Raw genomic sequence first — 144,179 nt, 5'->3', positions numbered from 1 at the left:
CACGTGCTGCCTAGCATTGTGCTCGCTTTACATGCTCCTTAATTTTCCTTCTCCTCAACCTTCTATTGATATGTAATACAATGATCGAATTGTATTAAATATATTTTTCTAAAGCTCTGGAAAAGACAGATTTATCGTCGAAACAATTTAAAGGGAATAATTGCAGGCTTTCGAAAGGTTCCACTCGCAATCTACAGGTGTCTATTTCTGGAAAGAATGAACAATGACACGTCCATATATGATATGCTAGTATGAGAACAGCTAAAGGTGCAAGAGGGCACTCAAGAACAGTACTAGAGCACTGCTTGAAGAACTACAGACTGCTTCTTCATTTAGCACAGAACGCTTTAACCAATATCATTCTCGCATTTCACTCAATCTTCAACCATCCACTCACCCCTTCCCGCTCCTGCCCCTCTCACATACATAGCGAGCAGAAACAATGTTTTTCATAATGGGTGGTGGGAGGAGACAGGGTAATCTGTTTCTTTTTCCAAGGTATAGCAAAGTTAATAGGAAGAGGAATTTCTCTTGGTGTTCCTTTGTTCTGAGTGTTGTTGATTATACTGATCAGTCCATTTAATGATCAAACAAAAAATAATGCTAGAAAAGTTTCATTTTTTTCTGAAAATAGTTAAAACAAACTTGACTTGTTTTTCTCATATTTGACCGTGTTCCAAAGCTCTGAACCCTGTCCACCTCAAAGTACTGCTGAATTGCTATCATTATCAACTCGAACTTCCACTTCAACATCCCTCAGCACACCATCAAATATAACTGAAGAAATTCTTGCCCGACTTCATTAAACCCTTTGCACTAGCTTTTGAAATTAGCACTTTTGAGAGCTTAAATCAGTCTTCGGAATTTTGGTCTTCTGAACAGCTCAAGGAACAACACATTTATGTTCAAATGTAAAATGACTATTTTGTCTTCCAAAACCTTATGCAAAATGGAAAAAAAATCTGATAAGACATGTAGCTTTCTCTTTTGTGACCATATAGATTTGTTGTCTTTTTTGGGTAGAAAGATCATTCAATTAGCACGAAAATCCTCAAACTTTATCATCTGGAATCACATTGTGTGCATTTTTTGGTGATTTGGTGAGAAGAGTTGTATAATTGTGCGATCTAAGAGCACCTGCAGATTGTGATTTCTATCACGTTCAAGCTTTCGTACCAATAGGCCGAAGCCATTCATGACTTTGATCTAGTCAACACTTCTCTTGACAACAAAATTTTCTTGAACACTTCAAGAACTATACAAGGCAACTTGATCCACACTACTTTGTTAGGATAGTGTATGGTTGTATCAAGAATCGAGTGGGATTAAACACAAACATTTTCCTCTTTCCGATTTTGTAAATTTCAAAACAATAGGCACCGAATTCCATCCGAGTATGACAAAAAAGTATGTTTGGATTATCGATTTTGAACATCTACAATATTCCTTTTAAAAAAGGAATTTCGCAGTCGCTTAAATTTAAATCTAACAATACAAGATTATTCGTTCACAACATTAAACATTAAATATTAAATTTTGTGAATACAGTTGATTTTTGTTGGCTATGAATAACAAAATGCAAATGCAAGGACGCAGAATCAGAGCTAGACCAGGACGCAGAATCAGAGCTAGACAATCAAGACTATTTATGGTATATTATACTGGTTTTAATAATTCTTAATAAATATGTTAATATGTATATATATATATATATATATATATATATATATATATATATATATATATATATATATATATATATATATATATATATATATATATATATATATATATATATATATATATATATATATATATATATATATATAGTATATTACATTCAAATCTATATGATTTAAAAATTTCTAGCCTTCCGATTGGTTGTGGTCCATCATTTTAAAAATCATATACTAAGTTATGTTGCACTAGACCTTCCACAGGAATATAAACATTTATTTTCTTTCTACACTGCATGAACTAAAAGTCGATCAAAAATTTGCAAAAACTGAGATAATTTAGCAACCCTCGAACTACAATGTTAACTCGCCTTTGGGCTAGGGGAATACTGCTCTTGGGATAGCTAAATTGTAATATTGTCCTCAAATGAGCAATTATTGTGTGATATTTATTAACTTTTTATATTAAGGAGCATGGTAAGATAAGTGATAGTTCTTCGTAGATGTAGTCAAAAGCTTATCTTAATAATAGAAGTAATAAAACAAAGATCAGTGTCATAAAAATTATAAGTCATTAACAACAATATCTTCAAAGTTTTATTGAATATTTAAACATTGTTTCATTAATTTAAAAATGCAAACTGTAATTAATTTCCTTTTATTTTCTGCAAAACGACTCAGAATTAAGCAGTTTGAGTATTTTATGTAATTCTAGCGTTCGCGATTTTGATTTAATTAACACAACTTTCAAATTTAAACGACTAAATTTTCCGAATTAAAGTGATGATATTAGTGTTCTATTATCATTTTCATAATTGCCTTACGTTCAATAAGATATTAACACATCCATTCTCCTATTTGAACGACATTGGGAAATAATTAGAAAAAATGGATATCCACCATTTTGAATCGCCATTTTGACTTATAAATTACAGCTGCACCATCATTCAGTGATAAAATAGTGAGGTGCGGATAAAAAAAAATACCAATCTGCAGTGTATGGATATTTGCAAATGTAAAATTCTGAACAAAGCAGAATATAGAAACAATAGACAAATAAATCAGAGAAAATTCGAATTAAGTGTAGAAACGACTAAATTTTCTGAATAAAAGTAATAATGTTAGCATTCTTTTATCATTTTTATAGTTGCATTACACTTAGGGAGATATTCGCACATTCTTTCTCCTATTTGAAAGACATTAAGAGAAAATTAGAAGAATTGAATGTCCGCCACTTTTAATCGCCATTTTGACCTTTTTAACGCCAGTTTCATGAAGGCCAGCATATTTTATCAGATTCAGCATTCTCGAAATAGGTTAAAAAACTATGCAGGACCAAATAATAATTATTTGCCGTTAAAACTTATTTCTAGCCTTCTTTTTAAAAATCAGGACCAGACTAATACAATTTTAGTAAACAAGATACATCATATTCTCCGTTATATTTGATGTTTGGCCGAGAACCAAATCTCCCCATAGATATCTTGTTTAATAATCATACTTCCAGTGAAAAGAAATCAATGTCCAAGTATGTTGAATCTTTGAAAAATAGGTTAAAATATTCTAATGAACTTGTTCAAAGAACATACAAATGTCTCATGAAAAACAAAAGAATTATGATGTAAAAATCAAAAGTAGTGTACTTGAACCAGATGATCTTGTTTTGGGTCAAGATTATTGCTTTTGATAGTCGCCATAAGTTGGTTGACAAATGAGAAAATGACCTTACATTGTTATCAATCAACCAAGTAAAGGTATTCCTGTATACAAAGCTAAGAAACAGAATGGGGAAGGAAAGACTAGAGTATTACACAGAAACTTATTACTTCCCATCTGTTCATCTTGTGACAATAATGAGGTACAAAAACCTAAACCAGCTCCTAGAAAGAAAAAAAAACCAGTCCCAAACACAAAATGTATATTAGACAATCAAGCAGATCCCTCTGTAAAAAGACCCTCTATGCGAGTATGTTAAGTATACAGCCAGAAATATCCTACTTGCCTATACAATATGACGTCATAGTAAGCTGTATGAAGTGAACTTTAGAGATAATACAGTGTATCTATGTTTAAAGTTTAATTTCAGGTTCAAGAAATGAATGGAATCATTCTAAAACATATCATTATACCTCATTATTATTATTCTATAGAACGCGTTATCTGATTGGTTCTAAATTATCACGTGAAAGGGCCATAAAGCTACATGTTTCCCGTCGTTGTCGAGATTTTCATCATATTCAACCTCTTCGGAGACCTAGTACATTTTCCCGCAATAGTTATCATTCGTTGAACGCAAACTCCCGAGAGCAGTAGACGTCACAAAAGCCTTGTTCACGTCATAAATTGCTGAATGTTTCATCAGGGTGTAATGACTAATGAGTAACTTTACGTTAAAATTGAAAGTGAATTTGATAGCAGTGCCGAATTTGAAAGTTATATGTTTATCATTAAAGTTTTTGCTTGTTTCGGTATAATAAACAATTCATTGCATGAATGTTCGGGAAATATGAAGATTTATTCAGCCAAGAAATATATTCCCCTCGGGCGAAGCTCTCGGGGAATATGATTTTATTGGCTGAATAAATCTTTTTATTTCCCTCACGATCATGCAATAAATGTATAATATAAACTAAATCTTGTCGTTTTGGGGTGCTATGAATAGCTAAGTATTTATCACGGGGGTTAAGTAAGGTTAAATACGAAACCCATGAAGTCATAACTATTAATCAAATATTTTGCACCTAACCCATGCAAGCATGACGAGAATTCATGATAACAAATATAAGAAATGGGAGCTTTAAAGCAAAACCCGTGAATGTTATGTGTGATTCATAAGGAATTAAAGATTAAGAATCAGGTACGTTGATTTATTCTTATCATATTTAATTATATAGTGAACAAAGACAGTGCTTTGAAATCCCGATCAGCCTTTCCCCTGTCGTTCTAACAACAAAGATGCAAAAGTTCAACACTACTCCGCATACTTTGAAACATAGTTTTTGTTCGTATCGAACGCTTGTATTGTATTGTACTTGGAAAGTGGTTCTAGAATCTTGTACTTAACATGAATTTATGACGATTCTTTGATTGTATGTACAAAATGTAAAAAAAAAAAACTGGTAAGGTTTCATGCGAAACTTTGGAATAATTTTTTGTGCGTCGGTAGTGCAGGATTCTAGCATCACATTTCATGACCCAGTGATGTTTTTATATAATTATTTTCAGAAAAAAAGAGGAAATGAATTATCCCCGTGGTAGTGTTGAACTGTTCACTTTTTCATTAAGGCGATTTTTCTATTTATAGACGTCGCGTGTTGACGTCGTAGTGGAGTGCTTCTTTTAGCTTGACATTGACGTCTATTCAATGGACAATAATAGTAAATGTTTTATATATTGTTTTTTTCGATTTTCGAGTTATCAATGTTACATCTTTCGAAAAAAGTCAAAATTTTCCGAAATATGCCTTAACATACCTGCGTAAAAATAACATTGATGTCCATATTAAGGACTCAAAAACTGATTCCGAAAATGAATTATTTATTGTATATCCTACACCAAAACAAGTGTCAGTAGATATCGATAAAAGTATTGACAATTCTGCAGCTACCGAACCAATTGTAGATGTTAATCCAGCTGGAGAATATGATAATATAAATATGACATTACATACCGAATTGGAAGTGGATCATATTCCAGATTTGCAAAAACTTTCATCTGAAACTGTTATTTCGCAGACAAATAAAACAAGTACATTTAAAGACTCTAGTTGCTCAAATGTTGAGATATCTCTTGACAACAATTCTACAACACATAGTTTAGGAAATACAAGGGAAATAACTCCTGAATCTCAAGTTCAAATAGGGTCATGGTCAGAAAATGAAAACAACATGCCACGAAGGCCTGCAAGGTCAAGGTCAAAACCACAATGGATGAGAAATGACGAATAGGTATTTTCACGAATCCATCAACCAGATTTGAAAATGAAAGCAGAATATGTACAACTCTTAACTGATACAAAACTGTTCCGAAATGTTGATGGCAAAATCATTTCTGATGCTTTAATAAATGTCATTACTGAGTCTGCTAATAAGTATTTTTTTTTTTTTGGATAAGTTTTTATAATTATGCATTGCAATGTTTTAGCATTATTTTATGACAATCAGTGAATACTAGTATATTGCTGCTTGAAAATTTAAAGAGTCATGTGGTTGTAAATTGCTGAAATTTCGGTATTTTCATGTGTTGAATAAGTTTGTTGATGAGTATTCTTCCTCTTTATAATTTTATCGTAAATGACATGTATATTATTTGGCATCAGGGAAAGAATGTTATATATTTTATGCTGTAAATTACTTTCAATATTATGATTGCTCATTGATATATGAGCAATATTAATGTACCTTTCAGTGAAAATTGCATTTGAGACTTTTTTTTCTTTGTTGAGTAAGTAAATGTTATTCAACTCATAAAATGAATATTTTACATATATAATTTTCTCTCCCTTAGTTATTAATTAATAACAAGGATGCCATTTGCTAACGGAGGGAAATGTGTAAGAGTGATATAATTTTATGCTGTTTTAATTATTATCAGATTCAAATTAATTATACATTAATGAATATGAAACAGATGATTTTAAACTAAAAACTTCTATGAGAATGTGTGATTATCAAAAATGATTTAAAGTAATATTATGTAAATGAATTAATATTAATAAATTAATTCATCAAATGAAGTTAACTTGGTCTCTAAATAAATTAATTGAAATAAAAAAAAACAATCAAATATAACTTTGGATCCACCCATGGTAATACTTGTACACCTGTAACAAGGGTACATGAGTAGTTTTCATCCTACTTCAATTTCATTGGTCTAAATTTTACCCCCCAATTTCTGACCTGAGACAAAGACACTTTTCAGCTTGACTGATCATGGCTATGCATATGCATGATGCCTATTTCATAATTCAAAGAAAATTGACCGACTGTTTGAGAGAAACTGTACATGTACATGTATGTATCATAATTTACTTTTCTATGATACATAAGTTTAATATTCATTATTATTCATAATATCTAACTTCTGGAATTAAGAGATTGAATGAACGATTTTTGGAGTGAGAGATAAAATTTACATTGCAGAGTCAACATTTATTTATTAATACTCTGTTTGACATCAAAAGAAGGAGTCAGCTTTACGCAGTACAGTTAAGGTGCCAAATGGAAATATCGGCGAATTTTTTAGATAGAAAATTCATTCTTTGCAAGGATGGGCGTTTCTTTTTATGAGTTTACTATTATTGGACAAATGCAATGTGGTTGAAAACTATATGTTGAGGACGATTAGATTTCTTATTTAGACTTCTCACGTGATGTGGGCAGTCACGTGATTTTAGCAAATATACCTGAAGTATTGAGGTCATCTATAAATTCTAATATTGCAAGGGCATAACCAAGTTAAAAATCTAAGTTTAATATATAATTGTTTTCAACACTCTTTGTAGTTTGTGAAAAGTGCTGCGAACCTATATAGATTCTACTATCTAATTGCTAAAATTACATTTGTTAGACCGTATGTTGAATATTTTGCTGGTCAAGTACATTAGATATAGACATAATTAATTCATTTGCAAGATTTCAACAGGTTCGCAGCACTTTTCAAATATCTTCATACTTCATGAGTTTATGTGTAAAAGCTTGTCATAATTCATTGAGGGTATGCCCTTGCAATATCTCGATTTATTATGACCCTTCTATTACCCTTCAATGAATCTGCATACAAATATACGACAGTATCGCTTGTCTAGGGAATGTATGGGAAGTATATGAATAAAATCATAAAATAGACATCGCATCCAAGTTAATGGCCTCTCATATATCTACAATTTATATTTTATTTAATTACAAAATACATTTTTCATTGTATAAATATAACTTGATCCGCCTCTCACTGCATACAAACTGCGTCAAATTTTACGATATGACGTCATATTGACAAGTGCATTGCGATCAGTGAATTGTTTATATATTGCTGTGTGGGATTTAACCAACGACAATATTGCATGCACTAGTTAGTATTGATGTAGTTTAAAGCTATTCAACAGTTTAAAATAGCAAATAATTTCATTTTGTGGTAATTTGAAGAACTTATATTTTTGAGTGATGTCATAGTAAGCATTTCCCGTATAAATTAGGCCCCGCCTCCTTACTACAGCCTTAACTGTGCTGCGTATTCCATAAATAGGTACAAAATTATATGTTTTGAATTACAAACAAGGTTTACTATTTTATTCTGAAAATTGTAAATATGAAATTCAATAATAATTTCTGTTCATTAAAATATGAACAGAATATTCATGTTTAATATAAGTTATACATGTATTTCATTGTATTTTATTAAAAAAAAACTGAATCAATGGGAATAAATCTTGAATTCCACAGATGATGTTTTATGATTTGTTATATAACGTGAAATAACTATTGGTTTTTTTTTCCATACTTTATTTTCAAAAAATACAACAGGAATTGGGATAAAATATCCTAGGATATTCCCGGCTAATCCTCACCTATGGTGCCAGGGGCCCATTGGATTGGATATATTATATTATAGATGTCTCATATACATATAAACATAAACATTCATCACTAATATTTTCTTTAAATCTGTATAATTTCATTTTCTTAGATATATATAAAAAGATATACAAATATTTGTTACAATTAATAATTGATTTCTAGAGAATTAAGTCTCGCTGTCAGTGGGGCACATCCTTCGTCTTACAGAGTCAATAATAGGTGCCCCAACATGGCAGCACTACTGAAGGACAGACCCCTTCAGATAGTCAGACTATATTATTATTATTACAAAGCTAAAGAAATATCATACAACCATTTATATGTAAAGTTAACACCCAATCTTTTATAGGTCTCATATTGATACATTAGGTTTGTCTTTACATAGTATATAATATCGTTCATATTTTCTTGTTTGTTTTCATATCTTAGCATCATTTTTATCTTATATATAAAAAATGCTATGTAAGATAATAAATAATTGAGTGAAACAGTAGTTTTGTTTTCTTCATAGAAAAATCCCAATACAATATTTTTCCATTTTATATTCAGATTCAAACAATTTTCTAGATTAGACCAAATCACTTGTACATTTCTACATTCAAAAATTTGATGTTTTGTATCTTCTAGTGTTTCACAATACGGACATTTGCTTGATACATTCTTATTCCATTTGTGAACAGATTTGTTATTATTAAGTAGATTTTGCATGAGCTTATACTTAAAATCTGCTAATTGTTTATCTTTGATTTTAGTAATTTTGGATTTATAGATATGTGTTTTATTTTCCTCAAAGTTGAAATTAAAACTTTTCGACCACAATTTCTCAGAGTAGGTTTTTTGAAAAGATTTTTTGATAAAAAAAAATCAGATATTATTTTACTACTAATCAAATTTATCGGTAATCTTTGTTTATTTTCTAACAAAATCATTGTTTGATTTTTTTTGTGTTTATAAAAGCTCCTTTTGAAACATCGCGATATTTTTGTATAGGTTTCATAACTTTTTTTAAGGTATTGTATTCACAGATAATTTTTGATTTGTTTACAAGAATATCATAAAAGTAATTGATGTCATGGAAATTTCCGTTTTCGTCAAACAGGTCCTTAATGTATAAAATTCCACTTTTTATCCAATCTGTGTAGAAAAGAATTTTATCATTAAATCGAACTAAATTGTTAAACCATATAGGTAGAGACAATATTTCAACATCGGTCATCTCGCTTGCATTGTGTATTTTATTTTTACTATCGTTCAATGTACTGAGCAATACACAATAGAATAGCGGTAATGACTTAAATATTTGTTTTATTTCATCAGTATTGGTTGTATTCGTCTTAATAAGGTACTCTGGTGAAACGAATTTTTTCGCTATTAAAGATGTGAAGAAGGACTTTAAAGATGATTGTTTTTCAATGAAGATTCGTGTTACCCCTGCGGCCTTGAGCGCTTTCAATTTACAATCAATGTCAACAATTCCCATCCCTCCTTCATTCTATTAAATTATATTGATATTGTAATATAGTAGCACTATAGTATATTTGTGTAAATGCTAAAGTATTAATTTTGTACATTTTCCGTATATAGTTAACTTTCTACTGTTCCACATTGTCAGTCTTTTTTCTAATTTATAAACTTTTTCGGTCCAGTTTTTATCATAGCACTGATTAGAATCATGACCTATATATATTCCTAAACATTTTACGCATTAGTGATATTTATATCGTACAATTTGTCATATCTATTTTTTAAAGGCCCTAATAATATTCCTTCAGATTTATTCTTGTTGAGTTGCATTCCTGATATCTTTCCAAATTGTTCGATTAATTTTGATGCGTTTTCTATAGATTTTATATCTTGTAAAAAGAGCGATGTATCGTCTGCGTGTTGGAGAATTTTGATTTCTTTAAGCATAAAGTCATTAGTAAAACCTCTTACTTCTGGTGAATTGTGTAGTTTTTTGGACATTATTTCTACTATAAATAGAAAGAGCAATGCTGATATTGGACATCCTTGTCGAATGCCTTTTGTCATTTTACAGGTTCTAGACATCCAACCGTTATTTTTCATACGAAATACAGGCCTTGTATATATAATTTTCACCCATTTGATGAATTGTTCTCCAAAATTAAATTTTTCTAGGGTACTGGACATAAAGTTCCATTCTACAGAATCGAAGGCTTTTTGAAAATCAAGAAGTAAAATTGCACCTTCTTTTTGCTTAGTTTCGCAGTATTCAAATATATCAAGTAAAAGTCTTGCATTTTCACCAATATATCTACCCTTAATTTATGCAGATTGATCTTTATTTATTATTTTGTCTATAATTTTCTGTAGTCTGATAGCGGATATATGTGTTAAAATTTTGTAATCACAATTTGTTAGACTAATAGGTCTATAATTTCTGAGATCATTCTTTTCTCCTTTTTTGTGTATCAGTGAAATAATTGATCATTTTTGCGAAAAAGTCATTTCCTCTTTTTCAAATGTTTTAGTTAGTGATTCAAAAAAATATTTTTTAATGTCGTTCCAAAATATTTTATAGAATTCGACAGGTAACCCAGCAGGACCAGAGGATTTGTTATTTTTCATCTGTTTTATAGCCTGCGCACATTCTGAAATCGTGGGAAGCTCATCACACATCTCTCTTTCTTGATTAGTTAATTTAGGACATTCACAATCTTCTAAATATTCTTTTTATATTTTCTACTCGGACATGATTTTTTGAGTATAGGTTTTCATAAAAATTACAAAGTGAATCCATAATATCTTCAGTTTTTGTTAATTATTTATTTTCTTCTTTATCTTCATGTATTGTATTTGAGGATTGATTTTTTTCTTTCTAATCTTAAAAAGCATGGTGTGTTTCTTTCCTCATTTTCTATCCAATTTGCTTTGGATCTATTAAATGCACCTTTAGTAGTTTTAGCATAAATTTCATCCAATTCTGCTTCAAGAACGTTTTTCCTTCTCATATCTATTAAGTAGTACGGTGACATTTCAATCTTTTCTATTTCCTTTTCTATTTCTGAGATTCTTTGTTTTTCTTTTTAAGCTTTTTTGCTTTGAAAAATTTATTGAAAAGTCATTTAAAATAGATTTGACTTTTTCCCATCTTATTTGATGATCAGTTACACTCTCTAATTCCTGTTGTTTATCTCTTAACAATTGTCTTAATTCGGTAGTATAATTGGAGTCTATTAATAGCGAGGTATTTAGTTTCCAGTAACCTTGACGAAATTACTATAGTTTTTTTTATGAATGGGATATGTATTGTATTTCAGGGCTGCAATCTTTTATGCTGATTATGACTGACTGAATATAGAATAAATACATGATCGAACCCACAGGTGTTTTTATTAAATCAACAACCCCTGTCACAATATCACAATATACTTATTCTTCGCTTTTGTTATAATTTACGACGAAGATTGGGTCTCAGTAGCGACATTTTTCCCCAGAAAATCTTTTACAATGACAAACCTTCGTTTACCTTATAGGGCTATTGCTATTAATGCGCAAGGCGGATCTTATCAACAATTGACCAATCGTTAAATGAATAGCAACGTTTACTGGACAACTACATGATTACATTTTACTTCAAACACGTGATTGAGGTCAATCTACGATCCAATATTACATGTAATTGGACTGCAAAAACCAATTAAAAATATTGTTATATGGACAAAATACACAGATTAGGAACTTAGAAATATGTCTGTCACGGGCGTTTGTAATTTTTTTGTTTCGTTGTTAAGTAGAAAATGTACATAATAAAATGTAGTCTCTGCCACGTTCAGAACAAGTGATTTAAGGATAAGGAGAACGAGCAGCATCTCTTAGGCATTTAAATGGACAACAAAGGGTTTGTATTTACATTATAATGTGTTTTTTCTACGAAATTTGTGGAAAAAAAGGGTTATTGTGCCTTTCCGATCGCCTGTAGATTTGGTTTTTTGCAAGCGTAAAATTCCTGTAGTATCCGCAGTAACCCATTATGCAATTCGGCTCATTCAGCTGATTTATCAGTTTCAGTCGTGTTGCTACCTCATTTGCTAATCTGACGTAAAAAAAAAAAATAGTCCGAGCTCCCATGCAAGTATGTTTGTCCAGAAAGAAATTTTAATAGATAACTGCAGGAATTGAATAATGTCATAGAGAATACTTATTGAAGTTAAAATGAATTCTATAGAGATTGAAGTACATTTCTACTGATATTATATAGTGATGAAAACGGAAACACAACATAACTTTTCTGTTTACCATGTGTCCACGTGCTAGTCACTTCCTAGCCACATTTCCGTGAATAATATTACCTTATATCGCTTTAGTCCTGCTGAGTCTCGCTAAATCTTAGAGCTGCTGCGAACTCTTAGGGTATTATAATTTGCAGAACATCGAAAAATGCAAGGTTCCGAACACATAAGTAGAGGTGACTTTGGTTAGAAAGATTCCCAACACTATCGAATTGTCATTGCTACCGTATGGAAAGGCTGTACATATTTTTGTTTTTAAATCCAGTGTTCTTCTCGATGTCTACGAAAAGCAATTTGAGAACAATTATAAGTATTTTGGAAAAAAAAAGGAGAGTTCCTCAAATAAAGTGTTTGTGCATAAAAATAAAGAGACATCGAAGAAAATTATTGCTCAAGAGGAAGGTACTCTTTTAAACTGTACTTTAAGTGGAAAACTTCTCAGAGAGCAACCCTGTAGAGGCACCTTTGTGGACTTCAGGACATTTTCGACTTCAAATTTGAAAATCGGGTTCAAAAATGATTTCTTTTTTTTCATTTTCCCCTTTTGATTTGGATTCTGTTATATATATCTTGATTATTATCAAGGAAATTTTGGAACAGATTCTGCGTTGGGGAAACGGGAGATCTCCGTAGGAGAATCAATAATCACCGTTCGACCATTAAGACCAAGAAACTCAATGAACCCATTGGAAAACATTTCAACCCTAAAGGTCACAAATGGGAGGACATGGCAGTAGGTGCTATTGAACATAATCCATAATGGACAGATGCTCAAGTAAAAAGGAAAGAAAAAATTTGGATGCACAGTCTGAAGACATTCCGCCCTGATGGTATTAAAAAACTGAATGCCTTCACCTAGATGAACATGAGATAGGCAAAATGTTCGGTGATAATAATCAAGACTTCTCTCCTCATAGTTCTTGCTACCCAATAAAAATTTAATTTTTTCCAAGTTACCTTTTTCTTTTTTAACAATCTTGGACAGTTTTGAATAAATATTTAAAATTTACATACGGCTCCTAAATCATTTGTCTTTTTCTAATTCCATTCTACTAATACAATTTCCTTCACTATCATTTGTTTTATTTCAGTATATATATTTATCATTTTTTGGCCCATAATTGGAACTTTTTACATTTATTTTCTCAACAACAACTAATATTATTTTAGTGCAAAGCGTTTTTAATGAACTTAGATGCCAACTCTCAGAATTGAACAAATCGTGCAAACTTTTTTCAGTATTTCGGTAGGCAAAAACCTGCTTGAAAAACCACACCCAATCAATTTTGTTACCCCCCCCCCCAACACACACACACACACACACCCTCTCACACACACACACACACACAATTTGCCTTCTTTTTTTTTTTTTTTTTTGAAATAAGCCCAGATAGCAATTAAAGTTATGTTAAAACATCGTTTGTAATGATGATTTAAAATTTGTCCTTGTTCTTTACATGTGTACACCTTTTTGAAAATTTCTACATCACATTGGACTTGCGTCACCCTACTAGTACTAGTTTTACCATTATCATTTGTATTGCATGGTGCATAGGCCTATATCAGTAGAAATTATTTCACTTTTTGTTTTAATTGGATTATATTTCATGAAGTTGACAGTACCTATGACAGTCGGTAAGTTCAAGTTTAGGTATAAATTGGGGTAAAATAATCTGAAATGCAAATAGTTAGGTTAAAGTTTAAAAGGGATCAAAGATCATCGGATGCCACAACAAACGAATTTCACATTCTGAAGAGTTATCTCCCGTTGTCAACATTACATTCATATTTAGTCCTGTGTAAGTTAAAGGTGCAGATCCAGATTTTTTTTTTTTTTTTTTTTTTTTTTTTTTTTTCTTTTCAGGGGAGTAGGCCCACCCCAGTCAAAAAAAATTCCAACCTAAAATTTCCTGAGACCCCCCCCCCCCAAAAAAAAAAGAAAAGAAAAAAAAGTAAAATCCTTTGCCAACAGGTAGCCTAAAAATCCATTTCGTGGTGGTGATTGTGGGGTACATGTTTTCTAGCGGGGGGGAGAGAGGGAGTCCAAAGTCATTTTTTCTTCTTCAGCTTATTCTTTAAATAACTCTGCAAAAATTCCAGGGGGGGGGGGGGGGGTCTGATCTCCCTAGCCTGTCACTCCCTGTGACTTTGGGTCAGCCCACCCTCCTAGAATTAGGAATGAAAATCGTTCAGATAGATGCACCATTAAACTATTTGTATATATTCACTTTTTATTTCAAAACAAAGTATTATTTGTATACATGAACATTGAAGGGGGTCTTATTACAGTGAAAGGGAAGGGCAAGGGGAAGGAGTTATCTAGAGCTGCAAGTCCTTATTTTTGAAAACTCCTTAAATGAGTGTTAACCTCACTTCTGACTAGTCATCATTATTTTCAAATGGTGGTGTCTCCATATGAGTGAAAAATTCTCAAGAGCGACGTTTAACAACAAACAAACACAATAATTACATGTACATGTTTATTAGTCAGACATATATATATATTTAGGTCTGGTCATATCTCTAGTTGTCCCCCGCTTTCGCAAAAGCGGGGGGACAATAAATCTCATTCGTCTGTAAGTCTGTCAGTCTGTCACAAAAACTTTAACCTTGATCATAACTTTTGAATGAAAAGAGATAGAGCTTTCATATTTCGATGAATATTACCTGTGACAACACTTTTCAAAATATGCCATGATTTTTACCACTCGACCTTGACCTTGAAGTTTGACCTACTTTTAAAACGGGGATTCAAATTTGTTCAAATGAGGGGTCACAACCTCTTTCAACGGGAGATAATCAAGAATTAGTGAAAATTTGGTGGTATCATTTAAAAACTTCTTATCAAGAACCACTGGGCTAAAAAAGTTGAAACTTTTATGAAACTTTCTTTACATAGACTTAGTGTAGATTCAAATTTGTTCAAATTATGACCCCCTGGAGTAGGGTGGGCAACATTTGGGGATCCAAAGATTTACATAGAAATATGTAGGGAATTTTTTCCTTCATAAATCTTATTCTTAAGAACAGCTAAGGTATTATTTTCTCCCGCTTTTGCAAAAGGGAGGGGACATTAAATCTCATTCGTCTGTCAATGTGTCCATCTGTCACAAAAACTTGAACCTTGGTCATAACTTTTGAAGAGATAAGGCTTTCATATTTCACATGTACATTACCTATGACAAGACCTTTCCAAATATACTATGAGTTTTGACCCCATGACATTGAAGTTTGACATACTTTTAAACAATTTTAACATTATTTTATATTGATCATTTTGAAAGAGGAAAGGTAGGACTTTCATATTATGCATGTATATTACCTGTGACAAGACCTTTCTAAATATATTATGACTTTTGACCACGTGACCTTGACCTACTTTTCAAAATATTAGATTTCCTTATAACTTTTGATTGAGAAGAGATAGGACTTTCATATTTGACATGTACATTACCTGTAACAAGATGTTTCCAAGCATGCTATGATTTTTTTACACCTTGACCTTAATGTTTTACTAAATTTTCAAAAATTCAACTTTGATGATTGAGGAAGTGCATATTTGACACAATATGCCATAAAGAATGGCATCCCATTCACCAAGACACCGAAAGCAGGGGACCACAATTCTTTGAATTTGCTTGTTAGTCATATGGATATGGAAACATCCTCATATGGAGTAGATTCATTTTTTTTAAAATTATGACCTCCAGGGTTAGGGTCGGGCCACAATAAGGGATCAACGTTTTATATAGGAATAAAATGCAAACATTATCTCCAAAATTCTTCTTATCAAGAACAACAAGACCATAATTAGACATAATAATATGGAAACATGCTCAAGTAGTGTAGATTCAAGTTTGCACAAATTATGACCCAATTGGTTAGGGAGGGGTCATTTTTTCCTGCGCAGTACAGTTAAGGTGTGCAATGGAAATATCGACGATTTTTTATGAAACAAAATATATTCGTTTAAGGATGGCGATTCTTTTTAGTTCTTTACTAATATTGGGCAAATGTAATTAACTACATATTAAGGACGATTAGATTTTCTATTTAGACTTGTCACGTGATGTGGCAGTCACGTGATTTTAGCACATATATTTGCAGTATTGATGTCACATATAAATGTCAATAGTGTAAGGGCATAACCAAGTTAAAATACAGAGTTTAATTTTTAAATAGTTTCAACACCCATTGTAGTTTATGAGAAGTGCTGCGATCCTATATATATTTTACTATTTCATTTTTAAAATCATACTTTATGAACGCACACTGATTTTTGTGCTGGTCAGCTTCATTAAATATAGAAATAATTAATTTAGTTTCAAGATTTCAACAGGATCGCAGCACTTTTCAAATAACTTAATACTCCTAGAGTTCATATTAAAACTTGTCATGATCCATTGAGGGTATGCCCTTGCACTAGACCGATTTGTCAAGACCCTTAGATCATCCTCCAATGTACCTGCATACAAATATACGGCAGTATTCGTTAATTAGGAAATATACGGGAAATATATGAACAAATTCATAAAAAGAACATTGCGTCCAAATTAATGGCCTCTTAAAAATCTTCAAATAATATTTTATTTATTTATAAAATACATTTTTCCGTCGTGAAAATATTACTTGATTCGCCTCTCACTGCATACAGACTGCCTCAAATCTTACGTAATGGCGTCATATCGACAAGTGCAGTGCAATCAGTGACTTGTTTAAACATTGCAATGTGGGATTTAACTAACAACAAAAACGCATGTTATAGTAAGTTTTGATGTAGTTAAATTATCTCGTACAGTTTAAAATCGCAAATCACTTCATTTTGATGTATTTTTAAAGATTGTTAGTTTCGTGTGATGTCATAGTCAATATTTCCCGCAAAAATTAGGCCCCGCCTCCTTTTTGTAGCCTTAACAGTACTGCGTGCCCCTATTTGCCATACACATGAAAACGCAAATTTTGAAACCATTTTGCACGTCCACAGGACAAAACCAATCATCTTCCAAGTGATTAGGCTAATGCATAAAATATAAGGGAAGTTCTGGGAACCAGGATGTTTTAATATTTAAAAAAAAGCACACGTTTTTACCCCCATTTGACCCCTAGGGTGGAAATGAAAATTCCGAAACCATATTACACATCTCCCAGACAACATCTCCCAGAAGATGATTAGGCTACTATGTAAAATGTAAAATGGAACCAGGGGCTTTTTTCATAAAAAAAGAAGTCATTTTTCGACCCCTGTTTGACCCCCAGTATGAATATGAAAATTCCGAAACCTTATTGCACATCTACAGGACACCACCAACCATCTCCCAAAAGATGATTAAGCTACTATGTAAAATGTAAGAGGAGTTCAGGGATCCAGGGGCTTTTTACATACAAAAAACGTCATTTTTCGACAACGATTTGACCCTTAGGGTGAAAATGAAAATTCCGAAACCTTACTGCACATCTACAGGACTCCACCAACCATCTCTCAAAAGCTGATTAGGTTACTATGTAAAATGTAAGAGGAGTTTGAGGAAGAAGAGTGTGACAGACGGACGGACGAACAGACGGATATACGGACATGAGTAACAGCAATATACCCGGACTTTCTTTAGAAAGTGCGGGTATAATTAAATATAAATTAAAAAAGTTATAAGCAGAATTAAATTTTGGTCTTAGTCGTAAGTTCTTTTGTAAAACAGGCCCCTGATCTTAAATTGTACGAAAAATAATCACCCTGAGTGTTGTACTTTATAACAGGCCCGTAAGGGGGGGGGGGGGGATTTAATCTTGTACAATAGAAAACAAACCTTATTTACGGTTGTGCTCCCTCAATAACTTTGTCGGTAAATACTTCACAATAGAAAAGGCTGTTTTACGGTTGCACCTCCTCAAAACTAACATAAGATTATCATTTGGGGGGGGGGGGGGTCCTCATAATTTTCTGTTAGCACAACCCCCGTCCCCAACGGAAACGGTTTTTCACAGGCCTATATACATGTATGTCATAAAGAGTCTTACTGTTTGATTTTGTTATACATGTATGTAATAACCAATATTTTTTAATATGTGCAGCAAGTAGATTTATGCACGATGTTTATTCATTGTGAAAGTAATAAACATTAAACGACATTCAGATAGTACTGTTTTATTGACAGGAGCTTGACAGTTTCTACGCTGCACATTTCGGTCGTACACCAAGTAATACTCCAGTGGCACCACAAGATCTATGTCTTTCTGATACACACGAAGAGGATGACAGACCCGCTGAAATTAATAACAGAGCTAGAGAATATCTGGACAGCCTAAATAGCGGGGAAGAGGAAAGTGCATGTACATTTGATGAAGCGAGTTGCTCTGTATTAACAGATGATGACGACATCTGCAGAATAAGAGATTTACAACGAAAAACATGTGGCTGCAAACAAAACTGCATAAATAAATTTGAAGAATCTCAAATACTTTCACATGTTTTCGATGTTCAGGAAATGCAAAAAGATGAGAAAGAACTGTACATAATTGGGTCTCTTGTTAATTTTGACAATGATAAAACTAAAAGAGGAAGAAAACGAGAAAGATCAAGACATGAGTTTATTTTTGCTGGAAAGGAAGTTTGCAGAGAAACTTTTATGATCGATTTTGATATTGGAAAACAAGCTTTACAGACCATACGAGATCACATGAAATAACATAGACCAACGCCTCGGAAACATGGTAAAGTTGGGTCCAAGCCTGCTAACGCTTTGAAATTTGAAGATATCAAAGCTGTTCTTCAATTTATACAGAGTCTTGGGGATGAGATTGGTTTGTCCCAGCCAGCAGCTCCTCGAGGGAGAGATAGCATCCCTCCGATAAATATCCCTTCTGATGTTACGAAAAAAATATGTTCATAGTAAGTATATTTCTAGCTGTGATGTAGGGAACACCCAATGCGTTGTGTCAAGTACTCTAACTTTTGCGGGATATGGAACCATTGTTTGCCTCATATCAAAATTGCAAAGCCACGGGATGATGTGTGCGCTACCTGTGAAAAGTTTAGAAAACTAATTAAAGATTCAGTAACAGAAGAAAAAAAATAGATTCAACGACCGAAATGCAGGAACATATAGTCCATGCCAAGGAAGAGAGATCTTTTTATAACAATTGTATCAAAGAAGCGCGTGAGAACGGTTGTCGACATTTTACATTTGATTTCAGTCAGAATGTAAACATACCTCATCATGATCGCCAAATGGGACCACTATATTTCTTGAATCTTGGCAAAATTCAGATCTTTGGTTTCCGACATCCCAATGCAATTAAATTTTCTAATTGATGAACATGAAAGGATAGGGTGTGATTATACGAATACTCATGGACCAGATTCCGTTATTTCAATGATCAAATGGTCATTTTCTCAGTATGGAACGGGTGACAGAGAAATTGCAATTCATGCTGTTAATTACTCAGGTCAAACCAGTTTTTCATTGGATATTCTATGTTGCGTATTATGACGGGGCAGCAGGATAAAATCACATATATGATGCAAGTTCCAGGTCATATGCATTGTATCATTGATGGCAGATTTGCTTTAATCAAGTAACTTTTCAGACGTAGAGACTCCGATTCTATTGCTCAGCTTGATACAATCGTAGAGCAGTCCTCAGTCGCAAACTCCGGTACCCTTCATGGCAGTGGCGGGAAAGGAAGACCTTTCTATCTGAGTATTTAAAACCTCTCAAGGGAATACAATAGTACCACCATTTTTGCTTTCAAAGTACAGAGCCTGGTACTGTGTCAGTAAAAGAATCAGTTTCATCAGCAGAAATGAAGATCAACATATTAAAAGACAGAAACTGTGTGATTAAGCAGGATAAACCAGCTACATGTATTATACAGCTCACTGGTCTTTCTGACGCTCGCAAGCATTACTTGTTCACGAAAGTAAGACCATTTATAAGACCAGCTCAACAAGAAAGGACCTGCCCACTGCCTGAATAATGTATACATAATGACAACCTAAATTTTGTTTTTTAATGAAATTTACTGTTATTTGTTATTATAATTATTTCTATTTAAAACAACAATTATAGTCTACCTTTAATATTAAATTGATATACAGTACATGTATAGGTAGTTATTCAATATTCAACAAGCACAGATACATACATCTGATAATTTTAATAAGTATGCTGACTGATATTTTCATTTTACATGTAATGAAAAGTTAAATTATTCTGTTTTATCATCAAATTGACGTATGCAATATTTCTAAGACGTCATTTTTAAAAAAAAAAAAAATGTAACGTCATTGATGTTAATGTATTATTTAAACATGTTATATTCAAACAGGTATATCTTTAAAACTATTGCATATTTAATGCTCAAACTTTCACTGTGTGTCTTAAATTTGTTGTAGACATATGAATATGCAAAGAAGTCAATTTAGAAAAAAATGTCATTAAGACCCCTTTTCACAGAGAACGGTCTATATATATATATATATATATATATATATATATATATATATATATATATATATATATATATATATATATATATATATATATATATATATATATATATATATATAATACATATATATATATATATATATATATATATATATATATATATATATATATATATATATATATATATATATATATATATATATATATATATATATATAAGCACTTAAAACCAACAACACTGTATATCCTAAGTGTCGATCTACTATAAAGGATGGAAATGTATATAAAGCACTAAAAATGACCAACGACACGAACAATAGAAATTGTCAAATTTTCGGGACAGGAAACAGTTAAGAAGTCATAAAAACAAAGGAAACAGAGAAACAAAAACAACTAGTAATACAACTAAACTACCAAACACTAAATATTTACAGTTTTACATGTTTAATTTGAAGTTTATAAACAGTTGTGAATAAAGAAATCCGGAGCGCTATAAATTGTGTCCGGTCTATTGAGTGTACTCTGGTGAAGTACGATACATAATTGAACGAATTAATTATCGCTAATTAATTACGACCATGTAGTAAATCATACTTTGTCATTCTCTCAAAATAGCGTAATATACATGATAAAAAGAACTAAAAAAAAAAAGATAATATGGAAGGGCAATTTTAAAATATGAATTTGGATATATTATAAATGTGGAAATCTGATAAAAGAAATAAACAAAAATGTAAGCTATAAATATTTGCGTAGGTTGTTCCGGAATTGCTAATGCGAATTAACGGTAAGGTAAAGTTTACACTATATAGAGAGAATGAACTTGTTTGTTGAAATCCGGGATTGGCTCTAGTTCAAGTTCATCCTGGTGAAGTCATTTATTTTGTTAATACCATTAGGGCAGAATGACTTCAGCCTGTGCATCCAGAAATTTTCCTTGCTTTTTCTCTGAGCATCCATCTTGTATTATGTCAATAACCACTACTGTCATGTCTCCCATTTGTGACCTTCAAGATTGAAATGTTCCCCAACGGGTTCATTGAGTTTTTTGGTCCTAATGATAGAACGGTGATTAGAGCTGTGAAACAGGAGATCTCCACAGGAGAGTCAATAATTACCGTTCTACCATTTTACCGGACCAAAAATCCCTCATTGGGGTTTATACTTTGCACATTGAATCTTTAACCATATCATTTACACGTAATTCTTCACTCAGTATCCAAAATATCTGAAGTGTTTCTTCCCCTTAAAGTATTTTAAACAGGGGGGTCTAAACTTAATATTTACTATTTAGCAACTTGCATTTTATTCAACCCTACTGCCTATTTCTCATTTAAGAAAAAGAAAACATTTTGTTTGTTCAAGTAAGTGTTCGTGATAAAATACGAGGGTTTTCTGCCCCAAACGTGGAAAAAGCGGTTTTACTGAAAAATAAGATGCGTACTAGATGGAATTTTTTAACACTTGTTCATCTATCATATTTAAGTACATGTATAATTAATTTTTTTAAATAATAATGGAAAAAATAATCTTTAACATACTTGAATGAGGACAGGGAGTGATTCTACGGTGCACGATAAAAAAAAAATCAGAGTTCATCATAGAATACACGAAGTTAATTTCAAATAGAAAAGCATAAAATTATTAAGGTTGTTGTAGAAATATAATACATGAGTTGTACTTTATTTTAATTCACTATGTACCTCATCATAATTTTTACCGTTCACGGTAGCTCAGTCGGTAGAGCGCTCGCTTCGTGATCGGGAGGTCGTGAGTTCGAATCTCGGCCGCGACAGACCTAAGTCGATAAAAAATAGGTAGCAACTGTTCCTTCGCCATGCGCTCGGCACTTTGAAGTGAAAGTTGCGGGTCTTTCGGATGAGACCTTAAAAACCGAGGCCCCGTGTCACGGCAGGCGTTGGCACGATAAAGATCCCTCACTGCTCAATGGCCCTGAGTGCCGAGTAAAGGTCAAAATTTGAAGCCCTTCACCGGTATATGGTGACGTCTCTATATGAGTGAAAAATTCTCGAATGGGACGTAAAACAATATACAATCAATCAATCAATCATCATAATTTTTAGATTTTCAAATAATTTGCTAATTTTTCTTCTTCTTCTTCTTCTTCTTTTTTTAATAGTTTCCTGAGCTGTTAAAATGCAGAAGTGGTGAGGACAAATGACAATGTCTGATGACATAACGGCGCACTGGAGATCCAGAGCAGTTTAACTGCTTTAGGATTTAGGACTGACGCCTCAAAAGACTTTAAACGATAAGAAGAGAAAGAATACTGTATTCATGTTAATCACGCACTTAAATATCAAAATGACATGGGCGTTTTTTATGTAGAAGTTTTATTTACATGATTAACCAAACATATATGAATAAATGGCTACTGGCAGTAATGAAAGACGCCTTCAACGTAAAATGTCAGAAAACCGTTTGTGACATTGGTTTTTTTTTTTTTTTTTTTTTTTTTTTTTTTTAGTTCTGTTTACTTAAATATTGTACGAATACCTCGATAATACCCTGGTGCAAAACTTCAGGAAGTCTCATGTGTGAAAGAGATTAATACTCGTCTGCTTAAGAAGTGGAATCTTGTATTGGTGCAGGATTTTAAATACATATAAAACATGACATTGCAAAAGACATTTTAGCGTTATTATCCCTGCGCCGTATGTTAATACCCTATATAACTTTAAATGCCATATTTTGAGTATTTATGCATATGTCTCTATGAAATTTGCTACATGTTTTGAGGAGTAATATGCAAATATTTAGTAAATTGCACAGCGATGATTTTTTTTTCCTCTTGAAACTTGTCTTTTAATTTTACTAGACAACCCTCGTACAATGAGAGCGACAGTCCAGCCCTTCTTTCATAAAACATTTACAAGACTTGCAAATATTTGATTTCTTATTAAAAAGAATGATGTAATTTGATATCTGCTTCATTGGGAACAATCTTGCTTTTCATCTCTCCCCGACCCCCTTCTTCTTCAAGTGGTGTTTAGTCTCCCCTTAATCAAATAGAAAATGGTTTACACTTCACACATGTTAGAATGTACATTTGCCGTCACCAAATCCTGAATAAAATGACATTTCATTAGAATTCTCTTAAATCTCATTGCAAAGAATTAGCGAGATTGTATACAAGAGAAAACAATTTTGACTTATAATCGGTGCTCAAATGAAAACGACATGTTTCAATCAAGTTATCATGGGTTGTCATTAAATGAAACCTGATCCAAAATCTCGCCTTTCCATGCGTCCGTACACTGTAACAAATCCAAATCGATCCGTTAATGTTTATTCCAGATATTAAAAAGTTCATTTTACATCTAGAGATTTATTATAATCTCTACAATATTTCAGTTGAGTATTATTTCTTGATACGGCATTTTAACACACCATATTTTATATTAATGGGATACTACATCAGAACAATAGAGATGAAAGTTCTTTTTAATATTAATGATTATTCTAATGCATTTTTTAACAACAGAGTACAAACTTTCATATTCAAAATGTCAATTTCCAAAATATCACCTTTTTTTCTTGCCATTGAAAGTAATGTTATATGTTGATGAGATTATTTGTGTTAAAAATTCGGAGCTTACCAATTTTAAAAGAGGATTTGAAATAAAATCAAGACAACATTTTCTTTCTTAAGTATTAACTGCTTCTTAAATAGATTATTTAATCATCTGACAGCTTCTTTTAACATGCTATCATGAGAACAATGGCACCATTATAATTTTGGAAGCATCAGGTGACATTAATATTTGAAGGTTGAAAAGGCGAAATAGGTATAGGATACAGCTGCAAGAATGGATGTATCCGGCACTGAGCAAGTGTACGTGACATTTGCAAAAACCAACAGAGTTCTCTACATTATAATCAAAGTAATGCGCTTATCTTTTTTAAAATATAATCTACAGAATGATATTTAAATGCACTGAATAATCTTTTCAGCTTGGAGTTGATCGTAGGATTTAATTGTTCCTTACAGAAATTTTAAACACAACAATGCACATTGAAGGTAAAAAAGAAACACCTGACTAATAACTGAGCAAAAACCAAAATTAAAAAAAAAACATGCTGCCCCCCCCCCCCCCACACACACACACACCTAGAGGGAATGCTGATTGTTTGATTTCGAAGATAATTGAACAACAACAAAATCTTTGTATTTGTTAAATTTTACATAATATGTACCTTACTTATCCCCACCTAATGGCTTAATTATCTAAACACTATTTCATGTGCATGGAAAAAGGTTAGAGTGGATGTTTTCTCAACCAGTGGAAGACCCTTGGGACTTTTTACCAAGAATGTGGCTTATCCATTAGGAATTACTAGTTACTATGGAAATTCATAAAAAATATTATTCAATAACAAAAGACACAAGGCTTTTATGGTTTAATTTTAGAATCATACATAGGATTCTTGGTACAAATAAGTATTTGTTTTTGTCAAAAATGAGAGAAAATAATCTATGTTCTTTATGTCAGCAAAATGTTGAATCAATTGTACATATTTTCTTTTATTGTCCTAAAGTTAACCCATTGTGGTCTCTTTTAGAAGATTGGATATTTGAAAAAACTGGAAAAATAATAAGATTTGATGTGTGCACAGTTATACTTGGTTCTTCTAAATAAGACACAATTATTAATCTTATATTGCTACTTATTAAACAGTACATTTTTCAACAATCAAGAAAAAACCAAAATATAACTATCCAAAATATCATTAAATACTTATATGTGTATTATAAATTTGAAGAAAAATTGTATAAATTTAACAATGAACTTCATGTGTATTAAAGAAGATGGATAAACTGGAACCAGATATTTGAAAACATAAACATATAGATAAATTTATGTCATCTACATTATTATTTTAGTATATCTTGTGTATTCATATTTTTTTTTTTATATTTCATGTTTATTCCTAAAAATCTGTATGTAAGCTTTCCAGCCGTGGTGTGTCTGTGTTTGTGTATGTGTATTATGTTTGTTTATGTCTAAAGTCAATAAAAAAAAAATTACAAGTTCATTATCAGAAGTATTCGTATCAGACCAGAATAAATTCATTCAAGTGTTCTTTGCCCCAGATGGAAATTTGAGGTATAAAATCGAACATCCTTGCTTTTAAAACCCCGTGAAGCCCTTATGAAAGAAACACATCTTTTGGTACATGTATCAGATTTTGATGCCCATTACCTTTTCCTTATATGCCTTGAAACGACAAGTGTTATCATAGAAACTTATGAAAAGACTACAAAATCAGATCCTATACTAAAGTAAAGATTTTGTACCTGGTAAATGTCTTTATAGACAGAGAATCTGTTTGTATGTGATCAAAAAAGTGCAAAAGCTAGAGTAGTCATAGAGTCCGGTAGGATAAAAACTATACTATACAGTTATGGAATGGGTCTGAGGGAAATAGCAAACTTATGGTTCCCAGGGGAGAAAACTATAGTTTCCTGCTGAGGAGAACCATAAATTTTATATTTCCCGAGTACCCATTCCGTAACTGTTTTATTATACTGAAACAGTCATGGGAGATTTATAAAACTAAAGACTCAGATATTTTTAAAAACAATATAGAGGCATTTAAATAATCACAAATGCATGTGATTAAAAATATTGTAAGATAAATAATGCATCAATACCGAGGAAAAATTAAATTATTAAAAAATATAAAACAATTTCACTGACCCTTCGAAGGATTATCTTTGTCTTCATTTTGCTAGAATTCCAGTATGATTTTGACATCACATGTCGAACTGTTTCGACGGCTTAGTTACATTTCTAACATTACGTCACAGACTCGAGATCCTTGAAAGCTTTGCCCACTGTTCATTTTAATTCGTTAAAATTATTAATAAATATTTATGAGGGAGTAGTCCCAGGGGGTAGCTCTGATTTTTCAGGGAGTAGTCCTCAAATGAGGGAAAAAGTATATTCCCAGGGAAATAGACAAATTTATGGTATTAATTTTATGTAGAGTAAACAGTAGAGTTATAATAATAGTAATAAAAGAATCAACTCTGAAAAGACATTTATTCCTCTTTGTTATTAATGGATGTAAAAAAAATCTTGTAATTGCGTCTACGTCAGGACAGGTAGCCATCGTTAGGTTAAAGTTTGATATTCTTGAAGATTATAACACAATGTGCAAAACAAAGAAGCATACACTATTTTGTATACTTATATTTAAAAACAAAATCTAAGAAACAATTTGAAAAATAATGAATGATCATTTTTATATTCCCTATCATCATGCTAGATCTGTTTGTTAGCTTGTTTAACGTCCCTTCGAGAATTTTTCACTCATATTGAGACGCCTCCACTTACCTGTGGAGGGCTGCAAATTTAGAACTGTACTTGGTATTAGGTCCTTTGAGCAGTGAGGAATATTTTTCATGCCAGCTAGCATTTACTTCGGTACGGGACCTAGGCCTGAACGGTCTCGTCCGAAGGACCGGTCTCCAGTCATACATGGATTCGAACCCGCGACGTAAGGATCAACTCCTTATTCCGCGACTATAGAGCAAACGCTCTAACTATTGCGCCAAGCGGGTCACTGCTAGATTTACAAAATATAATTTTACATCATTACTTTACCGATGTTTGGCTCTAGAATCAGTAAGTTCAAGTAAACTTTTCTGATTGTACAGCAATTGTCTGTATCCATCCGTACGTCCCTCAGTGATTTTACAAATTGTCATCGTCTCTAAAACCACGGAGGTGCTTTCAACCGATGTTGGCACAAAACATTTTAACGCAGTACAGTTAAGGTGCCAAATGGAAATATCGGCGAATTTTTTACATAGAAATTACATTCTTTACAAGGATGGGCGATTCTCTTTAGGACTTTACCATTATCGAACAAATGCAATGTGGTTGAAAACTACATGTTGAGGACGTTTAGATTTCTTATTTAGACTGTCACGTGATGTTGCAGTCACGTGATTTTAGCAAATATACCTGAAGTATTGAGGTCATCTATAAATTCCAATATTGCAAGGGCATAACCAAGTTAAAAATCTAAGTTTAATATACAATTATTTTCAACACTCTTTGTAGTTTGTGAAAAGTGCTGCGAACCTAGTATATAGATTCTACTATCTAATAGATATTTTGTAATTTATAGGCACTTTTAAAAATTTTCTATTCAGGAAGGAAGTGCGTCCAAAACGTACGCGAAAGCTTCCTTAATAGATGTAAATTTAAAATTAGGCAAACCATGGCCCTATGGAATAAGGTAGGACAACAACAGAGAGGATTACAGAGGAAATACAGCCGTAAGTGCCGAGCATAGCATAAAATTTGCAGCTCTCCTCCGGCAAGTGGTGGCGTCTCTATATAAGTGAAAACTTCTCCAGAGGGACGTTAAACAACACACAAACAAACAAACGTAAGAAATTCGTCAAAAACGTTTTCTCTAGAAAATAATGGCAATGCTTAGTAATATTTATACACGTATGCAAGCATCCTCTGGTAGTATAGGCAGATTCGTCTTCGCAGCATTGTTAAGGCGTAGTTCGAAGAAATCAACGGAATATAAACGTGCATAAATACATACCATTTTAAACTGAATTTATTTTTGTAAAGGTACTATATTTTCACATGGCTTTAATATTATTTGAAATAACATTGTATACCCCACTCTGTACTGAATTTGGTTTGGTCACGTTATTTGATAGTCATGTGATAAAGGCAAGTAATATGTACTGTATGTAGGTCACAAACAAATTTCAATATCGCAAGGGCATACCCTAGTTAAGATTAAAGATTTAATTAATAAATTGTTTCTGCATAACTTGTATTTTATGGAAAGTGCTGCTGCTTTAAATAGAATTTGCATTTTATTAGTTTAAATTCCAAGTTATCTGGCTTTGGTCGAAATGTGTGTGACCTTTACCAAGTATATGTAATAATTAAGTTATGCTCTCGATTTCAGGAAAGCAGCAGCACTTTTCAAGCTAAGGAATGTGTCCGTAATGTATATTCAAAAAACTAGTAAAGATCTATTAAGTGTATGCCCTTGCGAAAAGGCGATTTAATGAGGCACCTCGGCGTGAAACATGCAAACCCTGTAGGCAAAACCACGGTAGAATTAATTCAATACATTCCCTCGATAGTTTTAAATAATGGCACTATACAAAGGTTTCAGATTTGTATTAATGGTCTACGTAAGATTCGCAAATAATATTCTGTTTAATAATGAAATGCATTTTTCACTGTGAAAAAATCACTTGATCCGCCTCTCACTGCAAATAAAATGCGTCAGATTTTACCATGATGACGTCAAATCGACAAGTGCATTGCGATCAGTGACTTGTTTATTTCTTAGTATGTGGGATATAACCAGCGACAAAAATGAATGGAGTGGTAAGTTTTGATGTAGTTCATCGCTCTTATGCAGTTTGGAATCGCAAAGTATTTCATTTTCTGTTATTGTGAGGAATTGCTATATTTGTGTGATGTCACAGTAAACTTTTCCCGTATAAATTAGGCCCCTCCCCCTTTATGCAGCCTTAACAGAACTGCGTTGTGTGAAGCAAATCTTTTGTGGTAGGAGTGTCCTTGGTTACAAAATGAGGATAAAATTTTACATCGGAATATCCAAAGGAAAGTATTCTTAATTTTTCTAAGGAACCATAAGGTCATGATAAGTCATATTAATATGCAATCAGTCGCCCGCGTGGCGCAGTGGTTAGAGCGTCTGCTCTAGAGTCGCGGAGTAAGGAGTTTAATCCTTACGTCGCGGGTTCGAATCCCACTGTAGGAGGTGGAGACCGGTCCTTCGGATGAGACCGTAAAAACCGAGGCCCGTGTCGCAGTAGGTGCTGGCACGAAAAAGATCCCTCACTGCTCAATGGCCGTAAGTGCCGAGTATAGGACAAAATTTGCAGCTCTCCACCGGCAGTGGTGGCGTCTCCATATGAGTGAAAAATTCTCGAGAGGGACGTTAAACAACATACATACAAACAAACAAATATGCAATCATCCCACTGCAGAGCACCATTAACATGATAAATTAAATATAGGAATTGATTTTAAACTATCTTTTGAAAAGCTTAAGAGGACGAAGGACACATGGTCACATGACTCTATCTAACCACGTCATAGTCTCCGTTTATATAGGAGCAAAACGTGCAAACCATAAGTTCTTGTATACATTTTTGTCAATTTGTTTTATTTTAATAATCATCTTAAATAAAAAAAAATAAATATATTCTAGCATTCTTGTAAACATTAACAAATTATTAGATAAATTGATCCACTCCTCATTTTCCCTGAACTGCGCGTCCAACAAGTCCAGTGACGTCATACACGATTTGTTAGTACAGCAAGATCATACTCAGTGAATAAAAGGGTGGTATTATTATGAAAAGAAAACAGGTCATTATCATGGCATCATAATATATGGTAAAATATTTTGAGAAACGGGGAACACAAAATTTATTTTTGCATGGCTTATGACGGAAATCTTATGGAGGTTTATCTTATTTAGCTTATGTGTGACGTCATAGTTGGATTTTCCCGTTCTCGAGAAATGTAAACATGAAACCTTTTTTGTCATGCTTACATGTATGTCTTCTTTAACGATGCCCTGTGCAATATTGAAGTCAGCTTCACCATTCGAAATTTTACAGCTAATGATATGAAGGACTTGCATTTCAACGTAAATTTAAAGATATTGAATGATTTTTTTTTGTTTTTGCAAACTTGTGTGATGGTGTTTATTAAAGAACCCTTTATGTATTAAAATTTCGTAAAATATTTTGATACCGGTATATGGGAAAAATGTGATGTAAAAACAGAGCATACATAGCCCCGGAATTGAGAATTCATATATATATATATATATATATATATATATATATATATATATATTAGGGATGTCAAATCGGTCAATATTTGATACTCGGTTACTCGGACGATTTTCCGATCGAGTACCCGGGTACTCGGAAAAAGTGTGTATACATGTAAAAGTTTGTTGATTTATAGACCTGTATACCCCATCGATTTTTCCTTTCATTTATAATGCATGTATATAATCATCGAGTCCAACAAAAATGATTTTTGGTACTTAATTTATGTATCAAACGAATAAAAATTAATACACCAATAACTAGAAAATTCATGATTTACAGTTCTTGTTTAGGAAGACATTTTGATCAACGGAATTAAGAGAAGGACGCAGCTTTGTAAAAATTAGACTAGCGAAAGAGAATACCGTTGTCGTGATCGCGAATCGTATATTATTAACATTTTCAAATGTTTTCTTGTTTGGTAACTCTGAAAGTTATGTATGACGATTTCTTGTTACTAGTATTTACAACTTCACCCGTCATGCATAAATTATCCCAAGTGCCGTTGATGCTCTGGCAACAACCCGACAAACTAGACAGTGATTCCTTAAATATATGGTTGCCCCCCCCCCCCCCCCGCTAAATTTTACTATGCACAGCTGACTTTTAACATTTTTTTAATCTTCGGTTACTTTTAAACATATCTTCCCTTTTGAATTTGTAGCGATATTTCTACGTATGTTCGGTTTCGCTACTGTATGCTGATTGAATAATCTAAGGATAATTAATGGATCTAATTAAACGATTGAAACATTGAAATCAAATAATTGAAGCCATCCAAAAATCAGGGTCACAAGAGGTGAGGACAGCTGTGTAAGTGTCAAGTGATTGGTCAGGGTAATTACTGTATATACATGTACATAGCCATAGGTGATAAGGGGTAAATAACTGGAGAAGGTACACTAATTACTGTACAGACATGGACAGTGCATATTTAAATAAAAGTTTTTAATGAATATGTGCACTTTGAAATATGAAAAAAATATATATGCGAGTAACCGAGTACCGATTTTAGTATTCGATACTCGGACGTTCGATCGAGTTCCCGGTTAACCGGGTACTCGTTGACATCCCAAATATATATATATATATATATATATATATATATATATATATATATATATATATATATATATATATATATATATATATATATATATATATATATATATATATATATATATATATATATATATATATATATATATATATATATATATATATGTATATTAGGGATGTCAAGTCGGTCAATTTTTTATAATCGGTTACTCGGACCTTTTTCCGATCGAGTACCCGGGTACTCGTTAAAAATATAAATACAAGTTCGTTAATTTTTAATTGTTAATCTGTTAAACCCAATAGCTGTTTTTATCACGTTTTTTAAATGTATATAAACATGGAGTCCAACGGAAATGATTTTTGTACTAAATAAATACAAAAGACACAATTAATACATCAAAAATTACAAACGGTTTACAGTTCTTGTTTAGGATCTAATTTCATCAACGCAAAAGAAGGACAATCTGTTACGCAAGTTTGTGATGATTAGATTAGCGAAAGAGAAGGAACGGACATTGTTTGGATCGTTAGTTTAATATTTTTCATATATTGGTTGTTTCCCCCTATACACTAAAATGACTATGGAAACTGACTTTAAACATTTTTTTTTGAATCTTTACTTATTTTGAAGTGGGTAGCGGCATTTCTATGCATGTCCAATTTCGCTGCCATATATTAAGTAAATAACTTTAAAATGATATGAAGATAATAGATCACGATGTTATTTTTGATAGGTTTTTGATAAAAATATGTACTTTATAATAAGAGAAAATACACATCCGAGTAACCGAGTACCAATTTTAGTATTTGATACTCGGACGTTCGATCGATTACCCGGTTAATCGGGTACTCGTTGACATCCCTAATATATATATATATATATATATATATATATATATATATATATATATATATATATATATATATATATATATATATATATATATATATATATATATATATATATATATATATATATATATATATATATATATATATATATATATAAATTTTTGCAAAAAATCAACAGAATAATAGAAATGAAACCCAAATTAAAATATGTCAAAATGAGGAAATTTGAACCGGCGGTTTCAGATGTTTTGGGGAATTCAAATAAATCAAATGTAAAAAATGTAAAGAGTCAGTAGTTGACGTCATTATATTTGACCTTTGTCCTCTTAATATGACCTTGACCTTTATTGTACTAAAAGAACCGAGAGCCCTTATAAATATGTCTAAATTTCAGGTCTCTACATTAAATGCATCAGAAGTTACTTTGCATTTAATAACAGACAGTCATATGGCATGTTACATGTGTGACTATAATTATTAGTTAACAATTGACATCATGATATATTCTTTAGTTTCTAGTCTTTTCTGTTTTAAATAACAGTTAAAAATTGACCTTTGATATATAACATAAGATGGAACATTAAAAGATTTTTGTAATATAAGTAATATACATAATACCATACTAATTGTTAGGCCATTATTTACAAACTGAATTGTTTTGGAGGTCCGTGTTTGCTCTGCTCCTATTTTGTATTGTTTAATGGACTTTTGAACTTAAGTATTGTTCGTTATCTCCATATATTTCATGTACTAGTTGTTATGAGTATAATTCTTTGTCAGAAGGTATTGTTCCACTATATTATGTACGTTTACTTGTTTGAAATTTGGATAGATATAGTGATAATCAATTGAAGGGAATTATATTGCAGACTGTAATAGAATTTTTTAAGCATATTTTATGAACAAATTCGTTTGTAAAATTCCTATCTAAAATTAAAAAAAAATCATCACCTAAATATCTTTCGAACAATTCAGCTGAAACTAAGGGGATGAAGGACACATGGTCACATGACCCTGTTAAATTACGTCATAGTCTCCTTTTTATAAGTGCAAAACGTGTAAAGCATCAGTTCTTGTATAAATTTATGACATTTTTTTTACCTTAATTAACATCTGAAATAAAAAAAAATATAAAAAGTTATAACATTCTTGTAAACATTAACAAATTATGAAAAAGATAGATCCACTACTCTGTTTCCCTAACCTTATTGTCCAACAAGTCGGTGACGTCATACACGATCTGTTAGTACAGCAAGATCATACTCGGTGAATACAGGAGCGGTATTATTTTGTAAAAACAGGTCATAATCAGTATGTGATGAAATATTTTGAGAAACGGGGAACATAAAAATTATTTTTGCATGGTTGATGACAGAAATCGTATGTAGGTAAATCTTACTTCGCTTATTTAGCTTTTGTGTAACGTCATATTTGGTTTTCACGTACTCAAGAAATGTAAATATGACACTATTTTGTCATGCTTATGTCTTCTACAACGATGACCTGTGAAATATTGAAGTCAGCTTCACCATTCAAATTTTTAATATTTTAATAAATAATTTGAAGGAACTTGCATTTCAACGTAAATTGAAAAATAGTGAATGATAGAATTTTTTGTAAATTACGTTTTCTGTTGTTTAAGTTTTCTTTAAAAAGTATGCAATTTTCTATATCCAGATGCAGTTTGATAGAAGAAACTTGCTTTTTTCAAATTTTAAACCCTATTCATATCCTGAAATATTTTAAAAGATACAGGTTCACTTACATATTTTTTATATAGGCTTAAAAATTCCCATTAAGGACAGAGTAATGAGCCCGGGAACATGAAGATTTAAAACTCCACTTAGATACTGTAGGGCATAGTATTTGTCAATCAATATCTCAAAAATAAGGTAAGAAACCTAATAATTTAATTGCTTTAAGGTATGTGAAACATAATTATAATATACAAAATACGAAAAAAATTGAATGACAAGTATTTTTTTTTAGCTCAAGAACCTTCTTCCTCTTAATTATCATATTTAATGTGTATAAGTGACCTATTTCGAGAAAATTCAAATTAAATATAGATGAAATGTGAATGTTTATTTTATTTATGTAATGCGCCAGAACGAATTTAACTTGCAATAATGACACCAAGATACGTGGGGAAGGTATTTAAATTCTTAAAAATACTATTAGTTATCCAGGTAGAATCAAAGGTGTATGGGGATTTACCCCGGAGTTTTATTCTGCATAACGAATTTATTTCTATGTACGAAAATAAATTCTTTGTAAATAAGTCCTTTGAAGCTATCAATAAGTTTTACTACGTCCTACAAAGCATCGTGACGTCATATTATTTGCTTTTTATCATAGACAAACTATACATTGTGACGTCACAATTTTTACCCACGGCTCAATTCGGGTGTACGGAAATTTACACCCGATTTGGTAACCAATCAAAGCTCGTGTTACAAGCTACATGGGAAATAAGAATTTTTATTCAACTTATCTGTACATTGATTTAATTTTGAGGCGGAAAAACATTTTGCTGTCGTACTTTCTCTCCTCCTGCTCACCCTTATTGTTTGAATATTTTGAGAAAAAAGACTTGCCAATTATTGTGTGCCATTTAAAGTAGACTTTGTATTAGTCGCTACACTATTTCATTTCTATTTCTGAAATTTTTTTTTTCTGTAATGATAAAACCTCTTTCGTTTTCTTATTCAAAACGTATGCAATGAGAAAAATAAATGAGAATAGCATTAAAAAAATAACCCCACGGTATGAATACTTACTTTCATCCTTTTTGTGTGCTGTTTAAGACGGACTCTCGACTTCCTTTCATCCATTTTGTGTGTTGTATATGGATCTAAACAAACTCTGGTAACTATCAACAACAAACCAGTTTAAATACCTGGGCATACTGTTTTCTTACAGTGCTCAGGCGTGTCATTCCGCTATATTGATGAAAATGAAGGTTAATAGGTAAGTATATCTATAGCTATGTAGAATTGGTTCTTATGTGTTATGCCGGATGCAATTTGTCTTGATTAACAATGAATTTCAAAAATAAACGTCGTTGTCATTTAAATAATTCTATCATTGTGAGCTTATTGTGTGAATAATCAACTCTTTATAGCAATCCGGTTAAAAAGGAGCGAGATAAGAGGGATGTTTACTGAAATTCATGACTACTTGCTTGAGAAAACTTTTGGTGCTGCACTTTCAACAAAACTGTGTTTATTTCCCTCATTTTTATCTTTTTCATTCAACCCTTTCTCTACCGGTGCATTTTAAGCGACTTTGGAGACCTTTTGACATATCATTATAAATTAATTTTTAACTTTTTTATCCAAAGGGAAAGCTAGGCATAATGCATACCATTTTGTAGGGAATTTTCCAGAGATGATATTCCATAGATATTCAGATACCTCACGACTGACCTTACTACTGGAAATAGAGGTCAAATAAGAGCAGAATTTTATTGAATTTTTTGACACTTTTTAATCTTTAAGCTAAAAATTTACAATGATGTATGTTGCAATAGGAAATTTAGAATATACTCACAAAAGGGCATTATACTGAACTACATTATTCACATAAACTTTTTTTTTTCAATTCTGCAAAATAAAGATTTTAAAGAGGTTGCTAAACAACGGGTATTTTGTATTTTTCGGGCAGTATTTCTTGTTTTTTTGCTCATCCAAATCACATTTATGCATTCCATTACCTTTTAATGTCAGATAGGGGTCATAATATTAAGAGGGATGTACAGTAAATATTTGTGTTAAAGTTTGACCTCAGTAGGCTTATTTTTAGGAGATCAAAGGTCAAATAAGTGCAGAATTCTATCAGTTTCTTCAACACTTTTCAATATTCTAGCTAAAATTTTACAACAATGAATGCTGAAATAGACAGTTCTGGATAAAATCTTTAGAAGGCATCATGCTGAACTACAACATCCATATACCACTTATGTTAAATATGTGTTCAATGACCTCTAAGTGGTTGCTAAGCAACAACAAAAATTTCATTTTTCGGTTGTATAAATTTGTTACCGCTCATTCATGGAAAGCTACTTTTGTGCTTTTCATGATGTTGTAAGTAAGATATGGGGCAAAAATAATGTATAGAACAAACATGTACATCAGATAATTGTCTTAAGTATTGACCTTGATATTTCTTTTCTTATGGGGTCAAGGTCATCTCAATACAGAATTCTGCCTTAATTTTGCAAGAACATATCCATTTTGAAATCCTGCAATAATTATGGACATATTGTCTAATAATTGACGTATAAAATTGTGAACGACAAAATCCACAGAGATATTACACGAATGAATTGTTCTTTTTTTTTATTTTGCATATCTTGGTTGCCATTCAAAAAATATATCTATAACTTAAGTGAACTGACATAAAATTTGTAAGATGTGATTACATGTATATCAACCTTAGTGACACATACTGTTAAAATAATATGGTAAAAAAGAAATGCAACCAGTTATCAACAAATTTTCATAAATTATACAGTTAAGTATTTATTTCATCATTTTCAAAAACTACCACAATTTTCTTTGTCTATTGGAATATAAGAAAATACTTACAATTTTCTTTTCTTACAAGAATTATCTTAAATTTTCTAGTTTTTAACAGATTTCATGGCTTTATTGTGTCACTTGTTAAAACAATTTTTGTCATTTGATAAGTATGAAGAAATCTCACAAGATGGACAATGCATGGAACTTTAAATCTCTTTTTCAAATAAGTGGCTTTTTCATTACAATCCTTTCATTCATCTAATTTATGTGGCATGCATTTGCTTATCTTTGGAAGCCAAGGATATCTGATCCGCTACTCTTCTCACAAACCCTTGGCCTATTATGCTATCAAAAGTCAGTATTGTTTAGGTCACATGATCTCGAATCACAGCTTGCATTATTGATAGAAATAAAGAGCATTTTCAAAAATGAAGTATCTGAAGAATAATAAACAAGCAGATAGGTTTATTTGTTAGTATATTTGCAAGTCTATTTCTGCTATATAGATTCCAGATTACATGATGTACACATCATCTTCAAGTTGGATGATGCCATACCTATTTAAAGAATGGAATTCTAGCATCTTATGAATCATTGTTTACATGAGTTTTTCATTATCGAGAGTCCAGAAATATCCTGAATGTAGATAATGTCATTTAGCACTTGCTGTCTGGTCAAATGATGTCTATAAACTTTAACCATGACTCGAAAAAAAATCCTGACTATATATTGATAGCAAGATAAGCTAAGGATTTGTGAGAAGAATACCGATATTCAATAGCCATGTTTGATGAGAAACATTTGACTTGGTCTTTTAATGCAATAATTGACAATGCAAGTATAACAAAAAAATTCAAGCTCTCTAAAATTTGAAGTACAATTTGAGAATTGGCTTTCTTTTGTTCCAGTTTTTTTAAAAAAGAGTTCACAATCATAATATTAAGTAAATAAAAAAACCCAGTACTTTCCCCCAGTGCAACTATGTTCCAACGTATGATGGATATTTACAAGCAAATTGAACTGACAAACCCACAACTCCCATACATTTACTGTAAGATTGGCTAATAAAGGTTTTTAAATTTCTTTCCTAACTCAATGTAACCTGAATTTCAATGAAAAATCACAGACAGGCTTGGCTGAACAGTGATGTAAAAATTTCATAACAGTAACTACTATACAATCTTTCTGTTAAACAAAAATAAATCTATTTCTTGATACCAAAAAAAATCATCTTTATTATCATGAATTTTCCCCCCAATGTTTAATTCAGCAAGGCAGTATAAACTAACTGACTTCATCACAAGATTTTTAAATTCTTTGCCAAGTGCTTTAGGGGTACAATAAAGACTTGAACTGTCATCTTGAAAAAAAAATTAATTTATCGCAATATTTAATGCAAAACGTTTAGTCAATCACTTAATTTTTTTTTTACCCAAATATACAAATCCAGAAATATTGCTAACTGAATTCCAAATCAGACATCAATCACAAAATGCTGAATACCAGAGCACTTTCAATTTGTGACCACCATTCTTTCATCAACTGCCATCTCTCTGAAAGACTGGAGGAACTCCTTTCACTTGTCCAAGACATAATCAGTTCTGATTGTATTCGGACAATTAGTTTCTATCCTATAAAAGATTAAGTTTTTATAATTAAATAAGTATAACTATTATAAAATTTATGTAAATTTACATATATAAAAGTAAGAAAGCTAGAATTAACACACTGATTATGTTGAAATAACTTTCCTTTTCAAATTAAAAGTATTTATTTATAAAGTTTATTTATTATGTGATACATGTAGTTACGAGGGCTGTTCGGAAATTATTGAGACATTGTGTATATTCTTCTTTCTAATGAACGTCTTTCGGTAAAAATTTGCATATATGTTTGACAGACAGTTAGAATTAATAAAAGCAGGAAATATATTACATTTTTTTATTTCTTCTTTTCAATGGTATATTCATGTGTCAATGGTAGGGGTACCCGGCGCAGTCAGGAAATCAGTTATTGAAAATATGGAACACCAACGTTTAAACTCCCGGTGGACTCATAGTAAGAGCGAAAATAATTCAAATTATGTATATAATTTTTCAATTTATTTTTGTCTTCATTTTATGCAAATTTCTTAGAATTTTGATTAGAAATACGGAGACCATTAAAAAAAATTCAGCACGGTATAGAAATCTAACAAGGACGACCAACTGGATTTTGACGTTAAAGCGGCGCAGTGAGCATACCTAAAATTTTGTGTCGCGCTATGGAGAACTCTTGTCCAGACTAAACGACCTGCTAAAACAATAACAATGCCATAAATCATGTTTAAAGGTTTGTTTTTTCATTGGTATATTTTTTCTTACAAATAATTCAACCAGACTAAAAACAAAAGCTCAGGATGACCATCAGTTATAAGGGACTAAATAACGTTGGCCCGCGTTGCATAAATAGGTACTGCATGAGGCTAAGTCAACCTGAATATGACACTTCGTTTATATCTTACACTGGGATATGAACAGCACACGTTTTATTTTATTTTTTATAGAATCGTTTAAGAAAGAGACAGTTTGATTTTTGGAATGTTATATGTGATAACATAGAAGGAAAGGATAAAAGCTTCCCAATCGTTTCACATGAGAAAACATCTCCGGCTGACGTGACGTTAAAATGACGTAGCGATGCTGCTCCAGGTCAATAGACATATGCATGTTTTAATTATAACTTCACTGAACCTTATTTAATTATCCTATAAATTAGATTTGTTTCATTTGTGCTTTATAAAATGTTGACGAATTTTCATGAATTTATCTCTGTCCTTTGTGGAATAAAAGTAAATGTCTCAATAATTTCCGAACAGCCCTCGTTTATGTATATGGTATGGGGACGTCAATGTATTATGACTAAAAAATTACCAGCCTAGTAATAAACCATCATTTCAGTCAATTATTGAGCTAAAAGAAATAATATACCCATTAATTCTATCAAAATTTAAAAAAAAAAATACCTTTTTCAGCTGAGAGGGTTTTTAAGAGAAAGGACACAATGGACTGAAAACTCTTACTCCAGGGCAAAATTCTCCAAACAAGGTTGTTCGTGTACATGAGAGTGTTGACGAATAGCCATCCATTGAATGAAGTTTGACCACCCATGTATATGTGATAATTCAACAGAAACTGAAAATTGAGAAACAGAAACTCTATTCACATACATCATGCAGATTGAAAATACCACAGCAGTCTATAAAAGAAAGCTGGCTCCATATTGGAGCATAATGGGTGGTAAAATGGCGAGTTTACATGCATAATCATGCATTATAAATATCATGTGTATCACATATTTTTTTTTCAAAATATTAGTCAATGTGTGAATGCAATATCAAATAAATACAATTAAAAGTTCACTTTATTTAGAATTAATGTTTAGAGATACAGGAATTTTCACTACAAAAAGAAAGAAAAAATGATTTACCTGTTCATTGGTTATAATAAGCACCTGTGTCCTCCACATCATGGTCTTTCCTGCATGGTAGGGTTAGTAAGTGGATCTTTACAGCTGAACGTTCCGAAACCAGCACCCTAAATATGCTAAAAAATTCGATGTGTTTGTGTTAGACGACATCTCTCAAGAATTATGCCAAACTTGATTTTACTTTGAATGGTACTTGGGGTGGTCATCAAAAGTTATACACTTCAAAAACAACACAAAATTAGCTGAACAAGTATCAGTCTAATAATGCGAGTTCATACCGGCTAACCTATGCATGTACATGTATCAGTATCAGTGTGCACAGTGTACCACTTGTTTTCAATTGAACTTGAATAAATGCACTTTCAAAACAGTTTTAAACTCTTCAACCAATACTTACTCACCTCTAATACTATTCTCTTTAGAGAAGTGGACAGGCTTTCGCCTACATGATCTCAACGTGGATGTAGGCGAAAGCCTGTCCACTTCTCTAAAGAAAATACTCTAATAAAGGAATGACCGTCTTATCTGATGAATTGATGTGATGTTCTCCATCATAAAATAATCATGAAAATTGATGTTCACATTATCGTGTTGTTGTATACTGCTACAGCGGAAACACGTGGTAATCTCGATTCGTATCAACTCTTACAGTGATGAGTCGTGTAAAATTTATGCGAGTGCTTGTTTCAAAATGGTTTAAATTTAAATTTCATGTCAGTATAGGTCTAATTATATTTTATATAAAGAATATATGACACATACAGCAATATGAATTCTGACTTTTTCGACGTTATATAAAGACTCTTAATGGAATTTACTTTTCTTTTACTCAACATTATTCTATGTATAAAAATAGATAAGTAAATTCAATATGTGAAAAAAAAATACCACACTTCACTAAAGGTTTAAAGATATTATTTGTTTTTTTAACCAATTATTTTGTAAAAAGCATTTATTTCAATAAAAATATATAATAAAATAGTACTAAACAATATGTTGTTCCGAGTGAGGCGCAACGAAATCGACCTTGACGTTAAGTATTGATCAGCCCCGATTTTTCATCAAAAAATTACGCGGAAGTCCAAAATTCAAACTATCGTAATTCAGAAAATACTGAGAGTTAGAAGACCAGTAAAGGCTTGTTGAAATGGAAATTTTCTTCACTTTTACCAGCTGTATTTTTTTTCCCTATCTCAATATTGAAATACAAGTAAAAATGAGCTTTGTTTAAATATTATGAATAAAAACGAGAAAAAACACAAACGTGGAAGAAAATGCTTGTTTTTACAAATATTTAAAGTAAAAACAACAATTTTTTACATATTTTAAAAGCAGAGAAAATATGCTTTTTAAATATATCAAACTTTCTTTATGCAATTAATCAGGAAAAAATATGCCAATCGTCGGGAAATCGTCCTTGCTTTGGAAATTTGCGCCATTTTCAAAAAGTCATGAATGTCTTCAAAACGTAAAATCTATTCATTACCGACGTATAATCTATAAAATTTTTACAGGGTTTTAAAGTAGAGAAAATTTCCTAAAAGATGATATATAGATTATATACCTTAATGCTATCATAAAAAAGATACGGAGATCCTGTTTTCGCGAAGTCTCGTTTTAACGCGCTATCGGTCATATTGACCGATGCGGTAGAGAAGGGGTTAAGGGCCTTAAATTGGAATACATCGATCACTGTATATGACGTTTATTGTTTGACCTGGTAACTATGTATTTTAATTAATTACCATATCGACAATCAATGAAGAATAAGAAGTAATTTCAATCAGAAATTTCTTCTGGGATTTGAAATTCCCAACCATGTGACGTTTGTATTTAGTAGGGAAGAGTCTGTCTTGACACAATACTTGAAACTTGACGTAATCTGTCTCCAAATATTTCTTTAAAGTTCAATATAGAAGTATTCCTTTTCACAATCAGTATATTTCATTACATCTTTTTTTTCGCAATGCTAATTAGTTTTTCTTAACTTGATTGATATTCAATAAATTGTTTAGAATAGCTATCATCATTATATAACAATGTTTTAATTTTTGCCTTCTTAATGTATTTTTTACATGAAAAAGAGTGAAGATAACGAATAGTGATCTATCCCAAAAAGTCCATAAGCAATACAAATCTTTGTAGATGGCAAAACACGGACACCTTGAAATTCCAGAGGTGGGATTAGGTGCCTAGATGGAGTAAGCATCTCCTCTTGACTGGTCACACCCACCCTATGTGTTAACGAAATAGATCAACTATGTATTGATCAGCGGCATTTCGTAGTCAAATTCAGTATAAGAACAAAAATCTAACACATGATATAAACAAACAAGATGTGTTTGTGAAACACTGATGCCCCCGTATGGCAACTTACATCGAAGATTAAACTTTTTCAAATGCAAATCAAATATATTGGTACCCAAAGTAAGGTCTTGTCTTCAGGAATATACATGTGAAATATGAAAGCCCTAGCAAAAATTATTGAATTTATATGGGAAAGGTTAAACTTTTTAAAAAGTAAATCAAACTCCAAGATCAAAGTCAAATAGTTAAAATTAATGGTGCCCAAGGAAAGGCCTTCTAACAAGAAATACACATATGAAATATGAAAGACCTAGAGCCAATTGTTTACAAGTTATGAACAAGGTTAAAGCTTTTCAAAAGTAAGTCAAACTCTATGGTCAAGGTCAAAGGGTCAAAGTTGTTGGTATCCAAAGTAAGGTCTTGTCAAAAGGAATACACATGTGAAGTATGAAAATATGAAGTAGGAAAACAATAGCACCAACCGTTTCAAAGTTTGGAAACAATCTTTAAAAACTTTTCCAAAGTTATGACCAAGGTTAAAGTTTTTCAAAAGTAAGTCAAACTCCTAGGGCAAGGTCAAAGGGTCAAAGTTGTTGGTATCCCAAAAAAAGGTCTTTTCACAGGAAATACATATGTTAAGTATTAAAGCCCTTGTATTAATCGTTCAATAGTTATGGCCAAAGATAAAGTTTCACAGAAGAAGGACAAACTCCTAGGTCAAGGTTAAAGGGTCTAAGTTGTTGGTATCCAAAAAAAACGTCTTGTCACATGTAAAGTATGAAAGCCCTAGTATCAATTGTTCAAAAGTTATGTCCAAGGTTAAAGTTGGGTAAACTTTTGCAAAACTGGGTCAAACTCCAACGTCAAGGTCAAAAGGTCAAATATGGTGGTACAGAAAGAAAGTTCTTTTCACAAGGAATCACGTGTGAAATATAAAAGCCATAGCTTCAACCAATCAAAAGTTATGGGCAATGTTAAAGTTTTTGCGGACAGACAGACAGACAGACAGACAGACAGACGGACAGGATAAAAACTAAATGCCCCGAATCTTCGATTACAGGGGCATAGAAATTAACCAAACTACAACCCAATGATAGTTTATATTAGCTAACAAGATCAGTATAACGACAATAGAGTTTAATAAATGTTGACTATAAACGAGGATGTTAAAATCCCTGTTATACATCAACTTATCTGTCAGTAGTCGTCCTCTGCTTAAAATAGATTATACTCAGAGTACGCCCTTGAGTATCTAATAAGTTGGGAAATGTTAAAACTATATGCAGTTGACATAGGAATTATACTACATAATTACGGAAAGTTGATGATTGAGAAGTCACCTCGTTTGTTATACAATTTAGTTGTTAGTTGGCCCTTATCGTCTATAGTCAGTAAACATCCAAATATGAAACAGATGTAGCAGATTCTATTGTGTCTTTTATTTCAAATTCACAAGAGTTTCCTTCTTTATATGTAGAAGTTTTTTAATAAGTTCTGCCTCATAGGAATGTAAAAACAGGTCAGCTAATAAAGGAGCAGGATAAATCCACATTGGAATTCCAACAGTTTGTTGGAAGAACTTGTCTTCGAAGACTACAAAAATGTTGTCAATGAGGAATTCATTATAAATTAAAATCAAATCAGATTGATTGCTTTAAGTTCATCTTACAGTGTACATGTTTTACTGCATTTAAAAAGACTTGATTAACGACTTACACATAAATCATGTTTGCTCTGACATTTATGACTGAAAGAATCAGGACACTAAAAAGGTTATGCTTTTTTTCAAAAACATATTACATATTAGTCGAAGTTATTTTGCATTATTGAATATCATGTCTTTTTGCACTTATCACATGTAACTTTCTTATGCAAAATTTAATAGTGTTATCAATATTGTGAAATAGAAAATAGTTTTTTGTTACTAAGTAACGTTAAAAAAGGCAACAGAAATATGATCTTAACCTTCAGTATATGGAATGATTTTATATTTACTCTGTTTTTTTTTTTTTTGTTTTTTTTTTACATCTTATAAAAAACTACCTTTTTGAATAGGTATATGCCCTATCAATATCAGTTACATCTTCCGTCATCATTTTGTGTTATTTATCAGGCTTAAAAACAAGAGGCACATAGCATACGATGCTCACCTGAGTAACCTTGGCCTTTCTGTTCTCAATCAGTATCTGCTTTTCTCAAGATGAAGACTTTAAAAAAGGTTGTGCCAAGTTTTGATTAAAAAAAAAATCCTAATACTTTAGATAACAGGATCCAACCTCTTTAAAGTTAATTTGATAAACATAACATAAAAAAGCGTTTACATTTCCTTAATTTTCATGTTTTTACTTGGTCAAATAGGGCCAAAAATGGCAAATTCAATGGATCTGTCTCCATGGCAAACGTTTGCACGTGTGAAATGTCTAACATCATATTTGTAAGTTTCTCTCCAAGACGCACCTACATTGTACGTCTCTTTATGAGTGAAAAATCCTCGAATAGGACGTAAAACAACATACAATCAATCAATCCAAGACGCACTTGAGGTGCGAATCTCATAAAAATCGGAAACATGCCGTTTCCAAGACTTTTTAACGCTTACAGAGAATTATTTTAAAGTATGTCACAAGTGAAATTAGTTATATAAAGGATTTTTTTAGAAGTATATTTTAGATAAGTACTCATATAGCATGACTCGCAAATCGCAAAGAAAATTGGGCGTCAGTGTGCATCTTACTAAGCAATGGTACAATGAACTTGACCTTTTTTCTGAAGTTGTTACTCTAAGGATAATCAATTTTACCCTTATCTCTTTTTACCAGATGTAATTATGGCAATACATATAATCTTATTTTATGTAAAATAGTTTGAATAATATTTGTCTTTGGACAAATCGGCAAACTAATGCGCATAAATTATTGTGTAACCTTTTAGCACTAAAAAATGGGGATATTAAAAATCTAAATAACCAATAAAATATTTTGCTGTATCAAGCTTTTAATGACTTTAGTGCTGATCTGTCGGAAGTATCATGCAGTTTAAAATAATAAAAGAAAAAATGGGGTCAGTGATGTACATTTTGAGATATTGGTCAAAATATGCAATTTTCAGGCAAAAAACTTTGTGAATTTTATCTTGATGTCTTTAATATTTCTTCCTTTCTTGGTTAAGTATGTTGAGTGAATATGTAAAATTTGTTCTAAAAATATTTAATGAAACCTATATTTTATATTCATAGCATATAATAACGGAAAAATGTTCTGAGTAAAAATCTGAAAGTTCTTAGATACTTAGACTAATGTGCAGATTTTTTTTTTATAGAATTTTCTATCGAAAAAGGAATAGGAATAGTCCCCACAAATCTGGTTACTTTATGATTTTGTGTCCGGTATTGAATGTTTTATAATATGCATTGTTTGATACAAATTAACATGTTATAAAAAATGAATTATAATAAATAGTTTAAAAGTGATAGGTTATGACTGAACTTTACTTAAAATCTGATGAGTGACACACTTTTAAATGAGAGGGACGTTAAACAACAAACAAACAAACACTTTTAGATGAAAATGTAAAAAGTTATCGATGACGACCAGTGACAAGTGATTTAAATAACACAAGTCCAAGGGCACCTAGTTTTTAAAATTTAAAACTTTGCTTAGATAAACTTTAATCAATATTAAATTAAAATAAAAATTAAAAGTGCTGGTTATAGTTCTGCTTTCTAAGCTTCCCTGACTCATATCTTTCCTGGGGGTATCTGTTTGATGAAATCGTTACCTCTAAGGCAAGAGCAATTAAGGGGCACGAACATTTATTTTAAAAAATGTGTTCACATCTTTTTACTGATATCTCATAGTGCAAATGCCATTATGTTTCATATCAGAACTACAGGGGACATGATATAAGGTGGATAAGTGTCACAGGGTCAGGGTCTTGTTTTATTCAGTGAAAACAAAACTGGTTCGGTCTTCAATTATTTAATTATGGATACAGAAAAAAAAACCTAGAAAATAGAAAAACACACTCACAACACTCATACAAAACAATAGACAAAGACAAACACGAAACATAAAGACATTTAAACGTTAACGAAAAGTAAGGGTAATTAAGATATTAATACGACTGCCAGAAGATCGTTACCTATATTTAACAAGTAAATGAATTACAAGATTAATGAACATCTTACCAGGCATCCAGTATTAAAATCAGGAATAAATAATACACATCGATTGAATCGATCTAAGGTATAACAAATAGTTACGTTATCTGTTACCGTAAAGGCACAAAAGCTTGGGGTGGGGAATTTGGCGGGTTTCCTACTTTATATAGTGCACGAGTTAGTAAAAACATGCATATAAATTAGTATAGTGAAATCCATTGGTCAATGGTAGGTCACTGGTCAGTCATACGTATAGGAATGCTAAAAATAGAAATTCACCTGTACAAAACAAAACACTCGCACATGGCTCTCATATACCTGCAAAACCGGTTGTATTCGATTGGCTATGCGCGCCAATCGGAATACGATATTAAATATTTCGCAAAGCATATACTAGTATTTAATAATAATAATAATTTAATTACAACTGTGACATAAGTACTGCTACCTCATTGAAACAGCTGTCTTTTGCGATTTTTTTCTTTCCATCAAAATTGTGCTTAGTTTCTTGTGACCAATTAACATTTCTAGCATACTGTGTAGTATGTGTACTAACCAGCGTTTTTTGCAAGCCCCTAAACTGCAGTTAAATGCAGAAAATGCAGTTTTAAAACTATAGTATACACTTATCCACTGGCTGTAAATGGGATAGCTCTTTTATCAAATCCGCGACAGGAATTATCCCCCGAGGGCTTGACCGAGGGGAATAGTTCCTGTCAAGGGTTTGATGAAAGAGCTATCCCACTCACAACAAGTGGATAAGCGTTTTATTATACTGATGTATATCATAATTTCTGAGGGTTTGTATTACCTCATATTACAGTTTTATGGGCATGAAATTATAATTATTAAAGGTTTGAACAAGTATTTGGAGTAAGATAACACTGCTAGAATGAATTGAAATCCTGATGACGTCACAATGCTACTAAAGTCAGGATGACATCATCAGTCTATAGATTGATTATAGGAAATCAAAATTGGAGGCAAAAATTGAATGAACATTTTCCGAGGGGTGAGTAGCACAAATTATTATACCTCTACTGTTATTACTCTTTATAAAATTAATACCATAAAACTCTCTATTTCCCTGAGAAGATATTTTTTCCCTCATCGGAGGACTACTCCCTGAAAATCGGAGCTACTCCCTGGGACTACTCCCTCATGAATATTTTAGGAATGACTCTAATTCTTGGCCAAATTATTCGAGTATAACCTGGTTTGGGTCAGTTTACGCTTTATACTCAGCGAAGCGGATTATAAAACAGCGTAAACTGACCCAAACCAGGTTATACTCGAATAATTTGGCCAAGATTTAGAGTCATTCCTTATAATTTAATTCTAAAATCATTAAACAACTGTGGGTGTAAAATTTCGTTGCTTTTTATTAGTTCAAATTTGCCGCTCAATAATACAACCCTAGTAACGGAAGTGATGGGAAGTGAAGGGAGGTAAAAACTGATACATAGTCCTAGCAGCCAAGTTGTTTTGTTTACAAGTTACTGTTTGAAGTTAAAGGTACATTTATTAAATCTTGAATTTCCCATGAATCCCGAGGACTGGAAATGAGAGGATTGTATGCATACAGATGATTCAGCTGGTTGTCAGGGGGGTGTGTCCCCATACCAAACCAGGTTATACAGAAATAATTTGTGTTCCTTTTTGGATATTAACCAATCAGAGGCTAGAATACAAACAAAATTAAATTATTTAATAATGATTTTAACCAATTAAAATGAGCAATGGGCGGAGCGCTCAAGGAATCTCGAGTCTGTGACGTAATGTTATTAGCAATGTAACTATGACGTCAAAACATTTCGACATGCAATGTCAAAATCATACTGGAATTCTAGCAAAATGAAGACAACGATAATCCTTCGAAGTGTCAGTGAAATTATTTTATATTTTTTAATAATTTTATTTTCCTTTATAGATGCTTTTCCACTTTATCGTCTGCACATGAAACAAACAATCGAGTGCTTCACTATCACCTTGTGTGTTATCTATGGATCTTAAGTGTAATATGAAGCACCCATTAAGGATTGATTATCAACAATTATTGATTCTTGAAGGCATCAAAATAAACTGATATAAAGTCAAATTTCGTATTTGCCACAAGCAGGACCAATGATAATAATAGGCATGTACATTTGTATTTGTGGTATTTATACAGATGGTAAGTATGACAATTGTTCTTGCCTGTCTTTGAAAAAAAAATCTGTCGAAAAATCGAGATTTTTTATCGCATTTTAGAAACCATCACATGTTCTACCCGGTAATCGTCAGATGTGAATATCAGCGCATCATATAACAATTTTTTTTACATGTGGGATAGAAGTGTGTTGTCCACTTACCCAATAAATATAATGCCCCTCTTAATTTGATGCTTTAAATGTGTGTAAAACACGAGGAAATACATGTATATGATAGTTTATGGCAATGATAGTTCTTTCACACGCAATGATCTTTTTCTTTTTTCAACACGAGCACACTCGTTACGGGTAAATATTTTTATTGGAAAACATTTCTCGAATAGTGATTGTTACTTTTCTGTTTTAATGTTTTGCCGTAACGAATGTGCCCTATGTGTAAATCACGATTAACTGTGCAATTTTCGGCATTTTCCCGGAAAACCTCGAACCATGATGAGGTTTAGAATTTTGTTTGAGATCATTAACATCCGGTTTCGACGGAATTGTTACACGTGTGACACCGGTGTACCAGTGAAAACTGTCGCTAGTGCTCAGAGTTGATTAGTATTTAGATGTTTTAATAGGCTATGTGTGGCAGAGTTCAGCATTCATAAAACATAAAATGCAATTTAAGAACATGAGCGAGCAAAATGCCGATGGTGTGACAAATACGAAGGTGAAAAATTAAATCTCAATTATAACAAAATTCTCCTTGATATTTCATCAAATATTAACATATATGTAAATCTCCAAAATTTACAGAAAATCTCACAAAGATTGTAATTATATGTCTAGAAGTAGCATACACATACCATAGAGGGCAAAAATGCTGATCATTTCTTCATACTCTAACACAATCTTTTCTAATGAGTGGGTCTTCACTCCTTTATAGCTCACCTGAGCTGAAGGATCAAGTGAGCTTTTCTGATCTAAGAGTGTTTGGTGTCTGTTTGTTGTTTAACGTCCCTCTCTTGAGAATTTCTCACTCATATTGAGAAGCCACCACTTTCTGATGGAGGGCTGCAAATTTATACCTATACTAGGCACTCAGGACCATTGAGCATGGAGGGATCTTTTTCGTGCCAACACCTACTGTGACACGGGACCTCGGTTTATATGGTCTCGTCCGAAGGACTGGTCTCCACATCCCGCAGGGGATTTGAACCCGTGACCCTTATACGGTGACTCTGGAGCAAGCACTCTAACCACTACGCCATGCGGGTGACCCAGTGTTTGTCGTCTGGTGTCTGTAAACTTTTCACATTTTCGACTTATTCTCCAGAACCACTGGACCAATTTCAACCAAACTTGCCACAAAGCATCCTTGGGTGAAGGGGATTCAAGTTTTTTTTTTTTTTTTCAGAAGAAGTGCCATGCTTTCTTTCAAGGAGAAATAATTAAGAATTCATGAAAATTTGGTGGCATTTTTTAAAAAATCTTCTCAAGAACCACTTGGCCAGAAAAGTTGAAACTTATGTGAGAGCTTCATTACAAAGTGTACTAGATTCAAGTTTATTCATATCATGCCCCTCAAGGGTAGGACGGGACCACAACAGGCTAGGGGTAAAAGTTTTACATAGGAATATATAGGAAATATCTAAGAAATCTTCTTAAAAACAGCAAAGCCATGATTACTCATATTGATATACTGTAGACTCAAATTTATTCATATCATGACCCTCAAGGGTAGGGCGGGGCCACAACAGGGGGTCAAAATTTTACATAGAATATATAGAAAATATCTAAAGAAATTTTCTCAAGAACAGCAAAGCCATGATCAGTCATATTAATATAGAAGCATCCTCAGGTAGTGTAGACTCAATTCTGTTCATATCATGCCCCATCGGGTAGGGCGGGGCCACAACAGGGTGTCAAAGTTTTACATAGGAATATATAGGAAATATCTTTAAAGAATCATCTCTCACGACCTGCAAAGCCATTGTTAGTCATATTAATACAGAAGAATGTAGAATTATTAAACTACACTTAGATTATCTATTTCAAATCAATCCGGCATCAAATTGTACTTTTTAATTGTTTTACAGATGTTAAATAAGTCAGTCTTGATAAATTCTGAAATCGCCATATTGAAGAGCGACTCAAATCACTGATGCTCATAACTAATTCAAAATAATTATTTTCCCTAATATGTTCATCTAGAATTATTAAACTACACTTTGATTTTCTTTTTGAAGCTAAACCTGCATCCATTTTGATTTCCTTAAGTTGGTACAGACACAAGTGAACTAGTAGCTTCTGATGGAATTCTGACGAGCGACAGAAATCACCGATGCTCATAATTTATTCATAATAATTATTATTTGATTTTTTTCTCTAGAATTATTAAACTAACCTTTTATCATCTACTCTTTGTCATAACTGCATCCAATTTTTAAGTTGTTAGAGATGGAAATATAATTCTGATAGGTTATGAAACCCCCTTTTGAAGAGCGACCGATTAACTAAATAAATTTAAAATAACGTTTTCCGATTTTTTCCCTAGAAATATTGAACTACACTCAGATAATCTACTTTAAATCAAAACTGCATCCCGTTTTACTATTTAATGTTGTAACAGAAGGCATACTAGTCGGTTCGTATAAAACAATTGAACATGAAACCGTAATTTTGAAGAGCGACTTGAATCACCGACGCTCTTGATTTGTTTAAGATAATGTTTCTTCAATTCTTCATATTCAGATTTATTAAACTCAAAATTTATATCAGCTACATAAAATTAAAACCACATCCATTTTTCTCTCTCTTTTTTTTATCATTTCGCCGGACAAGTGGCCAACCACCCTGAAAGTATTTAAAATTATTATGTCGTCATTATTTATTTGTTCAGAATTATTTTCCCGTTATTTAATTTATCTGTTAAATAAAAAAATTAGGTCGGAATGAGATAAGAATTATCATTTTATATTCTGGTGAAATACAGGTATTTATGGTTCATTGAAGACAAAATACAAGTGTATATAATGAAGTGGATATCAACACACACATCACACCTTTGGTAAAAATTGACCACGGGGAGCTGTGTTTGTGAGTTATTAACATACAGGTAATTGTTGACACCTGTCTAAGATAACGCCCTGGGCATGCTTCACAGCTGTTGAAACAAATGACTGAGAGATTGTTAACCGTAGCATGTTTTTCCCCCTTCTTTTTTCAAAAATATATATTCAATTTACAAAATTTTTAATTAAATTTGAAGTCGTTTATTTCCTTTTAGAAAATAAATAGATTTTAGAAATCTGAAACATCATTTAATAATCCTATACGAAAAAAATTCAATATCAAGTTTTAAATTAATAACATATATAATTGTTTTGCATACTTTTAGGATTAAAATAAATAAATAAAACACTAAAAGCTAAGACTGCGGATACTATTACCGTGGATTTAAAACCAGTAGAGCACCGCTTTGATTTGAAGCGACTAAAATCCCCAGGCATGCGCAGAGGCCAGTGATTTGAGTCGCTCTTTCCCCTATATATTCTATTAAGAGCGACCCTGAGCACTAGCGACAGAAATCACGGTTACACCAGTGCGTGTGAAATGTATCAATGTTCTAGGGTGCGAATTACCAAAAACATTTATTCTAAAGCCCTTTTTAATTTTTTCGTATTTACTAGGCCATATAAGGCATATTGTGGGTCGAGTTCTTTCAGAGAAACCCACATATATAAAAGTAAAGCAGCTGAATAAAACTTTATTTGTTTCTTTTTCATTCTCTGCTTGATATGAAATGTACAAATACCATTGGACAGTCCCTGAAACGTTCTACTTTCCCACTTGAACGGTGAGCGAACGCTGAACGAACGCAGAGCGAACGATGAGTGAACGATATGTGAACGCTGAACGCAACTTGGTGAACGGTAGGTGAACGCTGAACGAACGCAGAACGCGAACGGAGCGCGAACGCGAGCTCAAAGTGAACGGTGAACGCAAGATGAACGATTTATTCGGAATGCCTCTGATCTTTTCCATGCATTGTATCTATTCTATTGTATTCTAATGTCAGGCGGAAAATAAATAAATATTCAAAAATTGTCCTAAGAAAAATGAAAAATGCACATTTAGTAAAACTATTAATTAAGTTTCTTACAATATTTTCTGCACATATGTATTATGTTTAAATTCAGCTGTTTAATCACACGATTTTTATCGCTGTAAAACATTGTCATTGTTACCGAACGCTGTAGTTTAAAAATTAAAATCATTCAAGTTGTAAAATAAATATGTTTATTCTTATTTGATATATAAAACCATTACAAATAATGATTTCCGAAGAGTACATTACTGACTTATAGAATGAATTACAACGGTTGTAACAAGCATAAATGTATTTCCGTGTCAAGGCAATTCCGTGTGAAATAATGAGAGAAAAAAAATATTTTGCTAGTCTGTTGACGTATTGCATGTATACCCTCATATTTAAAAAAAAATAATGCAATAATATATTTATGTCTTTTCGTTTTTTCAATGATGATTTATTCGGCAGACTTCTACATGTATCTATAAACAATACCCCGTGATTATACTCGGACAAGGTGATACAAAGAAGCATTCGTATTATTTGTTATAGATTAAAATTTCAGAACTTGGTATTTAAGTAATACGTGTTATAGTTTTGATTCAACGGACAAATGAGAGAGAGAGAGAGAGAGAGAGAGAGAGAGAGAGAGAGAGAGAGAGAGAGAGAGAGATTATGTTTTAGCCCCCCTTTTCAAAAATGCATGTACATGTACCTGCATAAACAAAAACTCTTAATTTTTATCTAAATATCTCAGGCAGTGAAAGTAACCTCTTTTTTTATTTATCAACAAATTCACTTTGTTTGACAGTCATAATCGGTTTTCATTTTCCTGCTTCAAGTTCACACGAAGTCCACGTGCTTGTCCTGTCAATCAAAATCATTCAACACTGTACAGGTGTGAAAGTTTCGTCACAGCAAAGGCGAAGTGCTACACTGCAGTATTTGCAAGAAGTTTTACATGTTTTATCATTTCTAGATCTGAATCCAATTTTTCCAATAAATAAATAAATAAAATACTTTGGGCATAAATATTTTGAATGAATTTGAAACATACTCCCTGGCCAATTTAAAGTACCACCGACTACTATTGTTTAATGACTTTTATAGATGCATGTTTGTTCTGAGACTGAAATTTTTGTGCTACAATACGCATTAACTTCTTTTTAAATATTAATTTAAAAATATATATACTGGAAATATTGATTAAGTGACCGATCTACGTGGAAAAAGAGGGGGGGGGGGGTCTTAATCATACTGAATGGCAAGCATATAAAGTTATTGTGAAGAAAGGAATTTTTTCTCTCTAACAGTAGAATTTATATATGAATTGTAGTATATTACATTTAAATAAATAATTTTTAACCAAACTATCAATTTAATTCGCTTCAAAGATATTTAATTAGCTGGATATCCGCAGTACTATTTATAATTCTCAGAACTAGTTCTAATAATGTATTTCTATAATAATTGAAAAAAAAGTGTTAGTAATAAATGCCTTCTAATTTTCCTGCAGTTGCTAAATTATTTGACATGGCTTATTATCTCTCCATTAACGACTTGTCGTCTTTAACATATCAGCAAAATGTTGCAGTGCTTGAAGTACCCCTATATTGCCCGTATTTAAGTTTAATTTTTCAGCATCGTTCTACATAGGTACATACTTATAACAACATTTATTTTCCAGAGTAATTTAAATAATAACCTAACAGCTAAGTTAGAATAATAATAAGGCATTTGTAGATAATTTATTCCAATAAAATAATGATCCTTTAAAAACGATATGTATGTGAATTATTAAATTTCAAATCCCGTAAATCCTTACTTCCAAAAAAAGATAAGTCCTTTCACTTCGGAGTTCCGAATGACAGTGAAGACTGAACGATAAGTGAACGCTGAACGCAAGGTGAACGCAAAGTGAACGAACGGAGAGCGAACGGTGAACGCTTTGTGAACGGTGAACGCTAGCGCACGGTGAACGCAGAACGCAAGACTGTGAACGGAGAGCGAACGGTGAACACACGCTGAACGAACGGTGAACGAACGGAAAAATGGGAAAGTAGAACGTTTCAGGGACTGTATATGCACAAGAGTTTTAAGCGTCTTATTTGATAAACTTAAATAAATTTCAAGAAACCCATGTTCTACTGTTGTTTTTCATAAATTATTTAATGTCGCATTGACGAACCTGCATTGTCCTTTTATTTTTAGTTTTAATTTTCTGTATCTTTCGCATAAATAACTTCAATTTATTGAGATAAACTTTCTTGAGCTTTTTTGATAATTCAAGTAATCGGTAGGGCATTCTTCATAATCTTACACTAAATACATTTGTTCGTTTGTTTGTTTGTTTGTTTGTATGTTGTTTAACGTCCCTCTCGAGAATTTTTCACTCATATGGAGACGCCACCACTTGCCGGTGGAGAGCTGCAAATTTTGTCCTATACTCGGCAGTTACGGCCATTGAGCAGTGAGGGATCTTTTTCGTGCCAGCACCTACTGCGACACGGGACCTCGGTTTATACGGTCTCATCCGAAGGACCGGTCTCCACGTAAGGAACAACTCCTTACTCCGCGACTCTAGAGCAGACGCTCTAACCACTGCGCCACGCGGGCGACCATTTGTTCGTAAACATGGACAGGAGCTCTTTTATTATTATTGGTTTCGTAATACAAGTGTTTGGTTTTTTTTTTTTTTTTTCATGGTTGAATTGGACTTTTCCACTCGACGAGCAGAGTTTTGACGCTGTTTACGGAGACTAAAGAAAATAAAGACAAGCATGCCATATATGGTTGTGTAGATAAATTGTCGTAGAAAACATAGGTATAAACAGTTTGTCAGTGTATTTTCTCTGAAAGTGTAAATGAGTGCGATTCTGGGGGAGGGGGTACTCCGTGTAATTCGGAGTTAGATACCTTGTGTAATTATTATACTATGGGTTAAAAATTTATTACCGAAACAAGTGCCTGTGATTGTGTTCCATGAAATGGCGAACCTCCACATCATGCAATCACTAAGAATCAGATCCCAGAGTAAAGTAAGACAGTGTTATCAATGCCAGGGAGTCAAAGAATTCTACTATTTCACCTGTAATCATGGCCTATGTGTACAGTGTAAAGAGAGCAATATTATAAACTTGCATGCCAACCATCATTTAATGGTTTTATATCGTACACAATATTGCTAAACAGACTTTCCATCCGATGTAAAGTATGAAATGTTTTCAATGTCAGTTGGACGCAGAATTTTACTGCAACACGTGTAACACAGGCAATCCCGCACAGAGATTTTGATTGGCTAAAAATCTGTTTCTAAAATTACATCGGATAAACATCGTAATTTTTTCAGGGAAAATCAGACGTAAACAAGTTCTATTTACTCATGTCATATTTTTTAAAACACTGGAATTGGATTTTTAAACCCACTCATTTTTTTTAATTTTGTTCTCTGTGCGGGAGTAGCACATACCATTTCATGGTTGAATTGGACTTTTCCACTCGACGAGCAGAGTTTTGACGCTGTTTACGGAGACTAAAGAAAATAAAGACAAGCATGCCATATATGGTTGTGTAGATAAATTATCGTAGAAAACATAGGTATAAACAGTTTGTCAGTGTATTTCCTCTGAAAGTGTAAATAAGTGCAATTCTGGGGGAGAGGGGTACTCCGTGTAATTCGGAGTTAGATACCTTGTGTAATTATTATACTATGGGTTAAAAATTTATTACCGAAACAAGTACCTGTGACGTGTAAACATGATTTGTGTTTAATGTGTAAAATGGAACTTTTTTTTTAAATTTTATGTTCCATGATATAATATACCGAGATAAATATAAATGCATCAAGCACTCGCTAAAACCAAGCACCCAGTGTAAAGTATCCTGTGTTCTCAATGTCAAGAGGACACAGAATTCTACTGCAACACTTATAAGATTCACATGTGTCTATCATGTAAAGAGAGACATTTTATTGATTTAGATACCACATACAATGATGTTGTGTTTTACCGTGAAAAAAAAATGAATTCATCCTAAAGAAAGAGCCATGTGTTAGACATCCAGACATGATCTATGAAATGTTCTGCCTCTCATGTGAACTACCAGTCTGCTTCCAATGTAAAACACTGAAAAAACACGAAATTATAGACATTACAACAGCATATCAAACAAAGCATCGACAACACAGAGAAATCATTCCCAACATCAGAAGCAAAACTCTTTATAACAGCTGTTTTCTTCTAGCAGAAATCAAATCTGATATAAAAACTTGCCACACAGAAATCTCTAATTGTCATTCAGTGATGTTAACAAATGCACAGAGACTAAAGAACCTCATTGACACAGTAATATGTGATGTTTTACATTATTTGACTTATAGATTAGCAAAACAAAAGAGAAAAATAAATAGACACATTGCCAGCATAGAGAGATTGAACAAATATTTGAACACTTAGTTAATAGGTTGGTAAAATTTTTATTGTTCTTTAAGAATGTTCGTGTCTCTAGGGTAAAGGACATTCCTAATCTTACTCAAAATGCACTGCTTTTTATGAGAGAAGGAATCAACTCCGAAAATGTGATTGAAATGAGCACAATCCGAATAACAGTGACAGGAAAAAGGCAGATATGAAATGAATGTTTGTTGAAACTGATGCGTACACCTGCTCTTTGCATATCTCTCAGAGTGACGGGAGTTAGAGGTGTAATGCATATTTCTTGTGTGACATACCAGATATGACATGGATCAGTGATGTTTACAATAATCTCATTCTGATAAACAGAAAAGGTACAAAACTACTTCATCTGAAAGATATAGTTAGTTATTATTATACAGTTAAAGTAAATCATTGAGGGAGTTAGCAAGATTCCAGTACCCCAAGACCAGGACTATTTCCCGAGGCGAAGCCGAGGGGAAATAGTCCTGGTCGAGGGAAACTGGAATCTTGCTAACTCCCGCAATGATATACTTTTAACTCTTTTATTATACCGATACAAACGTAAAATTTAGAGGATTCAGATAGCGTGATTTCAAAGCAGGGATTAGCTCACTAAACTAACACTCGGGGATTAGTCCATTCACATATCATACCACTGTAAAAGTAATATCTAGGGGATTACGGATAACCGGGAATTAGCTTTCGAAGCAGGGATTAGCTCACTTGACTAACACACGGGGATTAGTCCATTTTTAATGATTTCTAGGGAATTAGTCATATCTAACGATCTAATGTTATATAGGAAAAAAATCAGTAGAGGTATAATAAGGAGGAATACACGCAGTGAACAGAACGGGCAATCTTATTTACATAAACAAGGATTATGATATTAACAAACCATCCGAAGACATTGAAAAACAATCTACACTGTTTAAGAAAATTGGAATATGGAAACCTCATTGTATTTATTGTTCTCCCTCCACTGATGATATACTGATCGGGATCAGTTATTATATAATTAGTTGATACATGTGTATGTATATTATATGTTTATTATACATGTGTAGTTATTGCATTATAATTCACAAATTAGACAGTAATTACATGTAGTAAACTCCATCAAGTGACTGATATAAACTTTAATTATAATATTATAAAATATAAAGTCAGGAAAAGGGTTACAGGATTTACTTTGACATGACGCTGTTGAAATGCAAGATCAGCGGCAATGTCTTTTTCAACATCTACAATCTTTTTTAACAAACAGTATAATTCATTCAATATACGAGAATTTAGGTTGTCCCAATAAATTATAGACCTAACTGGCAGTAACACAACATATTCTGCAAACCACAAAATAGGTTCTACAATGAAAATGTAATATACAAGGTGTTAAGCTGACCCAATACCTTGTTGCCGTTACCGTGCGGTATAAATGTTCCTTGAAAACCTCAAACAGGTTCTGCAATGATTTTGTTGTTGACTTTTAGTTTGGTTTTATGCTCCAGTAATCGAAGATTCGGGGTGATGTAGTTTTTGTCCTGTCCGTCCGTCTGTCTGTTTGTCCGAAAACACTTTAACCTTGCCCATTTTGTGGTTGGAGCTATGGCTTTCATATTTCACAAGCGTATTCGTTTGGGACAAGACCTTCCTTTGGGTACCAACATATTTGACCTCTTGACCTTGGAGCTTGCCCACTTTTACAACAATTCACCTAACTTTAACCTTGGCCATAACTTTTCAACATTTGGTGCTAAGGCTTTCATATTTCACCTCTGTTTTTATCCTGTGCAGTACAGTTAAGGTGCCAAATGGAAATATCGGCGATTTTTTTAGATAGAAAATACAATCTTTACAAGGATGGGCGATTCTTTTTAGGACTTTACTATTATCGGACAAATGCAATGTGGGTGAAAACTACAGGTTGAGGACGATTAGATTTCTTATTTAGACTTGTCACGGGATGTGGCAGTCACGTGATTTTAGCAAATATACCTGAAGTATTGAGGTCATCTATAAATTCCAATATTGCAAGGGCATAACCAAGTTAAAAATCAAAGTTTAATTTATAATTATTTTCAACACTCTTTGTAGTTTGTGAAAAGTGCTGCGAACCTATATAGATTCTACGATCTAATTGTTAAAATTACATTTGTTAGACCGTATGTTGAATATTTCGCTGGTCAAGTACATTAAAAATCGATATAATTAATTCATTTGAAAGAATTCAACAGGTTCGCAACACTTTTCAAATATCTTCATATTTCTTGACTTTATTTGTAAAAGCTTGTCATAATTCATTCAGGGTATGCCCTTGCAATATATCGATTTATTACGACCCTTCTTTTACCTTTCAATGAATCTGCATACAAATATACGGCAGTATTGCTTGTCTAGTGAATGTACGGGAAGTATATGAATAAAATCATAAAATAGACATCGCATCCAAGTTAATGGCCTCTTATATATCTGCAAATAATATTTTATTTAATTACAAAAGACATTTTTCATTGTATAAATTATAACTAGATCCGCCTCTCACTGCATACAAACTGCGTCAAATTTTACGATATGACGTCACATAGACAAGTGCATTGCGATCAGTGAATTGTTTATATATTGCCGTGCGGGATTTAACCAACGACAAAAATGCATGCAATAGTAAGTATTGATGTAGTTTAAAGCTATCCAACAGTTTAAAATAGCAATTCATTTCATTTTGTGGTATTCTGAAGAACTTATATTTTTGAGTGATGTCATAGTAAGCATTTCCCGTATAAATTAGGCCCCGCCTCCTTACTGCAGCCTTAACTGTGCTGCGTGACAAGACCTTTTAATGGGTTTAAATATTTATGACCTTTTGGCCTTGACATTAGAGTTTGACCTACCTTTAGAAAACTTTAATCTTGACCATAACTTTTGAACAGTTAGTTCTAGGGCTTTCAAATTTTGCAGGTATATTCCTTGTGACAGGACCTTTTTTGGATACTGTAACGAAGTGTTTTTGGTCGGTTATTGTAGTGATAGTTCTTGAAAATAGATGACCAAGATGAAATATATTTCTATGATGTTTTATTCTTGGTGTTCCAGCATAAAGTGACAATTATATAATGTATGATAAAAGATGACATGTAAAGACAAAACAATTAATAAACAAAAAGTCTTTGCAACCTACGCAACATATATATAATGACCACATTACATAATACTTAATGAGTCGTTGCACAATGAAGATTGATGCAACTTATATATATAGACAGCATATTAACCTTGACCTTACATGTGCATGTCATATCATATATAATATAAACACTGTACATATCAATAAAATAAACAATCAAAAGTGGGGAAAATTAACCTAAATGGAAGAGATCACTTGGCCATGAAAAGGTACACAATTTATGAAGACTATTTATAATGTTTGATAGTGATGACCCTTTAATCATGTTAAAGTCAGGTAGAAATTTGCTTGGTCATAATAAATTTCAATAAGATTTAATAATTTTGAATGTTGATAAACAATATTTCAATTAATAAAAAGAATAAAATGATCCACACACATAGATTGCATATACTTAAGCTTACAGACTAGTACCTAATGTATACAAACATTAAGTGCACATGCACTATGCCATAACAAACCTCAGATGTTCAAATAAAATGCTAATCATGGAAATGCACATACAATACATGATGCTATAGAAAATATTATATGCTTACATCATAATTCTTGAAGGATCGTATGATAATTTAAAGAGATATTTATCGTTAAACAACAAAACATCTTTTCGCAGTTTCAACTTCATGTTGGGCGGAAGTGTAAACAGAGAGTAAATTTAGAAACGATCACATGACTCGAAAGTTTCCGGAGACACAGTTAACATATTACAGTGTCACAGAATTTGCTCAAATTATGAAAAAAAAAACATTATTACAGAACCAAAGTAGGGTTTTCATTAAAGATTAAGTTATCTGAGCCAATATATGATAATTATGATATTAGGAAAGTTGTAATGCATTTCTATATAATTACAAGTAAAATACATGAAAAATACCTAACAATAATTTGTTTTTATAATGTAAATAATGAAATGCATAAAATAATAAATCACATCTGAATATAACAGTTTGAAATAATAATTACATTTATAACACAAATATTAAAGAATATAAAAAAAATTAGTGTCCTACCTGAAAATAGATGACCAAGATGAAAAATATTTCTATGATGTTTTATTCTTGGTGTTCCAGCATAAAGTGACGCGCTGGGTACCCGACGTAGAAATTGACTTGGTCAAGGTGAGGGACACAAAGGGGATTAATTAGAAAAACATTGAGTAAACTGTTACATTTTTCTATCGAGGGCCTCATTAAAAAAAGATAGGTACAAAGGTGAGAGGACAAAGACAGGTTATCCGATGGGCTGACACTAATTGAGTCAATCCGACATCAAACGAACTTCTTAATTGAATTGCGTAATACTGTGTAAAGGTATTTTAGGTAAATAATAGTAGATGTACTCATGACAGCCAAAAGGTGATAATATTTGAGAAACTTCTTAATTTTCTCACTGTTAGATACAGAGTTCAAATAGCCATTGTCTGTAATTAAATAGAAAATTAGGAAAAACATGTGACAGGAAAATGGGTGAACCAAATAAGGCAATTTGAAATGAGATAATAAAAATTAATGAATTGAATTTCAAAATAATTATTAAAATATTAAGAATAATAAAAATTTATCAGATAGGTCAATTTGACCTTATGATAATACCATCAATTTTGACCTTGGAATTTGACCTGCTTCTGAAAAACTTTATTCTTCACCATAACATTTGAACAATTGGTACTAGGGCTTCGATATTTTGCATGTGTATTTCTCTAATGACAAGATCTTACCCTGCGTATCATTAATTGTGAACATTGAACCTTACACCTTGGAGATTGACCCTCTTTTAGAAAGCAATAACCTTTAATCATTACTTTTGAATGGCTGGTGGGTGGGTTTTTATATTTAACAGATATATTCATTGACACAAATCCTTTCTTCCGATAACAATATTTTTGATCTTTTGACCTTTGAGTTTGACTTGCATTAGAGAAAATTTAACCTTCGCCATAATTATATAAGCTACCATACGGGGGCATCAGTGTTTCACAAACACATCTTGTTTTAACTTGGTTTTTTCCACGTGTTACAGTAACTGTCATTTCTTTTAACTAACGAGTTCCTGACTAAAATTAGAACTACCAGTTATGGAAGCTTTGTTTGAAATTGCAAAATCTAATTAATCATATTTTTTGTTCTTTAACTTATTTAAATAAATATTTATTAATGTAAGCGACTACGATACAAGATACAAGATATTAGTCTGGGGTACCATACACTTCTAATACAGGGCCCTTGTCAAAGAAACAATCACTACCTATTTTTGTGTCTTAGGTACAGTTACCACAACGAACGAGAATCGAACCCCGTTCTTCCTGTCACGAAGCGAACGCCCTACCACTAAGCTACGCTGACCAAAATAGTTGAACTATAATTTATCTTCTAAAACATGCGCATGATAAGATTCTTTTTTTTTTTAATTTAAAAAGAAAATGTGTCAAAATATCATTTTAGATATTTTTCAAACAATATCAGGAAAACTATGCGTTTATATTAATTTTCAAAAATCCGGAATAAATCGGAAATATCTTTCTTTAAAAGTTAATCAAGTGCAAAATACAAAATACTGCGCTTTTACGGTTCCGTAAAACTGCACTTCAATAATTCTTTAACACTTTCCTGTCTCCCTTGATATCTGATGTTGTGTAAGTGTATCTTAGTCGAAATTATGCATCATGTAGAATTGCGAAAGAGTGATTTTAGGACAATATTCATGCTTAAGGGTTAAGGTATTCATAAAAAAGAAACGAACAGGATATCTTTAGAAGAAAAAAATAACAAATAACTTTAATATCTGACATGGTTTCACTAAAACCGTACTACTGACGTATACCACCTCCCCCACAACTAAAGCACACGTGACCACACCTTCATTAATAAATATTTCAAAAACATTTTGTAGATTTCCATTTTATATTTAATATCTTTATATGTGTAATACACACACACACATACACACCCACACCCACACACACACACACACACACACACACACATATATATATATATATATATATATATATATATATATATATATATATATATATATATATATATATATATATATATATATATATATATATATATATATATATATATATATATATATATATATATATATATATATATATATATATATATATATATATATATATATATAAAGCACATTTTACAACAACTCTTAAACTAACATAACTGCCCTAAGTGAAGAAATATTAATAAAGAGTTCAACCCCGGGCTGGGGCAGAAGTGGGTATCCTTATAAAAGTGAATATCTTTGTACTTTCTATATTAATATTTCTTCACTTAGGGCAGTTATGTTACTTTAAGAGTTGTTGTAAAATGTGCTTTATATATATATATATATATATATATATATATATATATATATATATATATATATATATATATATATATATATATACATGAAGTCAACGAATATTTGAACATTATGATATTCATTCTATCAGTTAATATTGGAATATGAATTTAAGATTCGAATATTCGGTGGTTTTCGAATTTAACAAAAAAGATTTCATAATACATTTTAAATGGAACAGTGCAAGAATTATCGCCGTCTTATTTACAAGCGATCACATTCGCTCGCCTGATTACATGCTACTTCTTTCTTAGCTTATAGATCTTATAGATTAATACGTTTTGAGTAAGTTGAAAGAAAAGTAAAGAAGAATTATTAATGTAATACAAAAAGTACTTTCATAGTTTTTAATAGATTAATACGATAGGATCTAGAATCGAGGACAACGAAATGATACCCTTCTTAGAATGTCTAAAAGACATGAAGAGCATACTTATCAAAATAAATTTCATTTATCTTTAAATTACAAGCTTGACAGAATCAGATTGTAATATTGTAAAGGGCTCAATTTCAGAATAACGAAACAATTACTGGTTAGTTTTGGGTTTAATATATTCCTAAATTATAAAATCATTATCGGGAAATTAATGACCTAACATAATTGTCTATGAATTTTTTTTCAAATATATTTTCAAAACATCGTATCAAAGATTATATCTCTTTTTGGGTAGATCATTGTAATTAATTACATGCTTTTAAATCTGAAGAGTAAACGACAATCTGGCCCCTGGTAAGACGACTAGTTCGTCAGTTAGAGTGTGTATAAATACAGGCATCATATGTTAAAATCATACTTAGGTTTTTACACTTAAATCAATTATTTATTTCAAAGATTGACATATCAAATGTAGAATTCCTTATTGAACACCTACAAAAGACTACATTCAATTCTACATTCAAATACCTACATGTACGCAAAACCTGCCATGAAAGTACATGTATGAAGATGCATATTTAAAATGAACCAGATTTTATCGAATATTCGAATATATTCGAACACTTTCATTGAAAATTCGAACATGAATTATTGACAAAATTGACATCCTTATTAAGTATATAAACAGGCATAACTCCTGGAAGATTTAGAATAGAAAATAATAAATGCATTCTTACAAAAAGGAAAATTATCTATAAAAAACTTATAATCTACGGCATTATTAGTGTCCTGAAATCACAATACTTAGTAATAAAAATGTATCAGTGCTCTTTTCAAATAACGTCACGGTTGCTGTAATTAAAACTTATTATACACTATAAATAAGGTATTCAAGTATGTAGGATTGAATATCCTAATTGTATAAGAATAAAACGTGATTTCTACAGAAAACATTTCTTTTAAAGCAACTGAATACAGAATTCGCAATCGGTTAACTGTTACACGTTCTGACTGATTAAGCGGTTAATCGTATCAAAATACATATTGATACAAGTAGATTCCATTTTCTCAAGTATTCTTTATTCATATATACACAAAAGACTACAAAAAGGACCTCAGGAATATTGTCTTTAAGTTTAATCAGAACATTCTGTGCATTTTATTTCAGTTTCCTAATACACGAAAACCAAGAAACACGCCTAAGGTATCAGAGACATTAATAAAAATATCTCAGAAGAGATATTCTTCCGTTTTCACTAAAATCAGAAGTGATAAAAGAATTAGAAATAATACATGTAGAATATGTTATGGTCCAGCAAACAGCTTGTATCAATATCATCTTTGTTTGTAAGGCTCAGCAATGTATTTTAGAGAAAAAAGCAGATATAGGTACAATATTGTACTTTTACAGTAGGGTTATCTTCATCTTTGACCCGTCAGTCATTTTACGGTTGACTGATTTCATCCCGTAACTTGACCAAAGTTCGCGCCCGACTCAAGGGAAGTCATAAATTACAGGTTTAAAAAAAGGCTATAATTTAGCTTTGCAAGAGTATGTTTCTTTTCAAGAAAAGTATTGTAGCATTATTCCGGAAAAAAAGGTTATCGTTTCTTTTCCATGATGATTTAAAGGCTTCCTGAAAATGAGCACATTTCGCTTGCTTCTGTCAGGAAATTCAAAATGAAAATGAAAAAGCGTTGCAGATGCAAAGATCTACATCACGCCTTAATATGCTCATACATCTTACTAGCTTGATTGACAGTTGTGGACCGGCAGTCCAATGATTCTTACACTGCACCAATTGCAAGTTCAAGCAAATTCGACCTCAGCAATTTTAAAGCAGGCATATGTTTTTTTTTTTTTTGTATGGTGTTTAACGTCCCTATCGAGAATTTTTCACTCATATGGAGACGCCACTACTGCCGGTGGAGAGCTGTAAATTTTGTCCTATACTCGGCACTTACGACGACTGAGCAGTGAGGGATCTTTTCGTGCCAGCACCTACTGCGACACGGGGCCTCGGTTTATACGGTCTCATCCGAAGGACCGGTCTCCACGTCCCACAGTGAGATTCGAACCCGCAACGTAAGGATCAACTCCTTACTCCGCGACTCTAGAGCGAACGCTCTAACCACTGCGCCACGCGGGCCTGGCGACAGCAGGCATATGAGAAAGACTGAAGTATATTTTTTTTTTCGCTCAGATCAAGAAACTGATGATTTTAATTCATCGTAAAATTCTAGCTATAATTATTGTGCACGGTAGACTTGCACGCTGTGGCATTTTTTTTTTTTTTTTTTTTTTTTTTTTTTTTTTTTTTGACGGGGATGGGTTGTGGAAGGGGGGGGGGGGTAGGGGATGGATGGTTACCTGTCACTTTCATCAGTTTACATATAACGTTCAACATTTCAGTTATCGATTCTCAAGTGTGTTGGTATCAAGTTTTCTACCAATGTTAAAATGTGTTATATTGTGCATACAATAAGATAAAAACATAAAATATTTGTAGTTCACATCTTGTCGCGTTTCTTTTGCGTGTCAATATATAGTTGTAATTTAGAAGAGCTTAGTTTTAATTCTAATTCTGCAAATCGATCTTATACTCACAGTTTACTCTTTCAAAATCAACTTCCAGTCTTTCATACTTTTAACTTTCCATTCAACGAAGGTGACTTCTATGTACCTTACCAATTACTTTTTTAAAAAAATTATTCTGATTCTACACACAAGTACTGTGAAATTATTAAAAAGATAATAAAAACGCTGGAGTTTCTCATTGACAACGTCTTTGGAGACCAGGTCTTTCTACAGACCGTTGGATTTCCGAGAGCAATTATTGTGCTCCTTTATTATATACGAGGACCTGTTTTCATATTCCTTTGAAGCAGAATTTATTCAAAAACCTCTACATGAGAAGAAAATACTAGCTTGGGCTTTCAACTCGACGTTCATGTACATCGACGACTTTTTTTTAATGCGCAATACTAACTTCCATTTATATATCGACTAGATAAATCCCAGTGAACTCGAAATTAAATATATCTCAGAATCTGTAACATCAGTTTCATATTTGGATGTCTACTAACTATAAACGATAAGAGACAACTAACAACAAAATATCAAACGAGAGAACTTCAGCTTTTTTATTGTCAATTTTCCTTACTTATTTATGTAGCTGTATTTTGCTATCATCTGCAAATGACGTTTAAGTCTCCGAACTTATATGATACTCCAGAGCATGCTTTAAGTTAAACTGGCAGGCCACTGATAGATAAGTTGATGTAACAGGGATTTCAACAACAACATTCTGTATACAGGTACTTATAAAATTCATTTTCTTTATTTTCATTTTCTTGACTAGCCTCTCACCGTACATAAAATACGTTAACATTTACTAAGATGATAAAACATGGACAAGTGAATCGCGATTAATTATTATTTATACTTCCTTGATTTGTCGGATTCAGCAAAAGACAAAATTGCATGCAATGGTAAGTTTGTAGGTAGTTTACTATTAAGTTTTAAATCGCAGGCTGTTACACTTTCTTGAGTTTGCATATAACATTGCTGCGAGAACCAGTAAGCTTTTTATTATACTGCCTTTAATCACTGCTGTAAAAAATATTTCTGTTAATATTTCTTATATCACGATGCATTATATATGCTCTATATATCCATTAATGGTGATGTTGTACTATTTTAGTCTTAATATTGCACAGCAATGAACAACATTAATACATTTATGAGCATAATAACCCTTTTAGTAGATTAAAATGAAAAAAAGAAAGTTTTATTATAATTCACATACAACTGGTATATGAATTAATGTCTTTCAGTCGATATACTGTACACAGGGTTATTTTCGTCCAGTTCATTTTCGCCCTATAACACTTGAAAAAAAATTGGAACCATTTATATTCGCCCAGACAGAGTTGTGTTAAAGAGATAATGTTATTTTCTTTGAATTCGTCCGTTTTTAATTCTCCCTCTGGCTAAAAGGGCCAAAGGGGCAAAAATAAAATGGGGGCAAGAATTTCCCTGTAGATATTATTAAATGATACAAAGATAAAAAGCAATTCCTTATATGTTTATTTATTTTCATTCATATGTCAATTCGTTATGTCAAGTGAACATGAATTAAGAGACACCACAAAGTATGTTATCTCTTCATATTTGGATGTTTTATTGAGACAAAGACATTGATTGCAAAGTAACGTTATGAAACCGTGATGGCTTCATGTTTTCTATCGTCATTTTCCCTTATTTCTGTAGCAAATTATCACCTGCAAATGGTGTTAATATCTCCTGATTAATTTCACATACAAGAGAATGTTCTCTTTCTCAATTTCAAACCAAAGCAGGTTACTGATAAATTAGTTGATGAAACAAGGGCATCAACCATCTCAAATAAATTTAATATTTCAAAAATTGAAAGGCCCACAGTCACAAATAGGGGCTTTTAATAATATTAACCAACTTCTTCCAGAATTCCTCCTGTAAAGCAGAGCCATCCGGGGGGTAATCGAGATAATATTTCCTGTCTATTAAATCCTTGATATTTGTATTACAAACACCATGAAAAAGGTCAGGCATAAGGACAAGATGGACAAATCCCAGAGAATCTCGCGCTTTGATACCTTCCATTTTTGCCATATTCAGTTCATACGTTCTCCATCTGGATCTCATATACGCTTTGGATACAATACAGATTGTTCTCCTACTTCCCCCGATAGCTTTCATGATATTTTCAATTTTTCCATTACCAAGTTCAAAGTGAATGTCACGAATACATACATTTATGTTGTGAGATTCAAGTAAAGGTTTTACCTTTTGAAAGACGAAATCTCTGTCTGCACCAACATAGGATATGAATGCATCATAGAAATATTGGTTTGCACTTTGTTTTCTGTCACACAGAGTGTTCATGGAATCTTCAGATAAGTCCTGTATGTTCAGATTCGGCAAATTTTTATTCATCAGCAAAGGTTCAGGGTCCATTCCAGATAAACGAATCTCAAAATTGTGCTTTTGCTTAGTTTTATGAATGAAGTACCTTATATGCCAAATATATTTCCTAATAATGAGTACAAGTGCCAAACATAAAAAGAGAGTTATAAAAGCAGTGGCTGTTACATTCAGAATATCGAAATTAATACAGTTCATACGAAGAATAAGAAGAGATTTTTCCATTTCCCTAAAATCAAACTGAGTATTCCGATTGGAGCAAATGTACTGTTCTATGTGAACAAAATGATTCTTGTGTTCATTCATCCAGGCAAGAAAAGCTAGATTCTGGCAAGTACACTGAAGCTTGTTGTAGCTAAGGTTGATCAATACTTTTGACTTTTTAAAAATCAGTTTTAATGACGTCATAGTTTCGTCCGATAGTGCTGTTAATCGATTGTCGGAAAAATCAACGTAAGAAAGATTGACCATATGACGAATTCCAAAGCTTACATTAGTTATCTGGTTGTTATCAAGCCGTAGTATTCTCATTTTCAGCAAGTTTTGAAATGTACAAAATGGTAACTCTACAAGCTGGTTTCCTGATATGTCTAGTTCTTCAACGTTTCTTTGATTTTGGAATATTTGACATTTATTGTCTAACCGTAAAGCTCGTCCTAACATGTTTTTTGCAAGATTTAGGTATTTAACTCGAACAAGACTGGCAGTAAACAGCGGAGAAATATCAGTGCATAAATTGTTTGATAGATCCAGCCTTTCAACACTCTCTACGCCAAATACGGGTTGGTTCCATGCAAAAAGAAAATTGTCTTGTAGATAGACATTCTTTATTCCGCTTGCATTCAAGTTACATTTTGGGAATCGTCCGTACAATTTACTAGAATTTGCATAGATTGTTTCCAGATTTTTTGGTAGATATATAGTGATATTAATTCTGTTCTTACCTTCAAGCCGCTTACTTCTTATATCTTCGTGCTTTATTGACAGATTTGTCGTAAAGGCGTCGCTTTTCTCGTCACATTTTTCAGAAAAGGAAGCGAAATTTTCCTGATGAAGGAACAAGGTCATGTTATATTCCCTCAAATTATACAAAGTGTGGAACTCAAAGAGATATCTTCCTGTTGTAAGTCTATTTGCAGCAAAAGATAGTTTCTCCAGCGTTGTTGGCATATTTGGCAAAACTCCTTTTTCTATTAGCTCTATTCTATTGTTTGCAAAAGACGCCTCAGTTAGTTTTGTTTGGCACAGGTACTGAATATGTGATAAAGTAAGCAGTGTTCCTTTTCCAATTTGGCAATGAATGCTGTCTGCATGAAAAGTTGTTATGTTAGTCCCATTCAATCCATAGGTTACGTTGGGAAGAAATGCAAATCCTAATTCTTTATTATGAGAAATATCAAGTTTTTTCAACTGTCGAAGAACTTTGAAGGGACCTTTGTCAAAATGTGATATTTTGCAATTACTAATATCAATTTCTTTCAAAAATGGTGTGTTTTCAAAGAAATTTCTAGAAATCCTTCTGACGTCGCAGTGTCCTGTTATACCTGATACATCGAGTCGAGACAGATTCTTTAATAACTTAAATTGATTTCCAAAAGTGAAATTAAAAGGTAAATCCATCTTCAGTGTCCTTAGAGCGCTGAGTTTGGAGAAGGTTTTATCAATGTTCAAATCACCGGTATTTGAATTATTTTTGATATTCAAAAGTTCCAAACGCTGAAGATGTAAAAATAATTTTGGATAATAATTGGATTCATTAAGCACGATATCATTTCGTTCAAGATTAAGAAATTGTAGAAACCGTAGTTCCCGGAATGGTGTTTGAGTGAGTGATGAAATTTTGTTCCGTGACAAGTCAATATATCTAATTTTTCTCGGAAATCTCCATTTTATCTCTTCTATTTTGTTTTTACTCAGATCGATCCAGAAGGTGTCATTTGGAAAGGAAGATATATTCAAATCCCTGTCAAAGCGTGCACTGCAATCTAATTTTAACCCTTCCCTTAAATTTGTACAAGTACAGGTAACACATAGGTTTGGAATCTTTGTAAACGTCATTGCCCGGTGACATACATAGAACCACAAAAGTAATTGCCAGTGATGAAACGTCATTTTGGCTAAATCACAGTGAATTATAAGAAACACAAAAGTAATTTCTATGAATTAAAAGTTCTCTGATTTTCAGGTAGATATACGGAAATAAAATGTACTTACTTTACACTTGCATGTACATGGAAGTCTTATTTACATTTCCACATGTCACACAAAAAACGAAATTTTTCCGGGTGCGAAAATTAATTTAGAAGCTAGGCTATTCGAATAAATACCTTTCTTTCTTTTTCCATAATACTTTTGTGTATACAAGTTAAAATCTGTGTTGAAATACAAATAATTCATTAATATGTCAAAAGGCAAAAACACAGTTAAATACCAAACAAATCTTTTCATATTTGCACAAAGGAGCGACGTTCACCCCATAGACGCTTTTTAAAGGGTAAATTGGTTCGAGGTACACTTTATGCACATGTATATACATGTATTCCAATTCAGGGGCTATTCGCATAGACCATCGTAATATTTGAATCAAAATCATCTTAGACATTCTCTTTTTTCATTCTATCCTATCCTTCAAGTGTCTAAGTCTGTAATGCAGTCTTATTCATATCCAAACGTATTGATCCTGATAAGAACAGGTGCTTTAAAAAAATGTTCAAAAAGTGTCGTATATTTCTATTTTTGGATTAGATAATGCAAGGATAAACACGGTGTAAATATTTTCCTTTTGTTGGTGAAAAACACAGACCATTTATCATTTTTATCAGAAACAGGACTTAATTTTTAAAAAAATGGCAGTACACTTAAGGTGCAAATTGGAATTATCGTCAATTTTTAAGATAAAAAATACATTCTTTACACGGGTGGGCGATTCTATTTAGTACTTTACAAAATATCGGACAAATGTAATTTGGTTGAAAACTACATGTTGAGGACTATTGAGATCATCTATAAATCCCAATATTCCAAGGGCATAACCAAGTTAAAAAATCTAAGTTTAATTCAAAAATATTTTGAAGATTCTTATGAAAAGTGCTGCGAGCCTATATAGATTCTACTATATGTATGTAATTGCTAAGATTACGTTTGCTATACTGCATGATGTATATTTGCTGGTCAATTATATTTAAAATAGAAATAATCAATTCATTTGCAAGATTTCATCAGGTTCGCAGCACTTTCAAAATATATTAGTACTTGTTACATAAAAGCTTGTCATCATCCGTTGTCATCCTTCTATTATATATCTACCGATGAATCCGCATACAAATGTACAGCAGTATCACTTGACTAGGGAATGTACGGAAAATATATGAATAAAATCACAAAACAGGTATCACACACAAAAAAAAATTCAGTTGGCAATTAAAACAAACTGTATTTTCTTTTTATCCTGAACACTGTAAATCCAAGTTCTCATTTCTTTATCTTTAAGCTGCACAGATGGACTAAACATAAAGCCTACTTTCCAAAATTTGCGTATACGTGGACTCTTCGAAAAATTCACGTACATACCATGTCATTCTTCGACTTACTATTTTAAGAAATTTAAATCGAGCCCATTATCATATGTAAAAACATCCCTTTTGTTGATGTTTAAAGTTTCATTCAGTATTATTCAGTAGAAATCATGTTACTTAATTCTTAAATCAACATGTGTTGTTTCAACAACAGAGCACAGTTAAAAATATTGTAACGTTAAAAACATAGCGTCATGAATTTCTCAAAAATACTCTCCCTACAAATTTCACGCTGCCTTGCCCGATACCCACGCATTTAAAAACGTTTCTCTCTCGCTTGAAATGAATTTTGCTAACAATTGTTCCAGTAGCATAATTTCGTTTGTCAATGTTTTATTTTTTCCGCGTTACTGTGCATGCTTTCATAAGATACGCAACTGTGAAGAGCCTATCTCTTTTTATGTCCTACATTTCTAGCTCTTTTAAGTTTTTTTTTTTTTTTTTTGAATAGATTTTTACAGATAATCCATTTTCTCACTGAGACAGAGTTTCCATCTTTCAAATCCGCCTGTGTCCTTTATGCACACATGCATAACTCACCTTTAACGCACTTATATATGTGACGCTGGAACAATTCATAATTTGAATATTAAGGATATTTCATTTTTGCGGGATTTCAAAGATCACCCCTCGTACCCCTAGACCAACAAGGCGCTTGATCATGAAGCAAATTAAATGCAAACATTAGGTCGCATGTACATGTTTATATTCACGTTCAATATTGTCAAAGTTTTACAAAACACATGGTGTCTAATAAAGCCTTTATAAAGCAGTTCTAATAAATGTAATTAGAAATTAATGTCCGCCGACAACCTGTTTTATATGAAATAACTTTCCACATACCCCTGTGCTAAAAATAATGACACGGGACTTTTAATACAATAAAAAAAAAAAAAAAAAACAGGGTGGGATACTTTAAAAGAGAGGCGAGAGAGGCCATAGGGATTAATGGTATAAAATTTCATTGCAAAAGCTCAAAAGCTTCTTGAGATATCGCCCGGAAACGAGTGTTACACACAGACAGAATATATGATCTTGACCTTTGACCTTTTCACCTCAAAATCAATTGGGTTTTCCTTAGGCCACAGCTAATTAGTATGTAAAATTTCATGGCAAAAGCTTAAAGGCTTCTCGAGATATCGAGCGGAAACGAAAGTGTTAAAACAGACAGAATTTATGAATGTTTGACCTTGACCTTTGACTTTTGACCTAAATTCAATAGGGTTCTTCTTTAGGCCATAGGAAGTTGTTATGTAAAATTTCATTGCAAAAGCTCAAAGGCTTCTCGAGAAGTGCGGAAACGAAAGTGTTAGAGACAAACAGAAATACAGATGGACAGGGGGACAGAAATTAATATCCCCCATTTTCAGTGAAAGAGGGGACAAGTATTGAAAACTAGCGGAATTTGAGTGAAAGAGATCATTAAAAAACAAATCTACCTATTTACGTTTCATATCATTTTGAGACAATTAATAACTGCTTTTAAAAAAATGATTCATATTTTAGACAAATATGAAGTCATGCACAGTAATAAGGTATTCAGGAATTGTTATAGTCAACTACAGATATGTATTTCTATTCATTGTAGATTTCATATACCCATTACAAATATATTTGCATTTTTAATCAAAAGTCGGATTTTTGTTTAAGAATGTATGTTACTCCTTATTTTATGATTACAAACATATGTAATTATAAAAACATGTACTTTTATACTGTTTGGTACATAGAGGGAGGCTAGTAAAAGGTTTTTGAAGAAAAAGTGCAAACGGAATATAATGTTTTTTTTTCTCTATATTTTATCGTAATTAAAATGATTTTGCTATAAAATACGCACTATGTCCATTTCCTACTAAGGAAGTTATTTTTACATTTAAAATTTTCTTTCACAATTAAATGTCGAAAATTATTAAATGTTTCTCACATATTAATATCTCATATAAATGAGATCCTAGCATAAGTGGTTACGCAGCACTGTTGAGGCTGCAAAAAGGGAGTGGGGCTTAATTTATACAGGAAATGTTTACTGTGACATCACACAAAAAAGGAATTCCTCAAATACCAGGAAATGAAATAATTTGCGATTTTAACTGTGTACGAGTAATGAACTACAACAAAACCTACCATTGCATTCATTTTTGTCGTTAGTCAAATGCCACACAACAAGGTATAAACAAGTCACTGATCCACATGACGTCATCGTGGTAAAACTTGATCCATTTTATGTGCAGTGGGAGGCGGATCAATTTTTTATCCGCAGTTAAAAATGCATTTTTAATTAAACAGAATATTATTTACAGATGAAAGATACATCATTAATACCAATGTGAAACATTTCTTTAGTGACATTATTCAATGATTTTCAGGAGAATGTATTGCATGAATTATTCCGTGTTTTAGTGTACAAAGTTGGCATGTTTAAATTCGAGGTGACTCATTAAATCACCTTTCTGCAAGGGTATACGCTTAATAGATCTTGATCATTTTTTTTTTAAATACACATACATGTAAAGGAAAAATTTCATAAACTTTAAAAGTGTTACTGCTTTACTGAAATAGAGAGCACTACTAAATAAATTCTTAAAATACTTGGCAAAGGTCACACATATTTCAACTTAAGTAAAATTACTTGAAATTTAAACTAATAAATGGAAATTGTATTTAAAACAGCAACACTTTCCAGAAACTACACGATATGTAGAAACTATTTGTCACTTATATTTTTAATTTTAACTAAGGTATGCCCTTGTGATATAGAAATGTCTTTAGGACTTCCATGCAGAACACATTAGGTGAATTTATCACGTGACCGTCAAATCAGCTGACCAATCTAAATTCAATACAAAATGTAGTATACTCTGTTATCCCAGTTAATATAAGAGTCATGTAATAATATGATAACGTCAAAAAAAATAATAAATTCAGTTAAATAAGGCATCTATTTGTGTAGATCTATATTCCGTTGATTTCTTCATAGTATGTCTTACTAGTGCTGCGTATTGTACAACATTTTACACGTTCACGATTGCGCTATCATGTTTTATCAGCATATAGTAATCAACTATGTGATATAATTAGAACTTAACAGAGTAAAACTAAAAACACATTCCTTGCATTTATTTATTTTCTACAAGGATATACATTTAAAAAAATAATTGTATTGATGTATTTTTATTGTGGTTATTTATGTCTTTGAAACGATGTCAATAATCTTAAAGCCACATATAAATGAAATATTAAAATACTTATATGCATGGTATGTACATGACATTTTTAGAACGCGTAAGACGATTAAATGATCCAGAAAAAAACTTTGAACACAGACGTTTTATGCATTTAATACAAGCAAATATTTATCTTTCAAAATTTAAAGTCTGAGATAGGATATACAAACATGAACGGTTTTAATCTAAATCAAATAAAATTTGAAGCTTTTTTAAGTGTTGTACGTGATTTATTTATGTAGAACACTCTTTCCCGAGATCATGATTTGAATTTGATCCGCACAATATGCTTCAATGTTATTCTATTGTCATGAGTTCTTGATAATACGAGTAAGATTTTGCCAGAATTCCCTCTGCAGTGATGAATCTTCCGGTGGATAGTCAAGAAAATATTTTTTGTCAATAAAATCTTTTATAGCTGTGTCACAACCTCCTTCAAACAAATCAGGCATTAAAATAAGATGGACATATCCGAGGGATCCTCTTTCCTTTAAACCTTCCATTTTCGCCATGTTTAATTCATATGTTCGCCATTTTGATTTCAGATACGCTTTCGACACCACACAAACAGTTCTTTTACTCCGACCAATTGCTTTCATGATGTTATCAATTTTAGAATTACCGATTTCGAAGTGAATATCACGAATTAGTAACCTTAAACCTTTAGCTTCCAGTTTCGGTTTCATCTTCTGGAATACGAATCCCCTATTCTCGCCTACATAAGATATAAATGCATGGTAAGGATATTGTAATTTTTCTTGCTTCATTCCACAGTGACTGATTTCTTCAAAGCTTTCATCAACTATTGACCCCAGCAAATCGGGTTTTGATAGCAGATTAGATGATTCCTCAACTCGTTTAGATGAGGTAAAACTTTCATTTTGTCGTTTACTTTTATACAGGAAGTACCTTATGTGCCAGATGTTTTTCCGAATGATTATCACAAGTATGACACTAATTACTAGAGTAATCAGAACAGTTATTGTTACAATCCAAATGTTAAAATTCATACAGTCAAGTTTGAGTTTTTGGAGAGATTGTTCCATGTATTTAAAATCGAAATGACTGGTACGATCTGAGCAAGTATACTTTTGAAAACCTAAGAAATGCATTCTGTTATTATACAACCATGTCAAGAATTCTAAATTTTCACATCTACAATACAAGTTGTTCTTTTGTAGGTTAATGATTACTTTTGATTTTTCGAAGATGTAAGTAAAAGCATGTAAAGTTTCATTTGTGAAACCCGTTAATCTGTTATCGGAGAGATCAATATAAGAAAGATCAGTCATGTGACGCAATCTGAAGTTTACTTCGGTCAGTTGGTTATGATTAAGTTTTAGTATTCTTAATTTTGCCAGATTTTGAAAAGTACAGATTGGTATGTGAACAAGTCTGTTGTTTGATAGATCGAATTCTTCTAGTTTTCGTTGATATTTAAATAATTGGCATCTTCTGTCCATTTGAATCGGTAGCGACAAAAAATTTCTTGCAATGTTTAAGTACTTTAATCCGGTACCGCTTGAAGTAAAACGGGGGGATATTCTAGAACAAAAATTGTCTGATAAATCTAGTTTTTCGACAAGCTCAAACCCAAACACAGGTTGATCCCATGAAAAGAGCAAATTGTTCTGTAAGTAGATATTTTTCAATTTTTTTGCATTCATGATTAGTTTCGGAATCCCTCCATATAGTTTGCTTGAATTAGCATACATTGTTGTAAGATTTGGAGGAATGTAAACTGTTATATTTGGCAAAAGTCTGTTTTTCTGTACGTTTGAATATTGTTGGTATTTATTTTTTCTAGACTCAATTGCGATTTTAAAATCTTTCTTTTCGTTGCATTTCTCAAAAAGATCCGGATAAAATCTTACAGGTTTCAAAAGTAATGTCATGTTATATTCTTTCAATTTACGCAGAGAGAAAAATTCAAATAGATATATTCCTGTTGTGAGTCGGTTTAAGGCGAAAGATAGTTTCTCCAATGTTGAAGGCATATTTGGCAAAACACCTTTTCCAATTAATTCCATCCTATTCTGTGCAAAAGAAGCCTCAACAAGTTTTGTTTGACGCAAGTTCTCGATATGGGAAATTGATAACATTGTTCCAATACCAAGTGAACAATGGATATTGTCTGCATGAAAAACTGTGATTGATGTTTCGCTCAGACCAAAGGTTGCATTTGGGAGAGAGACAAATCCTAATTCCTTATTGTGAGAAATATCGAGTTTTTTCAAGTGCCGAAGCAGTTTGAAGGGCCCTTTATCAACATAAGAAATTTTGCATTTACTTATATCGATATCCTTCAGAAAAGGTATGTTTTTGAAGAAATCTGCTGATAAACGTCTAATATTGCAAATACCTGTTATTCCTGATGTGTCAAGGACAGAAAGGTTCCGAAGATTTCTGAATCCATCGCCAAAAGTAAAATTATAAGGTATGTCTATTTTAAGTATTTTCAAAGAAACAAGCCTGGAAAAAGCTCTATCAATAGAATTTGAATTCACGTTAGCTTTTGCGTTCCTCTTAATATTCAATGTTTCTAAACTTCGCAGAGAAAGAAATACGTCCTGGTAATAGATTGATTCTGAGAGTGTGAGATTATTCTGTTCGAGATTTAAATATCTTAAAACTTCAAGTCCACTGAATGGATTACCAGGGAGAGCTGAAATATTGTTTCTTGACAAATTGATAAATTTGATTTTCTTTGGAAATCTCCATTGTATTCCCTTTATGTTATTGTCACTTAAATCTATCCATACTGTCTCTTCTGGAAGTGAAGTAATTTTATATCCCTTGCTCAATCGATTACTACAATCAATTTTCAATCCTTGTTTAAATTTAAATCTGGTACACTTGCATACATCACATAAGTACGCTCTATCTGTAACCACTAATATCCACTGAAAGAAATAAAAACACACAAACAACAGCCAGTGATACACTTTCATGGTCAATCTTAACTAATATGTGTTTTGTCACTCAAACACATCGAAAGACATTCTCTTTAATTTCCACTCATAGGTTTAACTAATATAAATTATAATAAGGGCCAGCGGCATTAGTTTTTATTTTCTTCCGGGTTGATACAAAGTTCACACAAATTCATCACCTCTTACAAGTTCAAAATAAATGATGACCCCATTTTGATAAAAGTCACATTAGCTTGTGAAGAGTTTTTTTTTAAAAGATTTTCTTTTAAAATAAGGTTATTTGGGGAGGGAGGGGGGGGGGGTCAAATATATTTGCCCTACAATAGCCATATACTTTGTGGCATGTGAATATAAATATTATTGGCGATGAATATTATTTTATGGATAATTTTTCCGGGAAAACTCTATATATTGTACATATTAACTACCAAGAATGATAGTTTTAAAATTTGTTTCGGGGTCTTCAGAATCTTTAAGTCTACGTACTAGAACAGATATACATGTAGCCTGAAACATATTATAAACATAAATGATGTTCAATTGTCAGATAATGTCAGACAGTGCACAAAATATTAAAACATATGAACACATATAAACAGACTGTTTGAACGTCAATTGCGCCCGTAACACGGACACATCAGATGTATTTTGAGATCTTGTAGAATCTTTCATATGGAATTATACAAAATTAGTGTAAAGTACAGTCTCTACAATAAGTCTTTATATAACCGAAATAAGATTTTAGACCTAAACCAGGTATTTTTATGTTTAAAAGTTCAGATTCGGGTTTTTATTATCCAACGTATGTGCTTTGCGCCAGTTTTTCACTTTAAATTCGTCTGTAAAAAAATTTCTCTAAAACAAATACTGAAGTAAAAAACAAACATATATCCATACGTTATATTCGTATGTAAATTTGTGAAAATTGACCTCCTTGTTTTCAACAAAAAAGTTAATCCTAATGAAAATTAAATAAACATTCGATTGTTCTTTTACTAGTGTAATTCTTTCGCAAAAGATATATAGAGTATTCATTTTGTCTTGTTATATTGTACTTTCTGTAGATTTCTGCATATAAAAACATTCCCTGTCCTGAATACAATATTTGACAAGATATAAAAAAGTATAATGGTAATTTCAACGCTACTTAATGACGGAAGATAGTTCTTCACAGTCGCAACTTTTGATAATAAATGTCCAAAGTGGTAAACTGTGTTTTTTTTCATTTAAATGTAGATACATATTATACTACAATTCTTTCTATTTCCTGTTTAGAAAAAAAGTCCGATTTTTTTTTTCAAAATACAAATATAAGGGCTATTACTTATCTGGTGATTAATCATTGAATAAAAGATAAATGAAACACTCAAATTCTACAAGAATATCCTGTTCAACAGCTGGTTGAGTGACTATTTCCCAGTAGGATAATGACACTTAGGGCTATGGACAATATTCGGAAATATACAACTAAAATTTTATACACTGTCACGTTTACTAAGGTGCGTAAGAGATAAGTGATCGAAATTTTACATTGTACTTTAAAGTTTAACATCTAAAAGTATACAACACTTCAAAATTGTTAATGTATCCATTGGGGGGGTGGGAGAGAGAATCGTATAAAAAATAACGATCAGGAGTTTTTAAAAGTCAAAATGGATATTTGAAGGAGCCATATGTGACTCGAGACATCCCCGAAGTTGTAGAGATCATGGAAGAAATCTTGACTCTTTTTCTTCTGATGATTATCAATAATTAACTATTACTTTAAACTTTTTATTCGCAATTTTCCTTTATAATTGTATTATTTTTGTTTTAATGACCATTGAATTTGTATTTTTTATTTATGCAAGATCATTAAAGTCACTTAAAGTGTTCCAACTGTTTTACTGCTGCATGTACTGTTGAATTGTAGTATTAGTATTGAAAATATTATGGTTATACCAAAGCGAAAGCGAAAAAAAAACTTTGGGGTAGATGTTAATAAGTACGGTCAAATATTAGCGATTCGTATGTTAATTCTGCTGAGAGAATAATGAATGTTTTGAATATGTTTTAGATGGGACAAGATCGACAGCAAGACCCAACTCTGAGAAATCAAAAACTTCAAGGGATAAAGCTGGAGCCATCAAAATCTTATAATAAGCGAAAAATAATCAGTCACTTTGTATATTTATGTTTCAATGGACAAGATTATACAATCATCTTTTATTTAAATAATTTAACTGGATTTCTTAACGATGACAAATAAATATATGTGAACATACTTGTATTGTCATATACGTAATAAGTAGTTTATAAACAATATATATTTTTTTCAAATATTTAATCAGCTCCTCTCACACCTCAGAAGACAGAACGATTGAATACTAAAAAAAATGCCACATTAAGGGTCGCCATCCCTCCGTTCATTCATGAGAAAAATAAGACAAATGATTTTCCAAAAGAAATAAAATTATCATTAAAATGGCCACAGTTTAAAATATATTGCAAAGCAAAATTTGACACAAATAGCTTTTGACTTGACAATTTTACTAAAGAATAAAACAAATTTATCCCGCTGTGATTTTGACACAAGGAGAAAATCACATCCTTAAAAAGATCGCAGCTTTGCATATAAATTATATAATGGCAGAAACTTTCACTGTACATAGAGGATGAAATCATGAGTATCAAATGAATCATTTCTCGTCTTTTTACAGTTGATTTTTTTAACTTTCAAGGGCCAGTCCAACGTGACACTCATTATGCTGTTTGAGGTTTTCTTCCGTTATTTTCATTTTGTTTTCAATAAAATTTCATCTATCTACACTGTAATAACGAAAAATCGGCTTGCAATTTAACTTGCATGATGCTTTACAAATTCGGAATACTTTTATGATATCGAGAAAATCTTTATGGTCCTTTTGATTCCTAATTTTAGGGGTCAGTCCCTGTTTGCTGATATCGTATGAAAATTTTTGTTATTCTTCACAACTTTCGTTCTATATCTTTTTTACGAAATATTAACAGGTAAAGACACATTGTAGAAAAAGTGTTAGAAATTTTGATATTCTCCATATGAATTATTTCGGGCCATAGCGAGCGTCAGTGTGAAGTACTTCTGAGGAAAACGAAATGTGCCTGACAGATCTGCATATGTTACGCTATCAATCCTGAAAATTCTCCGTGTTACAAGTTTTATTGAAATTGTAAAAATCTTAAGAAGAGGTAGCCGTCAAAGAAATTCCTATTTTTGTAACCATGGCACACTTCATTATGGGGAAAATGAAATAAAGAATTATATGTCTTAATGTATTATCATTTATACCAAGTTTTATTAGAATCAGGCAAAAACTATAGGAGAAGAAGTGATTTGAATATTGTTTACAGACAATCAAACAGCTAGAAAACCAGACTCACGGATGACTGACACTGTGCTACTGCAAAAACTCTTTCTTTTCAATTAAATTGACCAGTATAGTTTTAAGAAATTCACTACATGCTTTGTTTTAATAACATCGGTCACTCCTCTGTGATGAAGGTATTAGTTGTCAATTTATTTGTATTTCTGGGAAGAGAAAAAGGAAAAACACAACATTTGGCAATTATAGAACTCTTTCGTTGCCATGACAACCGTGACACAATTTTACTCTGCATCATTAAAAACTTCAAGATTTACCTTTTCGGAAAATATTATTATTTTGCATCTATCAATTGTCTTGTCAATCCGATATTTGCTTTATTTGTAAATATTCCCCAGGAAATTTATTAAAAATGAAAATTAAAAGATAATTATTAATTAAACGAGTCTTTGTCAGAAATGCATAAAGATCAAGGAATAAACCCATTATCTGGAGACTGAGTTTAAAATTATTGTCCTTTTCCTTTGTGTTCTATAGAACATAGAGATATGTAGATATACATCAAGGTCATAAAATTGTACAGCTTAATAGTGTATATGGAATAATTGATGAAATATTTTATAGATAGAAATAATTAATGCAACGGTGATAAGTGTAATTTAAACAAGTAACATGTTGTTTCACATTTCAATTTTTACAAGCCTACAAATGAAACTGTATCCAAATATGAAAGGCCTCTGTGTGCTCTAAAAAAACGTATGGGTTGATTATAGGGAAATTATGAAAACTTTATGCTGTAATAAATATTTGAAAAACCCATATTTGTTTACAAAACTGGCGTTCTGTGCACATGAATTTTAAATTTAGATCCCCAACCCACCTTCCCATCAATAAAAAAAAAAGCCTTAAAGATCTGTCATATTTTATTTTATCTCAGATTTATATTCATCTTAAAAAAATAATGTGTTGATAACAAAAGGCCGCTCTTTTTTTCCAATTATGTTGATTTCACCATGAAATGATATGTTATTTGACAAATTTGTAATTAGAAAAAACATGATCTTTGATACTGTTTACAACATTGAAGTTCTCTCCATGGTCGAAAAATCATGCGTTCGGGATCCGACATACCTAAATCGAAAAAAGAAATGGTTGGCACCTATGTTTTCGCCAAGCCCTCGACAGTAATGGCGTAAAAGTTTTTCGGATGAGACTTTATAGACGAGGACAGATATGAAACCGGTTTAAAGTCATATAAAATAATAAGAATTTTAATAATATATGATACTACATGATAATGATCCATTTATGTAGAACACGCTTTCAAAAGACCAGGGTGTGAATTTCCGATATTCTTCCTTTTTTGTGCTATTGGCATGGGTTCCTGATAATAGAAGTAAGATTTTACCAGAATTCCTTCTGCAGGGACGAATCTTCCGGTGGAGAGTCAAGAAAATATTTTTCCTCGATAAAATCTTTTATAGTTGTGTCACAACCTCCTTCAAACAAATCAGGCATTAGAATAAGATGGACATATCCTAAGGATCCTCTCTTGTTTATTCCTTCCATTTTCGCCATATTTAATTCATATGTTCGCCATTTTGATTTTAGATACTCTTTCGACACAACACAAATAGTTCTGTTACTCATCCCTATTGCTCTCATGATGTTATTAGTTTTAGAATAACCAAGTTCGAAGTGAATATCACGAATTAATAACCTCAAACCTTTAGCTTCCAGTTTTGGTTTCATCTTCTGGAATACAAACCCCCAATTCTTGCCTACATAGGATATAAATGCGTGGTAATAATATTGCTGTTTAGCTGGCTTATCATCATAATGACTGCTTTCTTCAGAGCTTTCTTTAACTCCAGCACTCAGAAAATCAGAATCATTACGAATATCATACAATTTTTCTACTCTTGTAGATGAATTGGGAGAATCATTAAATCTTTTACTTTTATACAGGAAGTACATTATGTGCCAGATGTTTTTTCGAATGATTATCACAAGTATGACACTTGTAACAAGAGTGATCATAATAGTTAATATGATAATCCAAATTTCAAAATTCATACAGTTAAGTTTAAGTCTTTTGAGAGATTCGTCCATTTTTTGAAAATCGAAATGATTGGTACTATCAGAGCAAGTGTACTTTTGAAAACCTAAGAAATGCAGACTGTTATTATACAACCATGTCAAAAATTCTAAATTTTCGCATCTACAATACAAGTTGTTGTTTTGAAGATTTATTAATACCTTTGTTTTTCTGAAGATGTAAATTAACGCAAGGATATCGATAGTATTATTTGTAAAGCCTGTTAATCTATTATCGGAGAGATCAATGTAAGAAAGGTTAGTCATGTGACTAATTCTGAAGTTTACTTCAGTCAGTTGGTTGTGATTAAGTCTTAGTATTTTTAGTTTTGCCATGTTTTGAAAAGTACAGTTTGGTAAGTGAACAAGTTTGTTGTTTGATAGGTCAATTTCCTCTACTTGTCGCTGATATTTAAATATGTGACATTTTTTGTCATCTTCAATCGATCGAGACAACAAATTTCTAGCAATGTTTAGGTATGTCAATCCTATAGCGCTTGAAAAGAAATGTGTGGCAATACTAGAACAAAAATTATCTGATAAAAAAATGAGATATCTTACAATTACTTATATCAATATCCCTCAGAAAATGTGTATTCGTGAAGAAATTTCCAGTTAGATTTCTTAAATTGCAAATACCTGTTATTCCTGATGTGTCAAGAACAGAAAAATTTTGAAGCTCTTTGAATCCATCGCCAAAACTAAAATTGAAAGGGATGTCAATCTTGAGTGTTTTTAAAGAAACAAGTTTGGAAAAAGCTCTGTCAATAGAAATTGAACTCAGGCTTACTTTTGAATTCTTCTTGATATTCAAAGTTTTCAGATGGCTAAGAGAAAGAAATAAGTCCGGGCAATAGATGGATTCCTAGAGCGTGAGATTATTCTGCTCCAGTTCTAGATATCTTAAAACCTCTAGTCCACTGAAAGGTTTACCAGGGAGAGCAGAAATGTTGTTTCTTGACAAATTAATGAATTTGATTTCTTTTGGGAATCTCCATTGAATTTCTTTTATGTTGTTTTCACTTAAATCTATCCACAGTGTGTCTTCTGGAAGTGAGGTGATTTTAAATGCCTCGCTAGGTCGAGCACTGCAATCAATTTTCAATCCTTTTGTTAAATAAGTGCAGTTGCAGAAATGACATAAATTCGCTTTCTCTGTAACCGCCCATGCCAGTTCATAGTAATAGAAACATACATACAATTGCCAGTGATAAACATTCATGATTCATTTCACCTACTGCGTTTTTCTTTCAAACATATCAAAGGACACATTTTACCCAAAAATGATTATAAAATCTAACGAAATCGGCACATTTTTTATAGCATTGCTTTTCTTCCTGGATAATACATATATTACGCAAATTCAATTTCTCTTGAAAGTCATTATTAAAGAATTGCATATGTTTGGTTGTTTAAATGAGGATACAATTTTTTATACGCTTACAGGACAAGATTATGTATTTCTGATTACATTTCTATTTAATTCTACCTTTACATGTACTATAGCCACACTTTGTGACACCAATAGAAATATTTGCAATTGGCGAGGAGTTTTTTTTTTTATATTATAATGTACATATGCTGGAATGATATTCGTATTTAGTTCTATAAGCATGATGATTTTGAAGGTTCTTCTTTTTTAAAGTAATACCGCCATAAAATTCAACTCAAGTCTTCAGAATTACTCAACTAAGTATATTCATATTCTGCCATAAAACAATGTGCTTAATTAATCTTTTCTGCTTGCAGAAATTTTGAGAATAAATCTGATTCTAAGACTGATTTTTATAAGTCGAAATTTATATGGCAGTGGATGACTTTGGGAATGGCAAAGTGAGAAAATTTCAAAATCTTTCTACTTCAGCTTCATGTAGGATTTTTTTTACAACCTCTATATTATGTTATGTTTTGCTTTGTTTTTTATTTTGTTTTTTTTTTTTAATTTTTGTTTTGTTTTGTTTTGTTTTTTAAATTCAAATTAATTTATTCATGATAAAACTAGAATAAAATTTATATTTATATTGCTGGATTTTTAAAAATGTTTTTGCATTGATTTTCAGTAAAGATATGAAGGAAAAGAATTTGGGGAGAATGAATAAGGCTGGTTTGCTTTGGGAAATACGATATAATGATGATAAGAGAATGCGTGGGTTAATCCAGTGCAACATCCTCTAAACGTTGTCTTGAAGAGATATTCCGCATATCATATTAAACATACTATCTAATCAGATCTCAAAGAAAAAAATCTTTGTTAATCATTGTACAGCTTGATTTTATTTTTTATTTATTTATTTTCTTTATTCTTATTTTTCTTTTGGAGAAAAATAGAATTATAAAAGAATTCTTGTAAACAAGAAAAATTCAAAATATTAGGAAAGCAAAATGTTTTTAATTCAAACTGTGTGCGATAGTTCTTAAAGGTTTAACACCAGATATTCATACATTTGCAATTTTCATTTAATTTTCCCCAATATAGAATTGAATATGGATATATATTATTTTGAAATATATATTTAAATCTTCTTCTGTCCAGATGCATTACAAATAAGGACTTTTTATAATACAGATCAGATCTTCCCAGAATGCTTCCCGTAAGCAGGAGTCTTCAGGAGGATAGTCGATGAAATACTTTTGATCGATAAAATCTTTTATTTTCATATTACATCCACCCTCGAAAATATCTGGCATGAGAATGAGATGGACATATCCCAGAGATCCCCTCTCTTTTATGCTTTCCATCTTAGCCATGTTCATTTCATATGTTCGCCATTTGGAGTTTAGGTACGCTTTGGATACAACACAAATAGTTTTCCTGCTCTCGCTTATAGCTTTCATGATATTATGAATTTTTCCATCACCAATGTCAAAGTGAATATCACGCAAAAAAATTTTAATCCCACTTTCTTCCAATTTGGGCTTCATTTTCTGGAAGACAAACGCCCTATCATATCCCACATAGGAGATGTATGCATGGTAGGAAAAGGACAATATTCTTAGCATCCTGCAAGGATGACTTTCAGCTGAATTATAGGAAAATTTGTGTGTAATCAAACTCAGCGTATCCGATTCTGCAACCAAACTAGATATTTCAGATCCATCTTTTCTTGGAATCTCAACTCCATTTTTTCTTTTATGTTTATACAAGAAATACCTTATGTGCCAAATCTTTGTCCTGATTACCTGTGCAACAACGAAACAAACAACAATAGTAATTATAATAGACGAAATAATTATCCAGATATGCAGATCCATACAGTCAATTCTGAGTCTATGTAGTGATTGTTCAAATTCATTGAAATCAAAACGAGTATTACCATTCGAGCAAAAGTGCCTTTCGATGTGTAGGAAATGTTTCTTGTTATGAAACATCCACGTCAGGAAGTCGAAGTTTTTACAAGTGCAATGCAACTTATTGTTAAAGAGACTTATTGATACCTTTGATTTTGAGAAAATGTATGAAAACGAATCCATTGCTTGATCTGAAAAGGTATTTATCCGATTGTCTGACAAATCGACGAACGAAAGATTATACATATGCTTGATTCTGAAATTCACATAAGACAGCTGATTATGATTCAGTCTAAGAACTTTCAATTTCGCCATGTTTTGAAATATACAATTTGGTAAATATGCAAGTCTGTTGCTTGACAGATCAAGTTCTTCCAATAGGAGTTGATTTTTAAATAGCTGGCATCTGTTATCTAAATGTATTGAACGTGCCAAAAGGTTTCTGGCCATATTTAAATGTTTAAGACTCTTGCCACTTGCTGTAAAAGCTGGAGATATACTAGAGCAAAGATTATTCGATAAATCTACCCTTTCAAGCATTTCAATCCCAAATAGAGGTTGATTCCAAGAAAACAATAAATTGTTCTGCGCGTACACATTCTTTAAACTTCTTGCGTTTATTCTGAATTTCGGTATTCTACCGTACAACTTGCTTGAATTTGCATAAAATGTTTCAAGGTTCGGTGGCATATACATTGTTATATTTGAAGAACGATGAAATTTAAAATATGACTCTGAATATCTTGCACTCAGTGATATTTTGGAGTTCAAATCTTCCTTTTCGTTGCATTTTTCAAACACAAAGGAAAAATATTTTGGTGGTTTCAAAAGAAAAGTTATATTAAATTCTTTCAAATTATGCAATGTGTGAAATTCAAATAGATAAATTCCTGTTGTAAGTCGATTGAGTGCAAAAGACAGCCTCTCAAGGGTTTTTGGCATGTTCGGCAAAACCCCTTTTCCAATTAGCTCAATCCTATTGTGTGCAAATGAAGCTTCAGTGAGTTTTGTTTGTCGTAAGTTTGCAATATGTGAAACGGCAAGCTCAGTTCCTTTTCCTATAAGACAACGGATAGCATCAGCACGAAACGTTCGAATAGAAGTCTCTTTCAGACCATTAGTAACATTTGGGAGAGAAGCAAATCCTAATTCTTTGTTATGAGAGATGTCGAGATATTCCAAATGACGAAGAGCTGTGAAGGGACCTTCATCCACTTTCGATATTTTGCAGTTACTTAAATCAATTCTCTTTAGAAATGGAATGTTGATGAAAAAGCTTTTAGAAAGATATTTTATATTACATTGTCCTGTTATTCCGGAAACATCAAGATTCTGTAAATTCTGAAGATATTTAAATCCGCCACCAAATTTGAAATTGAATGGTAAATCCATCTTCAATGTCTCTAATGACTGAAGTTTTGAAAATGCTTTATCTATGCCAGATGCTTTTGAAAATGTCTTTGTGTTGTTCTTGATATTCAAAACCTGCAATCGGTCAAGATGAAAGAATAAATCAGGATAATAGTTTGTTTCAGACAGGACAATTTTATTGTCCTCAAGGTTAAGATATTCCAAAAATTGTAGTTTTTCGAACGGTTTACCGGAGAGAGACGAAACTGCATTTTGCGACAGATCAATATGTCTGATTTTCTTTGGAAATCTCCATTTTATCTTTCTGATGTTGTTTCTTCTTAGATCTATCCAAACAGTCTCTTCTGGGAAAGAAGTAATGTTGGAAGCCATACGGAGTCGCTCATCGCAGTCAATTTTTAATCCTGTTTTCAAATATGCACATTTGCAAACCTCACATATGTAATGATTACATTCAATGTATGATATCCAGAGAAAGGAATAAAGCATTAATAACCACTGATACAACGCCATCATGTATTTTTAAGTCAATTATTTCTTTTACAAGGAAGAACAATTCGAAGCTTTATGGCAAAGGTACTCTTTTTAAATGTCAGATACCAGTTGTTCTTTTTCGGAAACTACATAATATTTTTTTCCCTGTTGATTTGATTCATCAATCTGTGAATTGCATGCCAGAATTAAATTCAGTACAGTGAACCATCTTGCTTATTGTTCTACACCTGCAAAGGAGTCAAAAGGGAATAAAAGGCTCCCATAGTATTTCTTTCAAGGTACAGCAAACAAAATCTCTTTAAAAATCTTTAGCTGGACATAAATTGCTTATGAAAAAGTTTAAAAACCACTCATTGTCCGATTAACAGTCATCCAGAACGAACACCTATAAATTCTTAATTAAACGTCTCCAATGATGGCAACAGACCATATATATATATATATATATATATATATATATATATATATATATATATATATATATATATATATATATATATATATATATATATATATATATATATATATATATATATATCTCTGAAAAAAAAAACATATTTCTTTAGATACTTAAGTTTTCCTTGATACAAAATTGAATTACCCTTGGCAGCATTTTTTTTTAATTTATAATTTGCAATAATTAAAAAATTAAGCAATTCTAAAAAAAAAAAAAATGATTATATTCAGCTTGTGTTCTCGCTACAAAATATGTACTTTCTCTCTCTCTCTCTCTCTCTTCATAATAAAAGATTTTCATTATTGCTATTGCACTATCGTTTAGAATTTAAGACATTTCTTTCGTCTGCACATCTAAATAATTTAATTGTTGACCAATATTTTTAATTTAAGCATATTTTAGCTAAGGGTGAACTACTGATTGATTTCAAGGCGTAAATTTCATGGATGTTCTTAGGTAGTTTACTTACAGTGGTAGTTTATGTCATATCATTTACTCTTCTTTCAAACATCAAATTTCCTCTGTGTGTGTTTTTTTTTTCACTTTTATGTCAAATAAATGTCTCGGAAAATACAAAACAGTGATTTTAAAATTTTCAGCATCTCTCCTTCTTAAGAGAAAATTAAAGAATAACCAACCCGACTCCAACTAAAACTGGTAGTATCTTACATCTGTGTGCCTCATAATTTTCATGATAAGTCTTAAAATGTAAGTACAATTTAGTACAAAATATATCAGAAGCGCAAGCTTTTGAGAAAACAAGAAAACTCTAAGCCACAAAATCCATACAGGCTTTTCTTGATTTATGGAGTGAGCATTCCATTTTACGAACGTCAGATTTCTTACTATGAAAATCAAGAGTAAAAAAACTTAATATCGCAACTGGTTTTTACTATTCTACTTTCATATCAGCAAACATAATGTTCACTCCCACAGTACAATGAAATATGAAGTTAACGAACAGTAATCAATCTCTAAGTCCATTGAAACAATACAAATTTGGAGCAGAGCAAACACGGACCTCTAAAAAACATTAGAGGTTGGATCAGGTGTCAGGGATGAGTGAGCATCCCCTGCCGATCGGTCACATCCGCCGTGTGCTTCTTGTCATGATCTTTGGAAAATGGAAAAGTCCATAGACAAATTTATAATGGCTTAACAATTAGTATGAAAAACGTCAGTCAGCATTTGATTTTTGAAATGATGACTTCAAACGAGACTGTTGATGTCCTTGTTTAGTCAACTTGTTTGTCAATAGCTTGTCTCGTTTTAGAAATTGTTCATTTATAGAGCATGCTCTTGCGTATCGAATCGAATGGGAGACATAAACCCCATATGCAGGTGATAGGTGTATATTGTTAGTAAAGTAAGGAAAGAATGGTATTTTGTTACGCAATTAAGGGAAGATGACGATTGAAAGTTGAAATCATCACGTTTATCATAAAGCTTTGTTGTTAGGTAACCATTAGCGTCTTTTCTAGTAAAATATTTTAATATGAAACAGACGTGTCAGACTCTGTGGTATCTCTTATTTCAAGCTCACTGGGATATGTTGAGTCGACATATGAATGGAAGTAACTATTTTTAATTGATAATACGTCATAAATATATCGAAATGTCGTCGAGTTGATGGCCACAGCAAGTGTTTTCTTCTTCTCATATATAAGCTTCTATTAAAAAAAAAAACAGAAACAAACAGAAACAAACAAAAACAAAAAACAGCTGTCTATGATGTCAAAAAGCCTAGAGGTCAATTTTTCATGGGGAATGGTTGTATAAAGTGTTGAAAAGTTGTACGTTTTGATGTTATTTATCTTGGTAAAATTTTGTGATTTCACATTTTCTAAAAGTTCCTTGGAGTTTTTAAGTACCGGTATGCACATCTGATTTACACCACTTCACAAATATACTGTTGTACAGTACTCCTGAAGTTTCTCCTTCATTGCTGTAAATATTTTAGTGAGGAGCAAAGAAAGTGCCTTGGTTGGACATTTAATGTATCTTTGTTTATAACGCATCTCATGTAGTTTAGGAATCCTCTAAAGGCGGGGTAAATTAAATTCATTTTGATAGTTTGGAATATTAAAAATATTTAAAACAGAAAAATCATTTTGAAGAATTTCCTCCTTAGAAAGGGATTTCCACCATTCCAGAATTAAATCCTACATGTAGTTCCTCTAAGCTACAATTCAAATTAAGAGTCTTACAAACAAAGACTATGTTGTTACCTGTTTTGTCAGCTCGGACCAATACATACTGATCGTGTAAACAGTGTTTTGAAGTATTTGTATACATATTTGAATTTGTAAATATAACAAGTCTTTGAATGCCGTCTTCTGGGAGTTCAATTTTTGAAAGAAAAATAACGGTTAGTAGTGACCTACTTTAGTACAATATCATGCTTTGAAATGTATCTGTATGTAAACAAGTCTCTCGTTTGACAGACAAAAATCGTCTAGTGGTTTCTGAGTTCAGATTCCCAAGCATCTCATGTTTTTTTTTTTTTTTTTTTTTTTTTTTTTTTTTTTTTTAATAAGAAAAAGCAAGCAACTTTCCTGCGGTATTCATGTATTTCAATCGAATAACACTTGTGACAAATTATAGAAATAAGTGATAAGACTATCCTTTCAAATCGTCTAATTCTAATCCTCTCTTCTTTAAAAAGTCTAGATTTATTGAAGTGCTTTGCAACAATATTTTAAAAATTCAAGCACTTGATATACGAGGAATGTTCCGATAATAATGACACTTGACACTTTTTTCATCCACGTATGTAAGTTAAGGCTAGGTATAGGCGTTTCTATGCAAATGAGCTAAGAGGTATATTTATTATTCAGAGAAAGTTTTGATTTGTTTCTTATGCACACTTGGTACCCACGATATGTTATAGCCAGTACACATTATGACGTCGTTTATCTTACCTACTGGAGGTAATAAAACACATCAACAAAAACAGCTTCGGAGCAAGGGATTACCCTATTTATTTTTGCATAAAAAGTGTATAACGCAAAGAAGAATATTCTATAAATTAATAAAACTGCTGCACAAATCCTAGACATTTTCTCATTTGATCGGATTTTGAGGAAACTTATACCGGACTGTATATGTTTACCCTGATTCAACCTAAAACTTTACAATTAGAAATTACGCAGCACAGTTAAGGTGCCAAATGGAAATATCGGCGAATTTTTTAGATAGCAAATACATTCTTTACAAGGATGGGCATTTCTTTTTAGGACTTTACTATTATCGGAGAATTGCAATGTGGATGAAAACTAAATGTTGAGGACGATTAGATTTCTCATTAAGACTTGTCACATGATGTGGCAGTCACGTGACTTTAGCAAATATACCTGAAGTATTGGGATCATCTATAAATTCTTATATTGCAAGGGCATAACCAAGTTAAAAATCTAAGTTTAACATATAATTATTTTCAACACTCTTTGTAGTTTGTGAAAAGTGCTGCGAACCTACTGTCTAATTGCTAAAGTTACATTTGTTAGACCGTATGTTGAATATTTTGCTGGTCAAGTACATTTAATATAGATATAATTAAAACATTTGCAAGATTTCAACAGGTTCGCAGCACTTTTCAAATATTTTCATACTTCTTGAGTTTATGTGTAAAAGCTTGTCATAATTCGTTGAGGGTATGCCCTTGCTATATATCGATTTATTACGACCCTTCTATTACCCTTCAATGAATCTGCATACAAATATACGACAGTATCGCTTGTCTAGGGAATGTACGGGAAGTATATGAATACAATCATAAAACAGACATCGCATCAAAGTTAATGGCCTCTTATATATCTACAATTTATATTTTATTTTATTACAAAATACATTTTTCATTGTATAAATATAACTTGATCCGCCTCTCACTGCATACAAACTGCATCAAATTTTCCGATATGACGTCACATTGACAAGTGCATTGCGATCAGTGAATTGTTTATATATTGCTGTGTGGGATTTAACCAACGACAATAATCCATGCACTAGTTAGTATTGATGTAGTTTAAAGCTATTCATAAGTTTAAAATAGCAGATCATTTCATTTTGCGGTAATTTGAAGAACTTAGATTTTTGTGTGATGTCATAATAAGCATTTATCGTATAAATTAGGCCCCGCCTCATTACTGCAGCCTTAACTGTGCTGTGTATACAACTGAGCTGTTGATATTTGTGCAGCAATACCAGCAATCTTTGGAATATTTCGTCTCTAAAAACACATTGTTTCGGTAAAATAAAATAGAGCATGCTCTTGCGCCGAAGCTTTTTTGTTGATGTCCATTATAATCCTGTGTAGTAAAGAACAATAACGTCATAATATGACATCATAATGTGTACTGGGTATCTCATGTCGTGGTTACCATGTATGTATTAGACAAAATAAGTTCTAACTTCCTCTGTATAATAGATATAGACCTTAAGCATTTTAATTTGTTTATTTGCATAGAAATGCCTATATCTAGTCTTAACTCACCTGCGCACATTTATTAATCCTTGCAATCCTTTTATTCGTCCCTCGCCTTCAAATACTCACCCTTTTGTCTGGATACACTTTTTAGGCCATCAATCCACTTCTAGAAACATTTTTCATACTCCTGAAGAGGGACACCCAGCATATACTGATAAATTGCAGACCAAAAGTCATTTCGTGATTTTGTATATTTTTCCAGATAGGTGGAATTTAAGTTTGGGGAACAGAAAGAAGTCACATGGGGCTTAATCTGAAGAAAACTGGGAGGGGGTGGTAGGACAGTAACCTTTACCGCCTCCAAATACTCGGTCACAATGCGTGCTTTGTGTACAGGCGAACTGTCGTTCAAAATACACTTCATATCCGGATTGGGGCAACGACTTTCGTAATATCATTTCAGTTTCTCAATAACAACATTTTTATAAAAGTTACCTGTGACTGTTTTGCCCTTTGGCACATGACAGGGCCTTTCTTGTCAAAGAAAATAACATGTAAAACCTTCTTCGCGGTTCGTAATCTTTGCAATACTAGGACGTTTTGCATTCTTTGTTGCACAGATTCTGTTATAACTCTTACGTTTTGGCTCAAAATCGTATACCCAGGTCTCATCAACAGTAACTAAATTATCAAAAGTCTTCTTGGTATATTTTGGATACAATTTTAATAATTTCTTCGCATTTTCAACGCGGACTCTCTTTTGTTCACTGCTAAGCAATTGAGGTATCCACCTAGCGTTTATCTTTCTAAGCTTAAGACTTCTTCTCAAAATACCATGAACACTGCACGTGCTAACGACAAGTTTGTCATCCGAGCCAATTGCATCACTGTATATCTTGCGTCTTTTTGTAAGATTGGCGGATTTATACGATGTTATTATTGGTTGTAACTTTTGAAGGGCGTTCTTGGCGAGCAGCATGTTTGAGGTGTTCGTAACCTGTGTTAGATTTAGCAACCCGCCTATAAACAGACCTATGAGACATTTGACCATTCCCATAGATGTCACAGACCTCACGATAAATATCTACGGGTTTTTTGCCAGGTAAGAACCTAACTTTTATATAAACCATAATTTCAAGTGCTTTGTTTACTCTTTTTCCAGTCATTTTGAGTATAGTGTAACAAATACGCTTTGAAGCAATGAACACTGTAGCTAAGTCAGCGAAATTGTGATCATGAAATTTTCTTCCGCTACGGTTCAGTGATCAATCTAACGTGTTAACGTGGATTCAGTAAGATATGTACATGATTTTAACGCGAAAAGGGTGAAATGACATTATTTTAGTGAACACTGCTCGTATTTTACAATAATTTATATCAATAATCTTCACAAATGCTATCGTTTTCAGAAATTTTCAGTTAGTACTCTTTTCCTAAATACATTTGTTCTGTGCTAATTAAGAGTTTTCAGATTAAACAGGAATTACAAGAACAATCGCTAGATGTAGGAAAAGATCTGGCCTTAGAAAGATATCTAAAAAAACCCATATCCTTGTGCGTGTTGTATAAACACGTCATGTATGTACAGTAAATCATACTTTATTTCCACGTGATTAAGCTAAACATTTAGCTGTACATTTTGCTAACAAGGCGCACAGCACTAGTGGAGTCAAATCTTAATCAAATACAATGATAAACATATTAAGTCCGGCAGAGTGTATGTAATAGTTTCTCTTTTACAACGGAATGTTCTAGTATTTAAGAAGGAACACTTATTAATCAAATTTGAGAATCGTGACGAAATAATTTACTATAATAACATACACTTTTGAAAAGTGACTGTTTTACACAGTAAATAAACTTTTTATAAATCTGTTAACTGGATTAAGTTTGATTATTTAATAAAGTCTTCACGTTTTGCAGCGAAGATCATTTTAGATTGTCAAAAAACAAAATGAATACTGTAGATTCCTTATCTTACGCGAGTACTTATAGGATATAGTATATATATATAGGACTCTACAGTAATCAAATGACGAAATCTAAAATTCTGTTTTGAAAAACACAAGCTGGTTCTTGGTCAAGCTTGTAACTTAATTGATCAATTTTCTTATGTCTCTAATGATGTTAAATTTTATTGTCATGTGTCTTAATTCTTTCTGTATTACTCTTGGCAGCATATACTATATCTAAGTTCAAAAGAATTAAGTACCCTTTTTAATATTGTTTAAAATTAATTTCAAATGTACCACTAAAAACATAAAAAAGTAACTCTGTTTATTCATTCTTTCTCTTTTAAAAATAAATCGACAGACTATTATATACTGTATACAGGGTTATTTTTGCCCCGTGTTTATTTTGCCCTTTCAGACTTGCAAACAATTTTGCCCCATTTTAACTTCGACACAGTTACATATGACTAAAATTGTAGTTTGAATTGTTGATTTTTTTTCTTTCTATGGTAATAAAGGTCAAAGTTAAATACTACAAAGTTTTCATTTTATGTGCAACAACACTGGAAAACTCATTCCAAAATGTTTCCAATACGGCCCTAGATTCTTCAGAAGGATGTTGACAAAAATAATTTTCGTTGATCAAATCCTTCAAGGAATTCGGACACTTTCGCTTAAAATCGTAGGCTCCCGGAAGAATGATTAAATATACATAATGAAGTCCTCCTCTCTTTTTTATACCCTCGAGTTTCGCCATGTTTAACTCGTAGTCCCTCCAGCCAGAACGCATGTAAGATTCCGAAACAACACAAAGAGTCATTTTGCTGCTCTCTATTGCGTCCATGATATTGTCAGCTTTTTCACGGCCAGGTAGAAAGTCTCTCTCACGAATACAAACGTCAAGATTTAATTCTTCTAATTTCAAAAAAAGTTTATTCAAAACGAATTCTCGATCCCGAGCAGAATATGAAATAAAAATGTCATAAGTGTAATTTAATCGATTCCTCTGATATAATATTTGCATATATCGACCTCCTGTCTTCAGTTTTTGTTTACATTGATAGATAGTAAATCTTATTGTCCAAATATTTCTTTTCACCATCACTGCAATGACCACAAAAATTAGAACGGTCAAGACGATGGATCCAACAATATAAAAGGTCGTATAAGACCGACATTCTACTACCAAAGATTTAAGAGATGTTACAGGATCGGTGAAATTAAAATTTTTCTGGCTTTTTATGGCACATTTGTAGTCATCAAATCTTTTGAAATTTTCTTTATGTTCAACCATCCACTTGATATATGGAACATTTTCACATGAACAGTCAACGTTATTCCCAGATAGATCTATGGAAGTGTTTTTCAGTTTTATCAAATTAGTTAGTTCCTTTCTGATTTCATCCCTGATAGAATCTATTCTATTTTCAGATAAATCAAGATGTTTTAAGTGACGCATATGTCCCACATGAACATTCCACTCAGAAAGTTGATTATTGTTAAGAATCAACGCTTTGATATTCCAAGACCTTTTCAGAAGTAAATAAGGCAAATGATAAATCTTATTAGAGCTTAAGTCCAAAGTCTCCAACGAAACCAAATTTCTAAATATAAGTCCATTCACGTCGCTTTCCAGGTTATCTCCAATAGAGTTTCTTGAAATATTGAGATGCAGAAGTCCTGTTGCATTAACAAAGAAGTCGGATGACAGTTTCGTGCAGAAATTATTGGAAAGATCAATAAGACTGACATTTTGTATTCCGTACACTGGTCCTATCCATTCATTCAATATATTATCTTGAAAAAACATGTGCCTCAATTTTGGTGCAATTAGACCAATTGCAGATATCTTGGAATACAGTCTACTGTTATTTGCATATATTGTTTGGAGATTTTCAGGGCAATGTACATATATAACTGGTTTCCAATGAGAAACCTTTGTGCTATACGATTTTCCAAAGTTGTGGAGAAAGGTTGAGAAATTTGTAGAATCCCTGTGCATTGTGATGTTAAAAGTCTCCGGATCATCTTGATTTTCTTTGCAAAGCTCGAAGACTGCAGTAACGTATTCTGGTGGCTGAAACTGTAGACTCATATTAAACATAGTCAAATTATGAAAACCAATAAAGTCCGCTATGTATGGGCCTTGTAGAAGTTTATTCTCAGCCAACGATAACCTTTGAAGGGTTGGCGGTAAATATCGTACAAGACCTCTTTCGAACAGTTCCAACCTATTTCTGGATAAAATCATCTCTTCTAACTTGGTTTTTCTCAGGTTAATGACATGGCGAATTAACAGTCGTTTTCCTAATCCCGTCAAGCAGTTAATATTATGCAAATTAAGCCTTTTGATTAATGTTCCCGTTAGATTACATGTTACATTTGGGAGAGAAGCAAAACCCAATTCTTTGTTGTAAGAAATATCCAGCGATTTCAAATTCCTTAAAACTCCAAATGCTCCTCTCTCAATATGTTTGATTTTACAAGATGAAAGATCTAGATGTTCAAGGTATGGTGTATTGAGAAAAAAGTCGTGTGTAATTTTTATAGTTTCACAATGTCCTCTAAAACCGGAGAGGTCCAACAGAATAAGATTCTTCAGGTTGCTAAAGCCTTTTGAAAGTACAAAGTTACCCACTGCATCCATTCTTAGTTCCTTTAACGAAATCAATTCACTGAGAATTTCTCCAAGATAACTCCAGTTTCCTTGCAACTGTACAGAATTGTTTTTCAAGTTCACACAACGTAAGGATTCTAAAGATTTAAAAAGTCCTGGATAAAAATTTGTCTCACTCAGACTAAGTTTATTACTAGATATATCCAAATACTTTAGCCTTGGGATGTTGCCAAAAGGATTATCTTTTAGAGAATTTATGCCGTTGTGAGAAAGATCCAAATGCTTCAAGTTTTTCGGATAACTGACCGAAATATTTTCAATAAAGTTAAATTGTAGATTGATCCAGATAACATTAGGTGGAAATATCGGAACTTGAGTCAAACGTAAATGCGAGCAGTCTGCCTTTAATAACCCCTCGTCTGATTCCAAACATATACAAGTTGTTTCACTGAAATTGCAGGGTTTCCACTCACCATGGTCCTCACGGTGAAAACTGCCTCCATAGGATGAACAAGGAACAAACAATGCATATAATGTACATAATATATGGAAGACACTTTGAGTAGCAATCTTGACCATGCTGTTCACCTTAATTTTCTCAGCATAAGCCAGGGAAGTAAAAATAATCTTTATCTTATAATATTAATAAACACGGAAGTTAAAAAGGATGAATGGGAAAAACAGCCTCGTTGAAAATGGGGATTAAAGGTCGCCGTTATAGTATTATTCGAACGCTAGCGCTTCAATGAATATTAAAACATTTAAATCACGGAATTGAATTCATTGGGGTCTGCAAGGCATAACGTATTTATGCCTGATAGAGAACTTCTCTTAATAGTCATTCATTATATAACAAAGATTTATCAGAGGTGGTTAGATAAGGAAATCGAAATTTAAAAAATTGCACTTCCCATTACATATCCTCTGAGAGAGAGAGAGAGAAAGAGAGAGAGAGAGAGAGAGTTATATTGAGAACTCTCTATACACTGCACACTTAGGAATTCTAATTCGTTGGTATTTTTTGGCAGATCGAGTAAAATGTTCTAAGATATAAATTGAAATAAATTGTACTTTACAGTTTATTTTCTCAATAAGTTACCTAATATATGAATAGGAGAAGATATTTACTTTCATGTATTGTTACCTATTAAGTGAACAACAGTTAACGTTATATCTGTTCATCAGAATTTCGATGTCTTGAACATTATTCCTGAGAGTATATGCCAGGTACCATATCTTAAAAATTACATATTTAAAAAAAACAACAACAAAATTAATAAATATTCAAAAAGAAAGATAACTACTACAATGAAAAAAGGAAAAGTTTATTTTTTTTATTTCAACAAATGTGTTCAAAAATTTCGACACTTTATTAGAACTTCATTTCATATTCTTTAATATAAAGTGCATTGCCTGTATTTCACTTTGTTCTGTCTAAAGAATGTGCGGATCTGTTTGTGTGCACTGGAGCAAAAACGTCGTTGATGTTATTTAATATGTGGTATTGACACATAAAAAAAGAAGAAAAGCACCCATTTTGAAAATTTTTGTGCATTCCTTCCAATGTTTATCCTTGTCTCAATATCCCTTAAATAACTTACTGCACTTAACTTGTACATGTATATACTTTTCCAACTTTTTTTCTCACAGAAAATTCTTTTGAACGCTTTGAACATGTTGAACCAAATACTTGTTGACTCAGATGTTATTTATTGTCTAATATTTACAAAAAACGGTTACGGCAGCTTGATGGTGTGCAAAAAAAAAGCATATATATAACATGAACAATTAATCATCTTTACATTCCATGTGGGATTTCGTATAAACTGTGAGCTCACGACTTGCTGTAACATGTTGAAAACTACGTGAGCAAATAAAACGTTTCCGGACTGCTGTTGTCAAATTTGGTATTGTATTTTAATAAAATTGATTTTGTTTCCGTTGTGTTTCCGTAAAATTATCCTCCGACATATAAGTGGAATTGAATACACACCTGAAAAAAGATAATCAACCAGTTTTGGTCAAATTGCTGACTACAGTTTTCGGAACGAGATCATCAGCAACATGAAAATTGCGGTCTATTTGATGACTTACGGTGTGCTTGGATTTGCAGCTGGAAAAAGTATTCAACTCAATCAACAACTTCCTCGCAAAGATCGGTTATTGAAGAGAATTGAGTGCATACTAGGTGATCAGAAACAGTGTGAACGGAAAGTATTAAAACCGAGATGGTACAGAGGAGAAGAAAGTACAATATACACCAATGGAAAAATATATGCTGTTCATGGTAAACGCTGGGATGAAATTCCACAGGAAGCCATGGTTGTGAAAGGCGGTAAAATTAACTTCGTAGGAACTTCATCTGAAGCTTTGGAGTATTTCACGTATCAGAGCACGGTACTAGATCTTCATGGAGCAACTATACTGCCAGGAATTCATGATGTCCACATTCATCCACTGGAGTCAGCCTCGGAGGTCGGTGTTACATGTCAACTTAAGTCAAATACAGATCCCGATAGCGAAGAAATTAAGAACATTTTCAGAACTTGTGCCAAAAGGCAGATCGGAACAAACTGGATTCTAGGAGGCGGCCATTCAATTTCAAGTATTTTGAAACACATTAGGAATGGTGGGAAACCACCGAGGAAGATAATCGATGAAGTTTTACCAAATGTCCCAGTTGTAATGTTAGAGGAAACGTCGCATTCCGTTTGGGTGAATACCAAGGCACTTCAACTGGCTAATATCACAAAATACACTACAAGAAGACCTGGAGGTGTTATCATGAGAGAACCAATGACCAATGAGCCTAATGGAATTCTGCTGGAGGATGAGGGTATATCTATAATGGAATTTGCCTTAAAGCCAACGGCCGAGTTGGAGGAACTTAACTATCAAGGACTAATATATGGTCTTGAAAAATTAAACGCCAATGGCATAACCTCAGTATGTGATGCCAGGTTGTTTTGGACTCGTAACCACGACAAAGCATGGGATAGGGCATGCAGAGATGATAAATTAACAGTGCGTGCTAATCTTGGACTGTGGGCATATCCACAGAAGGAAGATGGATATCAAATCCAAAAACTGAAAGACATGTACACTAACGGTAACCCAGATTGCTTTCTTAAGAAAAATCAAATCAAAGTGTACATTGATGGTTTGCTAGAAAGTACAACCGCTGCCATGGAGGAACCCTATTTGGAAAACTTGCATTTACCTGGTATTCCTGACAACAGAGGCATGAATATTTTTGACCAAGCACGTTTAACAAAGTACGTCAGAGAACTTCAGCACTTTGCTGAAGGCAAAGGCTTTGATTTCCATATTCATGCAATTGGTGACCGTGGTGTTCATCAAGCACTAAATGCGTTCAATGATTCGTGGATCCAAGGCACTCGTCATCGAATGACCCACCTTGAGCAAGTTGATGAACTGGATATCAATCGCTTCAGACGTTTAAATGTCATTGCCGACTTTCAAGTCGCCGGAAACTTTACTTTGCCCTCTTACCGAAAAGACCTTGCAAAATTGGTAGGCAAAGATAGGGCGTACAATTCCATTCCTGTAAAGAGCGTGTATGACACTGGGGCTAAAGTGACACTAAGCAGCGACTGGGATGTCAGTGACTTGAACCCTTTTGTTGGCCTTCAGCACGCCATTTCTAGAGGTCATCAGTCTATCACTATTCAATCAGCCGTGGAGATGTACACAATCAACGCCGCTTATGCTATGAGACAGGAGGATGTTGTTGGGTCTCTGGAAGTAGGGAAACATGCCGATTTTATCGTAATCGATACAGACATCATGGATCCCTCTAATAAAGATTCCATTTATCAAACCAAAGTCCTCCAAACCGTACTGGAAGGTGAGGAGGTCTACTGGAAAAGAAATGATTTCATCAAGGATGTCACGTGTACGGTTTCCGAGGGAGGGTGCTATTATAATGGCTGTGACTATTATTAGATATGCTATAATTTTAAGTTGCGTTATTTTCTTCAAATCTTAGCCGGAAATGATATACTGTAATCATTTACTGTGGTCGTCAATACTGTACATTTTCGTGTATTATAACAAATTTGTAATTTTACGTTATGTAAACATTTTGGAGAACAAAAAATCGGAGGTATTTACGGCGCTAAGTGCAAAAAAAAAAAAAAAAAAAAAAAAAAAAAAAAAATTAGAAAATATTTTTTTAATCATCGAGCATAAATATTTTAATAAAGGCATGAGCCCTATAACATTTAAAGATGGCTGACTCCGTGGATAAACTAATTTTGATATACAAATTGTTTTCAAAAGGCCGAATTAGCATTAAAGGCAATCATTTCTACCATTCTTTTAATCAAGAAAAATGATACTTTATCCGTTCATATAAGTTAAATAAAGAACTTAATACTACATTAAATTAAGCTTTTAATTCAATATTTCTAGATAATGTTCTCTAATTTTCAGTGATAAAAAAATACGGAGAATGAAAAAATAAAGTTTTGTCCATCATAGAAAATTTACAATCTCTTTTTGCTTTAGGAATTTTACATTTACATCATTTACAATTACAAAAATAAATCCAAAACTCTATTCCAATTAAATCTTTCGTTGGTAGCAATTTCTTCTTACATAACTGTTACATGACAGGAAGATACACGTGTATTTTGCGCTGTATTTCATTCCCGGAATTTTGCATAGCATTTCCGGCATTTTTGTTTTTATTTCCGAGCTTTATTGAGCGTACGTTTTATCCTTCTGCACATTTATTTCTTTACATTTCCGTAATTTTTGGAGGGTACCTTCAAGGCAATTTAAAATTTACCGAGTAGGAGGAAATAGAATTTTAATAGGATATAAATATTTCATTTCTTTCAAACAACATTTTCAGAATAAAAATATTACAATACACTGTATATACATGCAGCACTAAATCAAGTTAAAAGTTTTGCATCAAAGGTGCATGCTTGTTAACAGGACCCCCCCCCCCCCCTTCGAAGATACACTCCGAGTCCAAAGATATCTTTATTTGTCTTCTTTCATAAATTATTCTTCTTCTAGAACACATTCACATTATACTTACAATGTATTTCATATGAAAATTCCAAAAAAAAAAAAAAAAGTAGAATAAATGTTTTATTAAATAAATCATGCCCGCGTCAATACCGTGGGTAGGATTTAAAAAAAAAAATAAAACGTTTATTCTACGTTATTATTATTTTTTTAATTTTATATATATATATATATATATATATATATATATATATATATATATATAATTTCCATATTCCATATGGGATACATTGTAAATGTGTAAGTGTCGGAAATGAAAAGCTAAATATGTTTGAAAATTCCGGAAATGCAGCCGTATATTGAGTGCAATAAATTCTAAACCCATGTGTGGCACATGAGTGCGTGCGCAATTTTAACTGATTTAAGTCTAATTTATAATTATGTATTTTTCTTTTATTTAAGAAAAGAACTAAGAAGATGGTAATAAATGTGTTGGTGTAAATTTGAAATTCAGATATAAATTTGGAAAGTTTAGAAAATAAAATCAGTACGTCAGGCCTCCTTCTAAAAAAAAGATGGTTAAAATAATAGTCAGTTAGATAGGTAGGAAGAGAAATTTTTACTTTAAAAAATTGTAAATATAAAATTAAAATATTTGTTGACGGGACGAGGAAATTGCCAAATGAGTAAAACAAAAATTGGTCGGAAGATGGAAACAGACTTTTTTTAATGGCCTAGCTTGTGGAAAAACGAATAGAAATGTATTTTATGTATTTTTGTATACATGCATGTATTCAATTTTATAGCAACGAATCTAATTTTGCATGTACCTGTATTTATTTATAAGCTGGGGAAAAATTTGGAAATAAAAAGCACTGTATAAGACAAAATAATGCATACATTCGGAAAAATAAAAAAAAGACTATATGTATACTTTTTTCTTTAAATTCCAATCATTACATGGTCCAATTTTTACAACAACTTAACAAATAGAATTTTATTGTGTTTATGGTAGCATTCTTAAAGTATTGCTCAAGCAACAATCTCCCAATATTTTGTTTCGTCCAGATATTGCAATACCTATAAAACTAATACAGTCAAAATGTTATTTATGGACATTTACAATAGGTAATGAGTCCAGAAACCCTAAATCCGTCAAAAATGAAAGAAGTGGATCGAAATGACTTGTCAAAGTAGACTCATGGGTTTGTAGGGAGGAATTAATGTAATGATTTATGAGTGATTGACAGGGATATCGACCTGGATAGCTCAATCGGCGTAGATCTACAGCGCCTAACTGTGACTATACATTTTAAGTGATGCAGGGGTCCCAGGTTCCATTCCCGGTCAGTACATACATTTTCCCCTTTCCTGTGCAATAATTTGGTGCTGTTGACCATGCACCCTTGAAAGTGAAAGAACTTGGGTTAATTGCGTGTTCGAGGGAGGGAGGAATGTAAGTGAATGCTTTTGGCCGTGTATATATCGGCTTGGGTGTAGCTCATGTAGTTGGTCAGAAGAGCACCTGACTAGTGATTCAGAAGTCCCGCAAGGTTCGATTCCTGGTCCAGCCATACATTTTCTCCTTTCCCGCAATGTCAAAGGTGTGATTTTTGCCTCTACGCCATCATGCTATTTTTACTTAGGAAACAACCATTAAGTGCGGGGGGGGGGGGGGGATTTTTTTTCGAGTTATATTTATTTTATTGCCAGTCAAGGAGAGATTACACTGTATTTATTTTCTTCTTCGCCGCTGAAAAAGTTTGACACCCCCCCAAAAAAAATCCCAACATTCTAAAGCTCAATTTCATGGAGGGGGGGGGGGGGGGCATTTGTCAAGGATAGATTATGTATTTTCTTGCCGGTTGAATACAGACGATTACAGATTATTTATTTTCAACATTTTCGAGGACAGCCCCCCCCCCCTTTCAGAATCAAATGTTCGTCCCCTTAAATTTAATTGCATTCGTCTTTATTTATTTATAATAATTTTTATTTTTGGTAAGCCCAAAATGTCGTAGGACTTTTTTCTCCTAACTGTCAAAGATTTTTCTCCTAACTGTCAAAGATTTTTCTCCTAATTGTCAAAGATATTCCGCCAAACTCCGAGACACATCTACCCCCCCCCCCTTTTCAATTTTTGTAACTCAACACTCTACAGGTTGAGGATTATAAAACTCATATCTCTCGGTCGTATCAGTACTAAATAAGTTCAATAGTACACTTTTCTCTCTCTCTCTCTCTCTCTCTCTGTAGGAGAGATCCAAGTTTGCTTTAGCGGTTATCGTTCCTGTTCAAGAATGATAACTTATTTACTTCCGGTAAGATGTCAAGTAAATTTATAGGCTGACACCAGCACTTTCAGTCTAAATCAGTTCCATTGCGCAAGGAAGAAAACACAAACAAATATGTCTAACACTATTCTTGGATTAAAACCTTTACAGTTTGTCCATATTTTGGATTTGGTAAGTTAATTTCTGGTGGCATTTTGTAGAAAGTTGAAATCCAAAGGATGTTTTAAAATTAATGTTTGTTTACTATGCAGGGGCCTTGGGTAACTAAAACCGTAAAGATATCCTGGGCTCTTTACATTGTGTCCTTATTTGCAAAGAATGCATATTAAGATAACGGAGGGAAAAAAATATTGGTTGTTTTTGGAATAATCTAACTGTGTCTCGGGACAAACCCTCTCCACAGTGACTGAGTGAGAATTAATTAGCTCTTGAGGAAATAAGTGACCAATAGCGTTGCATGTCCATAAAGTTGTTTATTTCATTTAGAAGAGGAACAATAATTCAGATTTCCCTCTTATGTTAGACTTAAGCTTCTCATGATTTTAATGACAATGTGCATTGACAGTATGACATATGCACACACTTGAAACTTTTATAATTGTCCAATACACTTTTGCAGAGGCTATAAATAGAAATGATTCATCACTATTTTTTCCCAAACTTTGTCTATGATGTCTGTAAATTCATCAGTGGTTTTTCCAATCTAAATCTTCCGAATTTTTTATTGTCTTACAAGATTCTGTATTTTGCAATTTCAACAATTAATGTACATGTATTTACAAGTCAAGTGTAATGAACACATTTACATGTATATTGCTTGTCTGAGCCACATTTCCTCTCACAATGTAGACAAGTATTCAAACATTTTTTTTTCAATTGTCAGGACTTTAATTTTTGGAATATCCTTCTTCTGGGTCTTAAATAAAAAGTTAAACATTAATTTTTTTCCTCATTTTGTTTATCATCATTTTCTTATGTAATTTTTTTACTCCCCCTCCTCCTCCCCCCTCCCGATTAGGATAATAATAAATACTATATTGTTCTCTTTTGATTAATATCGGCCTCATGACCATCAAAGGGGCCTGAAGGGGCCTTGTACATATATACATGTATATATAAATAAAGACTCATTAACCTTGCTTTCAAATCAAAAAATTGAACTTCAAATTGATGTTTTACATCATATGCATTTTACAAAAGAAGTATATATCAAATTTAGGTCAGTATGTATATGTATGCAATATAACCATGATAACAATTATATTACAAGTATTCATCAGTAAAACAATCATTAAAGCTATGTACATGTATATGGCTAACACAATTTGACTGTTAATTTTTCATTACATTGTTTTTTCTCTCAAGTTAACTGCCTGTCTGTTTATGATACTTGCTAATTTTTTTTCTTTTTGTACAGAACTCAAACATCACCAGACTTGAAGTTGGACCTCAGACTGTACCACTGAAAACAAATGAGACGCTGGTGACCCAGCCCTTACCTATGGTCATTGTAAAACCTGGCTATTACTGTATTATCAAAGATCCTTGCAGGTACTATCTCACAAGAAATGGTTTTTTTTTTGTCTTTCATAATATGTTTTGATTTTATTTGTGTTGGAAAGGGGGAGGGTTGGGGAAAGGGGGGTTGGGTGGGTGGGTCGACCTATGTACATATTGAGGCACATTCTGTTTGTGTATAGAGTCATATTATAGTCCTTTTGGGGAGTGGGGGTGTAAAGAAAATGTGGAGGATTAGGCTTAGGATTAGGATTAGAAGTAAATAAATTTACAATGCAAAATAATGTTTGAATTCTTTTATAGCAATTATATACCAGGTGAAGCAAGTGAGCTGAAAATAGGACAAACTGCAGTCAAGTTTAATGCAGTAAGTTAATTATATTGTTATACAGTACAGCATGAATTCAAGAGATAGATTGATCAATTATTAGCCTCGAAGATATGTTTGCTAGCAAAATCTGCAGGCTTGAATAAGTATCAAGGTTAGAATACAAGCTTGCTGCTTGTAAATGATATACATGTAATAATCTGATTCAACCAACTTTAAAATTTCTTCTTGGATTATAGAAACTAGGAAAATTGAAATGCCTAGGAATCAGAATCCTGATATCAATGCAGTATTTTATATTTACTTTAATTTAACTCCCAGAAGATTTGAAAAATAAACAGAAGTGAAACGTACAAAGTTTGTTTCTATATATAGGATTTTTGTTTCTATTTTTAGGATTCTCCTTTTCCCTTGTACCCAGGGGAAACTCTTCTCCATGCACCTGACTTCCTGAGGAATAGGCCAGACTACAGCATAGCTATCAAACCTCTACCTGTCATTCAGGCCAATCATGCAATACGATTGGTCGCTAACGTTGACTTTGAGGATGTCCATGGAAAACACCAGGCTGGAGATAAATGGCAACTGGAGGGACCTGTGACCTACCGACCCCAGCCAGAGGCAGTAAGTACATCATAAAGGGTCAACAAGGTCAACCTGGGCCATTAATTGAATCAATTTATTTAAAAGCTTTTTATACCTTCAGATAGAGTAAAGTACAAGAAAAAAAATTGATTTTGGAAAGAAATTGTTTTTATTGAAAATCATGTAATACAGCAAATAGAAATTAACTTGACTGAATCAATTCATTACCAAATTTTTTTTTTAAATGCAGGAAGTTGAAGGCATCATCAAACCTGTTGTAATTAGGCAGGGAGAGTCATTGAAATTAAAAGCAACTCAGGAATTCACAGATCGATTTGGAAAGTAGGTGTCTTGTTCTGTTATTTTGCATTTTAAAGCAAACAATGAAAGTTAGCTTTGTTAAGTTGTTAAATATACAGCACACGCAGTTTAGTTGTCTTTTATATACAGCATCTTTTATGTGTTAATTTGCTTCTGTAAAGCTTGTTCTCCTGTGTTACATGTATTTAATCACTCGTTCAAAGTGCATCTAATACATGTACCGGTAATCTAGGGGGTAGAAATATATGGAAGGTCAACTGAGGTTTTAATACATCATTTGGGGAGATGGGATAATAAGAATGGGGGGGGGGGGTAGGAAAAATGAAATTGATATCAAATAATTTTCTCCTTTTTTTAAAGCAATATGAGCTGCATTTTGGGGAATTTTATTTTGCTGTTAAAGTGTGTTATTATGATAAATTTGTATGTAATTTAAACCTTTATGATCAATTAAACTAAAATAAAGTATTTAATTGTTTTAGAAGAAAGATTTCCTAACAATCAAATATATATTATTATATAAGAAATTAATATTGTACTGGACGACAATAAATGTACCGGTAATTTTGCCTCAATCAAAGCTTATTTATAGTTTTTTACATCGCAAATATGAACAACAGAAGTTTATAAATGTTCTTTTTCCTGTCATTGAAATTGTTAATTACAATTTTGCAACAAAAATTTCCAACATCAAAGTTGCAGCTCATATTGCTGTAAATTGGTGGATATGGAGAATGATTCATATTTAATATATATATGTATAATCATTTAATCAACAAATTAATAGAATAAATATCATATCTTAAATATTTTAAAATGCAATCACTTGAATAAATGAAAGCCTATCATAAACCTTGGAGATAAAATTTAGAAATACATGTACTTAGAATTTATCTTCCAGTTTATATAGTAAATATGTATTTTGCGTTCTTTTCTTTTGAAAGGAAACGAGTTACTGGGGAGGAATGGATGATCAACAAACCAGGAGCATACCTCCCTGATGTTTATGAAGAGGTCAGACTTCTACAAAATTTATCATATTTACCATAACCTCTGTTCTGTACTCAAGGCTTAGAGTACCTCACACATTTATTTATTGAAATTCTAACAATAGCCACTTTGAAAATGAGACAGATTTACCAGTATGTAGAACAGACAAAACTTGTCTGGATTTAATACCAGGACGTACATGTAGAGTTTCCTCCTTTCTTCCTCTCTAGAAACCCTCAAAATAGAATTGTGCACCGTGATTGATTCTCCATTTATTTTTAATAATGGTTTTTGGCATCTTTCCAGTTTTGTTTGGATTTTGCATGCAGATATAACTGCTAGTATTGCTTGCATGATTGTGCATACAAGTACATGTATATGCATGTGCCGTAATGACACATTCTGCACATCTGTGTACTTCCCTTTAAATTTTTGAACATTGATGAATGTATACACCCTTTCCTTATCTCCCACCAAGTTTGTCCTCATTCTAAATAGAAATTAATTGTTAACTGGGCTAGTTGAACAAAAAACTATCACCTGCAGTTTAAGAAGCAAAGTTTTTTGAGCAAATCTAGAATTTGATAATGTCACTTTTTGACAAATTTGGTGAAAACAATATAGAGTCAGTGATAATTTATTAGTTTACAGTTCCTAGAAGATACATGTACAAATTCTTGAAACACTTGCTTTAATGGTCAGTACATGATAAAGACGATGCTTCTGCAATTTGTATAATCTTGACTACATGTAGCTTACACAAAATGACATTACCTTGGTGTATTTATTACATGTGGAAATGTTTAGAAAAAAATTAAAAATATTTGACATTCATTTTATATTGAATATTTATACTGTATTTTGACACTGTACATGTACCTTGGTTGTATAAAGTATGTGTTGACATTGTACCTATATATTGTAGGTGGTTTCTGTACAGAACTGCATCACTCTGACCCCAAACAATGGAATTTTCCTGCAGGCGTTACAAACAATGGTGGACAGCCAAGGAATTAAAAGGTATACATTCATAAAGGAGGGAAATTTAGAGACGAAAACCATATGGTACAGAGTTGTAAATGGATGGTAGTATTATACTTTAATTAATTGACAATAATGTACTGTAAACCAACTTTTATTTGAGAGTACATTTTATTTTACATGTATTTGGGATTTTACATTGAATGCATAATTTATTAAAAGAAAAGGTACACATGTTCCTTGCTAAATTTTTTTTGTGAAAAGAAGAAGGTTTTCCAAAATGGCAAATTTTTCCTGCTCTCAAACAGAAGTAATAAGATTACAATAATGATTGATTTAATTATAATTGGTTAATTTAATTAATCAGAATGGCCGGAGAGCAGTGGTTGTTGACTGGTGCTGAGGCTGATCATTATTTTCCAGAAATTGGTGTGGTAAGCATCGCTATTTCAAGTTTTTTTTTTCACAAAATAACTTTTTTCCATTTTTTAAAGGAAGGAACTTGTATGTGCATTCAGTGCAGATGTTGGTACAGAAATAGATTATTATCCTGTGAGGAAACAAAATGTAAAACTGCATTGTAAAAAGTGCAAATTTAAAATGAGAGGATATTGTTTGCATTAACTCGCAAGGGTCAAAGTGTTAAAATAACCTTGGGCAAAAATAAACCTGTATATTAAATTTTGCTCAAGAGGAAGTTTTAAATTCATCCAGGCACCATGTATATAATTATATATAAATATATATATATATAAATATATATATATAAATATATATATATATATATATATATATATATATATATATATATATATATATATATATATATATATATATATATATATAATATATATATATTTTTCCAAACAGGAAGTGACATCAGCAGAGACCATCAAGGTTTTGTGGAGAGGACAGTATTGTGTCATTAAAGACGTGGTAGACAAAAAGGGAAAGCCACAGTTGAGCAAACGAGAACTCAGAGTGGGGCCCTGCAGCTTCTTCCTTCACCCAGGTAAAAAGGGGAGAGGATTAATTGGGGCTTGTATCTTTTCCTTTATTATCATTTGTAAAGTAAGCAGAAAAAAGGGGTGGGCATGCAGGTTTCTGATCGTTTCTCCATATAATTCCCACGCACATGTAATTATGCCAATTAAAAATAAAGTTCTTGCAAATAAAATGTACACAGTCGCGTGGTTCAACCAAAAAAGAAATGATATTTATATGTCAGCAGATAACATACAAAACAATGTTTCTTTATTTTTTAGTTATGGTATTTTTGTTTACCGGTATGTCCACAATATCATTGATAATAAAATTAATGTATCTTTCCAAGTAACAGCAGATCCTTGAGAATAAATAAGTGAATGTTTCCAGGTAACATCTTTACTTGTGAAGGACTCATTAGAATACTTTTTTTGTGTGTAGGGGAGAGTTTGGAGAAAGGAGTCCAAAATGTCCACATTCTAGGAGAAGATGACGCCATTGTTCTACAGGCGGAGGAAGAATACAGAGATCTCATGTTCAAAGGTGATCTAATCATTTTATTAGATTCATGATGAGCAAGCTGGCTTGAGGAAATTATTTTCCAGTGAGGCTAATAATACATGTACACGTATATCACAAGTTGACTTTGAAAACAAACTACAGTTAAACTTCATACTATCTTGAACATCATTATCTCATATACCATGGAAATGTCGAAGTCAGTTGGAACTTCGAAGTCCAAACCAAATTACCTCAATGTTTCTCAGCCTCAATATCTCAGGTCCTTGGATATCTCTTAGTTTTTTCTTTGGCCCCATTGAGTTAGAGTTACATATAGCTGTTGAGGTTTCACTGTATATTGGGCCACACTTCTTTTTCTCCCAAGTGCGGCCCTCTGCAAGCATGACAACTTCATGTTATTAAAACACTATGTTTATAGACAAGGAATACACAAATGGTATTGGTAATTTTAAAAGTGAAGAATTTTTTGTATGTGAAGAGCTTGGATGATGAGAAATATGTCCACCTTAAAGCTTTTTTTATTATTATTTTTTTTAAGTTACTGCAACTTCAGTGGATGGGTCTTATTAGAGATACAGATGCTGTTTTGCAGTTTTCACATTTTGAATTTACCAATGTATGAACTTCAAATTACCACAAAAACTGGCTAACCACCAAAATTAACCTTTCTATGTATTATACACTGTAGGTAAGAGGAGGAGCCCTGGAGATGTGTGGATGCTGAGGGGACCCCTGGAGTACATACCCCCCATAGAAGTCAGGGTCATCAAAACTAGGTAAATAGCTAACTATGTAAATCTTGGAGGAAGTTTTATATTGTCATCTAATACTACATATACACATATATAGTCAGTGGTCATTATGCTTGGGAGAGTAATTTTCTTTAAGTCATAATCTAGAATTTGTAACATTATATCCCTCTGTCTACAATGTGGTTGTAGAAGATTGATCAATTTATTATGTCACCTCTGCCTTACTGTAAACTTGGATACTTAAGTGTGCTATTAATTACGCTAATTATTGCAAAGCACATTATGGATAGAGGTTATTTTTATGAAGCCAGAATTACATGCATCTATGTATTGCTAAAAGTGAGTAAAACAGTGAAGTATTAAAAAAAAAAATTTCTAGGTGGGGGGGGGGGGGGGGTTTGGTTGGAAGAGGGGATTTACGTGAAATTTTTTATGATATAATTTTTTTAGTGTGAATTCCCCCATTCTTAAATTTCCATGTTTACGTATACTATACTATCAAAATTTTTGTTATAGGATTACAAAAACTGATATAAAATTAATTTTTGCAAAAAAGGGATACAAGTGTGGATGTATATCCTCTTACCGACGGATTCTTGTTAAACCTCTGAAATTTTTAATTTTTTTTTACTTAATTTGCAGAACCAAGATTCCTTTGAGTAAGAATGAAGGAATTTACATCAAAGACTTACAGACAGGAAAGGTAAAAGCATTAAACTAGACTAGTATAGTACATTAATAGGGGAGAATGAAATTATTTTACTATTAGTTTGTCTCACATAATTATGCCAAAAATAAGTACTACTGTAAATCGACAGTTTCTACTTGCAATAACATTACTTTTGCTAGTTAATGATTCGATGGATAATGATAAAAAATTGACAATCTGAACAGCATTTACTTTATAACCTGGTATTCAATAGCCTCCAGGAGAACAGCTCTCCTGAAATTTAAGTCAGGGACTCAAGGCTAGCTGGTTTCTTGAAAACCAGTCAAAATGGTCTTGTGAAAAATGAAGCTTGGAAGAAAAGCTCATTTTATACCTGTATTGCTGTACTTTATTTCACTAACATAAAAAAATTCTTGTGGAGTCAGTTTTAATTGCATTGAATGAGATGAAAAACAAAAAAATGGTTTTGGTGATATGTTACAAGTACCAGTATCTTAATTGGAAATTAAATCTTATAAATTACAAAACAGGTGAGAGCAGAAATGGGACCTAAATCCTACATGTTGTCAGAGTTTGAGGAGCTGTGGGAAAAGGACCTACCCGCAGTTACTGAAGAATTACTCAAGTAGGTTAACCTCATTTACTGACGTATCAAAAACAAACCTGTCTTGAATTTTTTTTACAAATTAAATCATCGAATTATTAAATGAAAAAAATAGTTTGAGAATAAAGACATCCAGTTAACTTTTTCTAATGAGAATACCAAAGGTTCCATAGAAGTTCACCAAGTTAGCCAACATCAGATTAAATGTTTGAATTTCCTGAAAGGGACTAAAAGTTTTCGTTGAAATATATAGACATGATTTCAGATACACAACATCTGATTTAGACAAATTCACTGTATTTTACATTCAGTTATCAGAAAAATGACATAAAACTATACAAAAATTATTTGAGAATGTTATTTAATAAATGAGTAATTTATCATTTATTTATTTCTTATTTCATAAAGTTATACAGAAACTATTTGTCAATGAGCATGTTAAATGCATTATTTTATCCTTTAACATTAATTTCCTATTTACTCAACAGACAAGGAGGTGGCTTAGGGACAGGAGATATAAGAAAGATGGCTTATTTTGAACAGTCTATTGATCCCCATGTACTAGCGGTAAATATTACCAATTTACCACAATTTTAAGTGTGATTACCACTGAATTATTTTAACTTTTAACTTCAAACATGAAGGTTATTTTAGATTAAAGGCTGATTTTTTTTTTTAACTGTAACCATGGGTTAAAAGTTTAAACATATCTTTTGAGATTTTTCATTTGTTAGGGTTGTTGAAAAACTTATTTTTTCAGGGAAGAAACAAGACAAGGGTCGTGACCTACCGTTGCCCTGGTAACACAGCTGTTCAGGTGTATAATTACCTGGAGAAGACTGCTAGAGTGGTGTTTGGTCCAGATCTAGTCATTCTGGGGCCACACGAGAATTTCAACGTGCTCAGTCTCAGTGGTAAGATAAAGCCAGTACTTTAATATTGTGAAATTTTTTTTTCAGCAAGCTAAGAAACAAGTCTAGAAAAATGAAGTATGTTTTTTGAGTCATTCTTTATTTAAAAATTGTCAAAAAAATTGTACATGTATTGGAAGGGATTGCTAGACTTTGCAGTGCACTTGTCTCAAATTGAGAAATTGAAGGAAAAAAAAAAACGTTGTATTAAAGATACATTGGACATGTATGTCATAAAATTGAGACATTTTTGGGTAATTGATTGTGTTTTATTTTAGCTGGAAAACCAAAGAAGTCCAATTCTTTGAAGTCTTTGTGCCTTATGTTGGGTCCGGATTTTATAACAGACATATTAGAGGTACACCCATACATGTATATACTTAATTTACAGTATACATGTGCAGTGTATGAACAATGTACAAGTATGTCAACATACAAAAATTCTGGAAATTCTGTAAACATACTTTTTTCCAAGGGATCATAATTCTGCGCGATCTGACTTTCTCTTCAATCTGCGGTAGAAAATTACAAAAATTTCTTGGATCGCTTTTATATGTCTTTAATGCATTTTAAGAATTCATAGAAAATTTTCCAAGGTAAATTTTTGACCGCACACGTATAGAATAAATTAATCCCACATGGAGAAAAGTATGTCTACAGTATTTATTTGCAATGTATTGAAAACTCAAATTTTAAAAAGGATATTTGAATTTCTAACTTTTATATGTTGGTATACTTTTCTTCCTGCAGAGTCATTTAAGGGGATGAAGGACACATGGTTACATGACTCTGTTAAACTACGTCATAGTCTCCGTTTATATAAGTGCAAAACGTGTAAAGTATCAGTTCTTGTATAAATTTTTGACATTTTTTTTTCTTTAATTACCATCTTATATAAAAAAAATGAAAAGTTTAACATTCTTGTAAACATTAACAAATTATGAAAAAAGATTGATCCACTCCTCTGTTTCCCTAAACTGCGCATCCAACAAGTCGGTGACGTCATACACGATCCGTTAGTACAGCAAGATCATATTCAGTGAATACAGGGGACGGTATTATTATGTAAAAACAGCTCATAATCAGTATATCGAAGAAATATTTTTAGAAACGGGGAACAGAAAAATTATTTTTGCCTGGCTGATGACGGAAATCATATGTAGGTTTATCTTATTTCGCTTATTTAGCTTACGTGTGACGTCATAGTTGGTTTTTCCCATACTCGAGAAATGTAAACATGACAAGTTTTTGTCCTGCATATGTTGTCTTTAACGATGTCCTGTGCAATATTGAGGTCAGCTTCACCATTCGAAATTTTTACAGTTAATCAATGATTTGAAGGACTTGCATTTCAACGTATACTAAATTTAAAAATATTGAATGATAGAATTTTTTGTAAATTACGTTTTTCGTTGTTTAAGTTGTCTTAAAAAGTTCTTAATTTTCCCTATCCAGATGCAGTCTGATAGAAGAAACTTGCTTTTTCGAATTTTAAACCCTATTCGTACTCTGAAATATTTTAAAAGATACATGTTCACTTACATATTTTTTATATATGCTTTAAAAATCCCATTATGGACAGAGTAATAAGCCCGGAAACATGGAGAATTAAAACTCCACTTAGATACTGTAGGGCATAGTATTTATCAATCAGTATCTCTAAAATTAGGTAAGAAACCTAATGATATAACTGCTTTAATATATGTGGGACATACTTAATTAGAAATATACAAAATATAAAAAAAATTGAATGACAAGTATTTTTTCAGCTAAAGGTCCTTCTTCCCCTTAATTAACACAAGGCTTTATAATTCACAATGATTTAGGTTGAAACATCAGACCATGCACGTTTGAGAATCCAAGTGGCTTTCAACAATCATTTTGAGGTAAAAATGAAGTATATATACATGTATCTAGGCTAAAGAAAGCAATTCAATAAGAATTTTTTTTGACGAAAAAAAAAACTTTCAAAAGAAAAATTTCAAATATATGATTTGGCTATTTTCAGTATGACCTTGATGGTCCAGAAGAGGAGAAATGCAAATTGTTTGCTGTGCCAGATTTCATTGGGTTTGCTTCCAAACAAATGGGTAAGAACAAGTCGTTTGATGTAAATATAGTGGAGACCTATTTATTACACAAATATTGGTAGGATCTGAGACCGAAATGAATGAAATGTGTACTATTATAGACTGTTCCCCCCCCCCCCCCCCCCAAGGTGGCCCAAAAATGTCATCTGATTCCTGGTCTATTGGAGACATTTAATGTGACTGTATATGTACATGTATTTAGAATTTCAGTGGAAGTTATTGAAGAAGTTTTACTTAATTTACCAAAAGCAGCAACTTGAATTGCATGTCCTAATATTACAATATATATGTATAATTGTCTGACAGAGATGAAATATAACAGTAACTGTTGCGGCTTATAATTTTAGCCAGTCTTAAAAAAAGGCAGTAGCCTGCAATTGAACTTCTAGATTGTTACCAATAAACCTTTAAATTGAATTATATAATTAGATTTCATTTATTTAATCTCTTTACAGGCGCTCGTATTAGAGCTGCAGTGGCTCAGGTCACATTTGATGATTTTCATCGACATTCCAATCAAGTGCTCACCACTGCAGTATTTGGTCTTAATGCCAAAGGTCAGATGAATAACGAAGTCAGATTTCCAGAAAATAACCTGGTAAGTACAAGTATCAAATTTAAGAAAAAATTTCTAACAAATTTTACACTGGTGTCTTATTATTTGCCTTTTGTTTATATTTATGCAACTTCTCAATAAAATGTTATTTTTCTAAACCTGTTTTATCAATTACATTGATTGCTCCCTCAAAATTTTTACTTTCTTCAGTAAAACAGAAAAATATGCATTATACTGCAAGACACATGTAAAATGATTTGCATGTGTATATCAACCATGATATTTCTAATTACTTTTACAAAGGGTAGATAATATAATATCCAGGGATTGGAATACACTGTATTCGATTAAGATTGGAATATACTGTATGCTTGTATCCTTTATTAGGTTCTGAGTAGTATGGACATCCAGAGCATAGAACCAGTGGACGTGAAGATGAGAGACAGTCTCAGTAAATCTGTACAACTCGCCATAGAGATCTCCACAAAGTATGTCCTTGACACATTAATACAGAATCTTTATGGAGTGATATTTCTGAAAGAAAAGCATTTAATGATCAGATTTAAGGAGGAGAAGGACCTTGAGCTGAAAAAATACTTGTCATTCAATTTTTTTCATATTTTGTATATTTCTAATTAAGTATGTCCCGAATATCTTAAAGCAGTTATATCATTAGATTTCTTACCTTATTTTGGAGATACTGATTGACAAATACTATGCCCTACAGTATCTAAGTGGAGTTTTAATTTTCCATGTTTCCGGGCGCATTACTCTGTCCATAATGGGATTTTTTAAGCATACATAAAAAATATCAAAGTGGACATGTATATTTTAAAATATTTCAGAGTATAACTAGGATTTAAAATTCGAAAAAGCAAGTTTTGTCTATCACACTGCATCTGGATAGGGAAAAGTGCGCACTTTTTAAGACAACTTAAACAATAAAAAACGTAATTTACAAAAAATTCTATCATTCAATATTTTTAAATTTACGTTGAAATGCAAATCCTTCAAATTATTGATTAACTGTAAAAGTTTCGAATGATGAAGCTGACCTCATTATTTTACAGGACATCGTTAAAGAGGACATAAGCGTGACAAAAACGTGTCATGTTACATTTCTCGAGTACGGGAAAAACCAATTATGACGTCACACGTTAGCTAAATAAGCGAAATAAGATATACCTACATAAGATTTCCGTCATCAGCCATGCAAAAATCATTTTTGTGTTCCCCGTTTTTCAAAATATTTCATTATATACTGATTATGACCTGTTTTTACATAATAATACCGCCCCTTTGTTCACCGAGTATGATCTTGCTGTACTAACAGATCGTGTATGACGTCAACGACTTGTTGGACGCGCAGTTTAGGGAAACAGAGGAGTGGATCAATCTTTTTCGTAATTTGTTAATGTTTACAAAATGTTAAAACTTTTTTATTTTTTTATATAAGATGGTAATTAAAGTTAAGAAATTGTCAAAAAATTATACAAGAACTGATGCTTTACACGTTTTGCACTTATATAAACGGAGACTATGACGTAGTTAAACAGAATCATGTGACCATGTGTCCTTCATCCCCTTAATGCCCACTTTTCATTGATTTTACACTATGTACATGTGTAAAAATCTTATTTTCATATTTCCTCATGGAAATGAAAATTATACTGTGAAGTGATGAATATGTTATAGTGCAGCATAATTATTCATTGGAATTCTGCATTCGTTTTATATGAATTTATTAATAAACACATTTTAAGGGAGATAACTCTTACTAAGTACATATACAAAATAGTACATTAAATTCAAAGAGAGTTTAAAGTTTACTTTCAAAGATGAAAATCATGAACTTTTAGCTCCATTGAGGCAGCAGCATCACACGAGGCAGCTAGAAATGAACAGATAGCTCGGGGTGAATTAGAGCGACAAAAACTGTACAACGAAAAAGAAGCAGAGAAGGAAAGGACCAAACTGCTGGAGCTCCAGGCAATCACTGCTGCTGTCGAGTCCACGGGGCAGGCCAAGGCAGAGGCTCAGGCTCAGGCCGAGAGGATCATCATCGAGTGTGAGAGCGAGATCGAAGGTGAGCATCATTTAAAATTGACTTGGGAGTTGGAAAATCTTAATCTCAGATGGAAAAGGTCAACTTTGAGTGAGAGAGAGAGAGAGATTGTTACACCCCAGGTCCATGCACAGGCTGAGGGAAGAGTTGCAAAAGTCACCTTTTAGTTTGACCTTGGATCAAGGTCATAAAACACCTTTAGGTTATCAACAACAATTAACACATCTGAATTTGAATTTTTATCAATTTTACACATGTTGAAAAAGGAACTGAAAAAAGTGTTGCTAAGAAAACTTACAAAATGAATGGTACAAATCCGAATGTCAGAGTAGCAAATCACATTTGTGTTCCATACATTTGCAATTTATATTTTTTCTTTTTCAAGCTGCCAGATTGAGGGCAGAGGCAGCAGAAATTGAACACAATGCACAGCTAGCTGCTCAGGAATCTGTAAGTTAAGAACTTGACTTTTTAGGTCACCTGAGTCACTCAGGTGACCTATTGCTATCCGTTTTCGTCCGTCGGCGTGCGTCGTGCGTTGTGCGTTAACATTTGAACATTTTCAGCTTCTTCTCTGAAACCGCTCAACCAATTTCAACCAAATTTGGCATATAACATCTATGGGTGAAGGGGGACAAAATTTGTGAATTTCATGGTCCCTGCCCCCCTGGGGCCTGAGGCGTGGGGCAAAAACCACTAAAATTAATGCAATCTTTAAAAATCTTCTTCTTTACTCCTGGACATCAAGCAGTCAAACTGTTAGCATGATTGTAATAAGCATTGAGCCCTCTACCAAAATTGTGAAATTCATGGCCCCAGGGTCAGGGGTTCTTGTGAAAGGGGGGGGGGGGGTGGCTCTACTGATTATATAGTGAAAATTCATAATTTCTTTCAAAATATTTTTTCTACTCCTGGTTATAAAGCAAAGAAACAAGTGTATAGTTATGATGAACAAGGATGCTTTTACAAAATTTTTAAACTTGTGGTCCCAGGGGTTCTGCTGTTTTTCTGAGGGGGTGGGAGGGGGGGGGGGCTCTATTGATAATATAGTGAAAATGTGTGAATTCTTTGAAAATCTTCAACTAATTGCATAGTTATGATGATGAGGGTACCTCTTCTAAATTTGTAAATTTCATGACCCTCGGTCATGGTTCTGGTGTTAGGGTAGGGCTGTGTTAAATAGTAAAAGTGCATTATTTCTTTGAAAATCTTCTCTGCTCCTGGGCATATTGGAGGCAAACAGAGTAAAAGTTTTAATAAGCAAGGGTATTTTTACCAGAATTTTAAACATCTGGACCATTTGGTCAAGTGTTCTGGTCCTGGCCAGGGCTCTATTAATTTGTATTCTACTGAGTGAAGTTATTCCCCTTTGCCATTCTCCTTTGATAATTAATCAGTGTAGATAATGTATTTGAAAGGTTAATAGAATAAGAGAATTATGCAAGAACATTGATTGTATAATACAAAAAGTACTTTCCTAGTTTTAATGATCAGGTAGACCTGGAAGTAATAGATGAATAAAAGTGAAACAAAAATAACTTATCTTTTTTAATGTTCTTCAAAGGCCAAGTGAGGCCAGTTTGAGATATTTTGTAAAAAGTCTGTATGGTAATAGCGATAAATGGGGGACAGATAGATAAAGCTTACTATTTTCCTTGCTTTTGGGAAAAAAAAAAGCTTTATTAGGTCACCTGAGTCACTCAGGTGACCTATTGCTATCCGTTCTCGTCCGTCGGCGTGCGTCGTGTGTTAACATTTGAACATTTTTAGCTTCTTCTCTGAAACCGCTTAACCAATTTCAAGCAAATTTGGCATATAGCATCTATGGGTGAAAGGGAACAAAAATTGTGAATTTCATGGTCCCTGCCCCCCTGGGGCCTGAGGGGTGGGGCTAAAACCACCAAAAATAATGCAATCTTTAAAAATCTTCTTCTTTACTCCAGGACATCAAGCAGTCAAACTGTTGGCTTCATTGTAATAAGCAGTGAGCCCTCTACCAAAATTGTGAAATTCATGGCCCCAGGGTCAGGGGTTCTGGCCCCAGGGTGGGGCTATATAGATCATATAGTGAAAGTGCATTATTTCTTTGAAAATCTTCTTCTCTGCTCCTGGGTATTAAATAAAGTAACTAAGTACATAGTTATGAATAGCAAGAGTGCCTCTTCCAAAATTGTGAAATTCATGGCCCCAGGGTCAGGGGTTCTGGTGTTAGGGTGGGGCTCTATTGATTATATAGTGAAAATGCATTAATTCTTTGAAAATCTTCTTCTCTGCTCCTGGGTATTAAATAAAGTAACTAAGTACATAGTTATGATGAGCAAGAGTGCCTCTTCCGAAATTGTGAAATTCATGGCCCCAGGGTCAGGGGTTCTGGCCCCAGGGTGGGACTATATAGATCATATAGTGAAAGTGCATTAATTCTTTGAAAATCTTCTTCTCTGCTCCTGGGTATTAAATAAAGTAACTAAGTACATAGTTATGAAGAGCAAGAGTGCCTCTTCCAAAATTGTGAAATTCATGGCCCCAGGGTCAGGGGTTCTGGTGTTAGGGCGGGGCTCTATTGATTATATAATGAAAATGCATTAATTCTTTGAAAATCTTCTTCTCTGCTCCTGGGTATTAAATAAAGTAACTAAGTACATAGTTATGATGAGCAAGAGTGCTTCTTCAAAAATTGTGAAATTCATGGCCCCAGGGTCAGGGGTTCTGGTGTAAGGGTGGGGCTCTGTTGATCATATAGTGAAATTGCATTAATTCTTTGAAAATCTTCTTCTCTGCTCCTGGGTATTAAATAAAGTAACTAAGTACATAGTTATGAATAGCAAGAGTGCCTCTTCCAAAAGTGTGAAATTCATGGCCCCAGGGTCAGGGGTTCTGGTGTAAGGGCTGGGCTCTATTGATTATATAATGAAAATGCATTAATTCTTTGAAAATCTTCTTCTCTGCTCCTGGGTATTAAATAAAGTAACTAAGTACATAGTTATGAAGAGCAAGAGTGCCTCTTCCAAAATTTGAAATTCATGGCCCCAGGGTCAGGGGTTCTGGTGTAAGGGTGGGGCTCTATTGATTATGTAGTGAAAATGCATTAATTCTTTGAAAATCATCTTCTCTGCTCCTTGGTATTGAATAAAGTAACTAGGTGCATAGTTATGATGAGCAAGAGTGCTTCTTCAAAAATTGTGAAATTCATGGCCCCTGGGTCAGGGGTTCTAGTGTTAGGGTGGGGCTCTATTGATTATCTAGTGAAAATGCATTAATTCTTTGAAAATCTTCTTCTCTGCTCCTGGGTATTAAATAAAGTAACTAAGTACATAGTTATGAGGAGCAAAAGTGCCTTTTGGAAAATTGTGAATTTCATGGCCCCAGGGTCAGCGGTTCTGGTGTTAGGGCGGGGCTCTATTAATTATATAGTGAAAATGCATTAATTCTTTGAAAATCTTCTTCTCTGCTCCTGGGTATTAAATAAAGTAACTAAGTACATAGTTATGATGAGCAGGAGTATCTCTTCTAAAATTGTGAATTTCATGGCCCCATGGTCAGGGGTTCTGGTGTTAGGGCGGGGCTCTATCGACTATATAGTGAAAATGCATTAATTCTTTGAAAATCTTCTTCTCTGCTCCTGGGCATTAAGGTGATAAACTAAGTACATAGTTATGAAGAGCAAGAGTGCCTCTTCCAAAATTTGAAATTCATGGCCCCAGGGTCAGGGGTTCTGGTGTAAGGGCGGGGCTCTATTGATTATATAGTGAAAATGCATTAATTCTTTGAAAATCTTCTTCTCTGCTCCTTGGTATTGAATAAAGTAACTAGGTACATAGTTATGATGAGCAAGAGTGCTTCTACAAAAATTGTGAAATTCATGGCCCCTGGGTCAGGGGTTCTAGTGTTAGGGTGGGGCTCTATTGATTATCTAGTGAAAATGCATTAATTCTTTGAAAATCTTCTTCTCTGCTCCTGGGTATTAAATAAAGTAACAAGGTACATAGTTATGAGGAGCAAAAGTGCCTTTTAGAAAATTGTGAATTTCATGGCCCCAGGGTCAGGGGTTCTGGTGTTAGGGCGGGGCTCTATTGATTATATAGTGAAAATGCATTAATTCTTTGAAAATCTTCTTCTCTGCTCCTGGGTATTAAATAAAGTAACTAAGTACATAGTTATGATGAGCAGGAGCATCTCTTCTAAAATTGTGAATTTCATGGCCCCATGGTCAGGGGTTCTGGTGTTAGGGCGGGGCTCTATCGACTATATAGTGAAAATGCATTAATTCTTTGAAAATCTTCTTCTCTGCTCCTGGGCATTAAGGTGATAAACTAAGTACATAGTTATGATGAGGAGGTAGGCCTCTTCCAGAATTATGAAAGCCATGGCCCCTGGGTGAGGGGTTCTGATGTTAGGGCGGGGCTCTATTGATTATATAGTGAAAATGCATTAAGTCTTTGAAAGTCTTCTTCTCTGCTCCAGGGTATTATTTAAACAAACTAAGTACATGGTTATGATGCATAAGGATGCCTTTTCAAAAATTGTGAATTTCATGGCCCCAGGGTCAGCGGTTCTGGTGTTAGGGCGGGGCTCTATTGATTATATAGTGAAAATGCATTGATTCTTTGAAAATCGTCTTCTCTGCTACTGGAGATTATTTAAACAAACTAAGTGCATGATTATGATGGGCAAGGATGCCTCTTCCAAAATTTTTAAATATATGGCTTCAGTTTTGGGGGTTCTTGAGGAAGGGGGGGGGGGGGGCTCTATTGATTATATAGTGAAAAAGCATTAATTCTATTAATTAATCATTAATTTATCCTGTCTGCTCCTTAGCGTTGAGCTGATAAATAAATTGCTTAGCTATGATGAAAATGTGAGCTTCGAACAGAATTTTTAAATCTTGTGGTCCTAGGGTCAGGGGTTCTGGCATAACTGGGGGGGGGGGGGGGGGGGGCTTTTGATAATATAGTGCAAAAGTGTTAATTCTTTGAAGTCCATAGGTATGATGATGAGGGTAACTCTTCCAAATTTGTAAATTTCTTGACCCTTGGTCTTGGGTTCTGGTGTTAGGGTAAGGCTTTGTTGAAGCATTGTACCTGTGAAATTCTTCTCTGCTTCTGGGCATATCGGAAGAAAACTGAGTAAAAGTTTAAATGATATAAGTAAGCGTATTTCTACCAGATTTTTGAACATCTGGACCATTTGTCTAAGCATTCTAGTCCTGGGCAGGGCTCTATTAATTTGTATTCTACTGAGAGAAGTTATTCCCCTTTTCCATTCACCTTTAATCACTGTAAATAATGTATTTGAAAGGTTAATAGAATAAGATAATTATGCAAGAATGTTTATCATATAATTCAAAAAGTATTTTCTTAGTTTTAATAATCAGGTTGACCTGTAAGTAATAGATAAATAAAAATGAGACAAAAATAACTTATCTTATTAAAAGTTCTTCAAAGACCATAAGAGAGGTCAATGCTAGAGCTCTTAATATGGGATTAAAAATAGTACTGAAGCACTAATAGTTTGTTAATAGTCTGCATGGTGATAGTGTTAAGTGGGGGACAGATTAGAACTTAATTTATGAGTTGATACTGAATACTAGACTAATTATTTTGTTGATCCTGATCTTCCTACTTCTCTTGCTTTAGGGCAACAAAGCTTCATCTATCAGTGTATTTAACTTCTAAATTGTTGTATTATACTCAGGTGACCGTTAAGGCCCTTGGGCCTCTTGTTTAATAACCCCTCCCTCTCAAGAAATTGGAAGGGAGGGGCCCGGGGGTTATAATTAAATAACTGTGTGTGTATGTCCACTTTTAATTTGCAAGGTTAAGCAAACTTGCAGATATATCTATCCATCAGTGGATACTCAATGAAATCCTTGCTTTGATTGTGGCCCCTGCAAGGGGTATTAGTCCCATTAGGACAACTCTAGTTTGAGTTATAAATATACATTCCAAAGTCGAGACTGTTTCTTATGGATCAAAAATGATTTAATTTAATTTCTTATGAGTAAATTGTTATTTATGTCAGCAACAAACTTTAATGAATGTGCAGTTGCACATACATGTATTTATGTTTTGTGTTATGACATTCAATTGAATACTCTTGGCCAGATGTTTCCACATCTTCACATGTATTCAAAGGTTTTCATCTTTCAATGAATACTTCACATCTTCTTTTAGGCAAGGAATCAGGAGTTACAATACACCAGGAACATGAATGAACTAGAGGTTCACAAAGAGAAGGAAATGGCTAATATTGAGGTTAGAACCATAAACTCTATGTATAACAGATACTGATCATTTGTATACAACTTCCTTATCATTTTCTGTCCCATTTTGTTAATGGATTGATGTACATGTATGCTAAAAAGTATAGGTTTATGAAATCTATACCTCAAGTCAACTCTGAGAGCCTTTTATTGTAACACACTACACTACATGTATGTGTGCTGTTTTCTTATTCTCAGGTGAAGAGATTTGGTGATATGATCTCATCAATAGGTGCAAATGTACTGAAGGCCATAGCAACAGCAGGCCCAGCCAATCAGGTAGGGACAGGTTTTACACTTTCCCACTTTATTCAAATATTTATGCAATCTTAATGCAATGTATATGATGATACTGACTTAATGTATTTGTACTAAATACATTTATTTTTATTTATTTTTTTTAACAGTTTAGAAAAAATATTTACAAATATTTACAAAAATATTTATTCCCTGAATCAGTATAAATATAAAAAAAAGAATAACCTAGACACGATTTTTTTTTTAAATACAGGTAAATCTGTTGAAAGCTCTTGGAATGGAGAGTGTTTTGATCACCGACGGTAACAGTCCCATCAATCTCTTCAACACAGCCAATGGAATTGTGGGTGAAAATAACTAGTATGTGATTCAACGGAGTGGATCTACATGTAACTCGGAGTCTAGGTTCTTATCAAGATGTTTAGTTTTGCTGTATGATTGAAGTGATAAATCATTACAAATACATTTTGTACATTGTATGCAAATCATTTGTGCAATTTTACAATTATCTCTTTGGAAGTGTGTTTGCTTGCTTACTTAATGTAACATGTACCACAATCAATGAGTAGACATTTTGTAGTGTAGTAGTTTTTTTCTTCCTTTTTTGAATTATTGCTGTACAATGACTTGAAATATTTTTAACAAAAGGGTAATATGAGTACATTTTTTCTTCATTTGAAAGTACATTTTGATATATGTGTATATGAAAAGTATATTTGCATGTCAGTTACCTTGCATCGATTTCCCATTTTATATGCAACATACTCTTAATACTAAGTTTACTTTTTTGATTATGCATATTTTCCAAATATACAATGTAAATGCACACTTTTTTGTCATTATGAACCTCGTACCTTCTACATTTCCAATAGAAAATGTGTTTCCATTTTTAAAACTGTGATACAATGTACTTTGTAAATGACCTTTATCTAACAAAATATTTTATATAAGAAAATATACGTTACATTTTGAATACATACATGTAAGCATGTATACCTTTGTCTTTGATGTTTGTTATTTTTCTGCTTATACAAATGCAGATGCATGTACCATATCTGACATGTCAATCTTCTAATTTGTCCACCTTAGATGTAACTGTGATACGTCATATACATATTCAGCCCGGTCCTGGATAGCTATACTACATATTCAGAATATTCTCAGAACTGGTTTCTATTATGGTTATAACATTTGTATATATTCCTTTACCGATTCCTTTTCTTTGTTGATTATAATTTATCAAATTTATTAAAGATCATAGAAGTTTTTGAGTGGCTTATTTTTCGATAAGGGTGAAGTAATTTTAAAGTTTTGGATAATGTAAATATTTGAGCATGGGCACCAAAGACACGGTTTTATCTTACTGTGATAACCAGTTTCCAAAATAGACCAAGATCTTGCATATGGAATGTATTTTTGCTTTGAAAAAGAGAAGAAAGAAAAACAAATTAACATCAAACAGTTTTACTGGAGCCAAATATCCCATTCTTGAAAACGGAACATACACATTTTAAAAATCATTTTTGCTGCCTTTGAATATTCCTGATCACTGACAATTTCACATGTACTGAGTTCTGGACCCAAGCTATTTCACTTGTTTTCTTCAAAGATCCTAGCTATTTCACTTGTTTTCTTCAAAGAGATGTTACATCAGCTTCACTTTTCAAACATCTCTGTCAATGCTTGGAAATGTCCTTTATCTATTTAAGAGTCATATAAACTTTTTTGATCAATAATGGATAAACATCTGTGAGATACCAAAGTAAGAAACTTCAGAGTTTTCAATACCATAGCTGCACTTTTCACTGCCTTTTTTTCCGAATTCTCTAAGGTTCATCTATACTCTGATAAGAGAGGTAACTCTAACTAGAATAAATCTCTTTTATTCCTTTTAGAAACTGTCAACTTAAAACGTCATTTCTGTCAAATTTTGACCTGCAAGGTATTCTGAAGTTTGTGAATTGTAACTAAAAATTCAATTTCTTTTACAAAATAAAAAAATTGCGAGTGACCAGAGGAAAAATGAACCTTAAGTTTATTGCTTCATTTAATTGATTCTGCTGAATATCAGTATGAATATTTTATGTATATATATTATTAAATGCATAAATTAGTCCAATCTTTGGGAAAAAATTACAGATAATGAAGATGAACATGAAATAATAAACTTTATTTCAAAGATAATTTTTCCCCCACAATACATGTACAAAAATCAGGTCCATATTGAGCCAACCCTTCCTTTATCAGATTTACAAAAGTTTTGTAAAATTGAGTTTTGACAGACATACTAGGAAATTGGCCCAACTTGAACGACTCTGGCTAGCAAATGTTATTTCACTCAGTGATTGCGCATATCATTGTTTCTTCCACATCCTCTTGCCCTTTGGCCCAATGCTGCACTTGGGAGTTCTTTAATAACCGTCAAGTGTGAGCTGCATAATAGCATGTCTTGATGATTTCATTTCCTTCAAGTCAGATCAGCCCCTTTGGTAAATTCCTACATATAAATCATTTTTATAAGAATATACAGTGCATAATATTACAACTGAAAAAATCATTCATTTTCAAGCCATTTGTTTGATAACTTTCTTTAAGGTATGATGAAAAAGAACAATATAATAAACCATTTAAGATGTCCTCTTGTGAATACAATTATTTTTTCTTAATTTTATTGTTCTACAACTTGTTCTACCTGTTTAATAACATTCTCCAGGAGAACAAGGCTCTGTATCGCCACCTTCTTTGATTCAGCATTGACATCTTTCTCAACAACATCTACAAGAAAATACCGTTAAATCTCTTTAAAATATCAGATGTACACAAATATAAATAAACTCTATTCATTCAATGCAAAAATAAAAAAAAAAAAAAAAAAAAAAACAACTTTCAAATTGGTAAAGAAAATGTTCCCTGCTTTCTTAACATTTATATACATGTACATGCAACTGTTTGAAAATGTATTTCAGTACGATTTTCATGTAAAATCTTAAAACATTTCTCTTTCATTTTTCAGTGTTTTGTATACTTTACCCTCAAGCCAATGTTTGGTCTCCATTATTTCACTCTGTAGGTCTGTCAGTAAAATATGTCCTGGTACAGACAAAATCACCATGGAAACGGCAAACAAAACAGCATGTCTCACACTCCTGAAATTTTCAAAGAAATTGCTGCATTTAGAAAATGCTCTCCAGTATCAGTGATCTGTGTCTCCATGATAAATCTCTTGAGAGGGGGTACACATAAAACAAAAATATGATATCTGCATGTAGACACTGCACTTACACTGTACTAGCTACATCAAAAATCTGTGAAATAGACTGAGCATCAGGGTCTTGGTTGTTTCCATCAAACCAAAATTTATGTACAAAGTTTGCATAGTGGCAAAAGAGTTCCATTTTGTGAATATTTACCCATTGTTACAGTATATAATGACACATTCAGGAAATACAATAATGCACATGTTGTACAATAATACATGTAAATCTGTGTCAATTTCAGAAGGCCCATATTTGGTCCCCCTTTACCACAGCAAGTACATGTATAGAAAAGTTCTGGAAAATTGCATTTTGCTGATGCCATGTAAACTCTATCGTATTTCCTTTCAATGGCCTTTTATAGATTACAATATACTCACACATCACTATGGAATCTGATGACCCACAAAAATTCGAGCAACCTGTCAGCCATTTGTTTAACTGCCTACAAAAGTGGGAAAAAAAATTGAAATAGTGTTTAGTGAATTTATACAAAAAAGTTCAGTATTTAAAAGTGTTTGTCATGTATGGCTTCACCAACATGCGAAAAATATCTGACAATGGAGCCAGGCAAATTACTGGAAGAAGTAAAAAAAACATCAAACTTGATACACAATGTTGTTGACTCACTGGTGTGTTTATGGCAGCATAGATGATGACTCCTAGTGTATGCACAAGTCTGGCTAACACAAGGCTGTCCTCTCCCATCAAATCAAATGTGTTTTCTTTCCTATAAATTAAAGCAACAAATAAAAGAGATTTCTTTTAAAAGACTGAAATCTATAAACAAGCTGATGCTTGACAGTGCTCTATTTTGTTATCATTCTTTTTAAAGTTCATACAGAATTTTTAATGAAAAAGTTGAATGTAAGAACAGTGATCAACCTCGAAAAACCTACAAACAATACAAATCTGTGAACAGGGCATGAAATGTGGACTCTTGGAAATTCCAGAGGGGGGATCAGGTGCCTAGGAGTACCAAGCATCCCCTGTTGACTCGTCGTACCTGACATGAACCCTATCTATTGATCCGGTAGAAGGAATATTCCGTAGTCAAATTTAGTATGAACACAAAGGCTAAACAATTAGTATAAAATATGTCAGTCAATATGACACAATGATAAATGAATAATGGAATATAACTGCATAGGTAAAGACATATAAAACCAAATGTCATTAGTGTCATACCTTAAATCTCAATATACATGGGCCTAAATAAGGCTTCACCAATTACTCTAGTCACTAAATACTATGACGAATTCTTTTCACCTCAATTGTTGACAATTTAAATATATGTACACTAGCTGCAGAAAACTCTCTCAGTCTGATAACAAAAGCAACAAAACTCTACCTGTCATAGTTGGCCATGAGGGGGTAAAAGAAGCAACCTGCCACTGGAGCAAACTTATTTTTAGTTGCCACCACCTCTTTTCTGGATCCTCTCCCAAATCTTCTGGTCTTACTCTCTATCCTTTGTTTGACAATCTCCCTCCAGCCCTCTGAAGAATTCTCTGAATCCAGCGCTGTTATTTTATTGGACGGTTTTCCCTTTTCCATTGGTTGCGATTCTGATGGTTGAGAAAGCTCTTGAGCAGCTGCTCCTAACACCTACATGTATTAATGATAGATGTTTTGGGTTGCCAAAGACTAAACAGTAATACATCTGCAGAATTCCAAACAGGTACTATTATTTATTACATTTTCAACAGTGAAATACTGTAATTTATTTACTGAATAAAAGTGATATTCTGACACAGTGTGAAAGGATATCAAAATGGTATTCTCACAGTGTGAGAATATCAGAAGTGCGGCAAAACTTACGATTTTCCTTCCCTTCACGAAGAGTGTTTTTAAAAAACTCCCTGGCCTATTATAAGATAGAGTTAATGAGCCATCCTGACAGAGCCTAATAGTTATACTGCTAAAGTTTGTCCAAATATGTCATTAAAAATCCATGTTTACAATGTTTTTCAATCTTGCAAATGCTTAGCTATGACGTCTCAACCGCTAAACTATGAAGTCACAGCCTATGACACTGTGTTATGAAAAGACAGAGGCAAAGGGAAAATCTAAGAAAATGTAATATACAGAAAATTCAATGTTTTGTAGATGAATATGGAACTTATTTCACTCGTGAAATAGGATTTTTTCATATTTTCAGTTCGCTTAGCACTCGTAAAAATATCAAAATATCCTGTCCCACTCGTGAAATAAATTCCATATTCATCAACAAAACATTGAATATCCTCTATGTACAATTGTGAGTAAAAACTTTCAAATTTCATAAAGTAATAATTATATGATAAGCAGGGAAAATGTACACGTACAGAGTACATTACATAACTTTTTTTAAAATTTGATTCTCACAATAAAATATCAAAATTTTCTAATTATAATGCACCCTCTTGTTTGTTATGAAAAATTCTGAATATTCCAAATTACAAAATAAGGGCATTACTTATAATAAATTCTTTGGATAAATTGGACAGTAAATACTTCATCAGTTTACATGCACTGACCTCTAAAATATCCATCCTCTGTCTTAGATTGTAATTTCTTTCGTAAAACTGTGTGGTCAGGTATTTGGAAACCTGAAATAGTTAAATACAAATACTCCAAATTTATACAAAACAAAACACAAAACAGAAAACTGAGCAGCGAGTGAATGCTGAAAAGTTTAAAAGTGAATATAGAATGTTTCAGGGACTGTTTACAACCCTCCCCACTTTTTTTCACACAGAATTTATTTTCAGAATGAACTATAAGACTTACATAGCATCATTACATTGCTTCACTTCTATCATAGAGATATCCTTTAACAAACTCTGGTATGTGAATTGTATGTAATATTAGTTTTCTCCACAGAAATAATTACCTGCTCTGGTGCATAAACAGCTAGGGCCACTAATGATCTGAATCTCAGAGGAACAAAGTTATCTGTGGAGTACCTGTCTGACAGGTGAAGAAGAATCTTGGTGAACTCTTCTGCTATCTTAAAGAGAGGAAAAAAAATCCAAAATTTATCAAAGATGTACAGCCTAAGTAGGATCAGTATTGATGCTAAAACTGATGTTTTTCATTTTCACCACCATTTTTTTCTTACAAGTCTTAGAATTAAAAAGTACTGTTCAATGCTCCATTTAAAAAATGAATGAAGTATGTTGACTAATTCAGATTAAAGACTAATTACAAATGACCTACTTCCAAGAGCCCATCTGGATTCCTCCTGATCAAAGCTTCTGTGGCACCCAGACACACTTCTAATTTTTCTGGATCATCAACACTGATTAATCCTACAAAGAAAACAAAATTTAAAATTTCACAGAACTTGACATGATTCAAATTTCAAAAAGCATTCTCTCTGCAAATATTGTTTAAAATTACATTATGAGTTGAAATGGGGGGGGGGGGGGGGTTGCTACAAAAATACCTTCCATGCAGTCTCTAATGTACTTTGGCTGTTTGGTCTTTGTCAACTTTTTGTCATTGGACATATCATATGGCACAAGGTCATCATCACTGAAAAATTTAAAAATTTGTTTTGGATAAAACCTGTACATATAATAGAACATCTTGATATTTTAAAGTTTCTACTATACATGGGTTTTGTCATTGTTGCAAACTATGGTTTTGAGTCCACAAGCTCCCTCAAATGAAGATAGAAAGAATCCATGTGAATCAACTTTGGGTTACCGACAATGTTTTTTTTTAAGAGCATGCTATTTTACATTAGAATTTTATATTGAAAGAACACATAGATATTACATGTTTAATGATGCATAATAATAAATCTTGTCATACAAAATACAATCTTCAAAAGATTATCTGTGTAAAATAAGGACAAACCTATCTAAATCTGGGTCAATCTGAAGATTAGCTTCCCTTTCTTCACTTCCACTCTCTGTCAAGATGTCTTTTTGACTTGATACTGGGGTTATATTTACATTACTCATCCCACTGTAATGATATGCAAAAACCACACATATAATTACAGGTATGAAATAACATTACATGCTGCAATAATATTCAAGAACTGCACAGTCATACATGATGCAAGTATGAAATGAAATCATATGTATTTATTGCACCCAATGTCCTGATATAAAGTCACTTTTTTCAAACGAAAAAAAAATATATAACTACATAAAAGAGTAAAAAATTTTACTTTTTATTACATGTTCAAAGCTTAAATGCTAGAATTTATCCATTGCATAAAACTGGTATTTTTCACAGGCATGTTATTTTCCCACTATAAAAATAGCAAGGTCTTTTTTCACAGTATGAAAATTACAACAGCAACCACTTAACCCTTTAAAGTTAGTAAAAAACTAAAGGAAAATGGAAAAAAAATGTAATTCTATATAAACTCTTGAAAAAATGTATTATAAAAAACTATCCCACCCATGAAATACAAGTAAAATCCATATGCAGATACTGGTACAAAACATTGAATATCCTCTATGTATCTTATTTCTAAAATACTATAAAATAGTCTTAGCATTAATTCAGACATTATTAATTTTTCTGTGAATGGAGATGCTCTCACTTTCTTAAACTCTGTAGCCCGGGATCTTGTGGTGGTGTTGTCAAGGAAACCAGGTATTCTACTTCCTCATCTCTGGGAAACTGTGAAATAAACAGCATACACATGTACACATAATTTCAACAGTAAAAATTTACCTGTTAATTCAAATTCTCTGGTGCACAAAGTTTATATGCTTAATTACCTTAAATCAACTTGACATGTAATTTGTGCACAAGAAATATCAGCCAATGAGTTTTACATCCTACCTTTAACTGCATGTTTCATTGTTTGGTTTTGTATTGATTTAAATTTGTTTTCTCAGTTGCAAAAGAAATATTTGAGAAGGATTTCAAAGTGACAAATGATAAATAATTATTAATCTATTCACCCTGGAGTTGTGTATCAATTTTGTTTATGACAGAAATTGATATCATGGCGAATTATAACATGATTATGGACAATTCACCGGGCCTGAAAAAAAATGATTATTTGTTCTTTATGAGCAGCTGTACTTCATACCTCAAACTTAAGCTGTTGACCTTTGGGATCTAGAACAGCTGATATGGTCTCAGCTAGAGCCATGCCAATTTTCCGGATTCTGTGATCAGAACTCGCTATGTGACATTGTATACCAGGCATCAGCAGCTGGATGAAATCTGTCAACAAACATGACAAAAACAAAAAAGTAACTTAATTTCTTATAAAAAGTTAACTAAAGATTATCAAATATCTAAGACAAATTATACATGTACATGTATATTTGTATCAATTTTCCCCTCATATTTAAATAATTTATACAAAGGTAGGGTTTTGAGTTGCAATGTTGATCAGCAAAGAGTTTCACAAATAGTGAAATACACACATCTGCCTCCTCTTCTTTGGATTAATTTATCATACAACTAAGATTTAGTATCATAACTCTTTAATTTTTTCTTGTTCATGTATGTTAAAAAGTCTTGAGAAACTTTTTATCAGTCAAACCTCGTTATTTCGACTGGACTGTGAAAAAACTTTCAAGATATCCGATGATTCAAGATATTGGAGGGTAAATTACTTAAAGAATAAGTGGTTAGGATTTCCAAATCACTTCGAAATATCCATGGTATTTGAGATATCAGTGTTCGAGATACCGAAGTTTAACTGTACCTTAAAAGACACACCTATTTCATTTGCCTGCTACTCTTACAATGTAGATAAACCATGGTTCTTCTCTAAGTGCTTACCCTCTCTAATTTCTGCCTTGTCTGATTCTTTAAGGAACCCCAGGCCTATAAATAGAGCCTTTGTGATGTAGAGATGCTGTTCTACAGAGGTATGTTTCAGGGCACTGCTGTCCCCCCAGACAGAGAGAAGCTCCCTCAACATCTAAAAAAAAACAAAGAGAGAAGCTCCCTCAACATCTAAAAAAAAAAACAAAGAGAGAAGCTCCCTCAACATCTAAAAACCAAAACATCTAACAAAGACAAAACAAACCGATAGAAGCTCCCTCAACATATCAACCTTCCAATAAAAATCCTAAAATCTTTCTTCTTTTTTTTTTTTTTTTTTACAGTAGATCACTTTATTTTCCAGACACTTTATTTTTGTGAGATAGCTATTTGGTATTTATAGGTGAGTCAAAATTGTCGCCAGCTGAGGTTATTATTGTATATAATATATTTAACAATACAATTGTATGTGAGAATGAAATTTTCGTGAGCAGACAGACAAACGTAATTATGTGAAAATAAAGTTCTCGTAAATGAAAAGTGATTTACACTATTGATTTCGCCTGCTCATCATTTGAAGTGTCATGAAGGAAAAAAAATACATGCACAGGAAGATGTGGGGTGTAAACTATACCTTTCTAAGCAGGGATTTTCTGGTGTGAGATGATCCAAGATATCCAATTATATTTTGAAGTAAAAGTATCTGAAATGTTAAATTTTCTAAATCATTACCTTTACAGCTGATTTGTGCAGAATATGCCAGTAACATAAATATGTTTATCAGAAGAAAAATGTGCATGGATTGTGAAATGATGGGATGAAATGAAATTTTACAAAGATAATATTCAGAATAGATATATATTTAACTTTTATTTCATGAAAGTACACATGTTAGCATATACAATTATACATGCAAATGTATGTAATTATGCAAAATCAATTACAATAATTATTCTCTTTGAAAAACTTCTGCAATATCATTACATATCAAGCCATTCAAAATACCTACATCCTGGGAGTGTCTGTGAAACACAAGTTTAGTACACAGTAGATATTTGATCTTCTGTTTTGTGGTAACGCTTCCTCCAATAAACTTCTCCACCAATCCATACCTAAGTGTGTGAAAAAGACCAATGAAGGAGGAATGAAATTCGCAATAATGTGCATGTATTGAAAACAGTTCATGCTCTAAATTAAACTCTTTCATGCTCTAAATTAAACTCTAATCCGGTTATCCCACCTACATCTTTTAAAATATATTAATTCTCCACTTGTTCGTATTATGTTGTATGTGTGTATACAAGGTTTTATTTGGGGGGGGGGGGGGCTGCAAATACTTTTTCTCTCGATACTATTTTGTTATACATTGCAGAAACTTTAACTTCTTTAAATTCATATGGCGGGTTTAATCAAATCATATTTCATAAGTAATATTCAGAAAAAAAATGATCTAGCTTGTTAAAGAAATTCTATCTCCCAAACACAATGGGTAACACCATGAATCTCTATTTTCCACAGGACTATCACTTGGACTATCTTACCAAGTGAGCTGTGAGAGTAAGGCAGTGAGGGTACACTCCAGACACCTGTCTGGTACTCCCGTAACAATCCTCTCTGTTATCCGACTCCAGATGTAATCCTCCCGTACACCCTGCTCCAGAGGGGGGACAAGGGAATTCCACAAAATGACTGGCAACAGGAAAACAGAACAACTTAAATATATGTTTATAAAATAATCCAAAAAATAGTCTGCTCTTTATACCAGCCACATGATTTTGATACTAATTATTATCAAATTTACAGAGTTGTAGTGATAAAGTACATGTACTGCTAGTACATGTATAACTATTTTTTCATCTTTTTTATCATTTTTTCAGAAATTGTAGAATTAGTGTACTATCTTTCATACATGGTACACATGCATTGACATATTTACAGCAGTTATGGAATCAAAAAGTTTACAATGGAAAGATATGAAATGAAACTTCTCATCTCTTAATCTTTAGCAATGTGAAAATCTTCATTAAAAACATCAATGCTATACTTTCTAAATCAAAAATTACTTTGTGATATTTTCCAAGATATTTTTTAAATTTTTTTACTTTACATTTCTAATAAACATATATGTACAATTGTACATACCTGCGTGACCTGAGATGCAGACCTTCCCAACCACACGGCTGATGAATTCTAAGTGTATGTCATTATTATTTCTAAGTTTCTGGTGCATGTTATGCAATACTTCCATGACCTCGCTACAGAGCAAAGGAATGTAATGCTGGGGATAAAACTTCTCACTAAAAATGAAAGTAATATCACATACAGATCAAAAATATAATATTTTGCATACCTAAACTTACTTCATACTATTAAAAGTAAACAATAAAATGTCTGTTTTTTTAAAGTGAGATTAGTGGTTGCAACCATTGCAGAAAATTTATGGGTTATGTATTTTTTCAGCAATAGTTGAAACTGTTCATTAATGCCACATTTACAAACAAAGCATTTTATTGTTTAAATAATAATTTCACTATCTTATACTCTTAAGTAAATGCTTGATTTCTTTTTCTCACCAATGACCATGTTGTTTGGTCCCAAGGATCATGCAGCAATTTTTAAACTTAAATCAGTATTTGCATGTTCACTTTGTTCACTATATGCAATTATTGACTATGTGAAAGTGCATACTACATTATAAAAGAAACAGACATTGCTTGAACTTTCAACCACATACATGTATATCATAGACACATATATTTTAGAAATTCAGACACTGGTCAGTTAGATACAAACCAAAATGAAATGTGGCACCATGATGCATGTAGCAGATACTGTAGATTCCTTAATATATGCGAGGAATAAATTATCGCGTAATTTCATGAGAAGCACCACTCGCGAAATAAAAATACTCTCTTTTATTTTTATGGTGCTTTAATGTATGTAAAATCTCTAGATAAATCACCCATTCGTGAATTATTGTTCTTGTGATTTGACTCCTTGGGCCATTTCGTGATATTAAGTACTCGCATAAAATAAGGAATCTACAGTAATATCTTCCATGTACACAGAACTAGAATAATATAAATCCATCACGAAGAAGGGTCACCTGTTCTGGAGCTGTAGTTTATTAGCAGTCTTGTCTGGAAGAGTAGCCATCAAACTTATGAGATCCTCCCAAAGAAAATCCAGACTCCTATCTGGAGCAGCCTTGCAGGCAGTTGTGATTATTTGGAATAATCCACTGTTATCCAGGAACTTTTCAAGTAGAGATACACACTTATTTAGTCTGAAACCCAGTCTGTAAAAAGACACAAAAAGAGATATAAACAAATACATTGCAGCTATTTCTATCAATAAATCATACATGTGTATCATGAACTAGAAATGGGAAGAAGGGGGAGAGGGATACTCTGAGCATATTTCCACATAAGGAATTTGTCAAATTCACATACATGGCAAACATTCTAATTGAATAAAAATGTATCAGGAGTTCATGATCCATCATGAATAAAGCTTAAAAAAATATGTCAAAGATAAATGCATCTAGAAACTTCTTTATGAAGCCTTACATGGTTCTCTCATTGACTGATTGATTGTTTGCAGTTTCCTTGCAAGATTATTTCAATTATATAAGACATCATCAGATACTAGTGAAGGGTTTTGAATTTAGAACTTTACTCGGCCATTGATTAGCATGCCAGTGCTTGCTGTGACACGTCACCTCGGTTTTCAAGGTCTCATTCAAAAGATCTGCAATTTTCATTTCAAAGTGCTGGGCACTTGGCAAAGGAACAGTTGCTACATATTTTACATCAACTTGGGTTTGTTGCCACTTGGGCTTGAACTCTCGACCTTCCAATCATCGAGTGAGAGCTCTACTTAATCAGCTACCATGACAGTCAAAGGTTTTCTCATTGAACTGACTTTGTAGGGTAGTTTATACTAATAGAAAGACTTACTCCAAATTATCCACACTCCTCATCAGGACAGTGAAAGCACCAACAGGATAACCATCCAAAAATACCTTATCAAAGATTTCTGACACATGTTTATGATCAGGACTTGTGAACCACTCCACTTGTAGTGTGTCGATGAAAATTTTAAGCACTGTTGGGTAAAATTCTGTCAGGAAAACTTCACGAATGAAGCGGACATCTTGAAATTTGGAGCTAACGGTTTGTTCGTGTCCAATAGTAATTTTGTAAAATTCCTCAATGACATTGGTCACCTCGTCTATGCCTTTCGGATTTTTCATGCTATTTTCCGTCTCTTTGACATACATCCTCATCTTATTCCTTAAAATATTCATATTTGTTTGCAATGGTGATTTTAATGTGCTCAACTAGGAAAAGAAGAATGCGGTTTTTTTTCTTTAAACAGTCAACCCTCTCAAAAAAGATTAGAGATCAAATGCACTTTTTTCCCAAATGGCTGATGATATAAAAAGCTAGAGCTTGCTCCATCACAATGAGAAATATTATAACACAGTAAACAGTAAACACTGAATAAAAATGCTGCCCGGCTCGAATTTGCTCGTGTATCAAGGTATTTTATGTACATCGAGCCCGAACTATCAAAGAAGAATGTTCCAAGAGCTAAGATTTAGAACTGATTTTTTTTTCAATTGTGGGCACAAACAGGCAAATCTCTTATTAGTGTAAAGGCCCGTAGTACAACCCCCCCCCCCCCCAAAAAAAAGGGGGGCTTTATCTACTGATGAGAATAGTCATGTCATATATTGCTTGGAAAATTACATTCAGTGAAAGGTTTGTTCCCCCTTTTATCTTTTTCACGCCCTCCCCAAAAACCTTCTACAGACGTAATAAGTTTTTCACAGTAATGACTAAATATCCTTCAAGATATACGTACGTGTAGGTTTCGACCCACTACCTCCTTCCATGAAAAATATTTTTCGATTTTGGCCTCGTGTATTATTTATTTATCTATTTATTTGCTTGTCAACTTTTCGACTCCCACCTCTCATCCTACCCCAACTTTGATACAGACAAGTTGCTATGCCTGCTTTCAACTTCAAGAAATAAATTGAATAATTGGTTCTTCTGGCAAAAAAAAAACAAAAACAAAAAACAAAAAAAACAAAACAAAACAAAACAAAACAAACTCGAACACAGAAATTTACTTGACAGAAAAGTAAAATGTTTATAACTATGTGATGATCTGACAAGAGTATGCCAAATGTTTTAAAAAATATATGTATAAAGATATTTTCAATCTAATCTAATTAAAATAAGATCTCTGATCCACCCCAACCATAGATCGCTACACTTTTGTCTGTAAATACAATCCATTTAATATTGCATTTTGTCTGACACGTTTTATACACTGTAAAAAATGTGTTTACAATTCAAACACTTTTCTAAACACTTTGTTGTCACCTCCTTTTTTATATGTTTAATTCCTAAACATGTAAAATTTCTAAACATGTCTTAGAGAGTGTTTAGAATTTAAACACTTGTGCGCTTAGAAATTAAACATATCTAAACACATAAACACAAGCGTTTAAATTCTAAACACATAACAGCAGAAGTGTTTAATGTCTAAACACATCATAAGTATAATTTGTACCTGCAGAAAAACAAAACACTCTCGTAAATTTAGGCACAAAAAGTATATGTTTTTTCAATGCGCATAATTGTCAAAATTTTCAAAATATGTAACCGATATTAATTATTTTCCATCAAGCCACTGAACGTTGGGATATGTATTTAATTATACAATACAATGGACACTGTGCGATGTATATGTACTTAATTTACACAAATAATATAGGAGATAGAACTGAATAGATTTGATTAGTCTCAACAATTCAATCAGAATGACACATCATTTATAACGTACACATAGTTAACAAACTTTTAATCTTCAAATTTATTTAGAAAAAAAAATATTAAGCTGACAATTTAATATCAAAACTTCATTGAATATTTCTAAAAGGCTTTATTCAAGAATTTTTAAATTAAAAATACAAATTGTATATTTATATATATATTTATTATAAACATTTATAATTTGAATCGGCTGCAGAGTTTTCCTCATGTCAATCACAAAAATATCAAATTTTATTAACTTTCAGCATGTCCCAAAGCACCACATATTATAATCTATATCCCATCAATAACTGCCAGAAAGTAACCCATTCCGAATGCACGAGGATAATTGTAAACACTGTCGAATTAACTCGGTAGTCTTCACAAAATGAAGTTTCAAAGTGTTGATTATGGAACAACAAAATTGCACTTGAAGATGAAACCAGGTACTCTGATACGTGTATTCGATCTGGACTACAGTACCTGTAGGAAAGAAAGCCAGATTGTAATAAAAGTACACTATCACTGATATTTTACATTACTTAGAAAAACAAAAATGTTCAATTTTTAGTGAAACTATACTGATATAAATATAGATGTTTTTAAGGACATTCAATATTACATGTATTTCCTCTCCTGCAAGTCTATGAACGAATTCAAGATATCCCAAGTCAACTTTATTTACGTTGCTCATCGTGGTTAATTAATGCAAAGGAAAAAAAACAAACCTTTAATGTATTGCAGTAATAAGATGCCCTTTCACGTATTTCACTATTTCGTCATGGTTATCCCTTGTCATAACTCTCATTGATACATCACCTTAGCTTGTTGTGTTTTCTTTGTTTAGATAGCCGCTCAAATTAACGTTCAAATATATGTGTCATTTCCGGGAAGATAACTCTGCACTTTACAGTAAAACGTGTTTAATTTCTAAACGCGTTTAGAATTAAAACATGTTAAGACATAAGTGTTTAGTTGTTAAACACAATGCTATACACGTTTAGATCTAAACATGTAATAGAAGTGTTTATTTCCTAAACACAATTTTTACAGTGTACCATTTGTAGGATGAGTAGTTTTTTTTTTATACTAAAATAAGTTGTACTACGGAGTACTCCATCTACCTAATTAATACACAGCCCCGGGGCTCACGGCGGGTGTGACCAGTGGACAGGGCATGCTTACTCCTCCTATCTCACCCGATCTCACATCCTGTATTTTCAGGGGTCCGTGTTTTTTGCCTTGTTAACAATTCGTTTTGTGGATTTATGAGAAATCTTATTCATTGATCGTTTTTTTTTTCTTCACGTTATAATCTGTCTTCATTATAAGTACACACCAGTGGATGTCAGAGATGCCATGGCAGAGATTTCTGGATTCATACACATATTTAAAAAAAAAATTTCATATGTAAAGAATAATTATTCTTATTTGTTGAAAACTTTTTAATATTTGTTATAGTTAAGAAAATAGAAGGCATAATATAAGATACAGCTAGTTTTGTATCCCCCCCCCTTCTCCTCTTAGGAATAGGAACCACAGAATGATGCTAAATGGACCAGCTAGATTATCAAAAACGGGGGGGGGGGAATAAAAGATCTAATATGGAGGATATCTTTATTTCATGTAGGGGTAAATTATTTACATCGTAATCCCATTGCATGATATTTTTAAAAGCCTTTTTAAATACACAAACGCAATTAGATTAAGCTGATCAGCTGATCTTGTATTTTATCAAAATCTAAATATATATGGGAAGGGAGAAAAACAAATGCATGTATTTTAAAAAATTCAAAAATCCAAATGACCCTCCTCATTGCAAATAGTGGTTGTTTACCTGTTGTGAACTCGCTTGACCTTTCATAACCTTACTCATATATACTGATGGAAACACTTTAATTTTTCGTACGCGTGTATCACATGATTTACTCTCTCATTTATTCCTTGAACTTGTTCGACGCTATTTGTCAGTATCAAAGCAGATTTGCCTTTTAAAGTAAAAATAATATCTACAGCTTTTTAACCTGCCCATCAAGAGGAATTGTTATAAATTATATTCAAAGGCGATATCCTATATCAATATACCGGTAAATATATTGGCCATAATTCACTCAAAAATAAAAAGAAAGTTATGGAAAATT

General features: G+C 32.6%; 8 protein-coding genes and 1 long non-coding RNA gene across 9 annotated transcripts; 3 read left to right on the top strand and 6 right to left on the bottom strand.

Moving 5' to 3' along the window:
- The first annotated feature begins 36,041 nt into the window (after window positions 1-36,041).
- LOC133178761 (uncharacterized) lies at window positions 36,042-36,389 on the top strand. Its single transcript, XR_009720018.1, has 2 exons — window positions 36,042-36,195; window positions 36,281-36,389. It is a non-coding gene; the product is annotated as an uncharacterized LOC133178761 (long non-coding RNA).
- Window positions 36,390-69,236: 32,847 nt separating this feature from the next.
- LOC133178696 (toll-like receptor 4) lies at window positions 69,237-70,928 on the bottom strand. Its single transcript, XM_061313417.1, has one exon. The coding sequence runs from the start codon at window positions 70,926-70,928 to the stop codon at window positions 69,237-69,239; it is 1,692 nt and encodes a 563-aa protein (XP_061169401.1).
- Window positions 70,929-76,865: 5,937 nt separating this feature from the next.
- LOC133178695 (toll-like receptor 4) lies at window positions 76,866-77,603 on the bottom strand. Its single transcript, XM_061313415.1, has one exon. The coding sequence runs from the start codon at window positions 77,601-77,603 to the stop codon at window positions 76,866-76,868; it is 738 nt and encodes a 245-aa protein (XP_061169399.1).
- Window positions 77,604-84,235: 6,632 nt separating this feature from the next.
- On the bottom strand, window positions 84,236-84,808 carry LOC133178694 (toll-like receptor 4). The gene has a single exon (XM_061313414.1). The coding sequence runs from the start codon at window positions 84,806-84,808 to the stop codon at window positions 84,236-84,238; it is 573 nt and encodes a 190-aa protein (XP_061169398.1).
- Window positions 84,809-87,457: 2,649 nt separating this feature from the next.
- LOC133178693 (toll-like receptor 4) lies at window positions 87,458-90,107 on the bottom strand. Its single transcript, XM_061313413.1, has 2 exons — window positions 88,364-90,107; window positions 87,458-88,108 (listed from the first exon to the last, which is right to left on the bottom strand). Exons 1-2 carry the CDS (start codon window positions 90,101-90,103, stop codon window positions 87,467-87,469), a joined length of 2,382 nt encoding a protein of 793 aa, XP_061169397.1. The 5' UTR covers window positions 90,104-90,107; the 3' UTR covers window positions 87,458-87,466.
- A 7,310-nt stretch (window positions 90,108-97,417) lies between these two features.
- On the bottom strand, window positions 97,418-100,113 carry LOC133178692 (toll-like receptor 4). Its single transcript, XM_061313412.1, has one exon. It carries the CDS (start codon window positions 100,111-100,113, stop codon window positions 97,450-97,452), a length of 2,664 nt encoding a protein of 887 aa, XP_061169396.1. The 3' UTR covers window positions 97,418-97,449.
- A 1,460-nt stretch (window positions 100,114-101,573) lies between these two features.
- Window positions 101,574-103,923, top strand: LOC133178522 (putative amidohydrolase YtcJ). The gene has a single exon (XM_061313213.1). It carries the CDS (start codon window positions 101,599-101,601, stop codon window positions 103,498-103,500), a length of 1,902 nt encoding a protein of 633 aa, XP_061169197.1. The 5' UTR covers window positions 101,574-101,598; the 3' UTR covers window positions 103,501-103,923.
- A 2,925-nt stretch (window positions 103,924-106,848) lies between these two features.
- Window positions 106,849-128,491, top strand: LOC133178521 (major vault protein-like). Its single transcript, XM_061313212.1, has 25 exons — window positions 106,849-107,000; window positions 108,247-108,380; window positions 108,651-108,714; window positions 109,072-109,299; window positions 109,511-109,602; window positions 110,526-110,595; window positions 111,497-111,591; window positions 111,920-111,986; window positions 112,423-112,564; window positions 112,978-113,079; window positions 113,747-113,834; window positions 114,453-114,513; window positions 115,011-115,105; window positions 115,573-115,651; window positions 115,845-115,998; window positions 116,274-116,353; window positions 117,822-117,881; window positions 118,004-118,085; window positions 118,541-118,683; window positions 119,029-119,129; window positions 120,501-120,727; window positions 121,092-121,156; window positions 126,877-126,957; window positions 127,164-127,244; window positions 127,477-128,491. The coding sequence occupies exons 1-25, from the start codon at window positions 106,944-106,946 to the stop codon at window positions 127,582-127,584; spliced, it is 2,556 nt and encodes an 851-aa protein (XP_061169196.1). The 5' UTR covers window positions 106,849-106,943; the 3' UTR covers window positions 127,585-128,491.
- Window positions 128,492-129,374: 883 nt separating this feature from the next.
- On the bottom strand, window positions 129,375-140,683 carry LOC133178520 (telomere length regulation protein TEL2 homolog). The gene is made up of 20 exons (XM_061313211.1): window positions 140,170-140,683; window positions 139,317-139,508; window positions 138,353-138,507; window positions 137,752-137,899; window positions 137,220-137,322; window positions 136,845-136,913; window positions 136,226-136,367; window positions 135,522-135,658; window positions 135,024-135,103; window positions 134,324-134,434; window positions 133,908-133,996; window positions 133,679-133,770; window positions 133,353-133,469; window positions 132,997-133,068; window positions 131,829-132,085; window positions 131,108-131,207; window positions 130,858-130,922; window positions 130,254-130,369; window positions 129,916-129,998; window positions 129,375-129,720 (listed from the first exon to the last, which is right to left on the bottom strand). The coding sequence occupies exons 1-20, from the start codon at window positions 140,517-140,519 to the stop codon at window positions 129,691-129,693; spliced, it is 2,508 nt and encodes an 835-aa protein (XP_061169195.1). The 5' UTR covers window positions 140,520-140,683; the 3' UTR covers window positions 129,375-129,690.
- Between the last annotated feature and the right edge of the window lie 3,496 nt (window positions 140,684-144,179).

This window comes from Saccostrea echinata, unplaced genomic scaffold (assembly GCF_033153115.1).
Source record: "Saccostrea echinata isolate AGI-Se365-2 ecotype Australia unplaced genomic scaffold, CSIRO_AGI_Sech_v1 ptg000003l, whole genome shotgun sequence".
In the NCBI taxonomy this organism is placed as follows: Eukaryota; Metazoa; Mollusca; class Bivalvia; order Ostreida; family Ostreidae; genus Saccostrea; species Saccostrea echinata.
This window is presented reverse-complemented; position numbering and strand designations above follow the sequence as displayed.

Coding starts and splice junctions, on each gene's coding strand:
- LOC133178696 (XM_061313417.1), bottom strand. CDS start 70,928: ATGCCAACAACGCTGGAGAAACTATCTTTTGCTGCAAATAGACTTACA.
- LOC133178695 (XM_061313415.1), bottom strand. CDS start 77,603: ATGGAACAATCTCTCCAAAAACTCAAACTTGACTGTATGAATTTTAAC.
- LOC133178694 (XM_061313414.1), bottom strand. CDS start 84,808: ATGTACTTCCTGTATAAAAGTAAAAGATTTAATGATTCTCCCAATTCA.
- LOC133178693 (XM_061313413.1), bottom strand. CDS start 90,103: ATGATGGCGTTGTATCAGTGGTTATTAATGCTTTATTCCTTTCTCTGG. Junction 88,109..88,363: donor ACATTTTCTCAAAATCAAAG/GTATCAATAAGT, acceptor GTTGTTGCACAG/GTAATCAGGACAAAGATTTG.
- LOC133178692 (XM_061313412.1), bottom strand. CDS start 100,113: ATGGTCAAGATTGCTACTCAAAGTGTCTTCCATATATTATGTACATTA.
- LOC133178522 (XM_061313213.1), top strand. CDS start 101,599: ATGAAAATTGCGGTCTATTTGATGACTTACGGTGTGCTTGGATTTGCA.
- LOC133178521 (XM_061313212.1), top strand. CDS start 106,944: ATGTCTAACACTATTCTTGGATTAAAACCTTTACAGTTTGTCCATATT. Junction 112,565..112,977: donor CAGCTTCTTCCTTCACCCAG/GTAAAAAGGGGA, acceptor TTTTGTGTGTAG/GGGAGAGTTTGGAGAAAGGA. Junction 120,728..121,091: donor GTGTGAGAGCGAGATCGAAG/GTGAGCATCATT, acceptor TTCTTTTTCAAG/CTGCCAGATTGAGGGCAGAG.
- LOC133178520 (XM_061313211.1), bottom strand. CDS start 140,519: ATGAATATTTTAAGGAATAAGATGAGGATGTATGTCAAAGAGACGGAA. Junction 131,208..131,828: donor CTCATGGCCAACTATGACAG/GTAGAGTTTTGT, acceptor TTTAATTTATAG/GAAAGAAAACACATTTGATT. Junction 130,370..130,857: donor ATCAGATTCCATAGTGATGT/GTGAGTATATTG, acceptor TGAAAATTTCAG/GAGTGTGAGACATGCTGTTT.